The sequence below is a fragment of the Pseudorca crassidens genome, chromosome 15, assembly GCF_039906515.1.
Source record: "Pseudorca crassidens isolate mPseCra1 chromosome 15, mPseCra1.hap1, whole genome shotgun sequence".
NCBI lineage: Eukaryota > Metazoa > Chordata > Mammalia > Artiodactyla > Delphinidae > Pseudorca > Pseudorca crassidens.
In genome coordinates, this window is record NC_090310.1 from 39,039,694 (window position 1) to 39,173,458 (window position 133,765).

The following is a 133,765-nucleotide window of genomic DNA, read 5'->3' on the forward strand; positions in this document are numbered from 1 at the left end:
GAAAATTAAGCTGTTGTTAGTCACATCATTTGCAAATATTTTTTCCTGGTCCGTAGGTTGTCTTTTCGTTTTGTTTATGGTTTCCTTTGCTGTACAAAAGCTTGTAAGTTTGATTAGGTTCCATTTGTTTATTTTTCCCTTTATTTCTATTGCCTTGGGAGACTGACCTAAGAAAACATTGGCATGATTTATGTCAGAGAATGTTTTGCCTTTGTTCTCTTCTAGTTTTATGGTGTCATCTACCATAATTTTTAAACTTTTCTCCTATTGATGAATGTGTTGGTTGTGCACCATATTTTTTTCTTATTTTCTTTTTATTTCTCTGCTCTGATAAACAGATCTGCAAAGAACGTCACTGTGCATACATCTTCATGTGTGTGCCTGTTTTCTGCAGGATAAATCTCAGAATCAAGACTGCAGGCCTAGAGAATTTGCACTTTTTGGATTTAAAGGATACAACCATCATTTGCAGATATTTTCTACCATTCCGTGGGTTGTCTTTTCATTTAGTTTATGGTTTTCTTTGCGAAAGCTTTTGAGTTTAATTAGGTCCCATTTGTTTATTTTTGTTTTAATTTCCATTACTCTGGGAGATGGATTGAAAAAGATATTGCTGCAATTTATGTCAGAGTGTTCTGCCTATGTTTTTCTCTAATAGTTTTATAGTATCTAGCCTTACGTTTAGGTCTTTAATCCATTTTGAGTTCATTTTTGCATATAGTGTTAGAGAGTGTTCTAACTTCATTCTTTGACGTGTAGCTGTCCAGTTTTCCCAGCACCATTTACTGAAGAGACTGTCTTTTCTCCATTGTATATTCTTGCCTCCTTTGTCATAGATTAGGTGCCCACAGGTAGGTGGGTTTATCTTGGGCTTTCTGTCCTGTTCCATTGATCTGTATTTCTTTTTGTGCTGGTGCCATACTGTTTTGATGACTATAGCTTTGTAGGATAGTCTGAAGTCAGGGAGCCTGATTCCTCCAGCTCTGTTTTTCTTTCTCAAGATTGCTTTGGCTATTTGGGGTCTTTAGTGTCTCCATACAAATTTTAAGATTTCTTTGTTCTAGTTCTGTAAAAAATGCCATTGATAATTTGATAGTAGATTGCCTTGGGTAGTATATTCATTTTGACAGTATTGATTCTTCCAGTCCAAGAACATGATATATCTTTCCATCTGTTTGCGTAGTCTTCGATTTCTTTCATCAGTGTCTTATAGTTTCCAGAGTACAGGTCTTGTCTCCTTAGGTAGGGTTTATTCCTAGGTATTTTATTCTTTTTGATGCGATGGTAAGTGGATTGTTTCTTTAATTCTCTTTCTGATCTTTTGTTGTTAGTGTATAGAAATGCAACAGATTTCTGTGTATTAATTTTGTATCCTGCCACTTTACCGAATTCATCGATGAGCTCTAGTAGTTTTCTGGTGGCATCTTTAGGATTTTCTATGTATAGTATCATGTTGCCTGCAAACAATAACAATTTTACTTCTTCTCTTCCAGTTGGGATTCCTTTTATTTCTTTTTCTTCTCTGGTTGCTGTGGCTAGGACTTCCAAAACTATGTCGAATAAAAGTGGTGAGAGTGGACATCCTGCTTGTCTTGTTCCTGATCTTAGAGGAAACGCTTTCAGCTTTTCACTGTTGAGTAAAATGTTAGCTGTGGGTTTGTCATAAATGGCCTTTATTATGTTGAGGTGAGTTCCTTTTTTGCCCACTTTCTGGAGAGTTCTTATCATAAATGGGTGTTGAATTTTATCAAAAGCTTTTTCTGCATCTAGTGAGATGATCATATGGTTTTTATTCTTCAGTTTGTTGATGTGGTGTATTATACTGATTGATTTGTGGATACTGAAAAATCCTTGCATCCCTGGGATAAACGCCACTTGATCGTGTATGATCCTTTCAGTGTATTGTTGGATTTGGATTGCGAATATTTTGTTGAGGATTTTTGCATCTATGTTCATCAGATATTGGCCTGTAATTTTTGCATCTATGTTCATCAGATATTGGCCTGTAATTTTCTTTTTTTGTGGTATCTTTGTCTGGTTTTCATATTAGGATGATGGTGGCCTCATAGAATGAGTTGGGGATTACTTACACCGACAAAGGATTAGTCTTCTAATTTACAAACAGCTCATGTGGTTCAGTATCATAAAAACAAACAACCCAGGCTTCCCTGGTGGCGCAGTGGTTGAGAGTCCGCCTGCCGATGCAGGGGACACGGGTTCGTGCCCGGGTCCGGGAAGATCCCACATGCCACGGAGCGGCTGGGCCTGTGAGCCATGGCCACTGAGCCTGTGCGTCCAGAGCCTGTGCTCCACGACGGGAGAGGCCACAACAGTGAGAGGCTCGCGTACCGCAAAAAAAAAAAAAAAAAAAAAATCAAAAAATTGACAGAAGACCTAAATAGACATTTCTCTTGGCCATACAGATGGCCAAGAGGCACATGAAAAGGAGTTCAAAATCGCTAATTATTGTAGAAATGCAAATGAAAACTACAATGAGATATCACTTCACACCAGTCAGAATGGCCATCACCAAAAAATCTACAAACAGTAAATCCTGGAGAGGGTGTGGAGAGAAGGGAACTTTACACTGTTGGTGGGAATGTAAGGTGGTGCAGCCGCTATGGAGGTTCCTTGAAAAACTAAAAGTAGAGCTACCATATGATCCAGCAGTCCCACTCCTGGGCATGTATCTGGAGAAACACTTGGTTCGAAAGTATACATGTACCTCAGTGTTCATAGCAGCACAATTCACAATAGCCAAGACATGGAAGCATCCTAAAGGTCCATCAAAAGATGAGTGGTTAAAGAAGATGTGGTACCTGTATACAATGGAATATTACTCAGCCATTAAAAAGAATGAAATAATGCCATTAGCGACAACATGGATGGACCTGGAGATTATCGTACTAAGTGAAGTAAATCAGACAGAGAAAGACAAATGTCATATGATATCGCTTATGTGCGGAATCTTAAAATGATACAAATAAACTTACAAAACAGAAGCAGACTCACAGACTTAGAGAACATGGTTACCAGTGGTAAGGTTGGTGGTGGGGGGATAGATTGGGAGTTTGGGATTGACATGTACACACTGCTGTATTTAAAATAGATAACCGGGACTTCCGTGGTGCTCCAGTGGTTAAGACTTTGTCTTCCAATGCAGGGGGTGCGGATTCGATGCCTGGTCAGGGACCTAAGATCCCACATGCCTCGTGGCCAAAAAACCAAAACATAAAACAGATGCAATATTGTAACAAATTCAATAAAGACTAAAAAAAATGGTTCACATTAAAAAAAAAAAAAAAGAATCCACCTGCCATTGCAGGGGACACGGCATCGATCCCTGGTCCGGGAAGATCCCACATGCCGTGGAGCAACTAAGCCCGTGTGCCACAACTACTGAGCCTGCGCTCCAGGGCCCGAGTGCCACAAATACTGAAGCCTGCACACCTAGAGCCCGTGCTCCACAACAGGAGAAACCACCACAATGAGAAGCCCATGCACTGCAGCGAAGAGTAGCCCCTGCTTGCCACAACTAGAGAAAGCCCGTGCACAGCAGCAAAAACCCAATACAGCCAAAAATAAATAAATAAATATAGATAACCAAGAAGGGCCTACCAAAATATGTATATATATATATGTAGTTGTGAGGCAAATTTGGTTATATTAATGAGTTCTGTAGATGAACAAGGTGAACATGAGGTTGATTTGGTCATTGGAACATCCTGATGATGGGTGAATTTTGAGATTGTCTTTCCCTCTTATTCCAGAATAACTTTTTGTGATAATGACAAATTATATACTGATTTTTTTTTTTTCTGTGTCAGGTCTTAGTTGTGGCACACAGGATCTTCATTGAGGCATGCGGGATCTTTCATTGTAGCGCACAGGCTTCTCTCTAGTGCTGTGAGGGTTTTCTCTTCTCTAATTGAGGCGCGCACGAGCTCGGTAGTTGCAGTGTGTGGACTTAGTTGCCCCATGGCATGTGGGATCTTAGTTCCCCGCCCAGGGATCAAACCTGCGTCCCTTGCATTGGAAGGTGGATTCTTTACCACTGAACCACCAGGGAAGTCCCTATATACTGATACTTGATGTAGATTTATTCCTAGGTAAAGAAATAAAAGAAATTTAATATATATTTTTTGTAAATTTATTAGTTTTTTTAATTTTATTTTTGGCTGTGTTGGGTCTTTGTTGCTGCGCGTGGGCTTTCTCTAGTTGTGGTGAGTGGGGGCTACTCTCTGTTGCAGTGTGCGGACTTTTCATTGCAGTGGCTTCTCTTTTTTGTGGGGCATGAACTCTAGGCGCATGGCCTTCAGCAGCGGCACATGGGTTCAACAGTTATGGCTCGCGGCCTCTAGAGCACAGGCTCAGTAGTTGTGGTGCATGAGCTTAGTTGCTCTGCAGCATGTGCGATCTTCCCAGACCAGGGCTTGAACCCGTGTCCCCTGCATTGGCAGTCGGATTCTTAACCACTGTGCCACCAGGGAAGTCCAAAAGAAATTTAATATTTTAAAAAAATAAATAAAGGATACAGCCAGCGGTGTGCTGGAACCTGCTTGTATTGGCTCAGGTTAAGTTGTAGGAATTTTGAGAGCTTGTTGTTAAACACAACCACTATTAAAAATTAAGTTATAGTAATTTACAACTAAATAGGTCATGTGAAAAACAGGTAATAAATACTGAAAGCCAGTTACTTCCTAATTATGTTACTACAGTTTACTGTCATCTATGTTTACATCTCTTATATCTGGACAGTGGAAATATGACACAATGGCAGCTACTATACATCTCTTCCTATTTTTTTTTTTTTTTTAAAGGTGAAACCGAATCACTCTTTTTTTTTTTTTGCCAAGCCATGCAGCATGTGGGATCTTAGTTCCTTGACCAGGGATTGAACCGGCACCCCGCTGCAGTGGAAGCACAGAGTCTTAACCACTGGTCCGCCAGGGAAGTCCCTATATATCTCTTCCTAATTTCCCATTCAGTGATAACCTGTTTGATAGCCTGAATCAACCATGATGGCAGTAGTTACATCACGGAAATTGGCATATGCTACAAATCAGTTCCCATTCCATTCTTCCTGAGTGCCAGTTATTTAAATATTTACCAGCCCACAACTGTATACAACTGAATTACCCTCCCAAAAGGTTATACTAAAACTTCCACCAGGAGTGTATTTGATCTTGCCTTTTTAAATATTTCCATGACAGGTGTCTTGTTAATGAGCATTTTAATTTGCATGTCTTTATGTATCTTTGCAAATGTCTCTTGGTCATTGGTATACTATGAGTTGCCTGTTTGTCCTTTGGCTTATTTTTCTATTGGGTTGACTGGTGTTTAAAAAAAAAAAAAAAGTAGAGGGGGTGGGAAAGAAGAATTTGGATCTCGTAAAGAAAAAAATAATAACCCTTTGTTATTTGTGGCAAATATTTTTCTCCCAGTTCCTCTTTTAACTCTGTTTATGGTGTCTTTTCCTCCCATACCAAGTTTTTGCTCTTTATATCATCCAGTGTGTTCATTTTTTCCAGTGACACTTTGAGGATACCATTTCTTAAGAAAATCTCTCCAAGGAACTTCCCTGGTGGTCCAGTGGTTAAGACTCTGTTCTTCCCCTGCAGGAAGCATGAGTTCGATCCCTGGTTGAGGAACTAATATCCCACATGCTGCACTGCACGGCCAAAAGAAAAAAAAGAAAATCTCTGCAAATGTGCCTAGAAGGACCTGGAAGACTTACATTACATGCTACCGTGTCACATGTCTCTGTGGGGCTGTTCTGCCTGTGGGTGTTTGCACCTGTGTGTGTGTGTGGTATGTCTATTCCCTTTTTATTTTTTTTTAAATTAAGTTTTTGCTGTGTTGGGTCTTCCTTGCTGCACATGGGCTTTCTCTAGTTGCAGTGAGCAGGGGCTACTCTTCGTTGCAGCACGCGGGCTTCTCATTGTGGCGGCTTCTCGTTGCGGAGCATGGGCTCTAGGTGTGCGGGCTTCAGTAGTTGTGGCACGTGGACTCAGTAGTTGTGGTTCGTGGGCTCTAGCGCGCAGGCTCAGTAGTTGTGGCGCACGGGCTTAGTTGCTCCGAGGCATGTGGGATCTTCCCAGACCAGGGCTCGAACAACCCGTGTCCCCTGCATTGGCAGGTGGATTCTTAATCACTTTGCTGCCAGGGAAGCCCTCTATTCCCTTCTTATCCACTGTTTCACTTTCCATGCTTTCAGTTATCCACAGTCCACCCAAGTCCAAAAATGTTAAATGGAAAATTCCAGAAATAAACAATTCATAAGTTTTAAAATGTGCATTCTAGTATTGTGATGAAATCTCCGGGTGTCACACTGCATCTCGCCTGGGATGTGAACCATCCCTTTGTCTGGTGTGTACCACCCATTTGTCACTGAATAGCCCTCTCTGTTATCAGATGGACTGTCCCAGCATCTCAGTGCTTGTGTTCAAAGTGACCCTTATTTTACTTAATAATGGCCTCAAAGCACAAGAGGAGTGATGTGCCAAAGAGAAGACCTCAAGTGCTTCCTTTAAATGAAAAGCTAGGGCTTCCCTGGTGGCGCAGTGGTTAAGAATCTGCCTGCCAATGCTGGGGACACGGGTTCTAGCCCTGGGCGGGGAAGATCCCACATGCTGCAGAGCAGCTAAGCCTGTGCACGCTACAGCTACTGAGCCTGTGCGCCACAACTACTGAAGCCCGCATGCTTAGAGCCTGTGCTCCACAACAAGAGAAGCCACCGCAATGAGAAGCCTGTGTAACGCAATGAAGAGTAGCCCCCGCTCTCTGCAACTAGAGAAAGCCCGCACACAGCAACAAAGAGCCAACACAGCCAAAAATTAATTAACTTTTTTATAAAAGCTAAAAGTTCCAGACAATAAGGAAAGAAAAAAATCGTATGCTGAGGTTGCGAAGATCTATGGTAAGAACGAATCTTCTATCTGTGAAATTGTGAAGAAGGAAAAAAATTCATGCTGTTTTGCTGTCGCACTTCAAACTGCAAAAGTTAGAGCCGCAGTGCGTGGTAACTGCTCTGGTATTGAGATGGAAAAGGTATCAAATTTGCACGGCAAGATATTTTGAAAGAGAGAGACCACATTCACATAACTTTTATTACAGTACATTGTTATCGTTGTCTTATTAGTTATTGCTGTTACTCTCTTACTGTACCTAATTATAAATTAAATTTACTATAGGTGTGTACATATGGGACAAAACATAGCATGCTTCGGGTTCAGTACTGAGGTTTCAGGCATCCACTGGGGGTCTTGGAATATATCCCTCAGGATAAGAGGGGACTTCTATCTGTGCATGTCACACATGTACTCTTGGATGGGACTCCCATGCCCTCCATTGTTCACACAGTTTCCCCATGTGTCAAGTGGGGAGTGAAGGAATAATGGATGTGCTGAGCCCACTGGGATACACAGGCAGGTGCAGCAAGTGGAGTAGTTCTCCGAATTTTTTAAAGGAAGACGCTCTGAGGTCTGCTTCCTGAGAAGTGTGGCATGTGGGCAGGGCTCTCTGCCGGCTCACTGGTCCGCCCTGTCCGCTGCAGGAGCCACCTCCTTCCACCAGGTCCAGAGTCTGGCAAAGGTGCCTTTGACCCCAAGCCTACCGGCGCAGTTCCGGTCCGCGCCGGCAGGGGCGCCGGTCCCTAATTTTCTCCCAGGCTGTGCCGCGCGCTTCTAGGTGGATCTGAGGTGTCCGAAGTGGGCAGTCCGGAGGAGGGTCCGGCCTCGCCAGCTTGCGACCATGACCGCCACCTGCCACCCCTTCCCGAGTGGCCGAAGCCCCGGGTCTGCACCGCTAAGTGGTCGCGCCCTAAGAGCATGGCTAGTCGGGGTTTACCTCTTGGGATTTGGGACCCGCTGTCCAGACTTGCCTCAGGCTGCCGGGGTTCGGGGGGCGTCCTGCTGGGATCTGACAATTGGTAGTGTGAGACTCGGGCTTCCTCAGACCCCTACTTCATTTAGGAGGGGCGCCCCCGCCCCGTCAGGCCCAGGGCGCGCTCCCATAGAGAGAACACTTGCGCACCCGAGGCTTTGTCCGCGGACTTTACTCAAACACGAGCCCCACGCGACCACCCTTTCAATTTAGTGACAGTTGGGGGCCAGCACCGAGATCACGTGGCTCAGAAACTTGTTGAGCGAGGCCTGCAGGGAGGGGCTGAAGTCTCCGGGGTAGTGCCGGGCGAGGGTCACCAGCAGGCAGTGGACCAGCAGCTGCGGAGAGGGAGTCGTTTCCACGCGGATGCACCCCCCCTTCCCTGACGGGAGCCCCCTCCCCCGGCGACAGGGGTCAGACCCCGCCGGCGAGCTCACCTGGAACTTGACGGGGTCCACGCGCAGCTTATGCGCGTGCAGCTCACGCAGAGCCGACAGGGCGCTGGGCAGGTCGTCCAGGTGGTCCACGGCGAGGGTCAGCGCGTCGGCCACTTTCTGGCCGTGCGCTCTGACCTGGGCGGAGCCGGGGCTCAGGTCCAGGTGGAGGAAGTAGGTCTTGGTGGAAGGGAAGGCCAGGAAGGTCCTGCGGGAGGAACGGCGAGTCAGGCTGGGGAGGAAGGAGGACGCTTTCCCGAGCGGGCTGAAGGCAGGGGAGCCCGGGGCCTGTGCGCACCTCTCCAGGGCCTCGGTCGTGTAGACGCCGACGTTACTACCCAGCTTCAGCCACAGCGCGCGCACCGCAGCCCGGTCCGCCGCCTCCAGCACCATCGTGGAGCCCGCCCGGCCGCGCGCTCGGAGCCTTGATGAAGCCCGGGTTGCGCCTGCGCGTATCGGCCCGCGGTCCCCTTGGCCTCCTGGGTTCGCCGTGCCTCTGGTCGCAGAATCTGGCCCCAGGGGCCCGGAGCGCTCCACGGAGCGTCTGCTCCGACCTGGGGCCTTCCTAATCGCCCTGGACCCTGAGGCCCGTATTTTTGAAGGTTTACTCTATGGAAACTAATATTTAGTATGTATCAATATTAGGTTGCCCTGAATTTTAGCGTGGATTTTGGCATTGAACGTCAGCTTATTCTACCTCCCTCCCGAGTCTATTATGACACCTTTCTGAGTCTATTTTCTCATTTATGGTATATAAGGAAGGTAACAATTTCTTCTTTCCAAGGTTGTGCCTGGTTCATAACAGACGCCCCTTTCTGACAATGAGCATTTATAATGGGTGCCTAGGATATATCCCAAAATAATAGCTAATACCTATGCAGCACTCATGCTGTGCCAGGCATCACTATACATCCTTTTGTTTTTTTTTAATTGCGTTGAAATTCATGTAACATAAAATTTACTGTCTTAGCTATTTTAAGGTGTACAATTCAGTGTCTTTAATTACATTCAGAGTGTGTGCAGCCATTACCACTGTCCAGTTCCAGAACGTTTTCATCGTTCCAAATAGAAACTCTGTCCCCATTAGCCGTCAGTCCATAACCCCTGCCCTCCAGCCCCTGGCCATTACCAGTCTTTCTGTCTCTGTGCATTTGCGTATTCTGGACATTTCATGTGAATAGAATCATGCAATATATGGTCTTTTGTGTCTGGTTTCTTTCACTTAGCACGTTTCCGAGGTTTATCCATGTTGTAGCATGTATTGACACTTCGTTGCTTTTTATGGACGGATAACATTCCATTTTATGGATAGATAGATCACATTTTGTTTGTCCACTCATCTGTTGATGAACATCTGGGTTGTTTCCACTTTTAGCCCAGGCCCTCATTTTTCCTAATAATAAAATAAGGAAGACTGCCTCTTACAGAGCTCATACTGTGCCACCAGCTGTGCTAAAAGCATGACACACTGAGTCAGGGAACCTGCCATCGCATTTTCTGAGGATGACACTTGGGCCCAGGGAAGAAAGGACACTGCTCTCAGTCGGGGGCTCAGGGCTGGACGACTACCAGGACTGGGCACTAGGGGCATTCTCCATGGGAAGGAAGCACATCGGAGTGCAGGCGCCCACACCCCCACCCCACCCCCCGGGCTCTCTTCTCCACTGCTGCACTGGGGTGAGTCAGTGGGCCTCAGGGTGATGCAGTGGATCCTGAGCTGGGCCCCCCAAATCAGTCCTTTAGACCCTGTGAGTGTCCTGGGGGTGTACCAGGTGAAAGAGGCATATCCAGGAAATTGCCTGGCTCTGCAATGGCACTGCTCACCCCAATTTCCTCTAGACTGTGCATGTACTTGGGAGGCACTTGATGGAGAGGGGGTACTCAGTGAGCCTCTGAAGAAGTGTGATCTCTGTGTTCTCCCCACCACCCAACTCTGGGAAGAGCCCTGGGAGAGCTCCAAGGTCCTAGGCTGGAGGTCCACCAACTCTCAGCACAAGTGTGTGTGCCATAAAATGTAAAGACAGGAAACAAACCCATTATTTGAGCAAACCCGCGATGAATATGCAAGTCTCTGGAATTCGGTAAAGGGCGGATGTACTCAGCAAGTCACTCCAGGGTGAGGGTGAGGGCTGCCCAGAGAATCCCAGGCAGTGGCAGTGGGGACCGGCTCCGCCCCTCTTCTGTACTGTTTTCCCCTTCCCTCTCTTTACCTGCCTCGGAGAGTTGCTTGGTCCAAGGCAAAGAGAGCCACCCCGACTCCTGGCACGGTTCGTGGACACAAAGAACCGAGGCTACAGAGGCTGCAGCCCACTCAGACTTTATTCAAAGATCGGGAAGTGAGGGTGCCCAGAGCGCCAGAGGGCCCCAGGCCCGGGTAGGAATCGCGGAGGCTCCAGCTTAACGGTATTTGGAGGTCAGCACGGTGCTCACACTGGCCAAGAACTTGTCCAGGGAGGCATGGACCGAGGGCGTGAAATCGGCGGGGAGGTGGAGAGCCAGGGTCACCAGCAGGCAGTGGCTCAGGAGCTGCGGAGAGAGGGGGTGTCAGGGGCCGCGGGGTTGGGGGAGTGCCGCCGTGCTCCACCTCTGGAACCCCACCGCACTCTCTGCCTTGCTAGCTCAGATCTCTCCCGGCCCGGCCCGCGAGCTCACCTTGAAGTTGACCGGGTCCACACGCAGCTTGTGGGCGTGCAGGTCGCTCAGCTCAGACAAGGCATCGGGCAGGTTGTCTATGTGGCCCACGGCTTTGGTGAGCGCGTCGGCCACCTTCTTGCCGTGCCCCTTGATCTGGGCGGAGCCGTGTCCCAGGTCGAAGTGGGAGAAGTAGGTCTTGGTGCTGGGGAAGTTTATGAACATCCTGAGTGGAGAAGAGACGGGAGAGCCGGGCTTAGGCCGGTCGGCCCAGGACCAGGATGCGACGGGGCGACCGGCCCCAGTCCCAGCCGGGCAGGTGGGCTGCTCACCTCTCCAGGGCCTCTGCGCCATATTCTGCACTGTGGTTGCCAATCTTAGACCAGGTGCCCTTGACGTTGGTCTTGTCGGCGGGAGACAGCACCATGGTGGGTTCTCTCTGAGTCTGGGTCAGGACCAGAAGCGTGCAGGGCTGGGAGTGCGCGAGCCTTTATGCCTGGGGCGCGAGGGGCACGCCCGATCGCGGGCGCGCTCATTGGCTGGCGCGGGGCCGGGATGCGCCTATGGACCTGGACAGCAGGGGGCGCGCGGCGCAATGTCTGCGCCTGGCTGGGCGGTGCGTGCTTCGCTCCCAGTTTGGGGAGGGACCTGGAGACTCTGGCCAGAGTATTCGCCCTCCCACCGGCTGCTTCCCGCCCACTGCGTCCACCTTCCCCGGAAGTGCTATCCTGGTCCCAGCTGGCGGGGGCCGGTTTGTGGAGCGGGGTGGATGTTCGCTCTTCCACCCTTTAGAACCCCTGAGGGATGGAAGAAATGAGTAGGTCAGCCCGTCCCACCCACCCTGGACCTAGGCTTGGCACACGCTAGGCATTTTAAATTTGGGCAGAATCAGTGAATGAATGGGCGATTCGGTGCGTCTAGTTCAGGCCAGAGACGGATGCACACAAGACGTGTGCGCATCGCTGACATGTCCTCAACAAATCTCTACTGGAATCCCTCCGGCTGGGGGGCTCCGGGTTCAAGTTTCTTCTTCCAGGGTGGTAGTTGCTGCACCCCAGCCTTTTTTTGGGGGGGGGTGAGCCGCGGGGCACGCAGGATCTTAGTCCCTCAACCAGGGATCGAATCCGTGCACCCTGCACTGGAAGTGCGGCGTCTTAACCACTGAACCGCCAGGGAAGTCCCCACCCCGGCCCTTTTAAGGCAAGATTTGAGGAACATTTCTCAGCTGATGTCTTACATTCACAATATGGGAAGACCTCCCACAAAGATATAAGGAAAAGACAAATGACTTATGAGAACGATTGACAGAGAATTTTAACAGGAAATTAATGGAAATATCAAAATGACCAACAAATATATGAAGTGAGACAGAGCTGAATGAATTGGCCAGAAGACAGGTAGAGGAGACACAGTTCAGTGAGAAGAGCAGGTTGAAGAAAAATATGCCTAAGGTAGAATAGTATTTTTGACCAAAAAATAAAAAAAGTACAGTTGTAGATGTAGCTGTGTCCCCTCAGCACAGGATAGGAGCCAGTGGGGTCAGTCCCAAACTGTGAGCCTTGGCTCTTTCTGCGGGGGTTAGGTGGACAGGACAGAGGGATTCTCTCTCTCCTTTGAATCACACAAAAAGGGTGTGCGTGTGTGCGTGAAAAAAACCATGGGTAGATTTTAATTTAATTCTTCAGTGTTTTTCTATATTTAAATGAAAGCGAATTGGGCTGTGGGGCAGAGGAAGAGTGTGTGGTGGAGAGGGGGAAGCCACTCCCCAGCTGTTCGAAGAGGTCCTTGTCCAGAAAGAAAGTGGTGAGCAGGGGCCCCACCACTCTCCCCAAACTTTTATCCAGCGCTGGGTGTTGCCCTGAAGATGGGGGCTTGGCTGGAGGTGCTGATAGGGTCCCTAAGGGCTACAGGGTGGGTGGGGTGTGCAAGGTTCCAGCGTGGAGTCCAGGGCACTGGCGCGCGGGACGGGGGCCTTTGTGAAGGTTGCTCACAGCACCAAGGCAGAACTGCCGGGAGACCCCACAAAAAGCCTATTTGTGTGGTTTGTTGTTTGGATCTAACTGTATCTTTTTTTTTTTTTTTTTTTTGCGGTACGCGGGCCTCTCACCGCTGTGGCCTCTCCCGTTGCGGAGCACAGGCTCCGGACGCGCAGGCCCAGCGACCATGGCTCACGGGCCCAGCCGCTCCACGGCATGTGGGATCCTCCCGCACCGGGGCACGAACCCGCGTCCCCTGCATCGGCAGGCGGATTCCCAACCACTGCGCCACCAGGGAAGCCCCTAACTGTATCTTTAAGGGGGATCAGAGAAACTGCAAAACAGGGTGCCATTTTAGGACTACCCACCTCGGGCAGAGCCCTTGCAAGTCAGAGCTTGGTTCAGCAGATTCTGGGAGGCCTCAGCCTTAGCTCCCATCCCTCCTCAGCCCTCCCATTCCTCGTTGCTGGGAACCACCCCGACCCCGGCACGGTTTGTGGACACAGAGAACCGAGGCTACAGAGGCTGCAGCCCACTCAGACTTTATTCAAAGATCGGGAAGTGAGGGTGCCCAGAGCGCCAGAGGGCCCCAGGCCCGGGTAGGAATCGCGGAGGCTCCAGCTTAACGGTATTTGGAGGTCAGCACGGTGCTCACACTGGCCAAGAACTTGTCCAGGGAGGCATGGACCGAGGGCGTGAAATCGGCGGGGAGGTGGAGAGCCAGGGTCACCAGCAGGCAGTGGCTCAGGAGCTGTGGAGAGAGGGGGTGTCAGGGGCCGCGGGGTTGGGGGAGTGCCGCCGTGCTCCACCTCTGGAACCCCACCGCACTCTCTGCCTTGCTAGCTCAGATCTCTCCCGGCCCGGCCCGCGAGCTCACCTTGAAGTTGACCGGGTCCACACGCAGCTTGTGGGCGTGCAGGTCGCTCAGCTCAGACAAGGCATCGGGCAGGTTGTCTATGTGGCCCACGGCTTTGGTGAGCGCGTCGGCCACCTTCTTGCCGTGCCCCTTGATCTGGGCGGAGCCGTGTCCCAGGTCGAAGTGGGAGAAGTAGGTCTTGGTGCTGGGGAAGTTTATGAACATCCTGAGTGGAGAAGAGACGGGAGAGCCGGGCTTAGGCCGGTCGGCCCAGGACCAGGATGCGACGGGGCGACCGGCCCCAGTCCCAGCCGGGCAGGTGGGCTGCTCACCTCTCCAGGGCCTCTGCGCCATATTCTGCACTGTGGTTGCCAATCTTAGACCAGGTGCCCTTGACGTTGGTCTTGTCGGCGGGAGACAGCACCATGGTGGGTTCTCTCTGAGTCTGGGTCAGGACCAGAAGCGTGCAGGGCTGGGAGTGCGCGAGCCTTTATGCCTGGGGTGCGAGGGGCACGCCCGATCGTGCTGTGCTCATTGGCTGGCACAGGGCCAGGAGGTGCCAGCCTGGAAAGCTCGGTCTCGAGAGGGTGCGGGAGTGCTGGAGTCCCAAGTGGGCCCCACCCAGTCCTGGGGCCCACTCTTTTCCCGCTCCTGTGGGTCTGGGAGCTCACACACGTTTCCGAGCCATGCAAACCCACTGGCACCCGAGTTTGTCCCCAGCTGGTGTAGCCTCGAGGTGTCTATTTGCCAGTCTTGGAGAGGAGCACAGTCTTTTCCGAAGTGAAACAAGCTGCTTTCGCACTAAACTTTTCCCCAGGATGAAGAGCTGTAAACTGCCCATGTAAATAATGTGGGTGCAGGATGTAACAGGGGGGAAGTACTTTAAGCATCGTACCCACGATGGTGGGCAGGCCCTGGCACAGAGCGGGTTAGCAGGTGTTGTCATGGACAGTGGGGGCATTCCACTCAGCCAGGGTCAGGGCTTGGCATCCAGCAGCCCCTCCCCACCCCCTGCTTTGGACTTGGTCCCCCACTTCCCAGCCCTGCACAGATGTGAGATTATCAGCCGGGGAACCATTCTCATTCAGAGTTTGGAGAGCTCCCAGGGTCAGGCTCCTGCATTTGCAAAGGCTCTAAATGGAGCACTAAGATCCCTGCACCAGTGCTGCAGAGGGAAGAGAGGTTGACAGGGCACGTGTGTGTGTGTGTGTGTGTGTGTGTGTGTCTGTGTAAGGTGGGCGCCATGGCCTAGGGACCCCAGAGACTGAGCGGGGCGGCTGGAGCTGGGGTGGGGTTTGGGTGGCCGTGGGCCTGCCAGGCACCCACCCTGCATTAGGATCTTCTAAATTATTTAAAAGACCCAGCGCGGTTGGGGATTTTCCGTCGGATGCATCAGGCTCAGCTCGCTTAGGGACAAGCCTAGTATCGCACCTCATGTTGACGTGACATGGGTTGTGGCCGTAGAGGTCTTCCTTCCTACCCCCACTCCCTGCCCCAGGAGATTCAGAGGAAGGGACTAACTTGGACCAGGGCAAGGCAACTACAGAGTGAGTGCTGGAAGTAGGGGAAAAGATGGGAAAGAACAGAGATGAGGGTCTGTGGAGCCCTAGGCCACGAAGTCTGTTTGGCCTCAGGCCAGGAACTTGCCCCCTAGGCCTCGGTGCCCCGCCTAGCTGTTAAAGAGGCGAAGATTCAGGCTTGCGGCGCCTGGAGTGAGGTAGGGACGGAGACGAATTAGTGTGTGAATGAGAACGTGCTTTGCAAATGGTATGTCACCGCACGGGTGCCAGATGCGAGGTGAAGCCGAAGACCCTTCCCCCATCCGAGCACGCGCTCGGCCCCACCACATTCCCCTGCCCCGGGAGGGCAACTGTTCTGTGCAAGCCTCTGGGTGTACACACCCGGCCCGGACCCCCAGACTGTCAGACCGGGAACTGTCCTCGTTCAGGGTTTGTTGAGTGCCCAAGGTCCCGTTCCTGTGCCCCTGGTTCCATTGTCAGCAAAGGTTGGGGATCCTGCCCTAAGATTCCGCGAGGCTCCCCTCAGGACCCGGAGCTTCTCTGCCCGCAACTGTGACGTCAGTCCGCCTGCTCCCCAAAGACCACACCTGCGCGGGGTCCAGACTTTTGAGGCTTGTTTATTGACATGCGCAGACCTAGACCCGGGGCACAGAACTCAGTGGTACTTCTCTGTCAGCACTACCGCCAGGCCCGTCAGGAACTTATCCCACACCACCTGCATCTCCACCGTGAACTCGCCCTGCAGGTGGGAGGCCAGCACCACCTGGAAACACTGGATCAGCAGCTGCGGGAGAAAAGGCCGGTGAGAAAAGCTCTGTCCTCGCCAATTCCTTGCCGAATGCCTCCCCACCTCGGCTGCGCGCGCGAACCCTGCTACGTCCCGGGGTGGCTCACTGGGAAGTTGGTGGGGTCCACGCGCAGCACATGTGCGTGCAGGTCGGCAAGCGGGCTCAGGGCCGCGCGCAGGTTGTCCATGTGCCGGACGGCCACTCCCACCGCCTCGAGCACACGTTGTCCGTGGCTCAGCAGCTGCACCTCGTCAGGGCGGTCGCCCAGGTGCTTAAAGTAGGTCTTGGTGCTGGGGTACACCGTGAAGAGCCTGCGGGAGCAAGGGTGAAGAGGGAGGGCGGTCCCTCCAGCGTCTGCGCCGCCCAGACCCCGCGAACCCCCGGTCAGGCCCGCCCCCCTCCCGACTCAGGCCCAACACCCCAGTCTCCGCCTCGCTACGATTCTGGAGACCCAGCCCCAACCCACCTGAGCAGAAGCTCCGCCCCGAAGGGCGCCTCGTGGCCGGCGATCAGGTCCCAGACCTGTGCTACTTGGGCGCGCTCCTGGGCGCTGAGCATGGCGTTGGCGTGGCTGCTCTGGGTGCCGCGCCCGCAGTCCCGGCCTCCTTATAGCGGCCCTGCCCCCCGGCGCCCTGCCCGCCCTTATCTTCAGGAGCGCGGCGGGAACCTGGGGACCCTGGTTGCCAACCCAGGTCCCTGTCACCGCGGAGGAACTGAATCACGCCGTGTGTGTGTGTGTGTGTGTGTGTGTGTGTGTGTGTGTGCGCGCCTTGGCTGCAGACTTCAGGGGGATCTACAATTATTCCACAGGGAGCTGATGGAGGGATTGGGAGAAAGAGCGCGGAGGGCCAGGAGGTGTCAAGGGTCCTCTCAGTGCCTGAGCTGTGACAACAAGCTTTGAGGAAAGGCCCCTGAGTCCCTACACATACCCTACACATACCCTACGCATACACACAATACGCTGACTGAAGCGACAGACTGGGTGATTTGGGAGGCGGGAAAGAGGCACAAACTCAGGTCTGACCCGAGAAAACGGCGTGGGCGGTCCTGGGCTGTTCTGCTCCCTCCGGTCGCGACTCTGGGGTCCTCAGGACCAAGGACCGCCCCCCAAAGCACCCTTGGAGTGACCTCCAGGCCGGGGGTGACACTAGGGTCGGCAGTGTTCCTGCGAAGCCTCCATTCCCTCCCTTCATTCTCCTCCGCTTCCCCCAATACTGAGACGCACAACCAGGCTCCCTCCATCCTCATCCATTTATTGGGGGTCCCGGGTGGAATCGTAAGAGGGTGCAGGGGAAGGGGAGGGCTCGAAGCCTGCCCTGGGGGTCGGGAGGCATCCTCAGCGGTACTTCTCGGTCAGGACGCGGGACACGATGGACAGGAACTTGTCCCAGGCGGCGTGCGCGTCGGCCGTGAAGTCAGCGGGGAAGTGCGAGGCCACCGTGACCAGCAGGCAGTGGGACAGCAGCTGGGGCGACAGGGTGGCTCAGGGCGGGCGCGGCGCGAGCGGCGGGCACCCAGCCCCGTCCCCGGACCCCGCCCCGCCCCGGGCCCCGCCCCGCGCCCACCTTGAAGTTGACCGGGTCCACGCGCAGCACGTAGGCGTGCAGCTCGCTCAGCTTGGAGAGGGCGCCCGCCACGTTGTCGATGCTCTTGACCGCGTCGCCCACGGCGGCCACCACCTTGGAGCCGTGCGCGCGCAGCTGCGCGGAGCCCGCGTGCAGGTCGAAGTGCGGGAAGTAGGTCTTGGTCTGGGGGTAGCTGGAGAAGAGCCTGCGGGCGGGGCGGGCCGGGCCGGGACACGTCACGTTTGCACGCGGGAGTTAAAACGTAAATATTAGGGCAAAAAGTGCAACTTGACCCCAATATGAACATTTTAAAGACACACAGGATCGGTATCGCGGACTTCAGCTGTTGCCCCAGCTCCAGTATGGCCCGGCCCACCTCACCCTCACCGCCCTGTCCTCCAGTCATTCGTTCCATCCTTCACTCACTCATTCAATCAACAATGATTGTGGAGACCTGGGTGCTGGGCGCTGAGGGAGGGACACGATCGACCCTCGTCACCCTCCCCATGCCCCTTCTCTTGCTCGCTGACTGCCGAGCACCCGCCTCACCGCTGCTCGTGCTCACTGAACCTGCATATGTGCCCTCCTCACTGACCCTCCTCACTGCCCCCTCCTCACTGTCCCTCCTCACTGTCCCCTCCTCACTGTCCCCTCCTCACTGTCCCTCCTCACTGTCCCCTCCTCACTGACCCTCCTCACTGCCCCCTCCTCACTGACCCTCCTCACTGTCCCCTCCTCACTGACCCTCCTCACTGTCCCTCCTCACTGACCCTCCTCACTGACCCTCCTCACTGTCCCCTCCTCACTGTCCCTCCTCACTGTCCCCTCCTCACTGACCCCTCCTCACTGACCCTCTTCACTGTCCCCTCCTCACTGTCCCTCCTCACTGTCCCCTCCTCACTGACCCCTCCTCACTGACCCTCCTCACTGTCCCCTCCTCACTGACCCTCCTCACTGTCCCCTCCTCACTGCCCCCTCCTCACTGACCCTCCTCACTGACGCTCCTTGCTGACCTATCCTCCCTGACCCCTCCTACTGACCCCTGTCCTCAGTGACCCACACTGTCCCCTACCAGGCTCCATCCCAGCCCAACTGGTGCTCACCTCTCCAGGGCCTCGGTGCCGATGATGTCTGCCTGTGTGGAGATCTTGCCCCACATGGACACGATGATGGTCCTCTCAGCCCTGGTCAGAGACATGGTGGCGGCTGAGTGGGAGCTGGGTATGCTGAGAACTGGTGTCCGTGGTGCTCAGCCCCCAGGGTCCCCTTATATATGTGGAGCCAGGGTGGGGGCCAGGCTGTGGTCATCGCTGGGAGAGGGGAGGGGGCCATGGGGGGTGGGTCTCTTATCAGATCCAGTGACAGTGGGCAGTCAGGGCCCGGTGGGCCTGGTGGGGTGAGGGGCTATCACTCCGGCTGCCCTTGCTGGGCCTTAAAGGGGGCGTTGGCCGCAGCCTGACCAGACTCCAGGGGAGATAGGGGCCCAGGCAGCCCAGTGCTGCACTGCCCTTGTCCATTTCAGAATCACAAAATGGGAGAAGCCAGAGGAGCAGTGCCCACACACCCTCCTCGGCTGGCCTGTGCCCGTGCTGCCTGCATTGCTCCTCGGTGGGTCCTGTGGCTGGACCCACATGCCAGCATCCCCCCCGCACCCCCCTCCCCCACAGACACTGGCTCTAGGATCCCTGGGTTTCCTCCAAGAAAGCAATGGTTTTGCCAAGTGGGCCCTGAGGAGGGAGGTACTGACTGGTTCTGTTCCTGAAAAGCTGGAGGAGGTGGCTGGTCAATAAGAGAATCCTAACGTCATGTGCTTTTGGGGACTACTCTGTTGCTCACCACGTTATTATTTCAACATACAATACAGTTGATTTTTTTAAACGTACTGCTCTGTGAATTTTGACATGTGTGTAGATTTGTGTAACCCCACCACAGTCAGGACACACAACAGTTCTATCAGCCCCAAAACTCCCACAGGCTGCCCCTTTGCAGTCTCACCTTCCTCTGTCCCCTAAACCCAGACAACCACTATAATTCTGTCTTTTTCAAGAATATCCTATAAATGGAACCATACGGCATGTCATCTTGTAGGACTGGCTTCTTTTACTTAGAATAATACCCTTGAGATCCATGCATGTTATTGCCGGTATCAGTAGTTGGCTTCCTTTTATTGCAGAGTAGTACTCCACGGTACTAATGTTCATTCATTCTCCCACTCAAACATGTGGGCTTTTTCCAGTTTGGGGCTATTACAAATAAAGCTGCTATGAACATTCTTGTGTAGGTCTTTATGTGAACATAAGTTTTTATTTCTCTGGGATGATACCATATCTAGGAGTAGGATTGTTGGTTCATGTACTAACTGTATGTTTAACTTTGTAAGAAACCACTAAACTGTTTTCCAGAGTGGCTTTACCGTTTTGCATTCCACTCAGCAATGAAGGGAAGTCCTAGTGTCCGTGCATCTTTGTCAGAATCTTTACATGTTAGTCGTTCTGATGGTTGTGAGAAAATATATCATTGTGGCTTCAATTTGTGTTTCCCTGATGGCCAGTGATGTGCAGCATCTTTTCATGGGCTTATTTGCCATCCATGTATTCTCTTTTTAATTAATTTATTTATTTATTTATTTATTTTTGGCTGCGTTAGGTCTTTGCTGCTGTGCACAGGCTTTCTCTAGTTGTGGTGAGCAGGGGCTACTCTTCATTGCGGTGCACGGGCTTCTCATTGCGGTGGCTTCTCTTGTTGCGGAGCACTGGCTGTAGGCATGCAGGCTTCAGTAGTTGTGGCTCGCGGGCTCTAGAGCGCAGGCTCAGTAGTTGTGGCGCATGGGCTTAGTTGCTCCACTGCATGTGGGATCTTCCTGGACCAGGGCTCGAACCTGTGTCCCCTGCATTGGCAGGCGGATTCTTAACCACCGCACCACCAGGGAAGTCCCATATATTCTCTTTGGTGAAATATCTCTTCTGGTCTTTTGACCATTTTAAAATTGGGTTGTTTGTTTTCTTATTGTTGAATTTTGAGAGTTCTGTATATATTCTGGATACAATCATTTGTCAGATATGCAATTTGCAAATATTTCCTCCTAGTTTGTAGCTTGTCACTTCATTTTCTTAATAGTGTCATTTGCAGAGCCAAAGTTTTATTTTTTATTAATTAATTAATTTATTTTTTTGCGGTACGCGGGCCTCTCACTGTTGGGGCCTCTCCCGTTGCGGAGCACAGGCTCCAGACGCGCAGGCTCAGCGGCCATGGCTCACGGGCCCAGCCACTCCGCGGCATGTGGGATCTTCCCGGACCGGGGCACGAACCTGCGTCCCCTGCATCAGCAGGCGGATTCTCAACCACTGCGCCACCAGGGAAGCCCCAAAGTTTTATTTTTGATGAAGTCTAATTTATCAAGTTTTTCTCTTAAGATTCATGTTTTTAGAGTCATGCCTGAGAATTCTTTGCCTAATCCCAGGTCACAGAGACTTTATCTATGGTTTCTTCTAAATGTTTCATAGTTTATATTTTACACTTAGATCCATGATCCATTTTGAGATAATTTTTGTATAAAGTGTGAGGTTTATGTCCAGGTTTTTTTTCTTTGCCTATGAGTGTTCAATTTTTCTAGCACCTTTTGTTGAAAACACTATACTTTCTCTATTGAATTGCCTTCTCTAATTCATTTGTAAAAGATTAATTTGACATATTTCTACAGGTCTATTTCTGTACTCTCTATTTTGTTCCATTGATCTATGTGTCTATCCTTCACCAAAATCACACTGTGTTTATTACTGTAAACTTTATGTTCGGTCTTAAAATTAGATCCTGTCCCAAGAATGGGAGAAAACATTTGCAAATCATACATCTGATAAGGGACTGATCCACAATATAAAAAAACTTACAACTGAAAAATAGAGACAAAAAACTAATTGAAAACTGGGCAAAGGACTTTAATAGACAATACTCTAAAGAAAACATACAGATGTCCAATAAGCACATGAAGAGGTACTCAGCATCGTTACTCATTAGGGAAATGCAAATCAAAACCAAACAGAGCACACTCACTAAGATGGCTATAATCAAAACCCCTAACCCTGAACTCTAACCCTAACCTTACCTACACCTATTAGAACGGCTATATTTAAAAGACAAATAACAAGTGTTCGTGAGGAGGTGGTGAAATTGGAATCTTTAGACACTGCTGGTGGGAATGTAAAATGGTGCAGCTACTGTGGAAGACAGCCTGGCAGTTCCTCAAAAGGTTAAACATAGAGTTCCCATATGACCCAGCAATTCCATTCCTTAGTATACACCCAATAAAATGAAAACATACATCCACTCAAAAACTTGTACTGTGTTCATAGCACCAACCACTATTTATAATAGCCAAAAAGTGCAAAAAACCCAAATGTCCTTCAACTGATGAATGGATGAATCAAACATGGTATAATCTATGCAATGGAATAGTATTCCATCAAAAAAAGGAACAAAGTACTGATACATGAATGAACCTTGAAAAAATACATATTGTGGGACTTCCCTGGTGGCACAGTGGTTAAGAATCCACCTGCCAATGCAGGGGACACAGGTTTGATCCCTGGTCTGGGAAGATCCCACATGCCGTGGAGCTAAGCCCATGTGCCACAACTCCTGAGCCTGTGCTCTAGAGCCCACGAGTCACAACCACTGAAGCCCACACACCCTAAAGCCCACATGCCGCAACTGCTGAGCCTACATGCCACAACTACTGAAGCCCATGTTCTCTAGGGCCCATGTACTGCAACTACTGAGCCTGAGTGCTGCAACTACTGAAGCCCGCAGGCCTAGAGCCAGTGCTCCACAACAAGAGAAGCCACCACAATGAGAAGCCCACGCACCACAACGAAGAGTAGCCTCTACTTGCTGCAACTAGAGAAAGCCCGAATGCGGCAACAAAGACCCACCACAGACAAAAAAAAAAAAAAAAATTAAAAATACATATTGTATGATTCCATTTATATATATGTCAAGGACAGGCAAATCCTTAGAGACAGAAAGTAGATTAGGTTGTCTGGGGCCGGGGTAGTTGGGGGGTGTGACTGCTAATGCGGATGGGTTTCCTTTTGGGGTGATGCAAACGTTCTAAAATTGTGCTGATGGCTGCATAACTCTCTGAATATACTAAAACCCGCTGAATTGCACACTTTAAATGGGTGGAATATATGGTATGTGAATTTTATCTCAATAAAGGTGTTAAAAGACTGGGTGATGTCATTCCTCCCTCATTATTCTTTTCCAAAATGGTTTTGGTGATTCTGGTTCCTTTGCCTTTCCGTATGAATTTTGGAGTTAGTCAAAGAGTTATCTGCACAAAAGCCTATTAGACTTTTTACAGAATGGGTAAACGTTTCCCGCGTGGAGAGTTCTGATCACAGATATTTTGCTGAACTATTCTTAGAGAAAATTGTGAGGCTCAGACAAGCCCTCTGATTGGAAAATGTGTACAAGAATAAGCAAGGATCGAGCACCTTCTGTATGGCAGACACTGTGCTTGGCACGTTATTGTGCCACGATGTTGGTCTCTTCTACGTCCAAGCCGGGCTTGATGGGAGTGTGGAGGTTTGAATGCAGGAGCTGAGTCCAATGGATACCTCCCCACTGCTGAGCAGAGAGGGCGGGGATCTCACCTGGGCTGTTGGTGCCTGTCTGTGGCCTGGAGGTAGAGTCTGCCTTCATGGAAGCCCCTTCCCAGTCTCTCCCTACTTTCATTTCACAGCTGTGCCCCTCTTCTCCTGTGACAGGGTCACCCTCTCCCAGGGAGGTGCCCACCCTCCACTGGCCTTAGGTTTCTTGCTACCTCTCCTGGCAGTGCTGACTCCAGGGCCCCAGGTGTTCACAGGGAGTGTGGCTTTGTCTCTCTGGGTTCATTCCAGAATGGGATGAGCCTGGTCCTCCCCAGTCACCTCTGGCTGTTGCTTGGTTCAGAAGGAAACTCCAGGGCCACCACCAGCATATGGGCCTTCCGTAAGGTTATATAAGCCTGATCCTGAGGCTTCAGCTCCTAGAAAGGAGAGGTGTCAGCAGGGAGACAGACAGAGACAGATGGACAGACTGGCAGAGAAAACAGACTGAGCGAGGGAGACAGAGGAGGCTGAGCGCCAGGTGGAAGGTCACGCAGAGGGAGGGAGTCTGGAGGTCCTGGGTGAGGCTGGAGCTGGCCTGCCATGTGAAGGTATTAAGTCTGCCAGAGGGGGAGGCACAGTAGGGTCTCAGTGAGGGATGTGTCTGGGAGAAGCTCCCCAGCTGCAGTGTCTGGGGTCTGTGGCCAGGAGCCAGTGTGGGAGGTAATGAGTGTGGACTCTAGGCCTCCCACTATGGGGCCGGTCCTCCCCTCCTCTCTGGCCTCAGGGCCTCCTGTTTCTCTCCCGGCAGCACCTCCCCCCATCCTTGGCCTCCATAAGAGAGGGAGCCACAGGAAGCCACTTTGTTTCTGAAACTACCAAGCCCTGCAAAGCATTGGTGTGGGCAGGAGCCCTTTTCTTTTTTTACTTTTTTCATTGTAAAATATAGCACAAGATTACATCATAGCCTAATGAATTATGTCATAGCCTAATTAATTATTATAAGGCACATATTCAGCAACCCAATCCTCCCCAAAGGTGACCCCTACCCTGACTTACCTTCTTGCTTTTCAATAACTTAAAAAAAAATTATTTACTTATTTATTTAGTTTTGGCTGTGTTGGGTCTTTGTTGCAGTGTGTGGGCTTCTCACTGCGGTGGCTTCTCTTGTTGAGGAGTATAGACTCTAGGCTCACGAGCTTCAGTAGTTGTGGCTCTTGGGCTCTAGAGCGCAGGCTCAGTAGTTGTGGCGCACGGGCTTAGTTGCTCTGCGGCATGTGAGATCTTCCTGGACCAGGGCTCGAACCTGGGTCCCCTGCATTGGCAGGCAGATTCTTTTTCTTTTTTTTAGTACTTTCTTTTTTTTTTTAAGATTTATTTTATTTATTTATTTATTTATTTATTTATTTATTTATTTATTTATTTATTTTATTGGCTGCGTTGGGTCTTCCGTTGCTGTGCGCTGGCTTTCTCTAGTTGCAGCAAGCGGGGGCTACTCTTCGTTGCGGTGCGAGGGCTTTTCATTGCAGTGGCTTCTCTTGTTGTGGAGCACAGGCTCTAAGGCACACAGGCTTCAGTAGTTGTGGCACACGGGCTTAGTTGCTCTGCGGTATGTGGGATCTTCCTGGACCAGAGCTCGAACCCGTGTCCCCTGCATTGGCAGGCGGATTCTTAACCACTGCGCCACCAGGGAAGCCCAGGCGGATTCTTAACCACTGCGCCACCAGGGAAGTCCCTCAATAACTTTTTACTACCCAAATATGTGTCCTTAGGCACTTTAGTTGGTTTTGCCTGATTATGGCCTTCAGGTACATGAAACAGTACAGTGTCTTCTGTCACCCATGTTTGTGACATGCCAGAGATGCTGTGGGTGTTCATTGTCATCTCTGTGTTGTATTTCCTTGTAGGAATATATCACAAAGTTACACAGGGTACTGGGGAATGGACATTTGGGTTCTTTAGTTCTTGGTTGCTGTGAATGATGCTGCAGTGAACATTCTGTCAGATATATTCCTAGGAGCGGGGCTGCTGGGTCTAGGGCATGGGAATTCTCAGCTTCAGTAATTAATGCCAGACCGCTTTCTGGAGCAGCTGTACCACCTTGCATTCCCCTAGTGATGGTTGAGTTCCTCGTTCTCCACATCCTTACAAACGTTTGCTGTGGTAGGTCTCCTGGTCTCAAATTTTAGCTATTCTGGTGGGTGTGTATTAGTTTCTCACATGGTCTTAATTTGCACTTTCCTAACGCTGATGAGCTTGGGCCCCTGTTCACACATTTGCTGTCCTTTGGATTTCCTCTTTTTTTTTTTTTTTTTTTTGCGGTACGCGGGCCTATGGCTCACGGGCCCAGCCGCTCCGCGGCATGCGGGATCTTCCCGGACCGGGGCACGAACCCGTGTCCCCTGCATCGGCAGGCGGACTCCCAACCACCGCGCCACCAGGGAAGCCCTGGATTTCCTCTTTTTTGAAGTTTCCAAGTCATGGCCATTTTTCTACTGTGTTGCCAGTCTTATTGATTTATAGGAATTTTAAAAATATTCTGGATATAAGTTCTTGTCAGTTTCACGTGTCTTATATCCCCCAGGTCTGTACCTTGCCTGCACGCTCTTAGCACTGTTTTTGAATGGAAGTTTATAATTTTAATGCAATAAAATTTAGTGATTTTTAAAATTGGGTTTAAAAATGTTGTACCTTTCGGGCTTCCCTGGTGGCGCAGTGGTTGAGAGTCCGCCTGCCGTTGCAGGGGACACAGGGTCGTGCCCCAGTCCGGGAGGATCCCACATGCCACGGAGCGGCTGGGCCCGTGAGCCATGGCCGCTGAGCCTGCGCGTCCGGAGCCTGTGCTCCACAACGGGAGAGGCCACAACAGTGAGAGGCCCGCGTACCGCAAAAAAAAAAAAAGTGTTGTACCTTTCTATACACAACAGCCAAAAGGTGGAAACAACCCAAATGTCCATCAGTGGAGGAATGGATCAACAAATCATGATACTTCCGTACAATGAGATATTATTCAGCCATAAAAATGAAGCACCAACACACCCTGACATGGATGAACCTTGAGAACATGATACTAAGTGAAAGAGGCCAGACGTGAAAGGCCACATATTGTGTGATTCTACTTATATGAAGCATCCAGAACGGGCAAATCCAAAGAGACAGGAAGTGGATGAGTGGGTGCCAGGGGCTGTGGGGAGGGCAGTGGGGAGGATGGGGAATGATGAAAATATTCTGGAACTAGTTAGTGATGATGGTTGCATCCATTACGAATATACGAAATGTCACCGAATTAACTGTTCACTTTCAAATGGTTAATTTTACGTTGTGCAAATTTTACCTCAGTTTTTTAAGCAAGCGGAATAAGCGTTGGACTGAAGGCTTCAGTGAAGTGAACCTTCTGTATTACGTTTCTAAGAACTTTACTGTTTGGTCCTTTGAGCTGGGCAACAGTCCACCTTGGACTGATTTTGTGTGGTGTGAGGTAAGGTCTGTTGTGTGGCCCTAGCTAACATTTACCAAGTGCTTTCTAAGTCCTGGGCATAGACCGATACTCTTCATGTTGGGTATTTGACCCTCACAGCTCTGTGAGAGAAGTTTTATTTTATTATCATGACATGTTTTAAGATAAGGAAACAGAGGCTCGGGAAGGTTACGAAACACGTTCAGTTTCAGTAGAGGGGGACCAGCCCCAGTGGGCAGAGGAGACCAAGGTTTGTTGTGGGCAAGGTCTTCTGTCTCCGGGCCTTGCATTCCCCGCCTGAAACAAGAGGAGCCTGAGCTTGTGCAGGACTTCAGGGTGCTGAAACCTGCTGGCCTCTGGGCCGAATTCCAAGCCCCAGGCTTGTTCTGAGCTTGTGCAGTTGGGCCTGAGTTCAGAGGGCCCTGGTCTCAGCAGAAGACGGAGGAGGTATCTGCATACCCTCACCCAAAAGCAGCCCCAGGTGACCCTGGGCAGGGTCAGGTAACTTGTGAGCCCCAGTTTCCCTGGTTTAACCTCGGGTGGGGGTTAGAATAGCCTCTACCACACTCTTAAGAGGGATAAGCTGTCACCATGTGACCTTGGGACACAGCAGCATGAATTCAAGATTATTGTGGTTCCTATTGTAGGTGAATGATTCTTTCTGGGCAGAGATGGTGGAGATGTCAAGGTGGGTCTGAGATAGGGTCTGTGAGCCCCGCCTGGCCCTCTGGCAGTCTGTGGTGGCTCTATCAGGCCCAGACCAAGTGGCAGGACTGATAAGGCCTGGCCGTCCAGGGAGCCTCCTGGCCCTGCCCCGGGGAGTGGGGGGAGAACCCAGGCTGGGAGGAAAGGTCAAGAGTTTCTGTTTCCAAGAATCCACTTACCTTCCAAAAAGCAGGTTACTAAAGGGAGTTATTTAAATTTAAAATGAGGACTTAGACGTGTGGGGTGCTGGCAGGGAGGAGTCTGAGGACATACCCTGCAGTGAGCAGAGGCTGGGCCTGGGCACATCATTGTTCAGGAGACCATTTGTTCCCACTGCTGTTACTGGTGAGGAACCTGAGGCGCAAAGTAGGGACAGCCTACCCTCGGTCCCTCTGGCTGCCGGCACCAGGCTGGATTGGCCAGGGAGTGACCATGAGCCCTGGTTTCCCTAACAGCCCAGTGAGGCAGACAGACAGACAGACAGACATGGACTGAGATACTGCCAGTGAAGGTGATGTGGGACTCGGACCCCGCTTCCTCCAGTCCAGCCCTCCGACAGCCCTGCACCTGGGCCTTGGGAAGGGTTGTATCCAGGACCTCTGGGAGTGGGGATCCTGGTGAGCTCCCATCACCATTCATGGATTCCAGTGCTTGTTACAATAAAAAGACATTAGCCACACAGCCAGAAAAATAAACAATGGATACTTTTGTGAAGGTTGCTAGCAGGGAGAGGGCCCTGAGTGGGTAATTGAGGAATGATGGTTTCTCCATGTCTGGGCCTTCCCCCAGCCCAAGGACAGCCAGGTTCTGGGGCCATAGGACCATCCAATGGGGCAGCAGCATGTCCAGGGAAGTCGGAGGAAGGAGGCCTGAGTCAGAGTCCTGGTTCTTATGTCTGGGCACCCGCAGATTCCCAGCACCCCCGTGGGGAGGCCCCCATTACCACAGCTAGCCCATCTACCCAGCTCTCCCAACCTCACATACTGCTCCTGTGCCCTTGTCTCCATTCTGGGGACATTCATGGGAACTGGGGGAGAACTCAGAAAACTTTTGATGATACATAAAATCAATATATTCTAGACTGGGAAAAAGGCTTGCAGAATCTGTAACAGAGGGTAACTAACCCTCGCAAAATAAAAATACATCAAAGAAGGACAAACAAACCAAAAGGAAACATGAAGGCAATTCTTAGGCTCTGGCAAATAATCAAGTGATACAGTTAGTTCTCCTCAGTAATAAAAAAATGCAACATAACACACTATTTCCTTTTTTTTGAAATTTTGGGAAAAAATAAAGTCCATGCTATGCAGCCCTGGGCAGGGCAATATGTTGGTGGGCAACGTCTAAGACATTTCAGATGCATGTACCCGTTATCCTGGCAGATTCAACCCATGAATCTGTCCTGCAAAATACACGTTTGTGTCATCTTCAGTGCAAGAGGTTACTTTGGCAATGAAAATCTCATTCCTTAGCCCATTGGTTACTTTCTCATGCATCTGATGTGCTTGAAAAGATTTGGAAACAGTTGCAGTAGACTGTTCACTACAGTAATCTCCGGGGGAAGACTGGGATGGGGTGGGTGGGGTGATTTTTTTTTACCTTTTAAAAACAGCTGTACTGTGAGATAGAATTCACGTATCATACATTCCACCCATTCAAAGTGTGCAGTTCAGCGGGTTTTAGTATATTCAGAGAGTTATGTGACCATCACCACAATGTTAGAACACTTTCATCACCCAAAAGAAACCCCATCTCCATTAGCAGTCACACCCCCCCAACTACCCCAGCCCCAGACAACCTAATCTACTTTCTGTCTCTAAGGATTTGCCTATTCTGGACATTTATATAAATGGAATCATACAGTATCTATTTTTTCAAGGCTCACTCATGTATCGGTACTTTTTTCCTTTTTATGACTGAATACTGTTCCATTGCATAGATTATACCTTATTGGATTCACCTATTCATCAGTTGGAGGACAGTTGGGTTGTTTGCACTTTTTGGCTATTATGAATAGTGGTGCTATGAACACAGTACAACTTTTTGAGTGGATGTATGTTTTAATTTTATTGGGTACTCTATGTTTAACCTTTTGAGGAACTGCTAGGCTGTCTTCCACAGTAGCTGCATCATTTTACATTCCCACCAGCAGTGTCTCAAGATACCAATTTCACCAACACTTGTCATTTTTCTTTTGGATTATAGCCATCCTAGTGGGTGTGATGTGTTCTCTTTCTGGTTTTGATTTGCGTTTCTCTAACGAGGAATGATGTTTGAGCATCTTTTCACGTACTTCCAGGCTACTTGTCTATATTCCTTGGGGAAATATCTATTCACATCTTTTGCCCACTTCTCAGTTGGCTACTTGTCTTTTTCTTGTAGAGTTGTAAGAGTTTAAAATATATATATTCTGGATACAATTCCCTCATCAGATATATGACTTGCAAACATTTTCTCACGGTTCGTGAGCGCTGTTTTAACTTTGTTGGTCTTGTCCTTTGAAGCACAAAATTTCGCAACTCTATTCAGGACAATTAACTTCTTCTTCGGTTGCTCGTGCACTTGGTGTCGTATTTAAGAAAACTCTGCCTAGCCCCAGGTCACGAGGACTTAACCCCCGTGTTTTCTCCTAAGAGTTTTACAGAGTCAGCTCTTACATTTAGGTCCGTGATCCACTGAAGTAATTTTTTTTTTTACTTTTTTATTTTAGTCCTTTATGTTTCTAAGAAAGAACTTTCTGCCCAAAGCAAGTGTTCCTTTTATAACGAATAAAGCAACATTTAGAGAAAGATTCCTTGAACCGTACGACTAACCCAGCCACACAGTCCCGCTAGCCTTCCCGCTGGCTCTTCTCCCCACTCCACAAAGGGACCGCGTCCCGCATGCGCACGAGCACAGCACCCAGAGACGGCCTCGCGCCTGCGCACACGGCAGCCTGCGCCTGCGCAAACGCCTTCGGTCCGCGCGCAAGCATTTTATGCGCGTTTGCCCCGTGCTGTTGCGCGAATCTCGCGAGCGTTGCCGGCCGCGTTAGGGGGAGCCTGGTTTGCGTCACTGTCGCGCGGGAGACGTCTGCTTGGCTCCCCTCGGCCCCCGCCCCCAACCAGTCCTTAGAGCGCTCTGTTCCGCGTCCCCGGCCCCTCCACCTTGGGGTCCCCACCGCCCCCCACCCCCGTCCCGTCCCGGCCTTGGCCCCGGCCCGACCCCTCCCCAGGCCCCCGGGGGGATGGGGGACAACACCAGCCCCATCAGCGTGATTCTGGTGAGCTCGGGGAGCCGGGGCAATAAGCTGCTGTTCAGGTACCCCTTCCAGAGGAGCCAGGAGCACCCGGCGTCCCAGACAAGTAAGTGGGCGCCGGGCGGAGGGCCTGGCGCCGCCTCCCTCGCCGTTAGCGGAGAAGTCGTTTCCTTTTTCCTTCTTATCGTACGGGCGGTGCCTTCTCATCACAGAGTGTTGGGGAAGGATAGAAAAGTAAAAAGAAGCAGGGAAAAAAAAAATCACTCATACTTTTAGCATGCCAAAGCCACTCCTGCTAACGTTTCATCGGTGTCTCTGGCCTTTTAAAAGAGCTAAAGCACCGTATGAATGTATTCAGCTTGGATTAAGTACGAAATCCAGGTACATCGGAAGTTTTCTTTGACCTCTTCCCCCCAGTTCTGCTGCTCCTCCCTCGCTTGCAGGGATCACCACTTACCATGTTCATAATTGTTCCTCCTGTACATAGACACCAAATATACCTCCATAGAAAAATAGTTTATTGCTTTGGGTTTTTTCCCCCTCTCACATAGCTGTATTGTTCTCAGTCGCTCTTTTTTCCATTGGGCCATCTGCCTTGGAGCATTTTCCAACCTAGTAAACAGATCACCTCCCTTTTTGGTTGTACACAGCTGCCTGGTAAGAACATGCCCTTTCCCTATGGGTGGACGTGTAGGTTACTTGCAGTTTTTCACTATCATGAATGTTCAATTTGTAATTTATGTGATTTAAAAAATTACTTTTTAAAAAAATACATTTCATTTTTGGCTGTGTTGGGTCTTCGTTGCTGCACACCGGCTTTATCTAGTCACGGCGAGCGGGGGCTGCTCTTCGTTGCGGTGCGCGGGCTTCTCATTGTGGTGGCTTCTCTTGTGGAGCACGGTCTCTAGGCACGCGGGCTTCAGTAGTTGTGGCACGTGGGCTCAGTAGTTGTGGCTCGTGGGCTCTAGAACGCAGGCTCAGTAGTTGCAGCGCGAGGGCTTAGTTGCTCCGTGGCGTGTGGGATCCTCCCAGACCAGGGCTCGAACCTGTGTCCCCTGCACTGGCAGCCGGATTCCCAACCACTGTGCCACTAGGGAAGCCCCTCCGCTATGTATTTTTAATAGATCAGATTTTTCTATGTTTGTTAATGAGATAGGTGAAAAATTGTATCTGATAGTAGTTTTAATGGGCATTTGCCTTCCAGCTGAGAGTGATCATGTTTTCCTGTTTTCAAAGCCATTTGGATTTCCTTTTTAGTGAACCACCTATTCATAACCTTTGCCTAATTTCCTCTTGGATTGCTTGATTTTTTTTCTTTACAGATTTGAAGGAATTTTTTATATACTTAGGATAAAAATAGACCTTTTTGACAAAGCTGTACATATTTAGCCAGTTTGCCTGTGAGTTTTTTTTTAATAATAAATTTATTTATTTATTTATTTATTTTTGGCTGTGTTGGGTTTTCGTTTCTGTGCGCGGGCTTTCTCTAGTTGCGACGAGTGGGGGCTACTCTTCATTGCGGTGCGCGGGCTTCTCATTGTCGTGGCTTCTCTTGTTGCGGAGCACAGGCTCTAGACATGCAGGCTCAGTAGTTGTGCCTCACGGGCTTAGTTGCTCCGTGGCATGTGGGATCTTCCCAGACCAGGGCTCGAACCCGTGTCCCCTACATTGGCAGGCAGATTCTTAACCACTGCGCCACCAGGGAAGCCGTGCCTCTGAGTTTTGATCTTTATGGAGTCAAGTTTTCAGTCTGTTCTTTAGTGGTTTCTGAGTTTTGTTACACATAGAAAAGGCTTCTGCTCTCCAAGATTATTAATGAAAGGAGTCTCTCATGTTTTCCCGTGGAATGTTTATCTTCTTGTTTTAAAAATGTGTTTCTTTTGGTGTAAGGTGAAGGCTCCTCCCTGGAGCTGGTATTTTCTGGGCACTTGCTGAGAGCTGTGTGTATGCCCCCATTTGCCTCCTGGAGCCTTGTGGGGCAGGCGCTGAGATGGATGAAGAAAGATGTGGGAACATGTGGCCCACACACGGCTAGAGAGGGGTTGGCTCAGAATCAGTATAATTTTCTCTTCCGTGTGGCTGCCTAGTCCCAGCATCATTTTATGGACTCATTCACGTTGCCCTCCTGATTAGTTTTGCTGCCTTCATGGCATACTAAATTCCCATGTTTATATGAGTTTGTTTTCTGACTTTTCTTACCTCTCCCAATAATCTATCTATGTGTGGGTTCCACACAGATGAATTATTGTAACTTTATAGTGTGTTATACCATCAGGTAGGATTAGTCATTTATCATCACCTTTCTTCTTCAGCATCATCCTGGTGTTTCTGCTTGCTTTCCTTGTAAACATTAGCAGTGACTGTGTTAGATCCCACTCCCAAGCCATTGCTATTGTTTTGGGGGTCACATTAAACATGGTGATTAAATGGGGAAAACGGGATCTTTATGTTGAATCTTCTCATTCAGGAACATAGTCTGTCCTCTTTTCATCCTCATCACCCTTGTTAGCATTTCTGTTTTCTTCTTGGGCCTCTTGTACGTGAAAAACTTGCCTGTGATAAATGTCCTTAAGTCTCTTTTTTTTTTTTCTTTATTTTTTGGCTGCATTGGGTCTTCGTTGCTCCGTGCGGGCTTTCTCTAGTTGAGGCGAGCAGGGGCTACTCTTCGTTGCGGTGCACGGGCTTCTCATTGCAGTGGCTTCTCTTGTTGCAGAGCACGGGCTCTAGGTGCGCGGGCTTCAGTAGTTGTGGCATGCAGGCTCAGTAGTTGTGGCTCACGGGCTCTAGAGCGCAGGGTCAGTAGTTGTGGTGCACGGGCTTAGTTGCTCCACGTCATGTGGGCTTGAACCTGTATCCCCAGCATTAGCAGGCGGATTCTTAACCACTGTGCCACCAGGGAAGTCCCTGTCCTTAAGTCTTTAAATGTTATTATTTGGGTAAAATATTGTTGTTTTTGTATATGAAGGATATTGCTGTATGGACATTTAAAAATTCTTTCTTTTACCTGTGCTTTTTCCAGCCTAGTTGCCAGCATACACTGAGAGCGTGTGTGTGCACATGTGTGCGTATATATATAAAATCCCTTTTTTTTTTAACTTAACATAGTAGCAAGAACATTTCCCATGTTATCACAGCTTCTTGGAAACTATAATTTAAAACTTTTTTTTTGTGGCCGTGCCATGTGACATGCAGGATCTTGGTTCCCTGACCAGGGATTGAACCCACACCCCCTGCAGTGGAAGCATGGAGTCTTAACCACTGGGCCACCAGGGAAGTCCCAGTACCATGCTGTTTTGATTACTGTAGCTTTGTAGTATTGTCTGAAGTCTGGGAGGGTTATGCCTCCAGCTCCATTCTTTTTACTCAGGATTGCTTTGGCAATTCTGGGTCTTTTATGGTTCCATATAAATTTTAGGATTATATGTTCTAGTTCTGTGAAAAATATCATGGGTAATTTGATAGAGATTGCATTAAATCTGTAGATTGCTTTGAGTAGTGTGGCCATTTTAACAATATTAGTTCTTCCAATCCAAGAGCAGAAGCCATCACTTTTAATGGTTCAACAACCTTCCTGTATGTGAATGGATCCTGTTTTCTTAGCTATTTTCCCCTTTTTGCCTTCACTCAGGTAAGCCTCGTAGCAGATATGCTGTCAACAGCACCAGAGAGCATGCCGAGGACCAGGACGGCGACTCCAGGTACGGGCTCTGCATTCACTCCGTGGCGGGCCTGGTCCTCCCATTGACCCAGATGTTTTTTCCCCTGAGGAACCCCGTGTTCTCTTTTCCACTTGGTCGGGGGTTTCAGGCAGACAGAGGTGGGGATTGTGTTGCCAGTCTCTGGCTTTCTGCCTAGTTTGGCTTTATGGTCCTGCTGTGGGCTGTGTGGTTGGTAGGGCAGGTTGGAGAACAGATGAAGCCGTGTCCCTGCAGGACATTTATCTCCCATGAGAGGAACGTGCAGGACAGCAGATTGCAGTGCTGTCCTCAGACCCTAGTCGTCAAGCACGTGTCCAGAGGTCAAATGTAGGTGCTTGGGTGCAGCACAGCCTGTCCAGGTGGTGAGGTGGCCTGAGAGCCAGGGCAGTCGTGACCCTTGCTTTTTAGGGCCCGGATGAAAGGCAGGTCCTGTTCCTTCCTGTGCATGCTACCCCTCTTCTCTCTGGGAAGTACTTTCTGGGTGGCAGCCTTGAGAAATGACCACTTCTGCCTTCTTATGTTCATTTTAAAGCTTAATGAATTGTAACTCAGGCCCAGATGAAGGAGAAAAGATTGTAAATTGCCAGTCCTGCGTGAGGTAACGTCTGTGGGAAAGTAGCTGAGGTCCCCATGCTGGGCCCTCGCCATGCAGTGCGTTAGTATGGTTTCCCTCAGTTCTCTGACATGGCACCATGCCTGCCATAGTGCTGTGTACTTCCAAGAGGGGATTGTATCCCTTTGTGTAAGGGTGTCAGGGACCTCTGGCATGACCAGTGACTGTCTAACATCCATGTGATGCTTGGGCTTGGATGCTGTTGTGTGTGCCCATTAGAGGCAAAAATGTTCCCATGGGGTTTATATGACACTTCTCTGGGAGGCAGGGATACAGTGGGGCCCTCCCATCCCCGACAGGGCGTACCTCCTGGGTGTTGGAGGTGCACAGAGCATCTGGGAGCCCCCAGAACGGGAGGGGGCAGAGTCGAGCTCTCTTCCGTGCTGTCCCTTCTTTTTTTGGCCAGGTCAGAGAAAAAGCCCTGTTCCCAAGTGTCTCAGCAGGAATGGAAGGTCTTGACTTGTCTTCCAGCTAGGCTGATTCATCTTTCTAAATGTGTTTTCTTTCTTAATCTCTAAATGTTAGTTTTTGTAGCAGCGATTTTATTGTGTTACAATATATTTACCAGACCTTTCACCATCAAAACAAGGGAAAAGTATTTTTCTAAATTTTGGAAACAACAAACAAATATTGAGGGAATTCCCTGGCGGTCCAGTGGTTAGGACTTGGTGCTTTCACTGCCAGGGCCCAGGCTCAATCCCTGGTCAGGGAACTAAGACCCCTCAAGGCATGTGGTGTGGCCAAAACAAACAAACAAACATTGACACTTGTTTTTGTTTCAATTTGCTATTTATGGCAGTTATGTCATGATGGACATAGCTCTGTCTTTGTGCATGTTATGTCAGCAGATGCTGTATAAAGTATAAAGCCACTCAAGTGTTTTTTCTGTCATCAGTGTGTAATATTAAGCTCTGGTGAGTGGATTTCTCTGTGGGCCAGACTTGCTCAGACAAGCAGAGTGGCCAAACAGCAGAGGGACCTCCCTGAGTGGCCACTTAGGGCAGTGTGGCTTTTAACTTGAGCAGCACCTGGCTTTCTGGTTGGCTGCTTTTGGAGACCCCGGCCTCTCTGGGCCCAAGCGGGGAAAGCGCTTTCTGTTTGGCCTTTGGATTTGGACATTTATAGTCGTGAGCTGGGCCACCACTCCTTGCCTCTGAATCTCAGTCCCCATCCCACAGCCCGGCTAACTTAGGTTCCTGGAATGGTGGCTGAGGGCCAGGGCTCAGGCCCATCTGAGGCTCTTTGTGGCAGAGCAGAGGTTTTTGGTGGAGATTTTTGGATATCACAGTAAAAAGTGAAGTCTCTGGGGTGGCGGGAGGTTGTTTTTCTATCTGTTATTGGTGTGTCCTGAGTCAGTGGGTGGCAGAGTAGAGGGAGGTGTTTGTTCAGATAGGGCGGGTAGTGTTGGCACTGGGTCAGGCTCTAGGGCAGCAGTGTTTGTTAGGTTCCACCACGCTGGGCCCTCCGTCACCCTAACTGGGCCCTCAGATGCGGCTTCCTGGGCAGAGTGAGCCACTGGGGGCTTTTGAAGAAAGCATGTAACGATTCTGGTCTAAGACACTGGAATCTTCCATCTCTGGTTTAATCACTCCAGGGAGCAGTATTCCAGGGAGGAGACACCCACAGGGGAGGCCAAGGACTCTGGCTGTGGGGGCCGCGTGTCCCAGAATGTCTTTGATGGTATCGGTGTCAGAAGGTCTGACCGCAGCCCAGACTGTGCAAGTGGAATGGCAGCCCATTCTGACAGACCCTCTGCATCTGGTTTGTTTGGGAGCCACAGGGCGACTTAGGACGCCTAGAAGACCACGTCAGTCCTGGAGGAAGGCTGGACACCAGCGTGACCCCCCCCCAGGCTCCCCACCCTCTGGAGGGGAGAGGCTTGGGAAGTCCCGGGCTTTGTCTTGCTCGGTGCAGGTCGAGCGTAGCCAGGCCCTTGCTGCAGGTGGCTCCGAGTCACTCCTGCATCGGTTGGTGAGCCCTGCAATGTGCGAGGAGCCAGGAGCCAGTGGTCCCTCTCCTAGATCTGTTTATCCTGGAGGTGTTTGCTGTTTTGGAGTTGCAGCAGTGTGCAGCACCCTTCCCTTCTCTGAAGGGTTCTGGTGTGAAGTGCTTCCCTCCCCCTAGAGCAAGGGCCTCCTGGAGAGAAGTATCTGGTGTGGTGCCCGTTCACCACAGCTCCTCGGGAAAGCCCAGGACTCAACGCTGAGTGTTTGTCCTTGATGGGCTCTTTAGGACAGCATGCGGCCCCAGGGAGGCTGGAGCCCCTCTCAGCACAGCCTGTCCTCCGACCTGCGTGATGGAGATGCTTTCCCAGGTGGAGAAATGAGCACAGGACTTGTCTGCCTTCTGGCTCCAGGTTAGACACGGTGCATCCGAGTTTCCAGAGTGGAGGCCCCGAGCCTGGGCTCTGAGATAAGAGTCTGCACTGTCCTCTCCTCCCTGCAGTGACTCTCCCTTATCTGATCCCCCCCCCACCCCCCAGGCAGGAAGGAGACCTAAAGGTGCAGAAGAGCCTGGAAAAGGGGCAGTTTTACAGGGATCATATCCAAACTGCTCTTACCTGCACCCAGTCATTCCTCCTCCATGGTGTCCAGCCCTGTCCATCCCTCCGTCCATGTCAGTCAGTGGGTCTGCACATCTAGTGCGTCTGGAACCTTTCTTCCCTAATAAAAGCTGGAAGGTTTAAGTGTTGAGGGTAAGGGAAGGGCCCGGCAGCCGAGCTGTGAGGAGAGTGATCAATACGCTGCAATTCGTGCTTCCCCTCGGCCTTCGCACAGCACTGAGGGGTGGGGGTCCCGGGAGCTGAGGGGAGCAGCCCAGCACGCCTGGGCCGTTGGGGAGGCCCCCAGCCTGACAAGCCATGCAGGCTCCCGCAGCTTCCTCCTCTCCGGGCAGGTGCCTTGCTCCTCCTGCCTTCCCAGGCGGGCGGGGGCCAGGGTGGCAGCACGCACCTTCCGCCTTGTAGTTCTGGTGACTTTGCGACCCTAGTCTTGGGGATTGCTTCAGAAGGGAGACTGTCGGGGGACTTCCCTGGTGACGCAGTCGTTGAGAATCCGCCTGCCAATGCGGGGGACGTGGGTTTGGTCCCTGGTCTGGGAAGATCCCACATGCCGCGGAGCAGCTAAGCCCGTGAATCACAGCTACTGAGCTTGCACTCTAGGGCCCACGTGCCACAACTGCTGAGCCCACGTGCTGCAACTACTGAAGGCCGCGCACCTAGGGCCAGTGCTCCGCAACAGGAGAGGCCACTGCAATGAGAAGCCCATACACTGCAACGAGGAGTGGCCCCCACTCGCCACAACTAGAGAAAGCCCACGCACAGCAGCAAAGACCCAATGCAGCCAAAAATAAATTAAAATATAGGGACTTCTTGGTGGTCCAGTGGTTAAGACTTCGCCTTCCAATGCAGGGGGTGCGTGTTTGATCCCTGGTCGGGGAACTAAGATCCCACATGCCTTGGGGCCAAAAAACCAAAAACATAAAACAGAAGTAATATTGTAACAAATTCAATAAAGACTTTAAAAATGGTCCACATCAAAAAATAAATAAAAAAAAAATAAAGGAAAAATCTCCAATGTCCAAAAAAAAGAAGGGAGACTGTCAGAAGCTTCCAGGTCAGCAGTGGGGGCAGAGCCACCCTGCGCGCAGCTACCCCCTACCCCTGGGGCAGCAGGTCTGGTGCTGTGGCACTTGGTTAACTCTCTTCCACTCTACCTTTTTTTAATTTTAAGGTTTTCAGATGTCATTCTGGCAACAATTTTGGCAACCAAGTCTGAAATGTGTGGGCAGAAGTTTGAACTGAAGATTGATAACGTGCGTTTTGTTGGGCACCCGACGCTGCTGCAGCACGCGCTGGGCCAGGTACGCCCTCCCTGGGCTGACGCGGGCCTGTAGAAGGCAGCCCCGTGCAGCAGATCCCATCAGGTGCTTGCCTAGCTGCACCTCCTCCTGGGCCCTGAGGGCCTGGCAGAGAAGGACACAGGCGTCCTTGCCCTGGTGTCTCAGCCCCTGCCCTTAGCTTTTGCTGTTTGCGTCCAGCCTTTCTCCTAACTGTGGCCTTCTACTTTGTAGATAAGATGCCAGTTTCTGCGGGGAGGCCAAGAGAACGAGTTAAGCAGCGTTTGTCAGATTCTTGAACTTTATATAAAGTGGTACAAGCATTTCTTCTTATTAAGTGATATCATAGCCAATATTGTTATTAATTTAGCTCTTACTGTTGTGCCACACCCTCTCTATGCGTTCTCTGATGGGGCCTGAATGCACTGTTGTTACCCAAGGGAATTTGCACACCAGAAGCTGCCAGTCAGTCCTTTGCACACAGTGTCACTTAGATTCTGAAGGGTTTTGATGTGACAGCACAAGACTTAGCTCCACTTACACAATCCAGAAATCCCGTGAGGGTCTGGGTTGTGGTCCTCAGATCTTCTCCATGACTAAGCCCACAGGAGGAGCTTCTGAGACATGGAGGCACCAGGGCAGGGGGCCATGGCTGAGGAGACGGCTGTGGTGGCACCTATGCTGCTCAGACAGGCTCAGCCCCACTGATGGCCTGTGGGTGACGGAGGGGAGCTTTGGCAGTACCGGCCTGGAGACATGGAGGGACAGGGATGGTGACAGGCCTGATTGAGATGGCCCAGGGACTCCTCTGCCCTCTGGTGGCAACACTTGTAGGCAGCTTGGTGTTTGGGCCCTGGGCTGGCTGGGTGCCCCAGCGGCAGCCCTGTCTCTCCTGGGTGGGAGCATTGTCCTGAGTACTTGTCCTGCCTGGGAGGACTCAAGTGGGCACGGGGGTTGGCGTGGGGAAGGGAGGGTCTGCTCAGGGAGCACTCCAGCCACTTGAGCACCTCTCCACCTTTTCTCCTCTGGGCACCTCAGCTCACTCGAGGTGACTGGGACAGTCTTGTCACTTTGGGTCACAGCACCTTCCTGCTCCTTTCTCCACTGTGACTGTCTGTCCATGCAGCCAGCACTTGCCTGTGCAAAGGCGCTGGTCGCTTATCAGAGACCTAGGGCTCTGTTTTTCTCTGGTTCTGCTGTATTCTGGAACACTTTCCCTGCCTGAAGTAATAGCTCTAAGTGCTTTTCTTGGGAGGTGGTGGCTCTCATTCACTAGAACTGTGCCTCTTTCACAGGTCTCCAAAACAGATCCATCTCCGAAGAGGGAGGCTCCCACCATGATTCTTTTTAATGTGGTATTTGCACTGAGGGTGAGTGTATAAATGGCTGAAGAGCAGATCAGGGAGGCGGGGTGGGGAGGAGGGTTGGGGAGGGCGGTGGGGAGGGGGTGAGAGGGCAGAGCTCATTTCCAGTGACCGTGTTGTTGACTTAGAGCTCAGACCGCTGTGGGCACGGCACTGGCCCTCCTGGGGGCTGGAAGAGTCTAACTTCATTGTTTCCCTCTTTTTTCTTTTTTTTTTTAAGTAAAATATACATAACATCGAATTTACCATTTTAACCATTTTAAAGAGACATTTTGGTGGCATCTGGTAGCAGTGTTGTGTAACTATCACCACTATCCAGTTTTTGTTGCCCCAAAAGGACACCAGGTATTCCTCATTCTCTCCCCTCCCCCAGCCCCCAGAAACAACCAATGTGTTTTCTCTTTCTGTGGATGTACCTGTTCTGCATGTCTCATATAAAAGGGATCCTACAATATGTGACCTCTGGTATCTGACTTCTTTCACTTAACATAATGATTTTGAGATTCATCCATTTTTTTATAATCTTTTTTTTTAATTGAAGTGTGGTTGATTTACAACGTTTCAGGTGTACAGCAAAGTGATTCAGTTAGGTATATATATGAACTATTTCAGTATCTTGTAATAATCTATAATGGAATAGAATCTGAAAAAGAATATACATGTATATCTATAAATACATATATATCTCTACTGCTATACAGTAGGGATATATAGCAGGTCCTTGTGGGTTTTTAAAAATTATTTTTAGTTTTTTAAAAAAATAATCTTTTAATTGAATCATCGATGTTATAATGTATATCAGTACTTTATTCCTTTTTGTGGCCCAATCATATTCCATTGTACGATAGACCATACTTTATCTGTTTATCTACTGGTGAACTTTTGGTTTGTTTCTACCTTTTGGCTCTAAGAACAATGCTGTTAAGGACATTTGTGTACAAGTTTTGTGTAGGCAGGTTTTCCTTTCCCTTGGGGTCGATAGCTAGGAGTGGAGTGCTGGGTCACGTGGTGACTCTATGTTTAACCATTTGAGGAGCTGCCAGGCTGTTTTCCACAGCAGCTGCACCGTTTTACATCCCCACCAGCCATGTACGAGGGTTCCAATTTCTCTACATCCTTGCCAACACTTGTTATTTTCTGTTGTTTTATAATTAAGTGTAATTATTTCTTTTGGCAGTTCCCAGCACTGTCTGAAGTTGTGTTTTCACTAGTTACAGGGAATTTCTTTTCAATAAAGCTGTCAAAATACAAGGGATCTAAATAAATATAAAAAGCACCCCTGGGTAAGGACTGGCTGGTATTACTATGAAGGGACTTTGAAATTTAGGAAATGTATATATTCCATACTGTTAAATAATGGCATTCCTCAGACATATCCCACTATCGGTTTTCACCAAAGAATCCAGTAGTTCTTTCTGGCTGGGCACATGTGAGCTGCACGACGGCTTTTGTACAGAAGTGTCAGTGAGAAAGTGGCTAGATCTTGGTGACAAGGAGCAGTGTGCTCTGTACCCTTTGCTGAGGCGCGGGTGAGCCTGAGCAGGAGGGAGCCTGTCATATCAGGTGCCTTAGTCTCAGAGTGTTTTTCCCACTGAGGCTTTTCTGTTGTGGAGACCACAGGTCTCACTGAAGAGTTCAGAATCAGAATAATGCTAGGGAAGAGCTCCTAAATGGGGCTTCCTCCTCTCTGAAGGGAGCTTAATCCTTAAAACTGGCCCACCTTGTTGATAAAGAAAGAGCTGCAAGTTAAAACAAAGCCAGCTGTTCCTGATGGCTGTCCCAGGGCTTGAGGTTCCGAGAGGAGACTCTTACTTTCTGCTTTGTGTACTTCCATAGTGTTTGCATTTTCACAGTGTCCCTTTATTACTTATATCATTACGTAATACAGACATCCACAAAGAGAACTCAAGTTAAAGACAGACAAACCAAAACCATGACCAGTGCTCTCCGCCCGTCAGCACTGATAGCCCCTGTGGGGTGGGCCATGAGAAGCAGCCTCGGCCCCACCCTGGATGTTGCTGGCAAGCCCTCATCTCTGGGGAGCAGGGTGTGATAGCGGAGTGTATGACACCCATGGACACGATAGTCAAGAAAACAGGCAGATTTTAAAGTTGTATGAAGATTTTTATAATAAGTAGGCTGGAAATAATCCTGGTATCCAGTAGTTGGGGAATGATTAGACAGGATAGTGGTTTTACACACTGGAACATCCTGTGGCCACTGAAGATGAGAAATGGGGGCGAGGCCAGACCCTGGAGCGGGTGGGTGGCTCACTGCCAGGTTAAAGCAGTGGGAACAGGGTAGTGTAGGATTTCAGAGCACAGAGGCCGTGAGGTGAACAGTGGGAGGAATTTAAAATAGCATAAAGGGTGGGCCAGTTTTTTTCTTCTTTTCTGTAGTTATTTTAAAATGTACATGCTAAAAAAAAAATGTGCACCCTTTTTACTTTGAAAAGTTGTAAACAAACCCTGAGCTAGTGACAATAGATTGATGGTCCTTGCACACCTGTCTCTGAGATCCCACAGCTGCTGCCTTGCACCCTGGCTCCATCTGCCCCCAACCCATCGCTCAGGTATTTCAAGACAAGCCTCAGACCTCACGTCTGCTCACCCCACACACTTCAGAAGGCGTCTCTGGAAAAGGGGGGCAGCTATTTTATACCATACCTGACAGAGCTCACCGTAAGCTGGTATCAGCTAGTACCTGGTCCATGGAAACGTGCCCTAGTTGCCACAGCGTTTTTTCCCGTTGACCTGTCTGAACCTGGGTGAAAACCAGAAGCCAGCCCACACAAGCTTGGGGCTTGTGTCTCCAGGTCTCTGACTCGCCCCTCCTTTGTCCTGTGAAGGGTCCACGGTCGGACCCATCTCAGTGTGCAGTCAGGCTTGCTCCATGTCCGTGTGTTTCCCGCAAGCTGAACGTTAGCTCTGAAGGCCTGACTGGATTTGGGGACAAGTTTCAGGGTGAGAAAATCTCGCAGGCAAATCCCTACACTTCACTGTTGCTTCACGTTGCGTGTGGGGAGAGTGGGTGTTTCTCAGAGCTCCATTCAGGGCTGACACATCCTGGGTGGTCGCTTTCTCACTGTGGCCCCACGTAGCCCAGGCTCTGTGGGCACCCTGAGCCAAGCCTGGCCTGTGCAGCCGGCTGGGACACCCAGGCTCGCTCCATCCTCGCTCATCCCGGAGTGTGAGCGAGCGGCCCCAGACGCCTGACTTGCGACACCGTTGTGCCCTAGCCAGTAGGAGCATGATGGAGGCTGAGGCTCTCAGGTGTGACTGGGCTACTTCTTCAAGGGAGTAACCACGCGCCCAGATCATTCTCCTCTCTCTGCTTTGCTGCGGGGAGGAATTTTACACAGATTTCTCTAAAATCGAAAGCAGAACATTTTGTTCTGAGGCAGTTGTGTACACCCTATACCCCAGACCCTCCGTCCCGTGACCTTGCGGGGACACTTGAGGGGCTGTCCTGGGCTTGGGGCAGGGCTGCTGCCCGTAGGTGGGCCTGGTCCCCACACAGGTGTGCTGCCTGGGGTGTGTTCTGTTTGCGAACATGGGTCTGTAGGAGCTCAGAAAGTGTCTCCAGCTCCAGGTGGTGAACGGGTTTACTGAGTCAGGTCAGGGTCAGGCCCAGGAGCCTGGCTGTGGACACTCACCGCAGGGCCCTGCCTGTAGATAACCGGGAGCAGGGCGACCAGAGGTTCTAATCGTGGGCACCACTCCTCCCACCTCCACCCACGGGATGACTCAGCTGTTCTGGCGGCCTCCTGGAGCGCTGAGTCACTGTGGCTGGTTATCTGCTCCGTGTCCCATCTTCACAGACCCCACAGCTGCCTGCCCCACCCTTGGCCTGGGTGGATGCGCCCGCCTGGCCTGGCTGTGGCCCCTGATAGGTCCCAGAGTGAGCATGGGCGCGGAGGGAAGGGGATGGCCTGGCGCCTCCTGGCTTCTCTGTTAGCCAGGGTCTCAGGAAGAGCTGTTTACCCTGAGGACAGGTCTTCACTGAACAGTGGGCCTGGTGCTTCTGTTTCTCACACTGTGTCCTTGTTGTAACATGGGCTGTGTGACCAAATTCTCACACAGCCGATCCTGTCCACTAGCACTCAGTGGCATATTGGTGACCGCAGACACTGCCAGGGGTTTTGCTCTGTTCTGAGCACTTGACATGTTGACTGATTGCTGAGAGAGGGGCCACTGTTCTCCTTTCTCAGATGAGAGCCTGTGACCCGGGGTCGCACAGCAGGTGGCTGATGGGATCTGTGCCTTCCATTGTGCCACTGGGCTGCCTCTGTCACGTCCAGAGTGGATGCCTGAACATCTTCTGCCTTCCTGCATGGCCCTGGCCTGGGGCCCTGAGCATGGGCACCTCTCTCTGCTTGTTAGAAATGCCTGTGTCCCCCCTCCCTCCCCACCGGGGACCCCCACGGAGCCATCTGTGTTCCGTCCAGGCGGCCGTTCCATGCCCACGTTGCTGGGACAGGCCCTAGAGGGGACCCGGGACTGGGGACAGTGGTGGCACCCAGAGAGGGGCTCTGAGTGTTGCTGTATGTCCTCCCCGAGTGCATGTGCTACGATCGAGTTGGCTGTGGCCTCTCTCCTGCAGGCCAACGCTGACCCATCGGTGATAAACTGTCTGCACAACCTCTCCCGCCGCATTGCCACCGTGCTGCAGCACGAGGAGCGCCGCTGCCAGTACCTCACGCGGGAGGCCAAGCTGATCCTGGCGCTGCAGGACGAGGTGTCTGCCATGGCTGACGGTGAGGGCGGCGGGCGGCTTCTCTGGGCAGGGACCCCATTGGGTGGGCCGATGTGGAAACTAATGGTCTGTATGGTGGGCTGAGCACGCCCTGGGTGCACAGGAAGATCCCCAAGGGACACAGCTAGACCCGGATTCCTGAACTGATGTTCCAGGAGTGGCTTCCCAGCCCAAAACGTTCCCCTCCCCCCAGACCCCTGCACGGTGGCTCTTCGTGCAGGTCAGGCACCGCCTGCCCCGCCCTGGTCCTGCTGGGCAGTCCCCTGAAGCAGGGGGCATGCAGAGGGGCAGCAGGAAGATTGAGCTGGCGGGGGGGGGGTAGTTCTTTGCTTTCACCTAAATTGAAGGGGGACCCAACTGAGTTATCAGCTGACCAGTTATTAAAAGTAATGTCTGATGATAGATCCCCATGAGGCTTTGGTGTACTGTCAACATTTCAGAGCAGAGAGATGCCCACCTGTCACAGCCTGTTCACCTCCGTCTTCTCGGGTCAGCACCTCCATAACAGAAGAGAAAACTAGGAACAGATTTGCCAGTGAACCTGGGCTAATTTTAGCAATAAGTAGAAGTGTACATGAACTCTGTCACTCGGGTGCATTTTTTCAGTAAAAGTTATCTTTTGTTGTTTGACAGTTAGTTGTCAAAATGTGTAATATATTTGTTTTGCCCAGTTATGTACTAGCTAATAACAATCCAGAAGTTTTGTTTTTTAAACATTCTCTTTAGAATCTGTGACTTTTTCACAGGAAATTTTTAAAAGTTCAATTTAAGTACATATATTTTTTGTTAGACATTTATGAGAAGAGATTAACAAGAGACTTTGGATCATGAAAATAAATTGCACTGGTGTAAGTGTGTGGGGGAAGGAGTGGGGTGAGGCAGGGAGTGATTGGTCTGAGGTGGGGGTGGCTCTGGCAGCCTGCGGGGAGCCTGCAGGGTAGCTGCAGAAAGGTTTCTTCCTGTGAGGGCTGTGGCTACAGGGTCAGGTTGGGCCACTGGTGAAGGGTAAATCCAGACATCCCGTATAAAGACGGTTGAGCACACCAGTGGAGAATTTCCTGATGTTTGGTTTACAGCCACTTAAAATTCTTTTTAGGTTAAGCCTGTCTTCTGGCCTGTGCAAGCTCCTCGCTGTGCAGACTCTGAGTCCTCTGTGTTACAATTCTTGCAGCAAATGATGGGCCTCAGTCCCCGTTCCATCACATCCTGCCCAAGTGCAAGCTGGCCAGGGACCTCAAGGACGCTTACGACAGGTGAGACGGTGGTCTGCTTCCCATGGGCCTCCCCGGGCTGGTGCCGTTTCCCTGCTGTGCCTGAGATGGGGGGAGGCTGGGGAGGAGCCCCGCTGGGACGGTCACCTCCAGACTTGTCTTTAGCCAGAAAATGAAGCTGAAGAAAGCTGAGCATGGGACCTGAAATGCACGGTGATGCTGACTGAGCGCAACACCGTGCCAAGTTCCAGGCCCACCTTCGTTAGGCGCGGTCACTGTCGCCACCTCACCCACGAGGAGACTGAGGCTCGGGGGCTGGGGCTGGGGTTGGCTCTGCTTCCCCCGCACCGGGGTTGTGGGGGTTTGGGACCCTGAGTGTGTGAGGGCAGCAGGCGTTGGAGACACTGCTCATATTAGTGGCTCAGCACCAACTCTCTTAAACGTGGACCAGCAAGGCACTTCTCTTCTTTTTTTTTCTTTTTTTTGCGGTACGCGGGCCTCTCACTGCTGTGGCCTCTCCTGTTGCGAAGCACAGGCCCCGGACGCACAGGCTCGGCGGCCATGGCTCACGGGCCCAGCTGCTCCGTGGCATGTGGGATCTTCCCGGACCGGGGCACGAACCCGTGTCCCCTGCATCGGCAGGCGGACTCTCAACCACTGCGCCACCAGGGAAGCCCCACTTCTCTTCTTTTTAAAGAGCGTCCGTGTGCCTCTGACCACTGCTCCCTGGCCCTGGGTCTGCAGTGGGGATGGGATGGGGAATGGGGGTGGGGGGCTGTCTGCCCAAGTGCACCTGGCCAGTTGGCTCACCAGGGGCCTCTCAGGGCTGAGGGGACCTTGCAGCACCAGGCATGTTGCTGGACAGATAGTGTGTAGGTGCAGGCCTCTCTCCTCTCCACCACCCCCAACTTCCCCACATTCTCCTCTGCTCCCGCACCTCCCCCGCCCTGGCTTTCTCAGGGCTTCGTTCTGTCCAGTGGACCCACATTCCTTGCTGGAGGTGGACCTGATCTGAGAGCTGGGGCCACAGCACCATCGGGGATCTTCACTGCAGCGTGTAGGACCTTTAGTTGCGGCGTGCGGGATCTAGTTCCCCGACCAGGGATTGAAGCTGGGCCCCCTGCACTGGGAACGTGGAGTCTTAGCCACTGGACCACCAGGGAAGTCCCTTTCTTTTTTTTTTAATGTTAATATTTTTTCTGATTTCACCAATGATATGTGTTTATTATAGACATTTGGGAAATATAAAAAAATATAAAGGAAATAAAAATCATCTATAATCCCATACCCAGTGATAATCACTATGACCTTTTGGTAAGTTTCCTTTTTTTTAACTTAAGCCTTTGAAAAGGTCACCTGTCCTTTGAGTTTGAAAGTCAGAGCACAGAGTTTCTTTCCCGTTGCACCCTCGCCAGGTTTCCTTCCTGGTGGCAGGGTGCATTGCATCAGGCAGCCGAGTGTTGTGCGCCCTGTCGCAAGGTGCTAAAGCACATACAGTGAACCCTTTCATAGCCAGAGCGCACTGAGTGCACGGTTCGCCCTTTACCTCCTCACTTGAACGCGCAGCTTACCGACAGACGTCTGTCTGTTGGTAAATAGGGACTGACTTCTTGCTGCACAGCTGCCTGCCCCCTCCCTGGGGCATCATTGACTCCAGCTTTTGCTGCTGAAAGACGTGCTGCTCAGCTATATGCGTGTTATTTCGTGCAGGTGCTTGTGCATCCATGAGATAAATTCCTAAAAGAATTGCCGGGCTGAATAGGTCAGGTGTGCGTGTCATTTGGAGGCACTTCCTTCTGTGGCTCGGTCTGCATTCCCATCAGCAGCACCTGAATCAGCAGCACCTGAGCTTTGCCAGCACAGGGTCTTGTGAGCTTTTGGGTTCTGCCCACCGTGATGTGTGGAGGACGGGGTCTCAGGGCAGCTTTATCTGAACGCAGGTGTGCACTACTTCACGTGTGGAACATCCCTGTTTCCTTTTCTGTGAGCGCTCTGCTCCGACTCCTCACCTGTTTTGTTTTTTTTTCTTTTTTGGCCCAGCTGCACAGCTTGGGGGATCTTAGTTCCCCGACTAGGGGTTGAACCTACGCCCTCTGTGGTGAAAGCGTAGAGTCCTAACCACTGGACCGCCAGGGAAGTTTTCCCCCCTCACCCGTGTTCTGTTGGGGGCACAGGTGCCTTTATGTGGGAGGGAGAGCTGTCCTTTGGGGTGTGCGTCCGGGCTGGAGTTTCCGTTTCTTTATTTCGGTGACCTCTGGGCGTTGGGGGAAATCAGAGCAGCGTGAAACGCCCCTTGCTGCATGATTGCCTTGGTTTCTGGTCCCTCCTGCTCTGGAGACCTCTTGGCGAAGCCTTGGTCTTGACCCAGAACAGATTTCTGGTCTTGTAGTCTGACCCTGTCTCTTTTTATCCACATGATCACATGGCAGTTTTTCCTGCAGTAAGAGAATTACTGCCCTCTGGTCTGGGTGGGCTGGTATGAGAAACCCCTTCCTTGGAAACTGTTGCCATTTTCTGAGTGGGAGTTTGCATGCCTCAAGTAGGATTAGACTACAAGCGAAGTCCACGCTAACGTGGAATTACAATAAAAAGCAGACCAGAACCAGACTTTATGTTCCTAAGTGAATAATGAGCTGTGATTTCTTAGGTTTGAATTGTGTTGGAAAGTTGGAGGGAATGAGGCCCTGGAGAGTTGGCTGCTTCCTTGGTGACCTGCTGGGCCGGCCGAGCTGGGGCTTGGGGCAGCCCAGCACCCTCTAGTGGCACTAGTTCCAAGGACAGGAGTCAGCGTTTGCGGCAAAAACAGCTGCCAGGGTCCACCATTCAGCACTTAGATTCCTTCCAGAACCGAGGTGTGTCAGTTTCCTCCAGGTGAAACCACCCCATCCTTCCTATTTCCAGACCTCACTCTGACCAAGTGGGGTCTGGAAACAGGCTCCTAGGTCCTGGGTCCGGCCCCAGTGAAACCGGCGGTGCTTCTCCCGCAGGAGTCCCGGGGGCATCTGTGTCCTCCCCGTCCCCTGTCCCCGCCTGGCAACAGCAGCGGCTCTGAGACTTCCCAGGAGCCCCGTGGTCTGTGGCCTTCCCTCTGACCCACCAGGTCCATGTTGGCCTCGAGGGTCTGGCCTGGCCCACTCTGCTCCTGCAGGGTGGACTGCACCTTGGAGCTAAGAAGGGGAGGCTGCGCAGGCGGTGGGGAACATACAGCTCTTTCCTGGTGGAGACTTGCTGGCTGACCCCTGGGAAGGGTGTTCTCAGAGCAGAAGTGAGAGGCTGGAAGCTGTGAGAACTGGTTGAGGTTAGGGGTTGGGGTGGGACTTTGCAAAGGAATGGCTCTGGATTGGCTGCTTTAATTAAAATCCGGGTTTGTGGTGTGGCCTGGCGGTCCTGTGCCCCGGGACTTAGGCGCCTATGGCCGCCTCAACTTGCCCAGCACCTGTGTCTGCCTGTGCAGCTTCGTGACTTGAGTGACAGCACCCCATGAGGTCAGGGACATCCCCTCGCTTTCTGTGACACAGCCCTCGTGCTCGGCATGTGGTTGAAGGGATGAGTAAACACGAGTCCCCTTGATGTGGATTCCGTGGGGCTCAAAGGAGTACTTGTTGAAGAGTTCTCAGAGCTGACAGGGCCTGTGGTGGGCCCGGGAGGCTGGGAGCCTGGGGAAGCCACCCAGGTCCGGGCCTGCGGGCGGTGCTGTGTGCGCTGGGGATGCTGCCTCACTGCTGCCCATCCAGAGCAGGGGTGGGCCCACAGACACGTCCGCAAGTATCCTGGGCATTTCAGTCCCTGTTGCCATGAAACGCACTTAAACCTAAACTTAAACATTTCAAGGTTGGCCTTTTGGAGCCCACCCAGACCTCGTGGGTCATGTGCAGTTTCGTCTCAGTGCATGTTGTGTTTGGACCAAAGGGTGTAGGGCTGGCTTCGAAGGTCTCTGGCCTGGGGCAGGAAGAAGGGTGACCGGTCCGAGGCTAGAGGAGGACGTTAGGTTAGGAATTGAAATTCTCTCTAGGATGCTGAGGTGTGAGCTGATGAAATGAGCTGGTGCACAGTCGTCTGGGGTGTGAAAGATAAGAGCTTGTTGGAAGGCCGGTGTGGCCGCCTCAGGACGCGGGCTCTGGAGGAGCATCTATCTCAAGTCGCAGGCGGGGCGGCGTCTCGGAGCTGTGTGAGGGGCCGGATAAGCCTCACACAGGGGCAGTGTTTTTCCTCAGAGTTCCCAGACCCAACCGTTAACTGCTGGCAAATGGAAGTGAGAGCTTCCCAGGACCCATTTCGGGCCCAACTTCTACTCTGCTAGTCTTGTCTTAAAGCCGCACACACTTGAGAAACAAGGGCAAACATCTCTCTTTCCTCCTCCTGACAGACCTCAGCACAGCTCCGGGCTCACCTCTTGATGGCGGTGGGGTTTATAGGACATTCCCAGTGCGGCGCCCTCCCTCCTGGCTTGTTCCAGGGTGTCCCGGGGTTCGCCTGGGCCTGCAGCTGGCCCTCGGGTGCTGCTGGAGATGGCGCTCAGGGTCCGCACGCTACAGAGCTCCATTTGTTTGTAAAGAGGCACCGGCCTCAGTGCCAAGTGCCCCACGGGAGGCGGTCGCCAGTGTTGGGAACACGGAGTAAAGTCCACGTGGAAACTAGGGACCCAGGGAGGGCGTGTCTCCCCCCAGAGAAGAGGACCCCATGCCAGCATGTGCCCAGACTCTGTGGCCAGGGCTCTGGGGACAGTGACATGGTGGAGAGTCTGCACAGGCCTTGACTCTTCGTTTCCCTGGTGCCCAGATTCGGCACTTGCAGCTGAGTCTCCATGAGGCCTGTCCCAAGCCCCCTCCCAGCCCATACACACCCCTGCACCCTCCCCCCATCCCTTTTCTTACCACTCTCTTGGGCTTCTCGTGTTCACACAGTTTGCTTACGATTCCCTGTGTCTTTCTCGGCACCGCTGAGTGGGAGCCCCCAAGTGCAGGGCTGTAAATTGTGCCCCAGGAGCCCGAACCAGTGCTTGGGGCCTCTGCATGTGCCGTGTGGCTCGACAACCTGCGCGTGGCATCCCTGGGCTCCTTGAGGAGCCCACACGGCTACCTCTGAAATGAGAGGCCTCTCAGTGTTTACTTCTGACTCTGCGGCATTCATTCTAGCAGGCACTTTGAGCCGTGTCCTAGAGGGGAGCTCAGAGACAGGAAGACCTTGATTTTGAATCCACCAGCCTTTCCGAGCAGGGGTGAAGTGAATGGAGGAGGAGCTGGCGCCCAGTTTCCCCTGCCTGCTTCCCTCATACACAGATGCTGAGAGCATAAATGTTGCCCAGGCAAGTGGAACCACTACCCTGGGTCCCCTTCGTGTGACTTTTGATCCCTGAAGACGCTGTTTCCCAGGGTTTGACGTGAGCCGTCCAGCCCACAAAGGCCCTTGGCCAAGGAGTGGGGAGGCTCCAGGAGCCTCTGTCTGCTCAGGTGTACTTGCTTCCTTCTGGAAGAAGCCAAGAGCGGTGTCCTCCACTGGGACCTGGGGAAGGACCCGGGGTCTCTTCCCCAAATTGTGACAGTCACCAAACCCGTGCCTGGGTTTCACCTTAAGGGGCTGTGTCATCAGCAATGGCCAAACCTTTGCCCTCCAGACTCAGCTACAGCCTGCAGCTCAGAGCCTAAGACCGTCCCTTGAGGGGGGCTCTTGGGGGCCTAGTTCTCCTGACGCCCTGGTGGCAGGACAGGCAGAGGGAGCAGACGCCGGTGTTGGCAGGAGTCCTGGGGCAGTTGAGGTCACAGACGTGCTCTGTGTTCTTCCCACGGTCCTTTGCCTGTTGCCCATTCCCTGCTGGAGACAATGAAGGCTTATTTTTACATTTGAAACTGCTGACCATGGATTCTGCCGTCCGTCTGGGCGGAGCTGTGGGGAGAGGCTGTAAGAACGGCCTGTGGGTGCGGGGGGGGGGGGCGCCGCGGGGCCACCTCCCAGCACCCTGCATCTGTGTGCCTGAGAGCCCTGAGACCTGGGCGCCAGCGGGGCCAGCAGAGTGGGGCTGGAGTGTGACGGGGAGGGTACCCCGGGCAGGGCAGGCGGGCCTCAGCTGGGCACAGACCCCCTTGCCCTCTGCTCCAGCAGTCTCTCCCCCCACGTCCACACCAGGTGCCATGCCACGGAGCCATGGCCCCAGCTTTGTGTGTGGTCCCCCTGCACGGCGCCGCTAGGCGACTGTTCTCCTGGCAGGGTCTTCCTGAGAGATGGTCCCCCCAGAGCGGACACATGTTCCTCGGGCCTTTTCCTTCCTCCATTCAGGAAATGCCCTCAGTGCCCCCACGTACCCCACCATTACCGGTTGTACGGTGAGCAGTACACCTTGTGACTGAATTCTGGTCGGGAAACAGCACTGACCAGGAGACGGCAGGTCGTGCTGCTGCCCAGTGCACAGGACACACGGGAACTGTGAGCAGCCTGTGGGGCCTGGCTCATGGTTGAGCCACTGAGAAGGTGGCGCTTGAGTTGAGATCTGAAAAGGGGGGAAGGAACCCCGGGGCACCTGGGGGAGAGTGTGTAGCCAGGGCAATTACATGGGCCTGGAGAGCCGCAGGGCAGCCTATTTTGCTGGACCCATGGGAGGCGGGGAGGAGACAGGGTCGGAGAAGAGTGGGCAGGTCCCACAGGGCTCCGGCACTCTGGGGTCTTGGTTGGGACTGCTTACGTGGGAGCCCTGGGGGTCTGAGTGGAGAGGGCGGACAGAGGGGGCTGGAAGGGAGAAGGTCTGGACTTTGTCCCTGCCATGAAGCAGGTAGGATTGACAGATGGTTTGAGGTGGGATGTGAGAAATGAGGGTCAGACACAGAGTTGCCATGTCTGGCCTGAGCAAGGCCAGGGCTTGAAAGAACCAAAGTTCCATCACGGAGACGAGGGAAGCCGAAGGTTTGAGCCGAGGCTGGCATTGGCGGTGGCCGTGGAGCCCCTGGGGCTGCTGGTGTCTGCAGGGGAATGGGCCCCTCCCCGGCAGGACCTTGCTCTCCTGCTCACCTCTCCCTTTTGGTGACAGGCCCTGCCCTGCCAGGCAGCCCGCTGTGATGGAGCCTTCCTCAGGTGTGCAGAGGCGGCCTCAGGATACCCCTGGTGCACTGAGCCTGTGGGACAGAGATGGGAGCCCTGGCTCTCTAGTTGGACTAGAGATTCCAGGGCTGGCCAGGAATACAGTTTTTGTGGGTGTTCCTAATACTTTTTCTTCTCTTACACATACTGAGGTCCGGGACAAGATGCTTTCTTGCTCTGGAAGTCTCCCCCTGCAGTTTCCTCCGTGTGCTGGGAGGAGGCGCCCTCAGGGGTGTCTGTGTGGCTTGTGTGCACGGCTGGGAGCTGCTATGTGGGTGGCTGACGGCCCGCTCTCTGCAGCCTGTGCACATCTGGCGTGGTGCGGCTCCACGTCAACAGCTGGCTGGAGGTGAGCTTCTGCCTGCCCCATAAGATCCACTACGCGGCCACGAGCCTTATTCCCCCCGAGGCCATCGAGCGGAGCCTGAAGGCCATCCGGTGAGTGCCAGCCCCACGCACACCCTGCCGGGGCCCTGCTCTCCTGTGTCCTGAGGTTTACCAAGTACTTGGTTCCAAAAATCGTCTTTTCCTCTTCCTGCCACAGAAATTGGCAGGTAGGGCGCTGCTGTTTACAGAGTAAAAATACACGCTTTTGTGTTCAGTTTTATCTAGAGATGACCACCCCAGGTTCCCCACGGGCCCTGTCAGCACTGCCTGGCCAAGCGGGGCGCTGTGCTGCGGTCCCAGACGAGGACCTGGGCAGGGCTGTGGGGCTGAGCATCATGGCAGGGGCCAGGAGCCAACCACGGGAGACGTTGTGTCTTCATGGTGTTACTCACCGGACCTCCTGCTCAGATCAGAACTTGTGAGATCTGTTTCTTCATGTCACTGATTTCCTTCAAGGAAAGCGCTGAGCCCAATCTTCTGCCTCCCCCTCCTCCATCAAGTCCTTTGTTTCCTTAAATGTTTTTTAACCAGAAAAGGAAATCTGGGTACATAACAGAAAATGTTGAGACGACAGAAAGCAAAGCACTGCCTGGTCCCTCCTCCCTCCCCAGGCCTGTGCGCCGCCCTGGGCTTCCTTGCTAAGCGTATTTCTAGGTAGTTCTGTTCATAGTCTGCAGTGGGGATTATGCTTTTCCCATATTTGGGACTCTTTCCTTAGGAAAGATTCACTCGTTTTCGAACGAACATTTGCTGGGCAATCCCAGAGGTGGGATGGAGCCAGGTCACCCGTCAGGCCTTCCTCAGTTTTTTCTGTGGGTGATCCTTGCAGGTTTTTAAAGGCCTCAGGGCACAGCACTGTCTTCCGCTTCCTCCCCGGCCTCTTCTCTACAGATGCACACCCAGGGCAAGGGCCTGTGGCTCGCTGGTTGTGATGACCCGTGTCTCTGCCCCACAGCCCATACCACGCCCTTCTGCTGCTCAGCGACGAGAAGTCCCTGCTGGGCGAGCTCCCGATTGACTGCTCCCCAGCCCTGGTGCGTGTGATCAAGACCACGTCTGCTGTGAAGAACCTGCAGCAGCTGGCCCAGGACGCAGACCTGGCCTTACTGCAGGTACCCTGGGGGCTTGAGGAGACACCCTGGGTGGGCAGGATGGGCAGCAGGGAGGGGCTGGACGCATCACAGCTGGCACCTCAAGTCGCCTCCCTAGGGCCTCCATCTAGCCGAGGGCTGCTGCGTGGCCTGCTGTGGTGGTGGGTGGATCTGGAGTCTGACCTGGGATCAGGCCTCGGGATTGACTTCCTCCTCTGTGGAGGGGAGGGGGCAGTGAAACTGTGGCAGAGGAGTGAGGCCATTGTGGTGCCAGGTGACGGGGCCGCACAGGACCACAGCCAGGGCTGGGGGCTTGCAGGGTTGAAGCAGGGGTACGCAGGGTGCCTTAGCCCACGTGGGAGCCATGCAGAGCCAGCACCAAACCCAGTGGCCTTGATTCCCCACGCCACGCCCCACGGGCACACAGGCCTGTGTTACTGTGCAAGGTGCCACCTCCTTGCCGAGCCACGTGCTCATGAGCTGCCCTTTCTGTTCAGATGGGGGCCCCTTCTCCCTGGCTGTGGATCTGGTTTGAACCTGGGCAGGGGCTGGGGCCAAGGAAAAGCACAGGGAGAAGTTGAAGGCCAGGGGCAGGGGGCCTTCCAAGCGACAGCCTGAGGGTGGACTCAGGGTCTGGAACGGGGCACTGTGTGACCGCCAGGGGGCAGCAGGGCCTGGCCCAGGGACCAGCGGCTCCTACAAAGGCCAAGGGTGGAGCACCATGAGGCAGGCCACCTAGGCCCCTGCGAGGCACCTCCAGGGAGCCCTTGGCCTTTGCTCCTTAGCACGTTAGGGGAGCTTGTCTACCAGGCCTGACTCTCGGGCCATGTTCCCCAAAGCAGCCTTTCTGGATTCTTTCGTCCCAAATAAGCCCTTCCCCCATCTCTACCCCATGACCTTTGTCCACCCCATCTGAAAGTGTTTATCAGACGCTGCCTTCGTGTTTCACATGGGCTCCTGGACTGCCTTCCTAGCACCCACGAGACACAGAACATTTAACGCGCTAGCTGTTGTGTGTGTACTGCGGAGTTTGTGTTCTGACCAGTACTGGCTGATCAGCAGATGCCTGTGAGTGTGCAGCTCTGAGGGGGTGACCCTCACTGTCCCCTGAGGCTGCCCAACGCGGAGCCTGTTTGGACACTGTGCCTCACAGTTCCCCCAGACACAGACAAAGCTCTGATGATGTCCCCTTCGCCTCTCCCCGGCCTTGCCATGGGGTCCCCTTGCTGTTTCCTTCCATGCCCCTTCCCGCTGAACCTGGTGCAAATCAGGGTTTGCCGCTGGTGTGGTCGTGCAGACGCCCCCTGGGGCCCAGCCCTGGTGGTTGACCTTACCAGCCTCTGGGACTGCTGCTTCCTGCAGCAGACCACCTAGCGGAGGCCCCCGTGGGGAGGGAGGCCAGCGAGCCCAGCTGGAACCTCAAGCACAGGTGTGAATGTCACCAGATGATTTAAAATCACTCATGTTCCATCCTAGGCAAAAAAGCTCTGCAAGTATTTTGAGGGTTTTTTGTCATGATGAAATTAATATATTCTTATAAAAATTCAAATATCGTACAAATTATAAACAGAAAAAGAGAAAGTCCCCATAATCCCATATCCTAGTAGTAACCTAGATTCCTCCAAGCTTTTTATATACATATTAACACATAATCTCTGAATAACAAAATTAGGATCACACATTACTTGTGATTGGGTGAACAGTGGCCCCGTAGACCTAATCCCTAGGACCTGTGAGTGTGACCTTCCTTATGTGGGACTTTGCAGATGGGAATAACGCCCTTGAGACAGGGTGATGATCCTGGATGATCTGGGTGGGCCCTTCTGAGAGGGAGGCGGGGATGTGACCATGAGGCAGAGATGAGACGTGTGGTCACAGCAACTTGGAAGCAAAGAACAGTCTCCCTGCTGACAGCTTGACTCCAGCCGGGTGATCCTGATTTCAGACTTGTGGCCTGCAGAGGGCGCTCTGGCTGCAGAGAGGTGGGAGGTGGAGCCCATTGGGCGAGGGTGGTGGCAGAGATGGAAGGAAGGGGGCCTGTGTCCTTTAGAGCCATCAGCACTGGGACTTGGGCTGAGAAAGAAGAGGGTCAGCGATGGAACTGAAATTTCTTCTGTGTTTGATTTGGCTGTGGCACTGGAGGCCCTGTTTGCCGAGACGAGGTAGAGGTGTCCCCGGCACTGTCACAGGTGTGCATGCACCCTCAGAGGCGCTTGGCCGTGGTGCTGCAGGATGAGCGGTGCCCGTTGCCGTGGTCTCACCCTGGCTCCCTGTCCTGTCTTCATGGTGTGTGTGTCTTGAGAGTCAGGGCAGCAGGACAGTGGGATGTTCTCCAGGGATGAGTGTGTGGAGGGGGCAGGTGCAGTGACCCACATCCACTGTCACGTGGAGCCCCGTCTCCGTGCTGGGCGCCGGCTGGGCTGTGGGCTGGCCTCTGCTGGGATGTGCAGCCAAGCCCCTTGATCAGCTGGACTGGCCTCATCTCGGGTGCCCCAGCGTCCCTGTGCTGGTGCCAGCCAGGACGGCTCAGGGACCAGTGACGGAGAGGCTTGTGGCCATGAGCCAGGGGGCTGCGTGAGTTGGCCTCCCCAGCATTGTCCTCCCGGCCCTCTGCCCGCAGGTTTTCCAGCTTGCGGCACACCTGGTGTACTGGGGCAAGGCCATCATCATCTACCCGCTGTGTGAGAACAACGTCTACATGCTTTCTCCCAACGCCAGTGTGTGTCTGTGAGTCCCCCTGGCTGCCAGAGCCCAGGGCCCCCGAGTGGGCAGGGGAGTGGCTGGCAGGGCCGGCCAGGCGGTGCTCCCCAGGGCAGCTGGGCCCACGTTCCAGTTCTGGCCTGGTCCAGCCCTGCATGGCACCCCTAGCCTGTGCTCTTCCAGCACCTACGGTCTCCAGGAAGGGTCTGCGCCTGCCCGTGCCTGCCAGCCAGTGGGTGCTGCACGGGGCACCTGGTGGGAGGTCAGGAGCCTTGGCCTTGACTAAGGGGCTCATAGGGGCTGTGGTGTGGGGAAAGCATCTGGGTTCTGTCCTCATTGCACCCATCCTGGCCCACCCACCAGGCTGCGCCCCCTCCTGCCCACCACAGGCTCATGGCGAGGGTGCAGACGCCTGAATGGTGGGGAGGTCTGCTGAGCTCACGGACCCTCACCCCTTGTCCCCAGGTACTCTCCGCTGGCTGAGCAGTTCTCACGCCAGTTTCCATCTCATGACCTGCCGTCTGTCCTCGCTAAGTTCTCCTTGCCGGTCTCCTTGTCAGAATTTAGGAACCCCCTGGCCCCCGCTGTGCAGGAGGTGAGTCTCAGGAGCTCAGGGAGCCCAGGAACCACCCACCTGGGTCAGTCCCTGATCCCAGGCTCTCGGTGCTGCCGTGCTTTTAGCCTTGGTTTGGGGGGAGGTGCTTGCTGTGTATGTGGTACCTGCCCTGCCAGGGTGACCAGAAGCCGTGTCCCTGGTTAGGCCGCCTGCAGACACTTGAGCATTGCAAGTCCCTCCCCCCATGGAGCCCCCCTGCCCCTGGTGGGCACTTCTTAGGGTTAGAACGCAGGTAAGAGGCCCAACTGGCAGGAGATCGGTGACCTCTCCTGGGAGGACAGAGCCACTTGGTGCCCCCTTCTGGGCCTGGGGATCCCATAGTTGGGGGACGCAGAGGGGATTTTGTTTTCACTGAGTCTGGTCCCTACACTCCTACTCCCTCCCCTGCCTGCCACGGTCCAGGTGGCCACAGGGTCTGTGGGTATAAGTCCTGGGCTCACTGATCCCCAGAATCTCCTCATCCAAGGGGTCCTGGGTCTTGGTCAGGGCGAGAGGCAGGCAGGGTGCTGGGTGTGGTGGCCTGGCCCCCAGGGAGGGGTGAGACGTGTGGAGCAAACTGGTGAGTTCTGCGTTTGTGGCAGGGTTGAGTGTAGCCTGGATCCGAGAGGCTTTGCCTCCTCCCCTCCACTGCAAACCTGGGGCTTTGGGGCTCTGGGCAGGGCCAGGTGGGACAGGTGTCAGATATGGGCCTGGGTGTTCTCAAGGCTTTGTCTTCAAAAGTAAAGTATTTGCTTTAATAAGTGCCAGGTCTGTTAGGCAAAACCAGTCCTTAAAAGCTTAAAAGGGGGCTTCCCTGGTGGCGCAGTGGTTGAGAGTCCACCTGCCGATACAGGGGACACGGGTTCATGCCCTGGTCTGGGAAGATCCCACATGCTGCGGAGCGGCTAGGCCCGTGAGCCGTGGCCGCTGAGCCTGTGCGTCCGGAGCCTGTGCTCTGCAAAGGGAGAGGCCACAACAGTGAGAGGCCCGCGTACCGCCAAAAAAAAAGCTTAAAAGGAAACCCTTTTCCTCAAGTTGTGAATGAGGAGGAGACCCTGTTGGTCCGCTCATTTAGATGCCAAGCGTGACTGTTCTGAATGCTGTCTTTCATGGCACCTTTGGTTTCCAGGAACTGTGCCAGGTCGTGCCAGCTGAATAAAAGACACACTTTGCATGTTCACCCTCTCCCCTCCCCAGCGGAAACTTCCCAATGGTCCGGATGGCGGGTGGCTTTTCTAGGCCAAGCCCGAGGGGCCCGGATGGAGCCAGTTCTGGTTCTGCTCAGTCCCAGGGTGAGGCCACCTGCCTTCCATACCTACTACTTCAGGCCCATTCAGAATGTGCTCAAGTGCTGATGAAGTCTCTTAATATAATTTTTATTTATTTAAATTGATTGATTTATTTATTTTGGCTGCGCTGGGCCTTTGTTGCGGCACGCAGGCTTAGTTGTGGTATGTAGGATCTTAGTTCCCCAACCAGGGATCGAACCCGGGCCCCCTGCATTGGGAGCAAGGAGTCTTTTTTTTTTTTTTTTTTTTTTTGCGGTTTGCGGGCCTCTCACTGCTGTGGCCTCTCCCGTCGTGGAGCAACAGGCTCCGGACGCGCAGGCTCAGCGGCCATGGCCCACGGGCACAGCCGCTCCACGGCATGTGGGATCCTCCCGGACCGGGGCACGAACCCACATCCCCCGCATCGGCAGGCGGACCCCCAACCACTGCACCACCAGGGAAGTCCGGGAGCAAGGAGTCTTAACCACTGGACCACCAGGGAAGTCCCTCATAATTTAATTATTTTACAATCCTTTTCAATTTTCTTTGGTGTGACTGGGTCACATATGCCCCTATTTCCATGCCCGGTCAGCCAGCCCCTCCCAGCAAGGGACCCCCAGGGATGAGCAGGTGGGTGTGTGGGTCTGAGGATGTGGACGCCATGTGCACACACACCCCCACTCAACGGCTGCTGGAACACCACCTGCACAGGCTTCCCGGTCCCTGGGCAGGCTTTCAGGTTGACCCAAGGGGAGGACTTTTTTGCTGTCAGGGCAGCTGCCAGCAGCTTCTTTCTCAACAGTGTCCAGGGTCCCCACAGAGGCCAGTGGGCTGGGGAAGAGGAGGCAGAGCAGGTCCTCTGCGTCACAGGTCCTGCTCCTCAGCTCTGGGCAAGAAAGGACAGCCGTGGGCAGCCCGGGCGTGTGATGGAGCAAGGGCAGGTGTGGCCCCGCTGCCTCCTCTGGACGGGAGTTGGGGTTGCAGAGCGGCTGGCGGCTGGGCGCTCCCTCTCTTGAGGTGTGGGGCCTCACCCTGACCTCCGGGGTGACCTGGGGGTCATGTCTCAGGCCTGCCCGTCCTGCAGACACAGCTCATCCAGATGGTGGTGTGGATGCTGCAGCGCAGGCTCCTGGTCCAGCTGCACACCTACGTTTGCCTGATGGCCTCGCCCAGTGAGGACGAGCCCCGCCCCCGGGAGGATGACGTGCCCCTCACCACCAGGGTTGGCGGCCGCAGCCTCAGCACGCCCAACGCCCTCAGCTTTGGCTCCCCAAGTAGGACCCCCTGCCCAGGGCATCTGTCTGGTGGGGGGTGAGCACCTTGGGCGCCCTTGAAAGAGGCAGGCGGCCAGGAGGCCCAGTTTGGGCGCCTCAGGGAATGACCACAGCACCTTCACAGGGCTGCACTCGAAAACGTGCACACACAGTGTCTGTGGGCGGCTGTGTCCCCGAGGACGCCACTTCGCCCAGCTGGGCAGCTCTCCCTCGGGGAGGTCCCCTCCCCCGCCTCCCTGAGGACGAGGCTCTACCTTGCTGAGTCAGGAGCAGCCTGGCCCAGCCTGGGGTCAGAGCAGACCACACCCCGTCCCTGGGAGGACCGTTGAAACCTCCACGCTCAGGGCCTGAGGAGACAGTGACTGTCATAGTCCCTTTTCGAAGGAGCTGTTTTGGCCATGGTGTGCCCCCTAAGGCAGCAGCCCCGAGCCCCAGGTCCCTGGCTTGGGGAAGACGAGGGGCTGGAAGGCTTAGGGGGAGGCACCTCCCCAGGCTAAGGCGGGGCCTTGGACATCAGGCTCAGTGCTGGACCTGCCTGCTCAGGGCTCCTGTCTTCTGAGTGGGTGGGACAGGTTGGATGACCAGGCTGGCCTTGGGGTGAGGGGCTGCTCCCCAAGGGCACAGCAGTTATTTCCCAGGTGGGCGCAGGTGACTCGTGGGGTTGGGGGCAGCCGCTCCCTGACTATGCCCGTCCTCAGCCAGCAGTGATGACATGACCCTCACCAGCCCCAGCATGGACAACTCCAGTGCAGAGCTGCTCCCCAGTGGGGACTCGCCACTCAACAGGAGGATGACGGAGAACCTGCTGGCCAGCCTCTCCGAGCATGAACGGGCAGCCATCCTCAGCGTGCCCGCGGCACAGAACCCTGAGGACCTCCGCATGTTTGCCAGGTAGAGCAGGGGCCACATCTAGGGACAGGACAGAAAGTGGATCTCAGCTTAAATCCCGATGGCAAACAGCCCTCACTGGTTGAGGTGGCATCTCCAGTACACAGCCGTCGCTACCTGGCACCTGCATGTGGGGGTCTCTTCTGTACTTCCTGGGTGTTTCTTGTCACGTCTTGGGAAGCAGCAGCAAGTTCTTGTCCTCATGGGGATCGGGTGGGGCCCTTGGTCTCCACGCCATAGGTGACACAGACTTGTCACACCCAACCCTGAGTTGGGTGCACTGGGTGTATGGTGTTCTGGGAGCGTCAGGTTGTCAGGGACGGAGCCCCCAGCCGAGGTGCCCGAAGAGCCACAGCAGCATGAAGCAGAGACGCTGCCAGCTGACCCTGCACTGCCCTCACCTCCGTCAGGGCACTGAGGCAGGGTGACATTTCAGGGGCCACGGTGGGCAGCGGATCCAGGGCACTGCTTCGAGCAGGGGCCTGTCTGAGGACCCCCTCCTCCCGCCAGCTCCGTAGTTGTGCTCATACCCACCCTCCACCCCCCCAGGCTCCTGCACTACTTCCGCGGCCGCCACCACCTGGAGGAGATCATGTACAACGAGAACACGCGGCGCTCCCAGCTGCTCGCGCTGGTGGACAAGTTCCGCAGTGTCCTGGTGGTGACCACCCACGAGGATCCGGTCATCACTGTCTTCCAGGCCCTGCTCACCTGAGCTGGGGCACCGGAGGGAGCCTCCCCCACCCCAGGCTCCTTCCCTCCCCATGGGGCCCCTGCTCTCCACATCCTCACCCGCCTCCAGTCCTGGAAACAGCCTCAGGGGCTCTGAGCTGAGAAGGTGAGGCTCGAGCTGGGAGAGCGTCCAGGACTCTTGCCTCGGAGTGAGGCTTGCATGCTGCCCACACCAACTTGGCCCGTATTTCTCTCAGAGCCCCGCTCCCTATCCCGTGTTCCCCGGGCCTGGGCCGTCCAGAGCTTCAGGTCCGAGGGCCTGGCCTGGCCTGTATGGCCAGCACTGGCCGCCTGCAGGCACCCTTCCCTCCAGCTTGCCGGTGCCTGGCCCGGCCCCTCCCCGCCCCCCACAGTCCTGTGTTAGCCACCAGGAGGCCATGGCCAAGCGGTCGCCCCCGTGCCACCTGAGGCACGAGGACCTGGGCTAACGGTGTCCCGCAGCTGTCTTAGCTTCCCCTTGGCCGGGGCGGGGGTGGGGTGGGGTGGGGAGGAGTGACTGCACCGCTGCTCCCCACACACGGCTGCCTCAGGCCTGAGGAGGAAGTGCACCTGCTGGCCCCGGGTCCTCCCACAGAGACGAGCTGGCCACAGACAGAGGCTCCGGCCGAGACACAAATGACAGTTTTCTATAAACACAGCATTTATTTCATTTTTAAACAATTAAAAATCCTCATCCCGGCTGGCCTTTGCTCTGGCCTGTGTGTTCCGCTTGGCCGCTCTGTCTACCACACTGACCCAGGGGCTGCCCTGCACATAGAAGCGCAGGGGCTTCAGGGCCCACTCTCCTGCATAGCCGACGCCCACTCGGGCTGCTGCCACCACAGCTGGCTCACTGGGCCCCAGGGGGCCCCGCTCCAGCCACACAGCCTCGTCTGTGGCCAGGTCCCGCTGGTCGAAGCTCTTGTCGATGGCCAGGGCCTGGCACAGCTTGGAGGGACCGTTGCAGAGCTCAAGGTCTTTGAGGGCTCGTCCAGCAACACCTTTGCGGAGGGTGTGGCGAAGCTGCCGCATGGCCTCCAGGCCCCCCAGGGGCTCCAGCGCTCGGAGCAGGACACATGCCCCATCCCCTGTGGAAGAGATGAAGCCTCCCAGGTTGTCGCCCCACTACCCAAGGCCCGACCAAAGCTTTGGGGGTGACACCTGTGCTCACTCACCATCCAGACCCTCTGCCTGCCTCCCCCTCCCGCACACCTGTACCCCCAAGGCACCTGTGCTTCCTATGGGCACCAGCTGGGGAGGCATGGAGCTCCCTAGCTCCCTCTGTGAGGTCAGCAAAGAAAACCCCAGGGTCCCCCAACCACCCCCCGCACTGGCTGTTGGGGAAGCTGGAAGCCTGGCTTGGAGCAGCCACCAGTGTGCACAGGACGCAGGTGAGCCCCACCCTAGGATCCAGTGCGGAAACTGACAGAGCAGGAATAGCCCCCCACCTCCGTGGGGTCCCCTCCCCAACCAGTTCAGGCCACTTGTGGGACGGCAAGCAGACACCCAGGCCCAGGGATTCCCTCGAGAAGACATCTCTGTCCAGACCCCCTTGGATTCCTGGCTGGGGACAGTGATTACTCCCTGCGCCCTGGACAGAGGCGCCCTGACCCTCCAGCAAGGCCACTGTCCTGGGACACCTGCTCCCCTGACTCTCAGCCCACTCACTAGCTGGGAGTCTGAGGGGCTCAGCCTGAGGCGTGGCCAGGCCAGTCCCTCTCTCAGGCCTCAGCCGCACAGGCCTTCCCATCAGCACCCAGGAGCTGGCCTCCTGCACAGCCAGCAAGTGTGGGGGTGTGTTCGACCAGATGTCCCTTAACCAGCCAGCTTTCAAAGCACTTCAGGATGTGCCCAAGGGCACCTAAAGCCTTGAGTTTTAGTCCCTCTGTGATTCCCGGGTAGCTCCCCTCACTGGCCTCAAAGCTCTCTCTGGTTCCATCCTGAACATAGTGGGTACCACCTGCAGACAGGTCTGGAGGAGTAGCTGACCCCTCCTCTCCTGGGATGCACCTGAGTCCAGACTCCTAACGAACAGAACACCCCTACCTCATCGCACCAGGCCTCCCCATCACCCCCCGCCAACCCCGTCTGCCTGCACCAACCGCGCAGCCCCAAGTCCCGGTCTCTGCATGGCCTCCACCCCACAGGCAAGGACTGTCTCAGCTGCCCCTCTCCCTTACTCCACCTGGATGACCCTTGGCCCTGTCTGTACCCATGTGGTTTTCAGCTCCCCTAACCTCGACATTCCTGGGGCATCCTGGTCACGTCACACCACCTCCCACATCTGCTCTGTCCACTGTACCCGCAGAAACTTGGGCTCCTCCCTTTCCTCACTGACTGCAGCCCCTTGTCCAAGTGCAGTCTCCTCTCACGTGAGGGGTTGGTTCTAACGCCAAAGAAAAGCTCAGCGACCGGAATAAGCTCTGCGCCTGATAACAGGGCCCTCAGGGGCAGTCCCTATCACTCAGTTTCACACAGCACCTGCCTTCTGCTGGGCACAGGGCCAGTCGTGGATTCCCTGTGTCCTCTGGCCCTGTGGCTCTGGCATCAGGCATCCCCAGCTGTCTATTCTGGGCAATCACAACTCACATGTTAATGGAATCCTTCCACATGTGTGACCGGCAGCCCCTTATTGTCCTCGAGCCTTCATTCATCTTGCGTCGGCAACGGGAGGCTTGGCAGATGGACGCTAGGACCGGCTAGCCAGAGTGGGCTGGGCAGACCACCCCCCCACCCCCCGCTGCTGGTCAGCAGCGGCTCTGGCAAGACGGTGCTGGGCACTTCCTTCCCAGCACAGACCACTCAGAAAACACAGCTGCCTACCCACGAAAGACCCAGTGGGTCCCCCAAGGTGCGTGGACCCTCCCGGGAGCTTTAGACCAGCATCCCTCCCATCGGCACCACTGACCTCTGGGGCCATGAATCTGTGGAGTTGGCCGTCCTGTGCACTGTGAACTGCTGAGCATCCTCCCTGGCCTCCACCCACTAGAGGCCAGGAGCATCCCCACAGATGTGATGACCAAAAATGTCTCCAGACATTGCCTAGTGTTCCCCAGGGTGGCAGTATCATCCCCAGTTGAGAACTGACCCAGACCCCGTAACTGGCCGCCTGGCGAGACTCCTGCCTGAGCCCAGCTCACCCCAAATCGAACTCACTCTTGTTTCCCCACATCAGCCCCTCCCGAGTCCTCTCTGGGCCGGCAGTGACACCAGCACTGAGCTCTGGGGCCAGCGGTGGGCTCGTGAACCCATGCACTCTGTGTTCAAGTCAACCCATGACCTCTATTCTGTGGGGCCCCTGGCACCTCTAACCACCATCCGTGCAGCCAAAGTTCCTGAAACCCTCGCCTAGCCTAGCAAGGGAACCCCCTGCTCAATCACCTAGCCAACCCGGTCCTCCCGGGGTCTGCCAGCTGAGGGGGCTCTGCCCAGGCCTCCTGCTTCCCCAAGCCCCAGCACCACGCACCTTGGCTGGAGACATTCATGCAGAAGTACATGCCATAGATGAGGTACACATACAGCGTCCCTGGCTTCATGAACATGCCGCGGTTGCGGGGGGTCTGCCGGCCGCCCCTCGAATGGGCAGCTTCATCCTCTGGCCCCAAGTATGCCTCAGTCTCCACGACGCGGCCACGGAGCTCTGTGCCATCATCCAGCCGTCGGACCAAGACCTGCTCAGCATAGGAAGGAGCCGGGTTCGCTCCACCCTGACAGTCCACAGCCTGGACTCATCTCCCCAGCTCAGAGTGTACAGGTACAGGACACCCAGGTACAGCTGGCTCTTCCCCACCATCCCCTCCATCCTGCTGGACCACTGGACCACAGGCCCTGCTCACCAAGTGTCCTGTCCACAGGGTGCAGCCATCTCAGGCCAACCAGGGCTGGGCTGGGCACCAGCACTAGTGAATTCTCACACTTCCTCTCAGCAGGGTCCCCTTGGACTTAAAGCTTAGCCTGGGGCCGAGCAGTGTGAAGGGCACAGGGCCCTGCCTGGGATTCCAGAGCCTGTGGAGCCCCCTCCCCCTGGACTAACTGCAAAGGACCGTCACACTCAGCCCCCACCCAGCCAACTCTGAAAGCAGCAGGACCAGCTGCCCAGCAGTGCCCCAGGCCTGGCCCACGGCCCTGGGGGTAACGAGCTCCACAAGGAGTGGGTCAGCGCAGGCAGCAGGCCAGGAAGGCAAGCCTGGCGACGGTTGCCTCGGACAGCACCCTGGGCAGGGTGGGTACAGGAGGGGACAGAGGGCCCAGCCGAGGACAGGGCAGGGGGCAGTTGTCAGGGGCTGTCCCCAGAGGGGTGGGTGCTCTCAGGCCAGCAGAGCACCTAGGAGAACAGAGTAGGCCACAGGAGAGCCAGGCAGGGCCTGCGGAGCACTGAGTACCCCGGGAGCTGAGTCCTCCCCCGCCTGGAGCCCCTCTGCCCTTCGCCATGCATCACCATGGTACGGCCCCAGGAATGGCCAGCAGTCATGCCCAGTGTCCGGAGCCCCAGGTCTGACTCAACCAGGGTTCACAGTGGAGTTTCAGGGGCCAGCCACCTCACCAGGGCTGTCCCTAGCACCTGCCTTGTCCTTAGGCCAGAGCCTCAGGCAAGTTGGACGGCCAGGCCACCATGCCTTAGCCCACGGAGCTCAATGTGTCTGCGGCCAGGGTCAGTGTTGTGGGGGCAGGGAGGGGTGTGCTGGAGGCTGGACTCGGGGTAAGGGTTAGAGGAGGCCTTCCTGGAGACAAAGCCCACAAATCCCTATATGTGTGCACAGGTGGGCTTGGCCAGAGCACCTCAGATGAGGCCTCCCTCCCATCTTCCCAGGAGACGAGAGGGAGCATTCCCTGTCAGCCTGACACCTCCATGGGGCCTGGGGAGGAGCCTCCCACAGCCCTTTCCTCACTGTCTTCTTTCCTGTCCTGAATTCCACTGATATCATTTCCAGATAGCAGGTGGTGGTTGCCCCTCACCCCCATTATACACATCTCCTCCTTGCTGGTGGAGGGTCCTGAGAGAGGCAAGACCCTTCTCAGCTGAGAGGGTGACACAAGAGTGGTCTGGGTTGTCATGGCAACTCATTGCTCCTTGCAGTGACCTGCTTAAGGATGAGTGCATGACCAAGGCTGGTCAAGAGGTCTGTGAGGACGTCCACTGAGGGGTAATGAAAAAGGCTCTCCACCCTAACCAAAGGCACATACAGGGTGAGACCCGCCCTTCTCTGCTGGACATCGCCCTGTCTACCCTCAGGCTCAAACAGGCGTGATGCGAGCCTAGGGGAGCCTAGGGGGAGACTGTGACACACTGAGGCCCTTGGGCCCTCTACCTGATGCTGGACCCACCTGCCCCATGTGCCCTTTCACATGAGATCATAACCTCTCCTGACTTAAGGTGCTTTTACAAGGACCTTCTGGCCCTTGCAGCTGAAAGCTTCCTCATGTAACAGACTCTGGTCGCTTCTCAATGAGGTCACACTTTAGGTCACACTCCACTAGCTCACATTTTAGGATCTCTTCCTGGCACCAATTTTCTATTAGCCACAGAAACTGACTCTCCTTGGCCATTTTAACCTAAAAGTAGGCTCACTAAAGGACACAGGGTAGCCATGGAACCTCCAGAAGGACCAGAAAGCCAGGCCTAGCCAGATGGTACTCCAGATGGATGTGGCCAAAACTCTGCTGCTGCGGCACATGCCATGTACACACAACATGGTGACGGGCTCCACCCGCAAGGGCCCTGGGCGGTCCTGCTTCCCACCCCAGAACTTGGAGCTGCAGGGGCTGCTGGGAAGCCAGCTCCGGCACTGTGAGCCACTGTGGGGAGAAGGAGGCTGTCCTTCATCAAGACAATCCCGATGCTGGGCAGCCCGTAGGCCATGGCCTCAGCTGCCATGTGTCTAAAGCTGCTACACACATAGACAAGCTCCAGCAGGGGCACTGACTGTGTCAGGGGACGGGGCAGGCAAAAGCAGCCCCTCACAGACAGGGGGGCCAGCATTGACCGTGGTCCTTGTAAGAAACCTGCCCTGAGGGCAATCCCAGGTGGACCAGGGGTAATGCTCCCACAGCCCCAGGGGGAAGTCTAATGTTGTAGTTGCCCCGTCCTCACTGCCCAGAGCAGGCAGGCACCCCTAAAAACCTCGGCATTCTTCCCAGCTGACCCTGGACCCAGAGGCTGCCCCAGATGACTGAGGTGAAGCTACCCAGGAGCAAATGTGGGCAAAGCGGCTGACTGCACGCGGCCACGCAGGGCCAAGTCAGGGACGTGAGCCCAGCGGGGAGAGGGCTGGGGCCCACAGACGCTGCACGGTGATGACCCTTCAGCAGAGGCCACGCCGCTACATTTCCATTACCTGTCCCAGAAATGCCCGTGCCAGGGAGACGGCAGGCTGGTCGAAAAACTCTGATCCCAGGCGACCAGGGCGGCCCTTTAGGCTTGAGAAATAGATGCTGCGCTGGGGGCCGAGGGTCGTGGGTGGCTCCAAGCGGGGCTCCTTGGGGGAAGATGTCCGGGTCCCATCTGGCGGGCTCTGATGCCGCTTGGCCTCCAACAGTCGCTGCTTTTTTTGCCCCATTCTTCAGGAAAGCTGAAACGGGAAAGGACAAGATAAAGGGTCTGAAGAGGAGAGGACAGATGGTTGTGCAGTGAAGTCGGGAGCTCAAGGACTCATTCAACTGCCTGCCTGTCTCCTCATATGCAAAAAGAGGGCAACCAGCCTGTGCAAACAGAATGCCATACTTGAGCCATACCTGGCATGCTCAGCCCTGCGCTGGGACCCAGGAAGACTTGGGAAATGACGGCACGTGAAGGCAGGCTGGTGGCAGCAGTGACTGGTAGCCACTCTGCTGCACGTGCCATCCACAAGCAGGAGTGGCAAAGGGCTGCAGGGCCTGGGGAGAGGACAGTGGCACCCAAGCCTGGGACAGGAGGGCTGCTGCCCTCTGATTGCCACTCATCACGTGGTCTCCAAATGAACTTCTGAGCTTCTTTCTGGAACCCTTCCCTTTGCACCTGCCCCTAACCAGGAATTTTAAAACAGCTGTGACCTCAGTGGGGCCTGGCCGAGGAACGCATTGTGGGTCACTGTGTCATCCACACCCCTCCCCAATGCTGGCAGGGCTCCCACTGTGCCAGACCCCTCCTAGAATGGCCCAGAAGGCCTGACACACGCACATGGGTGAGCACCAGGCAGACTGTCTACTTGGCCCCATCCCAAGCGCTCAGGGTATGACCCCCAATGAGTCCCCAGCTGTCCTCTGTCTCATGACCCAGGATGTCAGAATAAGGATAAGTGAGGCAAAAGTGAGGTGTGAGGAATGAGGAGGATCTGCCGAGACCGGCACACTGTCTGCCTCCCACCTGCTGCCACAGGGCCTGGGAAACCTGACCACACACCCTTGGCCGTTCGGGGACCAGCTGCTCTCCAAGGAAAGGAGCAGCAGGTGAGCACTGGGGCCTGGAAACACCCTCCTTAGGGGCTGATTCTCATACCTCCCTGGCATGTGACAGACCCGTTATTTTTAGCGTAAGTGCTGACATTCTATGTTGTCCGGAGCTGCAAGCCTACTGAGAATGGATGTTGATATGACCGTGTCTGCAGCCAGGCGCATTTGCCAACACCCACCACAGGCTGACTCCAGGACGCTGCGGCCCCTGTTCTCCACCCAGGTTTGGCCCCTGGCCTGCCGCGAGGCTCTGGGGTGGCGCTGGGTCTCTGCTCTGACCCACCGTGGGCAGTGGGGGTCGGCTCATGCAGATGCCCTGGGACTGAGGCTCAGAGAGGCTTTGTCTCCCCCTCTGCAGACCTAGGATTTGAACCTGCCTCAGAGCCTCAGGCTCAAGAGTGGGGTGACCCTGCCGTTGCACCCAAGGGTGACCACTGCCCCAGAAAGTGACCTAAGGTGTCTGTGCCTCTGTTTCATCTGCAGAAAGGGAAACAACATTGTCATACAAGATGGTTCCGAGAATAAAATGAGAAGCGGGGTAAGCACTTGTCTGGGTACAGCGAGCGCTCACCAGTTAGGAAGAAACGCAAAACCTGGGGACAAGGGTCACTTCCCAGGCTGGGCCCAGCCAGTGGAGGGCAGAAAACAGCAGCCTGGATGGGGACACCCAAGGGACCCGCCAGCCCTCCATCAAAACCTGGGCAAAGAGTGGGTTAGTAAATAAAGGGAGAGCATTTATCCGTGTGGGACACTGAAGGGAGGAGTGTGGGGAAGTGGCCCCTCGAGGCAACCCTATGGTCATTTCTGCGGCAGGCGGGCTCGGGGCAGGGGGCGTCTGAGCCAGGCTGAGCGCCCAGCACGTAAGCAGGAAACCGGTGGCGGGCGCTCCTCTCAGACCTCACTGGCGACCACGGGCAGGGCCTCGGCTTTGTTTCTGGCAAATGGAGCAGCCGAGCCGGCCCAACCCCGCCGTCAGGCGCTCGTCTGGGAACTGCAGACGCCTAGGGGCGGCCCGTGCGCACATTACTGGCTCCCACTCAGGGCTCACTGCGGTGGCGGTGCGACTCCGGGGGGTCTGCCCCCGAGCCAGTCCTTCGGCCGTGCGTCCGGCGAGGAGCACGCTCACCTGGGCGCGCACTCACCTGAACCCCGCGGCGCGCAGGCAACCGGCAGTTCCGTCAGGGATCTCGAAACTTGTACCTGCCGGCGCGGAGCCCACCCCGGCCCGGAAGGCACCCCACCGCCCACCCGGAAGCGCCGCCGGGTCCCGGGGTGGAGCCGGCGCCTGCGCGGAGAAGGACGGAAGCCCGGCGGGGGTAGGGGGCGGGCGCAGGCGCGGATCCGCCCCGGGGGTGGGGCCGGGCTAGAGATCGGAGTTCCCCGCTGTCGCTCCTGCCCCGCGCCCTGCCTCCCATCCGGGACAAAGGCCCGGGGCTGCTGGGACAGTTGTGGTGTGAGGAGGGGAAGCAGGCAGCTGGGGTGGAGGGAAGCCCTCCGCCCCGCGCCCCTCCCAGTGACATGCCCCCCGCCCCACTTGCACCCTGGTCCCGCCGCAGCCGCAGCGCTCACTCCACCTGGTGACCTCCAGCTGGTGGTCAGACCACCAAAAAAGAGGCTTGGTCCCTGTGAATCTTGACTGGGCCCTAGAGGGGCCCCGGCTGGGGGTGTAGTGGTTTGGGGGTGCCCCAGACGGTTCGGTGGGGTGCGCGTGGAATGTGCGTGAGGGAGGTGGTGTCGGAGCCCCTGGTCCTTGGGACTGCGGAGGGGCATTACTTGCTCCATACCTGCGGAGCATTTGGGTGGAGGGGACAGATAGGGCGGGGGAGTGGGCCAGGAAGACTTTGTCCTGGAAGTGGACCCAGGCCTTTCTGGAAGCACCACCACTCCCATCACAATATGGATGGGTCCTGGGATTCTGTGTCTGCAGTGGGGCCCCCACCTTTCCCACCACGGAAGGATGCTGAGAGGAGCCCGCTCAAGTCCAGGGGTGGGCCTGCTGGAGCATGGCCAGCCTCCTGAAGAGGCTGAGGTGAGCAGGAGGGCTGTGGGGACCCAGGAACACCCCTCCTGCAGGGCAGTGGCTGGGGGCAGTGTGAGGTATGCCACTGCCCTTTGGGGCAGCAGGGGGAACGCCCCTGCCCTGGACCATGTCCTGAGCTGTCTGACTTGTGTCACCCTGGCCCTGTGAGGGGTACCCGTGGGGCCTTGGAGAACAGTTGGGCAAAGGATGGTGTGTGTGTGTGTGGGGGTGCTGGACGGGCCACGTGACTGGGGCCCTGGGATGAGCGAGTGTGGCACCTGGTCTCAGGGCAAGTCCAGCTGGGGGAACCCTGGTCTCCAACTCCTCCTCCTCCTCCTTGGACCAGCCCAGGAGCTCAACTCCAGCCCAGGCCCAGGCCCAGCTGTACTCCCCGCTCCGCCCAGGGCCCCAACCAGGACTTCCTGCGGAGGGAGGGGCAACAGCCTTTTAGCTCCTGCCGGAAGCCACCCAGCTGTCTGCGGCACTTTGTGCCGCTTCCTTCCGGGGCTGGGCGGTGTGTCGTCAATGAGTGCTTGTGAGGCGGGCCTGGATGTGACTCCCACCCCTTTCTTTCCTCCTTACCCGCTGCAGCCATTCTGCCCGAACAATGACTCCCCCTCCTGCCTTCCTGTGTGCCCAGCCTCCCTTCCCTCCTCCCTTCCCCCTCTCCCTGCTCTGGGAGGGAAACTGAGGCTACAGTTGGGCCACTCCCCCTGGTGGGGGCAGGGGCAGGGTGGGTGCGGTTTTGTCTTCATTTTCATTTCACATTTCTGTCCTTCTCTCTATGTAGGGACAGCTAACACCGTGAAAGGGGCAGCACCTTCTGGGGGTGACATCTCAGTAGGGCGGCCTCTGGGGCCCTCTGCAGCTGACGGGTCCTGGGGGCTCGGAGGCTCCTTGGGCAGAGTGAGCAGCTGTGGGCTGCATCTTCCTTTCCTGGGGCTGTGCTACCAGTGCTGCCGGGCCCTGAGGCCAGGTACTTAAGGGCCCCCCTTGCCAGGCCCCAAGACATGGGGAGGGGCAGCTGCCTCAAATAGACAGTGACTTCAGGCCCTGGGTGGTCTGGCCCACTTCTGCCTCTTCCCCAAATAGCCAGGGGCTGGTCCCGGGCCCATTCAGGCCCCCCAAAGCTCAGGCTGGCCTGCTGAGCTGATTCCAGAGTGGCTGGTGGGGATTGCTCTCAGTGGTCAGGACTGCCACCCCCTCAGGTCCTAGAGTGAAGTGTAGTCAGGGGGTGCTCCAGATACTTGCCCATCCCCAGTCACCTGCACACATACTGGGCAATTGCAGCTGATTTCTGGGGTTTCCGTGTCAGGCCCTCCTCCACCAGAACACAGGGCAGTGGGCCAGGTGTGAGACAAGAGCACATGTGTGTGCACACACGTGTCCCTGTGGACTGGGTCCAGTCCTCTGCTCATACTGTCCTTCTGATACCCGGGTCCTCGCTCAGGAGGCTCGGTGGGCTCAGAACCTGGGGATTCCTGGGTTTGCCTGCCAAGGTGTACTTGGGAGCCACACCTGTGAGGGGCAAGGGTTTGCAACAGAGGCTGCTGGGGTCCCACTGGAGCTGAGAGGGTCCTTTGGAGATAACCTGAACGAATGAACCAGGGGGAAGCCACTTACCTGTGACTGGACACACAGACCACCCTCTCTGGGGAGGGGGTGTTACTTGGGGCAAGGCAGCTCTCATTCACTGAAGGTGACTCCAGGTGGGGCGGGGGTTGAGGTGGGGGGGGACTGGGGGATGGGTGCCTGTCTCAGCTCTGAGCCAGCTACGGCTATGCTGCTGGCAGCTGGGAATGAGTGTCTGGGTCATGGAGGGAGCCTGGGTACCCTGCAGTACCCACTGCAGGAGACCTGGCGGCACTGGATGCCTGGCCACGGCAAGCTTTGGAGGTGAGCCCAGGCCCTGGACTCCAGAGATGACACCACTGCCGCTGGCCCTGCCAGCCCAGGCTGAGCGTCCAGGTGGCGGGGGTTGAGAATGCCAGGCATGGAGAGACTGTCCTTTCTGTGGCTGAGAGCCTGGCATGGGAGGGGTGGCAGTGTGGGCAGCCAGAGCCCTAAGCATCGGCACTGGGCAGCCTTCAGCCTTCTTCTTGCCTTGTGTCCCCAAGGCACTTGTAGTCACCACCCCACCCCGCAGTGAAGGAGTCCTCTTGCAGCCCCTCCAAAGCTTCCATTGTCTCCCTCTACCTAGGAACTGTGTTGATATACTGAGTTCGTAAATGACCCGGAGTGTGCAGGCACCACTCTGCCCTGAGGATGGATGAGGAGACAGTTGGAGGATTCTGTCCCTTTCCCAGGCTCCTGGGCCAACTGTGAATTGGCTGCCACCTCAAGTTGTCTACTTTCTGTGTAGCCAAGGACCAGGGCTTTGTCTGCGGTCATACCCTGGGCATAGCTTGCTGACCTGATCGTGGCAGCACCTCTGTTCAGAGAGGACCACTGCCTCCTGGTCCCAGACCAGCAAAGGGCCTGTGAAGACACACTTGTGGACCCTCCAAAGCTGGAGGGGCTGGGCCTCATGTGCCTCAGTATTCTGGTTCCCAGCAGAAGGGTCCTTAGGACACCCATGGTCTCAGTTCTGCGCCCTACGGGGTGGAAGTCTGTGCCCCTCCACCACTCACAGCTCCTGGTCAGCCCTGCCCTGCTATTGGCACCCCCTCCCCCATTCCCGGGTCTTTCTCTGGTGATTGTGCCCCACCAACTCCTGCAATGTCAGGAGAGAGGGAGAGGAATGTTGGAAAACTCCCACCAGCGGCCTCAGCCTACAGCAGATGGGCCATTTTGTGTTCGATTCAGGGAGTGCAGGGATGGGCCCACAGGGCTGGTGGGTGAGCCCTGAAAGAGGGAGGAGCACAGAGTGGTCGCCGGAAATGGTGCTGCCGCCTCTGCGCCTCTGCTCCAGGGGTTCCAGCCTGGCCTGGGAGTGCCTGTTGGGGGAGCAGGGATTCAGCGGGTGGGGAGCACAGGGGCCCCGGGAGGAGGTCACTGCTCTGATCCTGCCTTTGGTGCGGGTGCGACTGAGTGTGCATCAGTGGTTGTGTGCACGTGTGTAAATGGGTGAGAGTGAGCATGGAGGTGTTACAGTGTGTATATGCAGAGGTGTGTGTATGTGAGTCTGTGTAAACAGGTGTGGGTAAAGGAACACGTGGGCGAGCATGAGTGTGAGTGCGTACAGAGCGTGTGTGTTTAAGTGCATGAACGCAGGGGCATGTGTGTGCGAGTGAGGCTCCCGTGCGGCTTAGGGTGAGAGACTGGGCAGCGCGGCCTTCGGAGGAGGCTGGCGGTTCGGTGTACGGTAGACCCAGGGCCGCCTCCCCCCTCCCCCTCCGCACAGCGCCCCCCGCCCACTTCTCAAGCACAAGTCAAAGCAGAATAAGGTCAGGACTCACTCGGAGTCCGGGAGCGGCTGACGCTGACCATCAGGTTCGGTCCAGCTGGGCCACCAGGTCCTCCCTCCCCGACCAAGGCGCTTTCGACCCCCCAGCCGCAGGTGTCCCCGCCGCCCTCCCGGAGGAGGTGACTCGGGCCGGGCGGGCCGCGCGCATTCCTGAGCCTTGAGTCAGCGCGGCCGCCCCCTCCGGCCGGGCCCGCCCCCGGCGCGCACGCCCCTCGCTCCATGGCATTCCCGGGCGGGCGGGCGGGGACTCGGCGCGGGTGCCCTCGGGCCGGCGGCGGCAGCCCCTCCCCGAAGCCCTCAGGACCCCCGAGGCCCCGGTGCCGGCGGCGGCGGTGAGTGAGCGCGCGGGGCTGGGGGCGCGGGGCGCGGGCCGGGTGGGTTCCGGGGCTGCGTCCGCCGCGCGCGGGGCCCGTCCCCACCCCTCCACGGCCGAAGCCGCTCGGAGCGGCCGGAGTCTGGCTGCGTCCCGGCTTCGGGCGACTCTCCGCCCGAGGCGGCCGGACTTTCCTTCCCGGAGTTTCCCGAGCCGCCCGAGGAGGCGGCCCAGCCCCGGATTCCTAACCCGGCGCGCCGCAAAAATAGCCCGTGGCCGGATTAGCGCGTCCCGGCGGCCTGACCCGGCCGGACATCTCGGCTCCATCCCCCGCCCGACAGCTGAGGGTCCCGGGAGCGGGAGGGCTCGGAGTCCGGGGGTGTCCCCAGGCGCCTCTGAGCTGTACCCTCCCCCCCTTACGCTTTCCTTCCCGGCCACCACCAGTGGGTGGTGTCTCCAAGTCGAAACTCCAGCTCAGAGGGTGGGACTTCTCCGGATCATCCCTGTCCCAGCCGTGTTCCCTGGGGATGGGAATAATTTCAGCAATAATAGCAGTAGCTGTGGAACTGGAGGGGGGGCGGTGGGCGGTGCGAGGAGGGAGTGACCCCACCTTCCGCTTCACAACCCAATCTCCCCGGCTCTAAACACTGGAGGCTGCCGGGCACTTTCCCTACCCTGTGCTCAGTGGCCAAGAGGAGCAGGCCAGGGCTGAGCCTGTGGCCACCACACGGTGCCTCAAAGCAGGCCTGCTCTTGGCTGGGGAGATTGCTGGACCCCAGGTGCTCAGGGCACTGGGGGAGGGCCTGGCTGTCTGCCCTGCTGGGGGCATGTCTGTGGGGCTGGGTGGGGAATGGGCAGGGGAGCCAGACGGTCCTGAGCAGAGTTCCTTCTTCTGTGTGTGCAGTTTGGGGTGGTGCGTCTGTGTGTCTCTCTGGGTGGGCGAGGTCTGCGTCTGGAGGCCCTAGCCCTGTGCTGGGAAAGGCCCCCCCACCCCCACCTGGGGACTTCCTGGCAGAGAAGATTCAAGGATGAAACTGGCTTTTCAGGTTTGGCCCAGCCAGATGCTGGGTTCTCCCCACCCCTGTGGAGCCAGCCCTAGCCCCCTTAGCCCCCACCCAGAGGCTGGGAGGAAGCTCGGCCACCCAGCAGATGGTGGGGGCCCAAGGGGTCCCTGAGGCTGAGCCCCCTGCAACCAGGGGTTATTCTGGGTCCTTTTCCTTGAGAAAAGCAGGGGCTACTAGTGGGGCATAAGAGTTGAGTGGCCCTGGATGGTATGTGCCAGGCCCCAGGCTGCTTCCCAAACCCTCCAAGCAATCTCTGCCCATTGCACAGGGAGCTGACTGAGAGCACCAGAGCTGGAGCACTGCAGTGACAGCATCCCCCGTCCAGCGTTAGTGGGCCGGCCGGCAAACCACTGCCCTTGGGAGCTCCAATTCTAGGGGAGCCCTTGGTTCAGAGGGAGTCACCCAGGCCTCGCCTGCCTTCCTGGGTCCACCCTCAGGGCCTCTGGACTCAAGCTGCTGCTCAGGGCACCTCCTGTAGCTCCTCTCCCCAGATGTGAGGGGCTCCCCCTGCCCGCACCTCCCCAGCTCCAGTCCCTCCATGTCATCGGTGTCTGTGGCAGGATCGACTTTCAGCCCAAGGATCAGATTCCTTAGCTTCTGCCTGTTTTCTGGGTTAGGTGTGTTTGAGGGTGACTCCTTCCTCCCTGAACTGAGATGCTCTGGGTGGAGGCGGGGTGGAGTGGTGGCCCAGAGGGGCCTGTTAGCCCTCCCCAGCCTGAGGAGCCCAGATGGTCTGCCCCTCCCCTGGGGGGCTGTGGCCACCTCCCCAGCTCCTGGGCAGACATGGCCCCAGGCTTTGAACCCCCCTGGAGGCTTGGTGACCACAGGTGGTGACTGGCCTCTCTGAGCCTCAGTTTCCTGATCTGTAAGATGGACACAGAGGACTCCTGCAGGGGTGGTGACAGGTCAGTGGGGCTAGCCAGAATCAGGTTTGAGGCAGGTGTGCCAGGCTTCTGCTGACTGAAGCCATTTCTGCTCCGATAATCGACTTCAGGGGCTTGGTGTCCCCTCCCGCGGCCTTACAGATACTATCCAGCAGCTGACGTGTCCTGAGAAGGGTTGCTAAGCCAGAGTGTATGTGGGCACCGGGAGCTCGTGTGGGGGTGGGGGTTGGTCCGGGGCACTTGTGGGGCCTCTGACTGGTGACTAGGCTGCTCATCTGCCTTCTGTCCAGGCCTGTTGCTGGGATGTGGGTCTTTTCACTGTGTAGCTTGAGACAGGCTTGCACCTAACTCCCGAGGTCCAGCTAGATCCCAGATTGTCCCACCCAGAAGCTATAGCTGAGCCCCTGCCCTACCCCACTGTGGCACGGACGGGTCCTCTGACCTTTCTGAGCCTGGGGCACCCCGACCCCAGGGTGCGTCCACCCTGCCAGACCCAGCCGGGTCGTAGGCTTTAATTCTGGTGGCCAGTGACCCTCTGGGTCATAGTCTGCTGAGGCTTTGGGCAGCGCCCAGTCCACAGGGCCAGTGCTCCCTTTCCTGCACCACCCTCCCAGGGCAGTTACCTTCAGGGCCTCCTGTGCAGAGAGCCTCCTGTGGTTCTGTTGTTGGATCCCTGCATTCCTATCATCTGGGGTGACAGCTGGTGATGGGCGCCTTGGGGGGGCAGGGATCCGATGTGTCCTCCTGGGGACAGCACGGGGCACCCAGCAAGCCATTGGCCAGGTGTCAGGTCTGCCCTGCTCCCTTCTGAACCTCATATCTTCCACAGGAAAGTGGAGGAGTCTCTGGGAGGGGTGAGGGCCTGGCCAGGATCATTCCCGACAAGATGCCGGTTACTGATGGTGAGGTCAAGAGGCACAGAGCAGCCAGCTCACTTTCGCTTTGCCACATGGTAGCACGTAGTGGAGGACTGAATTCTAGGCTGCCAGACAGCTGGTGATTCCCCCCTCCCAAGGGAGACCTGGGGCTGGGCATCAGACTAGGGGTCAGACAGGACACTGAGGGTCAGAGGTCAGGGTTCACGTGGGGGAGGTCAGAGGAGCTGACGCATCCTGGGACCATGCTCAGGTGAGCTGGGCACACGTCTGGGCAGGTGTCCTGGGGTGGGCCCAACTGCTCCAACTGACATGGGTGGCCAGTGGTCCCCTGGGCAGGGTAGGCCCCAGGCTTGGTGGGTCTGGTCCTGGGACCGGGCCGCTTGCTTGACCTCCAGCTGCCCTTGGTCTGTGTTGTCCCTCAAGTGTGTGGGGCAGGCCTAAGTGCAGAAATAGAGGGTCCAGCTTAACCCCGGCCACAGCCTGTCCAGGCCTGGGTGGGCCAGAACTTCTCCCCGGTCTCCTCCTGCCTCTTGGCTACACCTTCCCAAACTGGGCCTCCCCAAAGGGTGTGGCCTGGGTCCTCCCACGCCTTGTGCTCTGATTGAACGCGCTCCCAGGCCCTCCTTGGGGAGCTCCCCACAGCCGGCAGGCATCACCAGCCTGCTCGTTTGTTTGTTTGTTTGTTTCTTTTTAGTTGAAGTATAGATGACTTACAATATTATATTCGTTTTAGGTCCAGCCTGTTTTTTTTTTGATTCAGCTGCTGCTTCTCGAGCACCTACTGTGTGCCCAGCACTGCTGTGGCCCCTGATTTTCAGAGGGGAAAATTCAGGCTATCTCAGGGTTGCAGGTGGTAGAGGGGAGCTGGGTCAGTGCACAGTGTCTCAGGCCAGGCTCCCCGACACCGGCCGGCCTGCACTGGCTCCTGCTTCTGGACCCCCCTGGACCCCTGCCCAGGGTCCCCCATCATCCCCAGAGCAGGCATGGCTGCTTCTCAGGGCTGCCCCACAGCCCTCCACCCTGCTGGCTGCAGCGGCTCCCCCTCCCCTCGCTCCCGCTTAAAGCAGCCCTGGTGGTCCCGGGGGTCCGGGAGGTCCCGGAGGTCCCTGCGGGCCCTCCCTCTGCATCCCCTCCAGCCTCACCCCACACTCCTGAGCTGCTCAGAGCTCCGTCCTCACAGTTAGCTTTTGCTTCGTCAGCCTCCCCACTGCGCTTCTAGTTGCCTGTTTGGGTGTCTCCTGGTGGGTCTGGGCCCCGGGTGGGCAGCCACGAATGTCACCAGAGTGACTCAGACAGCAGGCAGGCCCTCCCTGGGCTGTGGTCTCTCCCTGCACTGAGGGGCAGCAGAGCAGAGATGCTGTTGGGATTCCCCCTCAGGGACCGTCTAGGAACAAGAGCCCACTGTGCGCCTGGGGGAGACCCAGACACTGAGCCACTGTCTCCTCTGGGCGGGCGCTGTGCCCCTTCCCAGCCCAGACTCTTTGTCCGGTCTGGACCCGACCCTCCCCCACACCCTCAGGGTCCACTGTGGAGCCACCCCCGACCCTGCTTGTGAATCCCACCCCCTTGATGCCCAGATTGCCGCAGGGGCGCTGGGGGATTGGGCACACAGGGGTGGGTCAGGCCGGGAACCCATAGCACTGAGGGCAGGGAGCTGTGGGGGTTATGGGGCACCCTCCAGCCTCTGCCCCAGACACAGGAGGGATCTGGTGGGGTGAGGGCCACCGGGAGGTCTGTATGTCCAGGCAAGGAGCTGGTGCCTCCCTCGTGAGGTGAGCGGCTCCTGTGTCTGGTGGGCCCAGGCCAGCGGGGGTTGGGGGGGCATCTGGCTCCTGTGTGTGCTCACCACCCGCTTCCCACCTCCTCGCTTGTGCTGTTTCTGTTCCCACCGGTCATGTGGTAGCTCCTCCTCCCAGAACCAAGTGAAGGGGCATCTTTGGGAATTTGCCTTCACCCCACTTCATGGGGACTGGCCCCTGCTAGCTCGTGCTCTGAAATGACAGTGATCATTCAGCAGTGGCTCTGGAGCAGCCCTGTCCTAGGCACTGTGGACCCGGCATGACAGGACCGGACCGCACACACGTGGGTGTGCTCCCGACTGTGCCAAGGGAATCCAGGGCCTGTCAGGGAGGGGCCGCCTGACTGAGGCGGGGGATCCTTGAACACGTGGGCAGAATGCGTGTACTGGGAGAGCCAGGTGTGAGGAGAGGCTGTGGGAGCACAGTGGGAGCCAGGGAGGGTCGCAAGTGTGTGTGTGGCGCTGAGCCAGTCAGCTGGCAACGGTTCCGGCACTCCTGAGTGGAGAACCAGCTTCTGTCACCTAGAGGTGCTGGGCGTGCGCAGGCTCCTGTAGGGGCTCGTCCCTGGCACCCAGCCTGCCGGGTACCAGCAGTGATCCCAGGTCCACACTTGGCCTCTCTAGACCTCACAATAGCTTTACCAGGAGCGTATGAAACTCTGTGAGGCATGGGGTGCTCGGGTGGCAGGGGCAGACTTAAGGTACCATAGCCTCCCCCATCTGAAATGCTAAGGGGGTCCCCATCCTGTCTGGCCCCTTCCCAACAAGGCCCCATGGGCACAGCACCATCTGAGGAGTCCGATCGCCCGGATCTCCACCTGGCAGGCCCGGCCCGCCGTGGCTCAGAGGGTGCACCCAGGGTGCTGTCCCAGCCCTGCAGGTTCTGGACGCGCCTCTCAGCACCTTCTGCCTTCTCGATAAGCCTAACACCGTCTGAGGTTCCACCATTAGTGCTTGAGACCTGGAGCTGTCCTGCCCAGTCATTTCCTTACCAGCAGGGAGAGCTTACAATCACCTTGGTCTGTGAAGGGACGGCTGGCGGATGACAAGGAAGATGCTGCCCTCCCAGGATGCTGACCTGTGGCCTGGTCAGCCACAGCCGTGCAGGGCTGGGCTGGGTTGTGGTGCGAGTTGGATGCCGAGTGCTGGTTCCAGAGGGACCCAGTTCTCAGTCAGGATGCCCTCATGTCAGACGCTGCCTCCATCCCCTCCAGGGACCCTCCATCTGACCGCAGCTTGTGGGGCTCAGTGTAGGCGGGGCCAGGAAGGGATTTCCAGAGATGTGGGAACAAATGCTGCCCTCAGCCCTTTTCCTGAGACCAGAGCAGGTGAGGGCAGGGGAGAGAGGCTTGGCCCTGGGAGCTATGTTGTGATGGAAAGACTCCTGGAACGTGAGGGATGGGCCAAGAGTCAGAAGGCATCCCCGGACTGCCTCCCTCCAGGCCTGTTCCTGGTTGGGGTAGGGCCAGTGGGAACCGTGATTAGTGTTCAGGCTCAGCCCCATTTGGTACAGGGCCAGTAGGCGCTGCCAGCTGCATCCTGGCCTGGTCTCCAGTCAATATAGGGCCAGTAGGACCTGTGTGCTGGGTCCCGGGCCGGTCCCCGATTGTCATAGGGCCAATAGAAGCTGTGAGTGTTGTCCTGGGCCTACCCCTGGGTGGCAGAGGGCCGCTAGGAGCTGGGAGCAGCATCCTGGGCTCTCCGTGTTTTGTGAGCAGCACAGCAGTGTTCTGTGCCATCCCGCGTCTGTGTCATGGGGCCGGGGGTGGGGGGTGGGGGGGGGGCGGGATGAGCAACATCCTTGGCCGTTCCCAGGTCCATAGAGAGCTGGGGGTGGTGGTGGCTCTGAGCAGGGTTCTGGACCCCTGGACCTTCCCTGATCTGTAAAGGGCCAGTAGCAACTGTGTCCTTAGTTGTGCCGCCTGAATATGTGGCCTTGGGCAAGACAGGCCTCTCTTTCTAGGCCTCAGTTTCCCTGTTTGTAAAGTATTTTCTCTGTATCTCTCCAGGCAGTTGAGAGGGAGGCTCCGAAGTAGAAGCTGTTTCTAGCGGCCTCAGTGGATGGGTCACAGACCCCGCAGGTCGGAATCTTCAGGGTCTGGAGCTCTGAGAGGCTGCGGAATTTTGGAGTCTCCACCACGCCCCTGCTATCCTTGCCCCCGTAGTTCTAGGAACCCTTCTAGTCTTGGATATCCTGTTTCCAGGCCCTGTGATCCTTCTCTGGGGCCAGGGAAGCAGATACGCCCTGAAACTGCCATTTCGTAAAGGAAGAATTAAGTGCCAAGGAGCCATGCTTATGTGGCCACTGCCTCCCGGTCACGTGGCCAGGCTGGGGTGGCCCAAATCAAGCCCTGGCCTCTCTGCTCTGGGTCCTGGGCCCTCCCCCTGTGCCCAGGTAATGTGGGACAGGGGTCTCAGATGCTTAAGGTGGCACAGAGCAAGGCGTCTCGGAGCACTGTGGGGCTTTGCTGCTGTTTCTGGGCCTGTGGCGCCCCCTTGTGGTCACAGCGGCCTTTTCACCAGGTAGTTTCCAGGAGGTCCCTTGGCTATAGGAGCCCTTGGCCCCTGGGAAGCCAGGTGGTCCCTCCTCTGAGAGATGGAGGGACCATGCACCCTGTCGTGGGCATAGTGAGCCCTCTGTCTCTGGAGCAGCTGTCATGGTGGTTAAGAAGCTGACGCCTGTGTCCAATAGGCTTGAGATTTGCCCCGTGTACAGACCGGGCCAGCCCCTAGGCTTGCCTCTGCCCTCATGCTTATTCATACCTCTGCACTGGCCATTCCCAGTGTGGGGAACACCCTGCCACCTAACCTTGCTCACTAGATCAACTCGAAAGCCTTTGCTCAGACGTCACTGCACAGAGAGGCATCGCTCCTCTGACGACTGTAATGTGCTGGTTTTTGCTTTATCTTTTAATTAACTTTTAAAAAAATTTTACTTATTTTTGGCTGCGTTGGGTCTTCATTGCTGCACGCGGGCTGTCTCTGGTTGCAGAGAGCAGGGGCTACTCTTCGTTGTGCGCGGGCCTCTCATTGCGGTGGCTTCTCTCATTGCGGAGCATGGGCTCTAGGTGTGCGGGCTTCCGTAGTTGTGGCACGCAGGCTCAGTAGTTGTGGTGCACAGGCTTAGTTGCTCTGTGGCATGTGGGATCTTCCTGGACCAGGGATCGAACCCATGTCCCCTGCATTGGCAGGCGGATTCTTAACCACTGCGCCACCAGGAAAGTCCTAATGTGCTGTTTTATCCCTGTCACACGTTGCAGCCTTTAGCACAGTGTATCTACACGTGAGCTGATTGTTTGTCTGGACTCTAAGCTTGAGGAGTGCAGGGATTTTGTCTGTTTCGGTTTCCCTGCTTCTCCACCAACATGTCCCAAGCACCTAGGAGTGGCTCATAGTCGGTCCTCAGCTATTCGTCACAGGAATGCATGTTGTTTGAGGACCTAGTGTGTGCCTAGCCGTGTCTTTCGGGACGACAGAGGCAGGAACCAAGCGCGTGGGTGCTGAGCCCATGCTGGGACTCTGGCAGCGGAGCCGTGCCCACGCCTGTTGGGCTGTCCCTGCTTCTCCCTCCTCCTGTGTCTGGGCCCCGTGGACCCTCAGAGATCTGCCAGTGCTGTTTTTTGGCTGCGCCATGCAGCTTGCAGCATCTTAGTTCCCCGACCAGGGATTGAACCCGGGCCCCCGGCAGTGAAAGTGTGGAGTCCTAACCACTGGGATGCCAGGGAAGTGCCTGTCAGCGCTGTTATTGAATAACACACCACGCCCCCTAGGCCCCCCTAGCTCTGCCTGGAACCATGGGTGAGGCCCGCAGGGACAGCACCAGCAGCCTGCAGCGCAAGAAGCCGCCGTGGCTGAAGCTGGATATCCCGGCCGTGGTGCCCCCGGCAGCAGAGGAGTCCAGCTTCCTGCAGGTAGGCCCTGGCCAGCGGGGGCTGCAGGTGCAGCCCATCCAGCCGCCTCACTGGGTCCCCGTTGCCCAGCCCCTGAGACGCCAGGCGTTCCTGCGGAGTGTGAGCATGCCGGCCGAGCCCACCCGCGTCCCCTCACCCCACCAGGAGCCCCGGCGGCCGGCGCTGCAGCGCCAGATGTCCATCACACAGACCATCCGCAGGTACTTCGCTGTCCCGGCTGCTCCACGGCAGGTTGGGGGCTGGGCCGGTGGGACAGAAGCAGGCATACAGGGTCCCCTTCGGGCACTGGGGCTGGAAGTGGGGCAAGGGCTTTCTCCTCCATCCCGTCCCCTCATCACCCTGTCCTCCTCCTGCTCTGGGGACTGACTGCTGTCACCTACTGCCTTTCTCTGCTCCCCCCAGAACTTGCTCTCTCCTCTCTCTCTCACCCGCCCCCCCCACCCAATGCTCTGGTCCCCCCTGAACAGCCGACAGGTGCGCTTTGGGCGTGTCCACACTCTGCCCCTGTTGGGTGCCCCTGCTGCCCGCAGGGCCCTCACACAGCGCTCGTCTCTCTCTTGGTCCCTGCTCAGGTACCTTGGGCAGGGCATGAGTGTGTTGGCGTCAGCTGGCGTGTGCATGGCTTGTGACCTCTCGGGAGCTGCCAGCGTGGTTGGTGTTCCCCGGGGGCTCCTGACGGCAGGTGCTGGCAGTGTTTTTGCTTGCATGTCCAAGGACTATGGGCAGCCTGCCTGGGTGTGCGGCGCCCCCTGCCTGACTTCTGTGGTGTCCAAGGTCAAGCTGCTGCCCAGGGCCACGCTTTCTCTGGCTGAGCTAAGGGCTGAACTCTGACCTCTGTCTCCAGACTCAGTGTCTCCCCACAAATGCCCGTCTCAGGGATGGAGTGAGGGCCTGTGTGAAATACTCACCTATTTCACCAAGGCCTGCCATCTCTGGTGCTGGTGGCAGCTTGGAGCTGGCTAATTGTTTAGCGGGTGGCCAGGGCCGAAACCCACCTATCCTCTTAATCAGACCCAGCCCACCTGGACCCCAGACCCTGGAATGTCCGGAGGCTTGGGGCGGGCATGCTGCCCAGGTGGAGTGCCTCTGAGGCCCCTGCTGGGGAGAGGGGACAGCTGGCCTCCCCTTGCTGAGTCCCTCCCCTGGCAGGGGCACTGCTGACTGGTTTGGAGTGAGCAAGGACAGTGACAGCACCCAGAAGTGGCAGCGCAAGAGCATCCGTCACTGCAGCCAGCGCTACGGGAAGCTGAAGCCCCAGGTCATCCGGGAGCTAGACCTGCCCAGCCAGGACAACGTGTCGCTGACCAGCACTGAGACGCCCCCTCCTCTGTACGTGGGGCCATGCCAGCTGGGCATGCAGAAGGTATGCCCTCCCGCTGCTGCCTCCCACAGTTCCCTCACTCTGCTGCCCTGAGCTGGGGCTGGGGACACAGCCAGTCTAAGCACAGAGGTTGCTTGGAGCTCACGGTCTGGGCGGGTGGTCGGATGGTCCCGTAAAGGCACCTAAGATACTCTCTGAGAAGCGGGGCTTGGGGGAGAGGACAAGTCCTGGGATTGTACCACAGGCCAGCCTCTGGGTGGGAGAGCATCCCAGGATGAACAGCAGCGTAAAGGAAATACAGGCGGAGAACGGGACCCCTCTGGTGCAGTGGGGTGGGGTGGTACCCACTCAGCTGTCCAGGGAGCCTCTGGGCGGGACGAGCAGCAGCTGTGTTCTCCATGGCGGGGCCGGGTGGGGGAGGAGCCCCCTTGGCTATGACCCAGCCCCCGACTCCTGCATCTCCTCCCCTCCTCCAGATCATAGACCCCCTGGCCCGGGGCCGGGCCTTCCGCTTGGCGGATGATGCCGCCGATGGCCTGAGTGCCCCGCACACGCCGGTCACGCCGGGTGCCGCCTCCCTCTGCTCCTTCTCCAGCTCCCGTTCGGGTTTCAACCGGCTCCCGCGGCGGCGCAAGCGCGAGTCGGTGGCCAAGATGAGCTTCCGGGCAGCCGCTGCGCTGGTGAAGGTGGGTGCAGGGGCCGGGGTGGGGGCGGGGGCTGAGCCAGTACCACGCTGCGTCCTCACCCCCTCGCTGGCAGGGCCGCTCGGTTAGGGATGGCACACTGCGCCGGGTCCAGCGCCGAAGCTTCACTCCTGCCAGCTTCCTGGAGGAGGACACGGCTGACTTCCCCGACGAGCTGGACACATCCTTCTTTGCCCGGGTAAGAGCCTGGCACCATCACCCATGACCCCTGTGCCTATGCTTCCCACACTGACCACGCGTGTTTGCTCAGGAAGGTGTCCTCCACGAGGAGCTGTCCACATACCCAGATGAGGTGTTCGAGTCCCCATCGGAGGCAGCGCTTAAGGACTGGGAGAGAGCCCCAGAGCAGGCGGACCTCACGGGTGGGGCCCTGGACCGCAGCGAGCTGGAGCGCAGCCACCTGATGTTGTGAGTGCTTCCTGGCGGGCTCCGAGGGGGCCGGGGGGCAGGTCCTGCGGCTCTCAGGAGCAGCTGGCCCCAAAGGCACGACCCTAGAGGGCCCCGGGGGGAGGTCATCTTGTGGACTGGGAGCCCAGCTTGGCAACTGTGTTTGGGGGACCCAAGGGTGGGCACCATTCGAGTCTGGACTGCCCACACCTGGAAGAGGATCTCAGTCCCAGAGCCCACAGGCTGGAGAGAATCTCGGGGGAAGGAGGAGGTGACGTAGTTAACACTTGCAGATTAGCCAGGGAACCTCATGTAGGTCCGAACCCACCTCCCTGCCATGCCAGGAGCAGCCGGGGATCATGCTTTTACTGGTGAGGTGTGGGCTGACATCAGCCTGTCACATAGTGTCTTCACCGCTAGTTGGGAGCAAGACAGACACGGAGTGTCGCCCATGTCCCGCCGGGGATGGACTGCGGCAGGTGGGAGGTCTGGGGCTGGGAGTGACGGCACCCCTTCCCCCAGGCCCCTGGAACGTGGCTGGCGCAAGCAGAAGGAGGGCGGTGCAGCGGCCCCACAGCCCAAGGTGCGGCTGCGGCAGGAGGTGGTGAGCGCCGCGGGTCAGCGGCGGGGCCAGCGCATCGCGATGCCGGTGCGCAAGTTCTTCGCCAGGGAGAAGCGGCCGTATGGGCTGGGCATGGTGGGCCGGCTAACCAACCGCACTTACCGCAAGCGAATCGACAGCTATGTCAAACGCCAAATTGAAGACATGGACGACCACAGGTAGGCGTGGAGGGGATGCGGCTTCGGGGAGGCAAGGCTCCAGGTGGGCGTGGGGCTCCGGGTTGGGGATGCCGCCTCTGCTGACGCTTTGCCCCGCAGGCCCTTCTTCACCTACTGGCTCACCTTCGTGCACTCGCTCGTCACCATTCTAGCCGTTTGCATCTATGGCGTGGCGCCCGTAGGCTTCTCACAGCACGAGACCGTAGACTCGGTGAGCCTCAGCGCCTTCCCTGGCGAGCCCTGGGCTCTGGGCTCCCTCCCACCCATTCTGGGAGGAGAGGGCTCGGCTGAGCTCCGTCTGATCTTTCTCCCCAAACTTCCAGGTGCTGCGCAACCGAGGGGTCTATGAGAATGTCAAGTACGTTCAGCAGGAGAACTTCTGGATCGGGCCCAGCTCGGTGAGGGTGGGGCCTGGGGGGGGCGGGGCCCCTGGGCTGGCCGAGGGCCCGGCCGCAGCTGCACATCCTCTTTCCTGCAGGAGGCTCTCATTCACCTGGGTGCCAAGTTCTCGCCCTGCATGCGCCAGGATCCGCAGGTACATAGTTTCATCCACGCTGCGCGCGAGCGTGAGAAGCACTCGGCCTGCTGTGTGCGCAACGACCGGTCTGGCTGCGTGCAGACCTCGGAAGAGGAGTGCTCGGTGAGTGCCTGCCCGCAGCTCAGCTCGCACCCTTGTCTGCACCTTGTGTTTGTGGTTACCTTGGGACTTCAGAGCCAGCTGGTTATCCTAAACCCCTAGTTCTCAGCACACTATGCCGTCCGTCTGTGCCAGGCCCCTTGCATAACATTTTCCTTTTTTCCCGCACCTCTTCCATCTCATGCCGCTCACCCTGTAGACCCTGTGTCCTTAATTTTTTCTTTTTTTCTTTTTTTTTTAATGACCGCGCTGCAAGGCTTGTGGGATCCTAGTTCCCCGGTCAGGGATCAAACCCAGGCCCGGCATTGAAAGCGCCAAGTCCTAACTGGACCGCCAGGGAATTACGCATGTGTCCTTAATTTGGGTGTGCTCTTTCCACACGTGTCCATCTTGTTTTTTGTGCACGTGTCTTAAGTTTCTATAAATGGTATTGCCTTTTCCCACTAAATTAAAAAAAATTTTTTTTTGAATACTTTTTTGGTTGCATCGGGTCTTATTTGCGGCAGGCGGGATCTTTGTTGTGGCAAGTGGGCTTCTCTCTAGTTGTGGCATGTGGGTTTTTTCTCTTCTCCAGTTGTGGTGCGCGGGCTCCAGAGTGCGTGGGCTCTGTAGTTTGTGGCACGCGGGCTCTCATTGAGGAGCACGAGCTCAGTAGTTGTGGCGCGAGGGCTCAGTTGCCCCGCTGCATGTGGGATCCCAGTTCCCCGACCAGGGATCGAACCCGTGTCCCCTGCATTGGAAGGCAGATTCATTACCACTGGACCACCAGGGAAGTCCCTGAATTTTAAAAACTTTATCCACGTTTTTATCATCTTATTTGGAGGTGCCGCAGTTTGTACCAGTTCTCTGATTTTGAACGCTGGTGGTTTCTATTTTTAAGCTAATAGGAACTATGCTGTTGAATTCCTTATAACCATCTCCCAACACGCGAGCAATTTCCAGACTTTAAGATCAGAGCGGTGGGGGTGTAGAGCCAGAGGGAGGAGCTCAGAATCAGTGCTTCTGATTCCTCCCGTCTGGGAACTGTACCGGGACGTGGGCTCTGACCAGGGCTGAGCCCGTGTCCTCCCACAGTCCACGCTGGCAGTGTGGGTGAAGTGGCCCTTCCATCCCAGCGCCCCAGACCTTGCTGGCCACAAGAGGCACTTTGGCTCTGTCTGCCACCAGGACCCCAGGTCAGTCCTGCTGGCCCCTCCCTTACTTTCCTTTGTCCACGTCTCCCTTGGGAGTGCGGGTGGAGAGAGGTACAATGGCTCTCCTTGTTGTCCAGTCGGGCAGGAGGGGGCTAAGCCAAGGGCACAAAGCAAGGACTGACCACATCCTGGGCTCGTGCAGGGTGTGTGATGAGCCTTCCTCCGAGGACCCCCATGAGTGGCCAGATGACATCACCAAGTGGCCGGTGAGCCGGGGTGGAGGGGTTGTTTGGGAGTCACCCTTATCGTGTGGGGGAGGAATCCACACCTCATCCATCAGCGATGCCACAGAGGTCCCCGTTGGGGGACCACCCTGTGCTTCCAGATGCTTTGCCCTGGCTGTTAGCCAGCCTGTCCATCCACCACAGCCTACCTCTCTGAGCAGAACCACGTGGAGCCTTGGGAGGTCAAATGACATTATTCCAATTTGACAGATGGTCAAACTGAGGCTTAGGGTGTAGTACCTGCTTGAAGTCGAAGGAAGCCTATTTCCCATCCTAGGAGCCTGTCCATCTTTGCCCCAACCAAGCATAGCGTGGGGCCCAAGGTTAGGGGAGACCCTGACCCAACTCACCCCCGTTTGTGACACAGATCTGCACCAAAAACAGCGCTGGGAACTACACCAACCACCCGCACATGGACTGTGTCATCACAGGCCGGCCCTGCTGCATTGGCACCAAGGGCAGGTAGGGCTGCCTGTGTGGGCATGTGCAGCTGGTCCTGGGCACAAAGTGTTGCCCTGGGGCTATGCCCTCTTCCCCTCCCCGGTCCCAAAATAACTCAAGATACCAAGGGGCATGGGGTGAGGAAGGGGCTAGGCCTATCCAGGGCCAACAAAGGTGGGCAAGTGGGGCTGAAACCTGGGCCTGGAAGCCCTCCCAACTCTGGCCTGACCTTCCAGGTGTGAGATCACCTCCCGGGAGTACTGTGACTTCATGAAGGGCTACTTCCACGAGGAGGCCACACTCTGCTCTCAGGTAGGCCTCCGGGGTAAGGGTCCCTCCCCGTCCCCGCAACCACGGCGGGTGCTGACAGGCCACTCTGCACAGGTGCACTGCATGGACGACGTGTGTGGGCTGTTGCCCTTCCTCAACCCCGAGGTGCCCGACCAGTTCTACCGCCTGTGGCTGTCCCTATTCTTGCACGCTGGGCAAGTGACACCATGTGGGCTGAGCGGGGTTGGGTGGAGTGGGTGGTCCCAGGGACCCCAGGAGTAGCTGGTGAGCCTTCCCCGCTGAATGCCCCCCCTCCCCACAGGATCCTGCACTGCCTGGTGTCTGTCTGCTTCCAGATGACTGTCCTGCGGGACCTGGAGAAGCTGGCAGGCTGGCACCGCATAGCCATCATCTACCTGCTGAGTGGCATCACTGGTAACCTGGCCAGTGCCATTTTCCTGCCATACCGGGCAGAGGTAAGGCTACCCCCAGGGTGGGGCCCTCCTACGTGCACCTGCTGCCCAGCATGAACTGGTTCCACCACAGAGTCTAGTTCCTACAGTGCCCCGCCTGGGAGCAGCTCCACTTGGCTCCTGTCCCGATACACTCTGGGCGGAGGGAGGTGGGACGGAGCGACCCGCTCAGGCCCACCGGCTCACAGGCACCCACACGCCCCCAGGTGGGCCCCGCCGGCTCGCAGTTCGGCATCCTGGCCTGCCTCTTCGTGGAGCTCTTCCAGAGCTGGCAGGTCCTGGCGCGGCCCTGGCGTGCCTTCTTCAAGCTGCTGGCTGTGGTGCTCTTCCTGTTCACCTTCGGGCTGCTGCCCTGGATCGACAACTTCGCCCACATCTCGGGCTTCGTCAGCGGGCTCTTCCTCTCCTTTGCCTTCTTGCCCTACATCAGCTTTGGCAAGTTTGACCTGTACCGCAAGCGCTGTCAGATCATCATCTTTCAGGTGGTCTTCCTGGGCCTCCTGGCTGGCCTGGTGGTCCTCTTCTACTTCTACCCTGTGCGCTGTGAGTGGTGCGAGTTCCTCACCTGCATCCCCTTCACTGACAAGTTCTGTGAGAAGTACGAGCTGGACGCTCAGCTCCACTGAGCTGGTGGGGTGCTGGGGCCGTGTGCCCTGTGGGCCGGGGCCAGGCCTGAGGCTCGGGACTCCGCCTGCGAGCCCTGCTCCCCTTGCACAGACCCCTTGTGCCGTGTTCACTGCTGTTGAACCCCTTGTACTTCCGGGCATTTATCACAGTAGTTCCGAGATTGCCTTCTAACTAGCCTCTCGACGACCACCTCATGTGGCCAATAAATGGACCGGGAGCGTTTTAGCTGCCACTAACTTGACCAGAGCTGCCTCCTCCTTTCCGGGTTCTGGCTGGAGGCTGTGGAGGGACGTCCTTCAGTGCCCAGGCCTCCCACTCACAAGTCCCCAGAACAGGGAACTCAGTGTCACGTACGCCTCCCAGGGAAGTCCTCAGCCAAGGGCACACACCCTGTCCCCGTTCTATAGAAGGACTGGTAGGCGACAAAGGGACAAGGACCTATGAACGCAGTCACACTTCCCCATCCACACTGAGAGGTGCCCCACCCCAGCCCTCCCTGCCCAGCTGGCAGCTCCAATTCCAGCCCCGAGCCATCACCCTTTCCAGGAGCTGGTGAAGGCACTGCTGTAGGTGAGCCCTTAGGCTGAAGCTGGAGGCCCTGTCCATGGCTGGGCTCAGACACAGGCCTTTGTTTCCCCACAAGCAGAAACAGAGCCAGCCGCTCAGCTTTCACCTTCTCCTCGCTGCAGAGATTACAGGGACAGGTGTGTATGGCTTGGGGAATGGGGTGGCCAAGGGCTCAGGTGCAGCATTCAGACCATGTGACGTGCCTGCACGTTCTCTGCCCTCGCCTCCTCACTGTGAGGGGCAGCGCCAGTCCCGCCTGCCCCCGTACAGTGGCTTGACTTTCCAAACTCAGAAGCAAATAGGTTTATTCTGTATACAGGGTCAGGCCCACAGCCCTGTGGGATCCGCCATGGGATCGGGGTTCACGTTGAGAGTCCAGGTGGGTCCAGCTGGGGTGAGGCTATCTCAACACTCTTCTGGGAAAATGGCACAGGGGCCAAGGCTTCCTCCTCTCGGGGAAAAGCTCGGCCACCAGCACAGAGGGTTTTCCATGTCTGGAGATTCACTTTTGTCTCAGCTTTTTGATGAAGGACACCTCATCCCGATTCCGGATACCATAACTGAAAGAAGTAAAAGCACAGAGCGTCCGATCTACCGAAGGGCACATTTGTGACTCCTCACCTGAGGCTTGTGAGGGATAACAGAGACCAGGTGGGAAGAGCATGGTGTCCGGGAAGGTGAGGAGGTGGCAAGGGCCATGCACACTCTTAATTCTCTCCTCCTGGTTCTGTGCAGCCCTGAACCACTGCTGGAGAGGAGCTGCAGGGCCCCTTCCACTGCTTCTCTGTCTCCCGTCCTGGCAGGGAGGCCTCCAGGGAGCTCCTTGCAGGAGGACCTCAGTCCAAACAGGGACTCTGCTGGTCTCACACATTCCCCAGGAACTGATTTAAGATCCCTCCTTCCCTTACGAGCCTCTGGAGAGGACCCCAGCCGAATGGCAGGGCATGGGGAATCAGAGGGCCACAGACCAGATACTTCCCTGCAGCTCAAGGCATAGCCTGAACTTACTCTCGGAGCTTCCTCTGGTCCTCTGCGAGCTTCTCTCCTGCAGAGGTCAGGTGGTACGTCCTCCACACATAGGACCTGCAAGATGGGAATTCAGTCAACCACGAGCAGGGTGAGCAGGGCAGCTGGGATGCAACTGTGCCTGAGGAGGGCTCAAGGCGCTTAGCTCTGCGGGGCCTGAGGCCACCTGCCTCCTCCTTGGGCTCTTTCCCTGTACCTTGTGTGTACCAGGCCTGAGGCAGGTTCAAGGACGCACTGCTCTCAAAGGGATGCATGGGGTGGCTGGGGGCCAAACCCACGTTGCTAATGAAACGGGTGGCTGTACCAAGACACAGTTAACGGGACACTTGATCCAGAAGGAGACAGAGCTGAGAGCACCCAGGCGAGGAGCTGGCAGCTGCACCATCTGTAACCAGGGAAACCACCTCCAGGCACACCGCAAGTGCCCTAAGGTGTCCTCACGTGAAGATACCCAGCTGCCTGGGTGGGGTGATGTCAGTGAAGAGCAGCTGAGGCAGGGCTCGTGGCACAGAAGCACCTGCCCTGGCCGAGGCTTGGGACAGGGAGCTCGTTGCTCCAGGCCACACTCTGGAGCAGAGCCCAGGTGATGAAAAGGCTCATGTCCAGCAAGAGGTCCTGTGAAGTCCAGCTCCTAGGAAGGGCTGCAAGGAGGAGCTGTGGCTGCACTCACCAGCTGATGTGCTGAATGCCCCCTTCGCGCTCCTGCCTGAGCTGCACGTATCTCTGGATGGCCTTCTTCAGGTCCAGGACTGTGGCGTTCTGGACTACAACCACAGCTGCACAGATGGGAGAAGATCCGTGGTGGGAATCCACAGCCACAGCCTCAGATTGTAGGAGAGGAACCCAGAAGCTTCTTCCTGAGGCTCAAGGCTGGGCAGGGGGAGCTTGTGGCTGCCCCAACAACCCTGGGCACGGCCCTGAGTTTCCACTGACCAGCCCTGCTAACATTTTCTCCCGTGAAGGTTCAGACTGCACGGCCTGAGGGGGAGGGCAGCACTTACGCATAACTTCTCCATCCATCTTGCACACTCGGACTGTCATTGCTTGGCCGTATTCTAGTGCTATTTGGGAATTGACCTCTTCCAAAGTAACCTAGAAAAGACCAAGGCTGGAGGTGGGAGCTCTCTTCACCACTCGAAACAACAAAGAAAAACAGCTGATAGTCTTCAAAAAGTGGTGCCACATTTTTGGGAGGTTCTTGCATATATGTTAGGATTTCCCGGTTTTTCAGCACTTTAATCTCATGTCTTATCCACGTTTTCTATGAAGTGGATGGACGCTCGGGAGAAATGGGCAAGGAGAATGAATCGCCTTGAGGAACAGCCCCTGGCTCCTCCGGGCCAGGTGCTGGGTGGGAGGAGGAACACTGGGCCCCACCTTCCGGCCTGAGAGCCCCCGATCATCAGGATCCAGGGCCTCCGGCAAGGCTGGGGCACCAAAAAACGGTAAAAGATAAACATGTCAATACAACCGTTAACAAAACAGAAGTTAATTTAAAAATTCCACGATGGGCAAAATAACAAGGACTTTAAAACATGACAGTGCCAAAACTCACTGAAGATTGAGGAGAAAGGAAAAACCGGTAACAGTGATCTTTTATTTGAAAATGATATTATTTTGTTTGCCGTAGGCTTTTGTAAACCAACTTTGCGTTTTAAAAACACTGATGAAAAGTCATGTGTGTTAACTAGTGGGGGTTTTTGGCGCCCCTTTAAATTCCGCGCCAGAGGCGAGAGCCTCGCTCGCCCCCAGGCCGGGCCGGAGCCTAGACCCTCGTTTACGACCGGAGACGCCATCCCAAGGCCTCTGGCCGCAGCCCCCATCGACACTCCGGGGTCCGTCCGCGCCCCGACGGCCCCCGGCCCGTGCGCACCTGGATCGGAAGGTCGCAGAGCAGCGGGTCCTGCACTACCATGGCCAGACCCTCCTGGAACACGTCCACCGCCTCGGAGTGCGGCAGCGCCTCCTCCTCGTCCTCCTCGTCCTCCTGCGGCTCCCGCCGCGCCGCGGCCCCCGCCTCCTCCAGGCTGCCTAGCCTCCCGCGGAGCGGCCGCGCGACCGTGGTGCGGCACGCATGCGCGGGGACCGCCGCCGCAGACGCTCCCTCGGGGCGTTGAGGGGCGGGGCTACCTCGAGGACCAATGAGAAGTGAGTTACTGGGAGTCGGCCCGCCGCAATGCTCCCTGGGAGCGCGAAGTCGGCGTGACTATTGGTGGGCTGGTTGGGGCGGGGAGGCTGCCGGGACCAATGGGAGTTCGGAGCGTCGGAGCGTCGGAGCGTCGGCGCGCCGGCGCCGAACGGTCGCGAGAGCTGCCGGGAGAACCGGGCTAGTCGCCGCGATGCTGCTTTTCTGCCCGGGCTGCGGGAACGGGCTGATCGTGGAGGAGGGGCAGCGCTGCCACCGCTTCGCCTGCAACACCTGCCCCTATGTGCACAACGTCACCCGCAAGGTGGGCCCCGGCCGGCCGCGCGGCGCGCACAGCGCGGAGGCCGACCCTAACCTTCCCCGCCCATCCTCTGCGCAGATTTCGCGTCCAGCGGGCCCTCTGCCCGCAACGCCAGCCTCTCCGAGGCGCTCCCGCCCGGCACGGGCATTACTCCTGTAGCCTGTGCACGACTTTTCCGCCTGGGTCGCTCTTCTCCCCTAGGTACCCATGTCAGTCGTTGCTCGTGTCTTTGCTTAAAGGATTATTTAAAATTGCAGCCTCTTTCTAAATTTTATGCTCCTTCCCCTAATTTTATTTTTTCCGTAAGACTCATTTGCCTTCCAATACGCCTTGCAATTTACTTATGCGCTTTGTTTATTAATACTAGGGCATAAGCTGTAGGAGGGCAGGGATTTTTCAGTCTTGTTCCCTCTTATGTTCTAGTCTGAACAACTGGAATGTATTGGATGTTCATTACGTGAGTGATGCACACTTTATTACTCTCCCTCGGTAGTGCATCTTTCCTTTTTAGAACACCTTTAATTTTTATAAGTAGAGCATGTTGGTACTACCTCATTCTTAATGTTTGTATACTATTCCACCGTATAGCTGTGTTGTAGGAGTTTAGAGTCTGAAACTATGCAAAAGGTGACATTTCAAGGACGTCTGGTAAAACTTGGAAAACAGAAAACTCTCTGCCTGGGGAGAGTGGCTGGACTCCTTTTTGGCTTCAGTTGTATTTGGTTCTCTTATCTTGGATTACCAAGTATTTCAGAGGTGTGGGAAAAGAAGAGGGTCACACCTAAGCCATTTTTTTCCTCCTGCTCTGTTGCTTCATCCAATCCTTGCAGAGATCTTCTCACTTCTTTTGGGGACATCCCAATTGCGGATCCTCTAAATTCTGACGGAGCATCCTGCTCTGTGACAGCAGGAACTCTGCTTTCATTTAGTATTCCTCCAGTCTTGTGTTGAAGGAAGGAAGCGAAGGCTGGGGAGACACTTGAGGACGGGTATGGTTTGGTGACCCAGGTTTGTACCATTCACTTACTTGTAGAGTCTGAAGACCTGCTGTTGTTTATTAGGTAACAAATCGGAAGTATCCAAAGCTGAAAGAAGTGGATGATGTGCTCGGTGGAGCAGCTGCCTGGGAGAATGTTGACTCTACTGCAGGTGAGAGGGAAAACCTTTTCTGTTCCAGAGCTGTGGGTAAGGATGAGGCTGCTGGCTGTGCCACTCTGCGGCAGAGTCTGTGATGTACTTGTGTGAAGTGGGCTTCTAAAACTAGAAAGTGTTTTCTTCTCTAATAATGTATTTGTTAGGCAAACAATATTGGCACAAGCTTTGGAGTCCTTCAGACCTGACTTAAGAGTCTCAGGGTGTCCTTGATTTGTCTGGGCTAATCCATAGTCATAGATTGTGAGAGCACAAATGAGCGTTTGGCATATAGCAGGCACTTAGCAGATGTGATTGGAGTAATAAAAAAACAGTTTAAGGATTTTGTTCTAATACAGATTTCTAAAAGTTAATGATACAGAGTATTAAACTGCACTAAACATTCAGTAAAATAAATATTTATTCCAAGTTTTGATTCATTTCTGGTAGAGATTAGATGTGACCAAAGAAGGAAGGAGAGCCCTAGACATTACCTGTATTGAGAGGAGGAAGAGGAGGCTAGCACATGATCACTGCTGTATTTTTCCCCCAGGGAACATCCAGATCTGCTATGTTAAAAATCCAGCACTGGCAGAATTTGTCATTAGGAGATGAATTACTTACCAAAATGGTGTTTGAGAGTGTTTGAAGGCATTTCCATCAAAAGCAAGGTTCTCAAATTGAAATCTCAGTGAAAGTAAATACGTGCCTTGGGACACTTTGAAAAGGCGTGGGATGTATGTTGAGATCTTGATAAGAACAGCCTGGACAACTTCTGCCGAGACGGATCCCTAAATTCAAGGGGAAGTGGATTGGTCGTGCGTTGGGATTTCCTTTGGGAAGATGAGAGGGCCTGTCCATTACCAGGTGGTGGAGATGCACTTTTTAGGGGAATTTGCAGGGCATGGACCCTGTAATGCACACGGCAGCCGTGTCACCTTTCACATGGTGTTTCTAGCTAGTCTTCAGCCAGAGTTGAAGAAAAGGGACCCAGGGAAAGGAGGACTGTTTCCAAGATCACAGGTCTCATTCCCTCAGTGTGAGAGCGCAGTGGGAATGATAACGCTGTTGGTAACCTTAAATCTTGGTGCAGGGTACCCTGGGCAAGGGATTCCAGATGAGCTGTCTTTCACGTTAACACCTACTTCTAACAAGTGTGTTGGTCACAAGCATCACTTTTTTAAGTAAACGTGGGTCACTTGTTTGTTTTTCTCATTGCCAGAGCCGTGTCCCAAATGCGAACACCCTCGTGCCTATTTCATGCAGCTTCAGACCCGCTCTGCAGACGAGCCCATGACCACCTTCTACAAGTGCTGCAATGCTCAGTGTGGACATCGCTGGCGGGACTAGGGCCAGGCTGGCCCAGCTGTGTCAGCGTCTGCTTACCGTATTCCCCAGGGTGGATTCCCAGCTGCGAGTGTGGCGGAAAGCTAACCCTTTTAGGGTGGCTGGCCAGGGGCTGAGGAAATGTAGCCCATCTCCCAGTCAGTGGATTAACTCATTAATGTCCAGGAGACTGTGTGTGTGGAGAGGAGTATCCATAACTTTAAGGTCCTGTTCTGCATCTTTTACATTTATTGGGCAGTTGACATTCTCTCACCATCAGCCGACACTCTTAAACATTTACATTGTTTGCACAACTAATAAAGTAAAACTTAGTAGTTTAGTACATTAGATGTCCCTCAGTATTTAAACTGTTAATTGCAAACTTATTTAATCAAAATTTATTCTGAAAATTTAATTAAAGTTAAAATTCTAATATCACCTTCTCAGTGTTTTAAATGCCTGAAGAAGTAGACATCAAACCCCAAAATAGGATTCCAAAACTGACTACTATACTTAGGGCCAAACAAGTTACAAAATTGTGAGTGACATGGATTTCTATTTCTTTATGATTTATATTCTTTTTTCCTAGGATTGCAATAAACTTAATAGGTAGTATGTTTTTTTTACACTTTATACTTTCTGTGTCTATTTTTCTACACTAAAGAGAAAAAGGACACTCTGGGCTAGCAGGGGACAGGATCTTGGTTATTGATGGATTGGTTTCTTGCTCAGACTTAATTGCTTTTTCAGATCTCTCTCTTTTTTTAGTTTATTGAAGTATAGTTGACTTACAACGCTGTGTTAATTTCTGGTGTACAGCAAAGTGATTCAGTTATGTGTACATGTATTCTTTTTCACATTATTTTTCATTATGGTTTATTACAGGATATTGAATGTAGTTCCCTGTATCTATTCTCTTCATAATGAAGTCTCACTTATGAAATAATGGGACTTAAATTTATGCCTCTGATACAGATTTTTACTTTTTTGAAACTTGTTATCTTTCCAAGAAACTATTAATCTGTATGGGTCACGTGATGGTTGACCAGGTCCTGAGCTCACTGTGTCCAATTTTTTCTGTTTCAGAGCAGTTTGTGCTGGATTTGCAAATGTGGTTTTATCCTGTGGCTGTTATCTTCAGTGTCTTCTTTCTGTGCCATTAGTTAGTTACGTTTCCTCAGATGCCTGTTCTCGTTTTTGTTGTTGGAGGCAGCGTGGATCAGTGGCGAAGGTCGTGCCCTCTGAAGTCAGCCTGCCTGCCTGTCAAGTTCGTTTCGTCCTGTGTAAAATGGAGATAATAATAGTCTATTTCAGGAGTTTACAACTTTTCCTGTAAAGAGCCAGATAGTAAGTATTTTGGGTTTTGTGGGTCAAGAGTCAAAATCTAGGAAAACACAAGAAAACAAAGTCTTATAAAGAAATTCAAAATATAATCCTACAATATTTTGTAATGCGAGTCCACTGATGAAAGGAATGGATACCATTTTGCGTAATTGAGGTTCAGAGTTAGTGTTCCTCGTCATCAGCGTTGCAAACGTGTATCTCATAGTGGTTCAGGCCATGAGAGCAGAGGAAGTTCACTGTTGACATTGCTGATGGATTCAGTAGATGCAATGTGGTGAGAGATGCAGATGTTTTCCTCAGCATATTTGTAGGTGAATAGTGCAGTGCAGACTCACAGCCTGTGAGCACTTTCTCTCTTTTTTTTTTAAATTAATTAATTAATTTATTTTTGGCTGTGTTGCGTTGCTGCGCGTGGGCTTTCTCTAGTTGCAGCAAGCGGGGGCTACTCTTCATTGCGGTGCTCGGGCCTCTCATTGCAGTGGCTTCTCTTGTTGTGGAGCACGGGCTCTAGTCGCGCGGGCTTCAGTAGCTGTGGCATGCCGGCTCAGTAGCTGTGGCTCGCGGGCTCTAGAGTGCAGGCTCAGTAGTTGTAGTGCACGGGCTTAGTTGCTTCGCGGCACGTGGGATCTTCCCGGACCAGGGCTTGAACCCGTGTCCCCTGCAGTGGCAGGCGGATTCTTAACCACTGCGCCACCAGGGAAGTCCAGGAATTCTGTTTTGTGTTGAGATTCGTGCCAGTGACGAGTGCTCGGTCTGGCAACGTCGACCATTGTGGTATCGTTGTGTGATAAACACTGCTCTGCTATCCAGTTTGCTGACAAGATAGTCTGCACTGCCCTGTGCCTTAAAAACATGACATTCTGTGCCCACTTTTCTTATTTTGACATGCTGGGTGTGCACTCATAGTAAGCAAAAAAAAAAAAAAAAAAAAAGAATAAAGAGAATGGATACAACCGTATGGTGGCCCTTGAAATGCTGTTAAGGTCACTGCTGAGTTGTGAGCCGGCAGAGCAAGGGCTGGAAGCCCTGTCACCAGTACTTCGCTGTCAGCACATGAGAGCAGCTGCAGATAACACGAGTGGGTGGTATGGCTGTCTTCCAGTGAAGCTGGATGCTGACATCTGAATTTCATAGTAGTTCCACATGTCGTATAATTCTTTAAGCTTTTTCCCCCCAACTATTTAAAAATGTATAAACTATCTTAATTAATTAATTAATTTCTGTGAGGCGCGGCTTGCAGGGTCTCATTTCCCTGACCAGGGATTGGGACTTTATTTATTTTTCATTTTTTTAAGATTTTTTTGATATGGACCATTTTTAAAGTCTTTATTGAATTTGTTACAATATTGCTTCTGTTTTGTGTTTTGGGTTTTTGGCCGCAAGGCATGTGGGATCTTAGCTCCCCGACCAGGGATCGAACCTGCACCCCCTGCGTTAGAAGGCAAAGCCTTAACCACTGGATTGCCAGGGAATTCTCCGTATAAACTATTTTTAGCTCACAGGTGTTTTTTTGTTTTTTTTTTTGTTTTTTTTGCGGTACGCGGGCCTCTCACTGTTGCGGTCTCTCCCGCTGCGGAGCACAGGCTCCGGATGCGCAGGCTCAGCGGCCATGGCTCACGGGCCCAGCCGCCCCGCGGCATGTAGGATCCTCCCAGACCAGGGCACGAACCCATGTCCCCTGTACCGGCGGGCGGACTCTCAACCACTGCGCCACCAGGGAAACCCAGCTCACAGGTTTTTTTTTTTAAAGGGTGGGGTGGATTTGGCCTGTGAGCTGTAGTTTGCTAACCTCTGGTCTACCTCATAGGGTTGTGAGGATTTATGTAGCTTCACATATAACATCCTTAGGACATGTCTGACCAATGGTGTTTGTTATTGGCTGTTCCTTTCTTTCAAGGGGCTGGATTTCAGCAGGTATTTGGTGACTCTGGTTGTATGGTCTTTTACCCTCCATCTATGGATGTTGTTTTTCTTTTTATCTCCATTTGTTATGGGAGGGGGTGGGGTGTCAGGTTGTGCCGTCAGAACACTTCTGGGCAGAGGCACTGGCCTTCTTCCCACATCTAAGTGTCCATGATAACCCACCTTTGTAGCCTTGGTGGTGTCTCCTTGTGGGGTTGTGGTGTGGGTGGTGTGTGGTCTGCTGGTCTCAAGGTAGTAAGTTCTAACCTGACGGAGAGAAGGAAGCTCTTTGGATGGGATACTAGGGAAGGGATGGCACCAGTGAGTATGAAAGTACGTGCTTATAATAGGTAAGATAGGGGCCAAGCTAATTGAAATTGAAATATTAGAAAGAAGTATGATTACGCCCCTGGTCATTCTTAAGGTGTTTCATGGACTTGAGCCTTTGATTCCATCTCTCCATGGGTCCTGGTTTCTCAGACTCCAGAGAAACTGGAAACCAGCTCTGGGGTCTCTAGACTGTGCCTCAGTTGTTTTGATGCACAGAATACAGACATGCACACTCACACCTAAACGTAGGCACAAGGACACACTGAAATGTGACCTTATTTGGTACCCCAAAGAACACATAGCCAATAAGTGTATGAAAAGATGCTTATCTTCACTGATAATCAAGTGCAAATTAAGACAACATTGAAATGTCTTTGCCTATCAGATTGACAAAGATTTTTTTTTTTTTTAGATTGACAAAGATTTAAAAGACTGATAATGTATACAGTTGGTGAGGGCTACAGGCTTGCTTACACATCTAGTGGGAGTAGAAGTTGGTACATTTTCGGGGGGGCCACTTGGCAATATCTATCAGTATTTTACAACGGTCAACCTTAGACACAACAGTTCCACACCTAGCCATTTTTAAAAAAAATAAATTTATCTATTTATTTATTTTTGGCTGCATTGGGTCTTCGTTGCTGCACGCGGGCTTTCTCTAGTTATGGCGAGCAGGGGCTACTCTTCATTGCGGTGCATGGGCTTCTCATTGTGGTGGCTTCTTTTGTTGCAGAGCACAGGCACTAGGCATGCGGGCTTCAGTAGTTTGGCACGTGGGCTCAGTAGTTGTGGCTCACGGGCTCTAGAGCACAGGCTCAGTAGTTGTGCATGGGCTTAGTTGCTCCGCGGCATGTGGGATCTTCCCAGAGCAGGGCTCAAACCCGTGTCCCCTGCATTGACAGGTGGATTCTTAACCACTGTGCCACCAGGGAAGCCCCCTAGCCATTTTTTGTACAGTACTCATCCTGGTGATTAAAGATCCAGGCCTGGAATTGTTCACAACCTTCATTTAATTTCTTAAAAGTTTATTTATTTATTTTTGGCTGCCTTGGGTCTTTGTTGCAGCATGCAGGCTTTCTCTACTTGCGGTGCGCGGGGGCTACTCCTCGTTACAGTGCCCAAGCTTCTCACTGCAGTGACTTCTCTTGTTGCGGAGCATGGGCTCTAGGCACCCAGGCTCAGTAGTTGTGGCTCACTGGCTGTAGAGCACAGGCTCAGTAGTTGTGGGCTAAGCATGGGCTTAGTTGCTTTGTGGCATGTGGGATCCTCCCAGACCACAGCTCGAACCCATGTCCCCTGCATTGACAGGCGGATTCTTAACCAGTGCACCACCAGGGAAGTTCCTATCTTCATTTAGAATAGCATGTAGCATATATATACCTGAAACTAATATGATAACGTCAGTTTTATATATTGACAATTAAACTGAAATAGCGTATGTAGGTAACAATCCAAAGGTCCATCAGCAGGATTATTAACCATGGCCTGCACCACCAGGAAAGGCGTGAGGTAGGTTTTTATGTAGTTCCCTAGAAAGATTTTGAAAAGAGCCAGAGCAGCAAGGAGGCCGCAAAGCTCAGAGTGAGGAACGAGGCCATTAAATGGGCATTTGTTGGGGCTTAGACGTGGTCTGGAGGGACTTGTGCCTGACTTCATACAGGGGCTGCCTCTCCGAGGTCAAAGGGGACTCCCATTTTTTATTTCCTTCCTGAACTGAGACTGCAGTACTTTTATGTTTAACACCCCCTCCACCCACCCCAGTGCTCACGGATCGCCTGAGCTGCACCTCCCAGAAAGCCTAGGAAAGGAGACCTGCTCTGTGCCTGGTCAGGGTTCTCACGTCCCGGCGCTAATTTAATATATCTCACTGGTGTTTCTTGAGAGGAACATGGTGGACAGTCATCCGCCAATCAGTGGATGGGTCACCAAAGTCCACGTTCAGCAACTTTTCTGTTCCTGAGGAGTGAAAGGTAGGATTTATGATTGGGGTGATGGTCGCCTGTCATCCCCACTTGGGACAGCTGCTCGGCTCTGCGCTCGTGGTTTCAGTTGTGGGTGGCCTATGTCAGCCTGCCGTGGGAGGCTCACGTCACCGGGTGGTGCAGTTATCTCCTGAATCAGGCTGAGGGACTTGCTGCAGATGCAGGGGTGGTAGGGCGACAAGTCACCTCCAGGGCTGCAGGGTTGGGGGCCAGTCAGACTTGCCATGGGACCTAGCAGATGCGTCTGGGAAGGTGAGTCTGTAATCTGGGCTTCTCAACCACTCAGGTCAGCGTGAACTTTGTGGGACAGAGAGACTGGTGGCCTGCCATCCCAGGCCCCAGGAAGAGCCTGGGGACCACACTTGGACGAGAAGGGCGGAGGGCGTTTGGGCGGCCACCCTCATCTTACCGCCTTTGATGTCCTGGCCTCGGGCATCTCCCAGAGACAGCAGGATTGCAGTGGTGATCACAGGATGCTGGGCTGCCATTCCCAGGCCTGTAGGGGTCATGGGTGCCTCTGGGCAGAAGGGCTCTGAGCTTGTCAGGCAGTTTGTAGGTCCTGACCTTTGTGGGGACAAGTGAGCGGGAGTTCTGGGGCCAGGTGGTCTCAGCCATGACAACCACAAGTGGAGCTGAGGCCCAGTCCTGAGTTTGGTAAAGCCCCTTCTCTCCACGGCACCTTTGGGGGGCTTTAGGACAGAAGAGGAGCTGCGAGTCTGTGGACTCCCCTTGGAGCTGTGGACGAGGCAGTGGGTGAGGGTGGGATTCTGGGAGGGTTACTCAGCTAAGCAAGGGAGGGGAGTAGAGGGTTCTGCTTGAATAATGTTTCAGAGCCCCCAGGGGACCTAAGGCGTTAATAACACTGTCTACCCCAGGCAAGGGCGGGCCTGTGGGGAGGTTCAGGATGTGCTTCTTCAACAGTGAGGGGCTGGGTGCAGGGGATGCAGGATAAATCAGACAGGTTCTTGCCCTGGAGGAGCCAGATGCAGGGGCGATGCCGGCTGAGCCTCGCTGCCAGGGCTGCAGGGGCAGCACGGGAAGAGCAGGGGCATCGTTTCCCCCCATTTAGCCCCAGGCCTGTGTCAGTGTCCTTCCAGCCCGTGCCCATAGCCACTACCTGCCCTGTCCCCGCCCCTGTCCTAAGCAGACTGGGCCTGGCTCAGGGGTGTCTGCTCTGGCTGGGGAGACAGCCAGGGGACTCGGGGGCTTCATGAAGGCTCATCACGCAGAAGGCAGCTGGGCAGAGGGGACAGTGAGGGCTCATCCTGAGGGACCTCAGGTTCTCTCTGTGCTCCTCCGACTTCCATCTTTGGACCTCCTCCTCCCTCTGCTCTGGGCCCCACCCTCTGTGCCCCTGTCCACCCGAGGCCGCCCCTGGCTCAAGCCTGGCCTTTCCACATCTCCCGGACATCCACCCCACTGAGGCGGGCGCCCGTCCAGCTCAGCTCTCTAGGAAGGCAGGTGGCAAGTGCGCCGTGGAGCCTCCTCCCTCTTCTGCCCTCTGCGCCTTCTCCGCGCTCTCCCCAGCTGGCCTTGACCTCTTCTGCTCCCTGCCCTTCCCCAGCAGGGTTGGCACCACCATGGGAAGCAGAGCCCTCCAGCACTTCTGCCCCACAGCATCAGGTCCGAGGGTGCTGGAGTCGCCCACCTGCGCACGTGGGGCCCAGAGCAGGAGCCGCCTGCTCCCATTTCCAGCCTCATTTCCTAGCTAGTCCCCGCCTCCCCCAGGTTCCAGCTGCTTCTGGGGAGCCAGGACCTGGATTTCTTCCTCCTGCCCCAGCAGAGAGGACAGTGGTGGATAAGCGGCAGCCTCCATTTCACCCCCCTCTGTGTCTGCCAGCTTCTGGGGTGGGCAGGGAGAGTAACAGGGTACCCCTCGCTCTCCATTAAAAATACAGACTCTGTGAAAGGGGACAGAAAGTGGGTGCGGTAATTGCCATGAAGCCAGTCCGGAGGGCGTGCTGCGATGCACCAGCCCCATGACAGAGGCCTGCTCTGGCCGGGCAGTTCGCCTGGCAGCAGGTGAGCGCTCAGGGGAGCGGGGGGCTGAGTCCTTCTGGAGACCTGGCCCTGGGCTGGCAGCGTCTATGGGCCCCGAGGCAGGGGTCCAGTGCACGGCGGCCCATGCCTTCATGTTGGGCCGGGAAACCAGGGCAGGCAAGCTGTGGGGACCAGTGGTCATTTGGGCCAGAACTTGACCCAGAGGCCAGGGAGGAGATGGGGTCCTGAGAAGGGGCCAGAGTGGTTGTGTGCTGAAGGTCCTGATGGAAAGGGACAGTGCTGGGTGGACATGTCAGCCAGGCTCCCAGCAGGATGGGAGGTGTAGTGGGCGGCTCTGCCCGAGGGCCCAGATTCTGGGTCCCATCCTCCTGCCATCACAGCCGTCCCGTGACCTGGTCTTGTCTGAGCTGTGATTAGGCCTCCCTGGGGCCATCCCAGTGCCTCTTCCAGGACCAGGGAGTAGTCAGGTGGGGTTTCTGCCCCACCTGGCCCGGTGTCTGTTGCCAAGGATGGGGGCAGCCCTGCCTCAGTATCGAGGCTCCCTGAGGAGAGAGACTGATGCCCCGGGGTGGGGAAAGCTCACAGGCTTGCGTGGGAGCTGGTGGGGCAAGTGCCCAAGCCAGGTGACCAGTGCCCCCAATCCTGCAAGTCTGGTGTCTCTGGGCCTCAGCCTCCTCGTCCATAGGAGGGTGGTGGCCCTGCTCGGCTCACTATGTTTGGACAGAATCGTTGTGCAGAGGAAAAGCAGGGACCCTCCCCCTAGATGGCCGAGTTGCCGTGTGCCCTGCCCACCTCTCCCCAGGGTGGGCCTGGCCTGCTACTTCGCACGAGTGTCCCGTGTGGGTCCTGTCCTCCCCACGCTTGCCCCTGGGGCCGGCTGAGCTTGGAGCGCCCCAGTCCACGCTCCTGAGTCAGCCTGTGGCCGTGCCGGCCCAAGTCTCACAGATGCAGGTGTCCCTCCACCGCTGGGGCAGTGGCCATCCCCACTGTGGCCTGGGTCAGCTCTTAGCCAGGCAGTGGTGGCTGTGCCTGAGCCGCCCCCATCCTGGTGCTCCCTCTGATCCTGTCCTCATGCGCCCTGAGAGCCAGCTGCTGCCAGGCTGCCTGTCTCCATCCAGTGGCCGCTGCAGCCTCTCCTGCTGTGGCTGGTTGTAGCAGGTGATGCTTCAGTCTAGGGAAGGGTGGGGTCTTCTTGACTGTTGGCCTTGACAGGGGTCCATCCTGTGGGTCCACAGAGAGGCTGCAGGGGGCGGGGTGGGAGGGTGTCTGCTACCGGGTGAGTGTGTGCGGGCTCCTGGAGCGCTTCCGTGCTGCGGTCTGTGCACGTCTGCTTCTCTTCTGCTTCCTTATCACTCATCAGGCTTGCATAACCAGGCTGGTCCTGCTTCCTGCAGAGGAGCTATCAGTGTACCATCTGGAGCTGCAAATGGGGTGACAGGGTGTTAGCGGCCTGTTCACCCCCAGGCGCTTCCCAGCACCCAGCCCCTGTCTCCAGGGATCCTGGGGCTGACACCCCTGCACTGAGCCCTGCTCCCGGGGGCGCTGTCCTCTGCAGGGCACCTGGGGACAGGCGTGTGACAGACAGCATGTGGGAGGTGTTGGCTGTCGCATGGACACCCCGCTGCCATCCTCCTCCACTTTCCTGGGGCAGAGCACCAGGATGGGAGCAGCTAGTGGTGTGACCCTGGGGTCCGCTCCCTTGTCAGTGATCAGGGACTGTCCCCCACCTCATGTGGCTCTGGTGGGAATTCGCGTGGGTGACGCGCCTCACACAGTCGGCCCAGGTGTGGGACCAGGGGGTCCAGCAGAGCTTCCCTGTGGTGGTTGTCCGCGACCCCATTCCCCCAACCGTGCCTCCCCTGCGGGAGGGGACCTGGGCCCAGAGAGGCGCCCGCTGGGCAGACCTGGACACGTGGCTGAGTCAGAGTCCAGTGACGCCGGGAGGCCTGAGCTGGAGGTCCTTGCCGGTGCTGCTTGGACAGCCGTGCTCAGCCTCCTTCACGGGACAGGGTGAGGGTGTAGGTGGTGACCCACTCGGAGTGCCCTTCACGGGAGCACCCACTGGGGCACTCCACACACAGCCCCTCAGCCCAGCCTCTTCCAGGTTGGACATTGCAGAGCGAGGTCCTGATGCGAGAGGTGGGCACCTGGCTCCTGACCTGCACCTGCATCTGCGCCTGGGTCGGCTTGGGCGTCTCTGTCCCAGGGGACAGAGGAGGTAAGGACTGGCACTGTGTGTGTGTGTGGGGCTGTGGGGGCAGAGCTGGGGACAGGGGTGCCCCCGTCAGGCTCCACGGGGAAGGGTTGGGTTTGGGCTGTGCGGGACCGGGGCTTCAGCCCCACCCAGGTTGCACGCTCAGAGCCCATCCCCTTGGGGTCTCCCAGCCTTGCCCGCGGTAACTTCTCCTGGGCTCGTTCTCTGGGGCCTGCCTGTCCGAGGGGTCAGCTGCCACGCCCTCCCCCTCCCCCAGCCCTGCCCTGAAGCAGCCACTGTGGGCTTGCAAGGGTCACTGTTCCCAGGGCCTGGGACTTTCACGTGCCACACCAACAACATCCTCAGGATTGACTGCCACTGGTCTGCCCCAGAGCTGGGCCAGGGGGCCGGCCCCTGGCTGCTCTTCACCAGGTGAGGCCGGAGGGCAGGGGGTAGAGGGCAGGGGTGGGGGTAGGGAGCCGGGCTGGTGCAGTGGCCCTTTGGTGCCGACACGTGCCCTTTCCAGCAACCACGCTCCAGGCAGCAAGCACAGGTGCGTCTTCTGGGCCAGCGTGTGCACAGTGGAGCTGCCACCCGAGGAGGTGCTCGTGCCTTCTGACAACTTCACCATCACCTTCCACCGTCACGTCTCTGGGAAGGAGCAGGTCAGCCTGGTGGATCCACAGTACCTGCCCCGGAGACATGGTGAGGCCTGGGCCAGTGCGTTGTCCGGGAGCATCCTGGCTACATCACCCCCCACGGCCCAGTCAGTGCTCCCGGTCCCTGCTGACGGATCCAGGGCTAGCATCAGGCGGGGCCCCCGGGGAGGGGGAGGGTTTTGGAGGAGGATGAAGGTGCAGGGCTTTGAGTTGGGGCAGGAGCTGCAGTTTGAGTCACTTGCGATCTACTTCAGTCACAGCAGGAAGGACTTCAGTAAGACACTAGGAAGAACTTCCAGCAGCAGCTTAGATCTGAAACTCACCTTGTCTGGCTGCAGAGGCTGGAGGAAGTCACTGCTGTCTTGTCCCACCTGGGGCTTCTCTGGACCAGTTTTCCAGTGAGGCCTCTGCTCTGAGAAGGCCTTGGCCACGTGCCCCGTCCTTCCCGGGAATCTTTGCGATCCCCAGTCCTGGGCGTGCTGGCCCCCACACCGTCACACAGCTTCATTCTGTTTCAGTGAAGCTGGACCCTCCCTCAGACTTGCTGAGCAACATCACTTCTAACCACTGTGTCCTGACCTGGAGCATCAATCCTGCCTTGGAGCCGCTGGCCTCACTCCTCAGCTACGAGCTGGCCTTCAAGAGGCAGGAGGAGACCTGGGAGGTAAGGCTGGGTCTGCCTACCGTGGGGGCCTCTCCTGGGAGCAGCAGCCAGGGTCACTCCTCGTCCCATCTAGGGTGGTGTCACCTTGGAATTGTGAGGAGGGAAGTGACCAGAGACAAGGGTAAGTGAGTGCAGGTGTGGTGAGCGTGCCTGTGTGTACGTGTGAGCGTTCACAGGGCGTGCCTGTGTGGATGAGTGTGCATGCACGTGGATGCATGTAAGTGTGTGGACACGTGTAAGTGTGCCCACGTGTGTGTGTACACGTCCTCGAGGGCTGATGGGCCCAGTCTCACCCCCAGCACCTCCTAACTGTTCACCCCACAGCGGGCTTGGCACAAGGATCACATTGTTGGGGTGACCTGGCTGAAACTTGAAGCCACTGAATTGGACCCTGGTTCCACCTATGAGGCCCGGCTGCGTGTCCAGATGGCCACACCAGAGGATGCGGTGGCGGAGGAGGAGCGCTATGAGGGCCCATGGAGTGACTGGAGCCAGCCCACCCGCTTCCACTCCCCCCAGAGACAAGGTGGGCGCTGCTGCCTTCAGGGGCCTGGGTGGGGCCTCCCCGCCCCCTCGCGTCCCACCCCTTACCCCTCCTGGGACCCCCTCCCTCGTGGCCCAGTTGACTGCCTTCCCCTGGAGGTCTGTGTGAAGGGGAAACACCTGCCAAGTGCTGGGCCTCCCAGGGAGCTGCAGCTCCCGGTCTCCTTGGAGCGAGTGTGGCCCCAGCTGCACAGCAGGCTGGTGCTGCTGTCTCTGGAGCCTGGGCAGGGCCTCATCTGCTTAGGGGGCTGGGCTGACTCTTGTGCACAGAGGTACTGGAAAGGATCTCGGACCCTGGTGATCTTATGGATGGGAAAGGCAAGGCCCAGGGGTGCGTGATTCACCCAGAGTACTCTCGGAGGCGCGACATAAACCTTCCATTTTGGCCTGAGGCGCCCATCCAGGTGCTTTTGCCAGGTGAGTTTGGAGGAACACAGCCCTGGGCCCTTCCTGCTATAGGTCTCCTGGTCCCAGCTTTGGGGCAGCGCGACAGCACCCTGGTCTCTGTGTCCATCTTTCTCCTGCTGACCAGCCTGACCTACCTGCTGTTCAAGCTGTCACCCAGGTCTGTAGCCAAGGAGTGTGTGTGGGAGTGTGTGCATGTAAGTGAATGTGTTATTGTACATGTGGGTGTGAGAATTCGTATGTGCATGAGCGTGTGTGTGCGTTTGTGGGTGTGGGGTAGGCGGTGCATTGAGGGCCCAAACCCACACCCCCTCCCACAACGCTCCTGGGTGGGGAGGGGTTTTCAGGCCTCTGACCCGGACCAGTGGGGATGTCCCCAGTTGCCAGGTGCATGTGGGTGGTGGGCAGTGTGGCCCAAAAGAGCTCTGGAGGGACCCAAAGTCCCTGGGGCCGAGTCGCCTGAGGCCCTTGTCTCCTGCCTCTGGAGGTGCTTGGCACTGGCTCATTTGCACAGTGGTTTTATGCAGACAGTGTTGGGCATCTGGTTTTCACGGGGCCCTGTTTCCTGCCCTGATGGGTGCCACGGACAACCAGATGAACAAAAAAGCCCTCCTGAAACAAGCCATCACACATGGGGCCTCGTCCCGCAGGAGACCGGCCAGGCGTGGACGGGTAGCAGAGAGGATGAGAGGAGGTTGGACAGAGGCAGCCAGGGTGAGGGAGGGACGGGGTGCTGGGCCCGATGGGTGGCCAAGAGGACCAGGGAGGGCTCAGGCTTGCCCTCGGGTCCCAGGAGAGCGCCTGAAGCCTGGTCACGTGGGATGGGATCTGGTTTATGTTTTGAGAATGGAGTTTTGTGGTACAAGTGAGGAGGAGAACCTGTAGGGTGGCCAGGGGTGGGGTCCAGAGGGAGGCAATTGTGTGTGAGCTGGCGGGAGAGGCAGAGCTAGAGCTAAGTGCAGGGTGTGACAGGGTCTCAGGACGGGAAAGTGAGGGGACGTTGGGTGGATGCGATGTGACTCGTGGCCCCTGATGCCACCCTGGGGTGGGGAATCGGGACAGGCCCCCAGGGAGGCTGGCGAGGTTGATCTGGACTTGCTGGGTCAGAGTCTGGGGCGCCGTTCTCGGGAGGAGCAGTGGGTCTTGGGTGGGTAGATCCGGTGCTCGGGGAGAAGTCTGATGGGGTTCCCGGAAGTGCTGTCTCCCCCTCCGGCTGAAGACACAGCTGGTCACCCCCACCCCTGAACCCGCCATCACCACTCACCTTAAAGGGACCCATGTCTTGGTATAAATCAGTTCTGTGGGGTCATTAGCGAGGGGGCCGCAGGTGCCAGGTGTCAGGCCTGGACCCAACGAGAAGAGAGGGCGACAGCAGCACTAACGGGGCAGGGCTGGTCCCTGCTGCTTGGAAGGAGCCGTGTTCCTGGCAGTGACCTCCTGGAGTTGGGCCTCTGATTACTGTCTCCTGACCTCAGGATGAAGACAGCCTTGTACCAGGACGTGCCGTCCCCAGGCCCGTTCTTCCAGTCCCTGTACAGTGTGCACAACGGGGACTTTCAGGTTCGTGACCCGGTGGGCCTGGGGTGCCCAGATGTCTGGACCGCCCAGGCTGTGGGCTCTGGGTGAGGTTGGGGGCCTCTGTCAGTGCTTTGAGCTTTTTTGCTATATATAGTGGTATATATAGTATATAGATAGTATATGTACGCACTGTGACTCAAAGGGGCCAAAGACAAATTAGCTTTATTCTCTATTGCCGAGTTCTTTTTCTTCTCATGTCTCTGATTCCATTGCTGATGGGAAAAAATGTCAAGTTTCTCATGACATTATCTCTGCCTCTTCTGGTTTGCAGCAGCCCTTGGAGGTAAATGGTCAGTTTAAGGTGCCAGCTCAGGGGGCTGTGTGCACCTGAAGGCATCTGTGTCTTGTGCTGCCCCTGGGGCCCTCCCTGGTCCCTGGGCTACTCTGGTGGCCGTCATGGAGTGCCTGGCCCCTCCCGGCCCCTGGGGTAGCGATGAGTTGACCCTACACCACCCCCCCATCGTGGTGCCCTGGTGGGCTCTCACAGGCCGCGACGCTGAGAACAGCCTGGAGGCCCCGTTGGACCCTCCCTGCTGGCCTGGTAGTTCCTGCTCCACAGGCAGGAGGAGGGGAGGAGGAGCTCCAATGGGTGGTCTCTGGTCCCCACCCTCTCGGGGCCCTCACTTTGGGCAGAGGATGGAGGTGGCGCTGCCCAGGTTCTCCCACACCAGCTTTGCGTGGCTGCCTTCCGCCTGGCTCTTTTCTCTCTTAACAGGGAGTCTAGTTTTCAAGCTTGTCATCCAAAAATATAATTTGAAGCTTAAAGCCGAGCACTTTGTCAGGGCTGCATGGGGAGTAAATGTTCTGATGCCTGCACTCATCTTCTGGGCTGCAGGCACCCAGCCCCTTCTCTGTAGAACCATAGCACCTGTCAGGGCTTAGTTAGCCCCTTGGGAGGTGGTCTGGAGCCACGGGCTGGCTCTCCGGGGGCAGGACAATGATGGAAGGTGTGGTGTGTGGTGCACTCGATGGAGACTCCTGGTCCCACCTAGGAAACAGCTTCCTTTTTTTTTTTTTTTTAAATTCTTTTCCATTATGGTTTATCATAGGATATTGAATATAGTTCCCTGTGCTATACAGTAGGACCTTGTTGTTTATCCATCCCATACACACTAGATTGCATCTACTAACCCCAAACTCCCAGTTCATCCCACCCCCACCCCCTTGACAACCACAAGCCTGTTATCTATGTATGTGGGTCTCTTTCTGTTTTGTAGATAAGTTCATTTGTGTCATATTTTAGATTCCACATGTAAGTGATATCATATGGTATTTGTCTTTCTCTTTCTGACTCACCTCACTTAGTATGATAATCTCTAGTTGCATCCATGTTGCTGCAAATGGCATTATTTCATTCTTTTTTATGGCTGAGTAGTATTCCATTGTATGTATGTACCACATCTTCTTTATCCATTCATCTGTTAATGGACATTTAGGTTGTTTCCATGTCTTGGCTATTGTGAATTGTGCTGCTATGAACATGGGGGTGCATGTATCTTTTTGCATTAGAATTTTGTCTGGATGTATGCCCAGGAGTGGGATTGCTGGGTCATATGGTAGCTCTATTTTTAAATTTTTTAAGAAACATCCATACTGTTTTCCATAGTGGCTGCACCAACTTACAGTCCCACCAACAGTAAAGGATGGTTCCCTTTTCTCCACACCCTCTCCAGCATTTGTTATTTGTAGAGTTTTTAGTGATGGCCATTCTGACTGGTGTGAGGTGGTAGCTCATTGTAGTTTTTTTTTTTTTTTTTTTTTGCGTTACGCGGGCCTCTCACTGTTGTGGCCTCTCCCGTTGCGGAGCACAGGCTCCGGACGCGCAGGCTCAGCGGCCATGGCTCACGGGCCCAGCCGCTCCACGGCATGTGGGATCTTCCCGGACCGGGGCACGAACCCGTGTCCCCTGCATCGGCAGGCGGACTCTCAACCACTGCGCCACCAGGGAAGCCCACTCATTGTAGTTTTGATTTGCATTTCTCTAATAATTAGTGATGTTGATCTTTTCACGTGCCTCTTGGCCATTTGTATTTCTTCTTTGGAGAAATGCCTATTTAGGTCTTCTGCCCATTTTTCGATTGGATTTCTTTTTGTTATTGAGTTGTATGAACTGTTTGTATATTTTGGAAATTAAGCCCTCGTCAGTCGCATCATTTGCAAATATTTTCTCCCATTCTGTAGGTTGTCTTTTCGTTTTGTTTATGGTTTCCTTTGCTGTGCAAAAGCTTATAAGTTTGATTAGGTCCCATTTGTTTATTTTGTTTTTATTTCTGTTGCCTTGGGAGACCAACCTGTGAAAACACTGGTATGATTTATGTCAGAGAATGTTTTGCCTGTGCTCTTTTCTAGGAGTTTTATGGTGTCCTGTCTTATGCTGAAGTCTTTAAGCCATTTTGAGTTTATTTTTGTGTATGGTGTGAGGGTGTGTTCTAACGTCATTGATTTACATGCAGGAACATCTTCCTTTTGGAGGTAGTGGGCCTCCTGTGGCCCCACAGAGGGTCCAGGTCTGCTGGCCTTGGCCCCAAGGTGCCAGGCCCAACAGCACCTCCTGTGTGTGCGTGCGTGCGTGCGTGTAGTGGGGTTTGGGTGAGGGTGCCTGGGCTCTGAAGCTGCTGGCAGTGTGTGAGGCAGCAGTGTCTTCAGCCCTGTCACCATCTGTACCCTGGTTCAGGCCTCTGTGAGCACAGGCCTGTGCTGGGAACCAGGGGAGGGTCCTGAAGGGAATGGGGGTTCTGTGTTGAGGCTGGGCTGGCCCATGGGGGGAAGACAGAATGTTCTGGGCACAGGTGCTCTTGGTCTCTGGGAGTGGATTTCTGGAGAGCTTCCTGGAGGAGGGGAGGCTGCTCCCACAGTGAGTCCTGAACACACTGCCTGAGGCCTTCCCTCCTCTCGGTGCTCTGTTCCAGACCTGGATAGGGGCCCACAGAGCTGGTCCAGAGCCAAGCCCGGACTGCACAGGCCCCGCACGAGGAGCCTGGGAGACCCGTGTCCGGGAGGCCATCGCTTTGCTCACCTATGACCCGGTGGACGTGGGGCCGTTAGCGGGCCTGGAGGAGGAGGGGAGCACTGGCACCGGCCTCCCAGCAGATGCGCTGCCCGCAGGATGTGTGGAGGAGGGGGGGCCGCTGCCCGCCTACCTGCCACAGGAGGCCTGGGCCCCCGCAGGCCCTACCAGGCTGGCTCCCCCGCAGTCCCAGGGCAGCAGCAGCGACTACTGTGCCCTGGGCTGCTCCAGGTGGGGCTGCCCCTCCACCTTCACAGGAAGCGCGCAGAGCTCTGAGCCCGACGCTGCCTTGGCCTGTGGCCCTTTCTGTGACCAGCAGAGCCTGGATGCCCGGCCAGGAGGTAACTGTGCAGGCGTTGGTCACAGTCAGAGGCAGGACGCTGGTGGATGGGCCGCATGAGGCTCTCCTGCTCTCGGCAGACCGTGGGCTCCGTCCCCACAGTGCTGCAGCACGTCCATCCTGGGGAACATGAAGCAAAGTCCCTGGAGCCAACACTTGACTGGCACTGGACCTGCGGAAGGCCACCCATGCAGCGGTCACATGTCCGGTCCGGGTGGAGGCAGGAGGCTCTCCCCTCCTCCCCTCCCTCTGCATCTGTCGGGAGGGGGCTCTGCCCTCAGCATCCTGCCATCCTGGCCCCCTGTCCACCACTTCCCTCCCCGCTTCCTGGCTTAACCCCAGGGCCCACAGCCAGTTCTGCCCTCAGTCCCTTAAAGGGCCAGCCTGGGCCCCGTGGACCCAGGTGAGACACCGTGACCAGGCCTAGCGTCCTGTTTCTGTGCCTTCCTGAGGTCTCTCCCCTACTGAGATTAAAAGGGACATAGCAGCTGTTTCAAACTGCTGTTGGCTGGGAGAGGGGCCCAGATGACATAGGAAGGGTGGCGTCTGGCTATTCCTGGGCTTTCTGGGCTCCACGAATAGCAGGGGGAGGCTCAGCGACCAGCTCCAGGGAGGCCGCCTCCCCGCCCCTCCTTGTCGGCCCCCGGGGCTGAGTGCTGTGGCCAGAGTAACCACCCAGCAGTGGTCTTGGCCTCTGAAGGACCCTGCTTCTACCCCCACCCCCGTGGTCTGGAGAGAGGGGGACAGAGCAGAGGGCGCCTGTGTCCGTCCCTTAGGGCTGCCATAACGAAGTCCCACAAACTAGGTGGCTTAGAAGGCACCAGGGAGGATCTGATTCAGGGTTCCCTGCACCTCTGGTAGTTTCTGGCTTGGGACAGCGCAGCTCCAGTCCTCACAAGGTGTTTTCCCTCTGTGTGTTCCTGTCCAAAGCCCCTCTTTTTATACCAATGTAATCATAGTGGATTAGGGCCAACCTGAATAACTTTATTTTGGCTGGATTATCTGTAAAGACCCTATTTCCATATATGGTCATGTTCACATGTACTGGGGGTTAGGACTTCAACATATGAATTTCTGGGCAGTGCCCCTGCCAGCCATGTCCACCTCTCTGCTGGCCTGAGGCGCCGTGGTCCCTCCCAGGGCAGCCCCGTCACTCTTACTCGGGGCCTCAGGCAGGAGACCCTATCCCGCCGCCGGGCTGCGGGACTTGGGTCTGGTGCTGGGATCCTCCACCCAGTGAGGGCTGGACCAAGACTGTCCTGGCGTTGGAGGTGCTGAAGTACTGAATGTGGGATAGATGGAGGTTTGTCTCCCTGGGTGCTGAACCAGAGGGGGCACCTCTCTGGGGGTCCAGGGTCCCCTGCAGCCTGAGCAGAGAGGAGCACATGCAGCCCCAGGCCCCCGAAGGCAAAGGTCCCCTCTGTGTGCCTGTGGAGCCCTGAGGTTTTGCGGGGGCCGCAGCAGAGCCAGATCCTGGTCAGCAGGGATGAAGAGGACCCCGCATGTATCTTCAGTATCCAGAGAGCGGAGGGGTGTAGATGGAAATGAGGCACAGGCGCCATCCGCTCTAACCAAGGGTAAAAATACCAGCGTGACTCCACTTCCTGGAGCCTGTGTATATGACAGCAGCTGCATGGCTCCTGTGGCTTCACGTGGACTTGGGCCCCCATGGGATTCCACACCCGGGGACAGTGTTCGTTTGACTAACACACTCGGTCCTGGTGGCGCCTGAGTGAGGAGCTACTCAGAGGCCGGTGGTTGTAGGTGAGCCGCGCCCGCCCCTCAGGACACAGGCCTGGCAGTACCTGAGCCAGGTGCCTGCATGTCGTGGGGCTCAGAAAATGCTAATTTCCACTTATCCGACGAGACGACCCTTGGAAACTGCACGCTGAGATCGCAACGTTTGAAAGACCCCGTGAGCCCTGGTGAGGGGTCGCTGATCCCCAGGTATCTAGGAAGGAGTCAGAGAAGGTGGCCTGGGACTCGATGAGGAAGCTGCTGGTGGAGGAGCTGAGTGCACGGTGTGGCTGGAGCACAAAGGTCCAAAATGTAGCTGGACCGGGGAAGACCTTGGAGGCCAGGCCAGGGCAGGGTGAGGGGAGCAAACTCACCCTGCTCAGGGGAGGCTGCGGGACGCTTTCTCTTTCTTTGGCTTTTGATGAGGTGAAGTTTATATAGTACGAAAGTAACCATTTTAAAGTGTACAATTCAGTGACATTTAGTACGTCTGTAATATTTGCAACTATCACCTCTATCTAGTTCCAAAACATTTTCACCCTCCAAAGGGAAATCCCCTGCCCCTTAAGCGGTCACTCTCCTCCCCACCCTCCCTCTGACCTCTCGCCACTACGAGTCCACTTTCTGTCTCTGGATTTACCTACTGTGGATATTTCATATAAATGGAGTCATATAATGCATGGCCTTTCGTGTTCATTTTTTTCTCCTAGCATAGTGTTTTTTTTTTAAATAAATTTATTTATTTTATTTATTTATTATTTTTGGCTGTGTTGGGTCTTTGTTGCTGCACGCGAGCTTTCTCTAGTTGCGGCAAGCGGGGGCTACTCTTTGTTGCTGCGCGCTATTGTAATTTTTTTTTTTTCATTTCGAATTCCAATTTGTCCCCTACATCATTGCTGATTGCCTTAGTCCATCTGGGCTGCTATCACAAACTACCACAGACGGGGTGGCTCATAAGCAATAGCAATTTATGTCTTCCAGTTCTGGAGGCCGAAAGTCTGAGATCAGCTGCCAGCCTGGTAGGGTGAGGGCTCGCTTTCTGGTGGCAGACTTCTCCTTGTATCTCACATGGAGGAAAGAGGCTAGGGTCTCCTTTACAAGGGCACTAATCCCATTCCTGAGTATTCCACCCTCATGACCTAATCACCTCCCAAAGGCTGCCCCTCCTACCACGATCACATGGATGTTAGGATTCCCACCTGTGGATTTTGGGGGAACACAAACATTCCAACCATAGCACTGTGATATAGAAAATCAGTTGACTTTGGTTGACCTTCTACTTTGCTTTTCCTTACCTGTATATTTTCTGATCAAGGCACAGGACTGGTGGGCTCTACTTCACTTGGAATTTCTAAATTACGGCATTGAATAATCAGAACACTGAATTTCAGAGATTCACCAGGACTGTTGGAGGGGATGAACTGGCCACTGCTAAACTGTGAGTGGGGCGTGTTGGGCGCTGCATCCCGGAGGACACAGCTGGGATCGTGTTGGCAGCCCTGAGTTCGCAGTGGGGATGTGTGGTGTCCTCCCAGGGATGTTAGTCTTCTACGCTTGTCTCTTGGACTCTGCCACATGGTGTATCTCTGTTTCTCCTGGAGTATTTCAGCAGGACTTATTTCATAAAAGCATCCCTGCATGAAGGCTTTGGGCACTCTTACTCATGGCACCCTGTGGTTCTTAAAGATTCAGGGCGTTACGGAGAGAAGTCCCTGCAGAGAAAGAGGAGAAACTCTTGGGCCATGGGGATGGCAGTCCTGCGTCCACCTGAGGGCCAGATGCCCCTGTATTCTTGCCCTCAAGAGTGCTATAATGGTCCTTTTTTGTTACAGTGTTAACACAGTTGAAAAAATAAATTGACATGCTGAAAAGTAGGTGTATTAAAACTCGCAGCATTATTTAAGTTTAAATTTAACATTTAGACCCAAACCAGAATTTATTAAAAATGTACTTTTCTGGGGACATCCCTGGTGGTCCAGCAGTTGAGACTCCACACTCCCAATGCAGAGGGCCCAGGTTCAGTCCCTGGTCAGGGAACTAGGTCCCATGTGCAATGCCTGATCTTGCAGATGTGCATATGCCATGGCCCCGGTGGGCAAGGGATTTCCCAGGCCCTGTAGCAGGTGCTTTGCAGTCATGACTCAAGCTGGTGTCTTTCTTGCTGTCCAAGGAACAAGAGCATCAGTGGTCTTTGCGAGCTGCACCCCAGGCCTCCAGGTCTCAGGGACTGCAGTAAAGACGAGGCCTCCAATGCAGCAATGTCTGACCTCACGGGGCCCCCTCCTCGGCAACCTTTGTGCACTTTGGAAATGGGCCTGACATTAGCTAATTCAGCCTCATCAATGTCAATAAGATCAAATTAGGTTCTATCATATTACATTAGTTCACAGCAAATCAAATTAGACATTTTTGAAAATCTGAGTTGACAAGGCTACCCCCGCAAGGAAGTTTTCCAGAAAATAAGCCACGACTTATGGAGCAGCAACTCACAGCCCAGTGACTTGGCTTGTAGCTGAGGCCTTCCTATAAACTCCTCTCCGTGGCTCATGCCACATTTCCTGCTGCTGCCAGGTGGCGGTCAACCCCAGGGCTGGCCTCCATCCATGGTACATACACGCCTCAGCACAACCAGATGGGCCACTGGCATGGAAGCTGGAATGGAGACTAACAATCTCTGAGCCCAGATGTAACGTCCAAGGGGATCCAGCCCTCAGAGCAGAGCTACCTGGGCATATGGCTCTGACACAGACATCCATGGTGCTGAAATGACCCCCTGGCCTCCCCCTACCCCACCTCCTCCTGCCATAAACGGTTGACTAGAAATTCCAGTTCTAGGTGAGTGAGGGGCTATTAGCCCTGGGAGGTGGAGAGCAGCAAACTGTCCCAGGTCCGATTTCTCCCCCTTCTGGCCCATCCCTGGCAGCATCAAGTCATCTTCGGCCCCAACCTCCTGCTTCAGGACCAGATGGAAGGAGACCACTTGAAAAAGCCAATCTCACAGAATCAGCATTTCTTTCCAAGACTCCAAGTCACATCTGAGAAAGGAAAGATCAACTACAAGCAAAGAGCAGCTGTCAGCCCGGCGCTTCACACCAGTCCTGGCTGGTGCTCTAGGGTCCAGGGTTCCAGGGGGAGGATTCATGGGGTTGGGGAGGAGAGCTGCTTCCAAAGGTCTGGGTGTCTCTTCATCATCTCCACCACTGGGTATGATTTTCTTGGCTTATCCCCCTGCAGCCTGCAGATGCTCACCTGCTCAGGGTGACAACCTGTCCACCAGAACATGTGTGCTCTAGGGGCACTTCGGGGCTACAGAGGGGGCAGAGCACCCGCAGGCCTGTGTTCCTTAGAAGAGATGCCCCCATGGTTAGGATGTCCGCTTATCCCAGTGTGGAGGCTGAGGAGATGGTTGGTGGGGAGCGGGGGGTGGGGTCAGTGTGACCAGGGGAAGGGATGAGGTCCAGCAGCTGGAACCCCCTGAGACCTTGACACTTGGAGGGGCCTCGAGATGACATCCCTGGTAAGGCCTGCACCCCCTCCTTCCAGCCCACTTTACCCTGCTCAGACTCACCTCTCAGAGGTCTTCATGGGAGGGTCCCCTCGTAGGTGGCCTTTGATGTGTCAGGTGACCAGAGTGTCACCTAGAGACACATGCTGGGTGAGGGGTCCCCCACCCTGATCCCCATCCCAAACCAGGAGATGCATGTGGGTCTTGGGACTGCTCTCCTCCAGGAGGGCATGAGGTCCTCTGTGTTTCAAAACTGCCCATGTGTGAGGGAGGTGCTTGGTGAGGGCTGCTGTCCACCAGTTCCCTGCTTTTCCATCCCTGCCTCTCCCAACAGGGGCCCTTATAGGAAAAGCTCCTCAGACTCTTCTCTTTCAATTTCACTCTGCTCTCCCTCATTTCGGAAGGTTCTGAAGCACATTCTCTCGTTCCTTTGTCAAGCTGCTGTGTCCGGGTTTGAGATACCACCAGGAGACCCCTGAGCCTGGCACTGCTGTGGCTTCATCAAAGGGGCTTGGGTGGAACACAGAACCACTGCAGCCCCGCCGATGTCCCCACTGGAATGAACCCCATCAGGGCACCAGGGCTCACAGACTTAAGGGGACCCCTGCCTTTGGGACTGGCTTTCCTCCTTCCTCTCACCTGCTGGTCAGAAGCCCAGGCATCCCCACCTTGGCTCCAGCCCCCTGGGACAGCTTTGGGGTAATTCAAGAGCCTCACACTCCTTTATCTGTCTGGGGATGAGAATTTTTTTTTTTTTAAGATTTTAAAATTATTCATTTATTTTGGCTGCATTGGGTCTTCGTTGCTGCGCGTGGGCTTTCTCTAGTTGCGGTGAGCGGGGGGCTACTCCTCGTTGCGGTGCGTGGGCTTCTCATTCCAGTGGCTTCTCTTGTTGTGGAGCACGGGCTCTAGGCCTGCAGGCTTCAGTAGTTGCAGCATTCAGGCTCAGTAGTTGTAGTACATGGGCCCTAGAGAATGTGGGCTTCAGTAGTTGTGGCATGTGGGCTCAGCAGTTGCGGCATGTGGGCTTTAGGGTGTGCGGGCTTCAGTAGTTGTGGCTTGTGGGCTCTAGAGCACAGGCTCAGCAGTTGTGGCACACGGACTTAGTTGCTCCGTGGCACGTGGGATCCTCCCAGACCAGGGATCAAACCTGCGTCCCCTGCATTGGCAGGTTGACTTCCATCCAGTGTTCCACCAAAGAAGTCCCAAGAATGTCTTAAAAACTGCAACTGGCTGATTATGGAGGGCTGAGTGTGTGCTGCAGGTGTGGGTAGAAAGATGGGGTATGAGGTTCCTATGTCGGCAGGGTCTTCCAAGCGTGAAGATTTGTGTGTTTCCCCCAGCCAGTCGACTCCCCACACCATCCTCCCAGGAAGCCCAGATCCAGGATTATGAGGGCAAAGGTTTTCCCCTTGCTTATCTGTAACTTCCACTCCTTCGTGGGTTCAAGTCCCAATCCGAGTTGCACGGTGACATATGTAAGATTCATCCATGTTTTTGCATGGGTTGATGGTTCATTTCTTTCTATCGGTAAATTCCATTGCATGTGTATGGGAGGAAAAATAATTTTCCCTCTACCCTTCTAGGTTTGCTTGAGATCCCCTTACCCCCCACCAATAAAAGACAGATTAATAGGCGAAAAAAAAATAGAAGTTTGATAACATGTATACCTATTGTATACATGGGAGATACCCAGGAAAACTGAGTAACTCCCTTAAATGACCCAAGTTATTTCCTTAAATGCCATCTTCAGCTAAAACCAAAAGAAAGATGATGGGGTTGGGGGGGAGCCAGTAAGGGAGCTTATCAGGCAAAGCACAGTGAACAAGGGTATGATTCTTATGCAGATTTAAGTTCAGGCCTTCTCCACTGACAACAGTTTCATGTGATTTAGTCATCCTTAAATTCCCTGTGCGGAGAGGGAGAACCCTTTCAAATGGAGATTTGCATAAATGTAAATTTCCCTCCCAAAAGGGCAAATTCTACTCATTTTTCAGAGATTCTCCCGTGTCTGCTGTTTTTAAAAATAAATAAGGGAGCGCATTGCAATGAAGAGTAGCCCCCGTTCGCCACAACTAGAGAAAGCCCGCGCATAACAACGAAGACCCAACGCAGTCAAAAATAAATAAATTAAACAAACAAACAAACAAACAAATAAATAAATGAGGGCCTTCGCTGGTGGTCCAGTGGGTAAGAGTCTGAGCTCCCAATACAGGGGGCTCAGGTTCGATCCCTGGTTGGGGAACTAGATCCCGCATGCTGCAACCAACAGTCCACATGCAGCAACTAAGAAGCCCGCTGGCTGCAACTAAAGTCCGCATGCCACAACTTAAAAAAAAAAAAAGATCCTGCAGGCCTCAACAAAGATCCCGTGTGCCTCAACTGAGACTTGACACACCCAAATTAATTAATTAAATTAAAATTAATTAATTAAAAATAATTAAATTAATTAATTAAAAATAAATGAGCTCAGGGACTTCCCTGGTGATCCAGTGGTTCAGAATCCGCCTTCCAATGCAGGGGACGTGGGTTCGATCCCTGGTCAGGGTACTAAGATCCCACATGCCGCAGGGCAACTAGGCCCATGTGCTCTGGAGCCTGGGCACTGCAATGAAGATCCTGCGGTCCACAACTAAGACCTGAAGCAGGCAAATAAATAAATATTTAAAAAAAAAATGAGCTCACAATAATCCTTATGCCAAAGAGACATATTTTGGGGTGGCACATTCTGCTCCCCTTGACATGTATGTGCCCCAATTTCCTTATGTATTCATCTACAGAAGGACATCCTGATATCTTTAAGTTTTTAGCCATTAGGAATGTGCTGTGCATAATTTTTAAAAAATATTTATTTATTTAGCTGCGCCGGTTCTTAGTTGCGGCACGTGGGATCTTCGTTGCGGCGGCATGCGGGATCTAGTTCTCTGACCAGAGATAGAACCTGGGCCCCCTGCATTGGGAGCGCGGAGTCTTAACCGCTGGACCACCAGGGAAGTCCCAGGAGCTCCTCCTTGAATGTCGTGCCCCTGGTGCCTCACTAGTCCCACCCTGTCCTCACTCTACTGAAGGATATATTTCAGAAGTCTGAGCTGTAAGAAAGAATGAATAACAAAAACAGTGGTAAATACAAACATTGATTGTATGTACAGTTATAATGTCTATGGAGTTAAGAAGAAAACAAACAAAAAAACAACCAAAAATCCCTACACAGACCCAAAACAACAGTCTTGGGCTGTGCATAATTTTATGTTAGTTTTTGTTTGAATACGGTTTCTCAAAGCAGTCGTCTAAATACTGGAGGTGTGATTGTTGGATCCTAAAGTGAGATTTGTTTAGATTTGGAAGAAACTGCCAAATTGACCTCCAGCGTGGCTGTATGTGCATCCCACCAGCAAGGAAGGAGAGTTCCTGAGGCAGGAGATAGATGGGCCCCAGGCTGAGCAGCTGGAGTTTGTCCCGTGTGGACAGATACTCCAAGATAGAGATAATAGCAGGAGGCTAATAGGAGAGGCTGAGCCCCGCCCAGATTAGAGATAAAAGACCACAGATTCCTCATTCTCAAGGTCAAGGAGACCTCTCCGACTACACATGTGCAGAAAGCCTCCTGGGGGTCAAATAGGGAGGGGGCGACACCCCACAGTAAGTGATGCCAACCTACCCATAGGCCTCTTCTCTAGACTACATCTTGGCTAAGAGATGCACGCGCACACGTGGGAGGACCCTGAGATAAACCAAATACAGACTTAGAACCAGACAAAGCAAGATGATTGGCCAAAGGAAACCTGGAAGAAATGCCCCATAAAAGTGATTCAAACTACCATGAGGGCGCAAAATCTCTCTCTGAGCCTGCCCTTGTGCCAATCCACACGCACCCTTTTTCCTCCTAATAAACACTTTACTTGTTTCACTATTTTCCGTCTCTATGTGGAAGTTCATTTCTACACAGCTGATAGGCCAGGGCCTTGTCACTGGCCACTGGTCCCTGGTGGTCTGGTGGCTAGGATTCAGCGCTCTCGCTGCCACGGCCTGACTTCAATCTCTGGCAGGGAACTGAAACACTGCTTCAAGCCGCTGCAGGCCGAGGCCACCCGCCATCACTGTCTAGTCCACTAGCTCGTATTTTTTAATTAAAATTTTATTATTATTATTTTTTTGGCTGTGCTGCAGGGCATGTAGGATCTTCGTTCCCCGACCAGGGATGAATCTGCGCCCCTCGCATTGGAAGTGCGGAGTCCTAACCACTGGGCCTCCAGTGAAGTCCCTCCTCTAGAATTGTTAGTTTTGCGATTTAAATTTGTGGACAATTTTTTTTTTTTTTTTTGGTGGTACGCGGGCCTCTCACTGTTGTGGCCTCTCCCGTTGCGGAGCACAGGCTCCGGACGCGCAGGCTCAGCGGCCACGGCTCACGGGCCCAGCCGCTCCGCGGCATGTGGGATCTTCCTGGACCGGGGCACGAACCCGTGTCCCCTGCATCGGCAGGGGGACTCTCAACCACTGCGCCACCAGGGAAGCCCTGTGGATAATTTTGAGTGCCTTTCGGTGTCAGTTGTAAAGCTTCTGTCTGCATTCATTTCATTCCATATGGTTTCCAATTAGTTGCTCCTTAACTATGTTTTGAGAAGACGCGCCAGGATATTCAGCTCGATTTCAATTTGAATTTCCAAAATTTAGTGGGAGCAGCCCAAGGGCCCGCAGGGAGTGCGGCCTGGCTGAAAGCGGAGCGCTGCGGGGCCTGCACTTCCTGGGCGTCCCGCAGGGGGCGCGCAACCTACCCGGCTGACCCCACCGTGCGTGCGAGTTCCGCCCCCGGACTTCGGTTTGCGGCCGGCTGGCGGGACCTCGGCGTCCTCGGGACCCGCCAGGGCTTCGGGACAACGCGGGGCCGTGTCCTCGCTGACAGGAGTCCAGTCTCCTCAGGACCTGCCCGGAGGTGCCGACGCGGGAGGAAATTGTGAGGAGAAAGTGAGGAGACTTCCTGAGCTTGCGCACACGCGTTCCCCGCGGGCTCGACTCTGCGCCCAGCTGAGAGCAGTTGGGTCTCCTCAGGCACCGCCGGGGCTTCGGCCGGGACGGCCGGGTCAGCGTCTCTGCTGACAGAGCTCAGTCTCCTTAGGACTCGCCGGGGTTTCAGCTTTAGGACAACACGGGGCTGCGTCCACGCTGATGGGAGCTGGGTTTCCTGACGACCCAGGCGACGCCGGGAGGAAAAGGTGAGAAGTGGGGAGAAGCTTCCTCTGGGTGACTGACGTCTGTTTTCAGACGACCCAGAAGCGCTTGCTGTGGAAAGCTGGGTTTTTAGTCAGTTTGGTGTGTGGTGTAGATGGTGTCCAGTTTTCCCAGCACCGTTTATGGCGGGGACTGTCCTTCCTCTTGGTGTGTCCTTGGCCCCTTTGTCATAAATTAATGGACCCCCTCCATGTGGGTTGAATTTTGGGCTCTCTGTCCTGTTCCTCTGGCCCGTGCTCCTGTTTTTGTGCCAATTCCGCACTGTGTTGGTGACTGTAGCTTCATACCGGTAGTGTGAAGTCGGGAAGGAGATGCCTCCAGCCTGTTCTCCTTTCTGTGTTGCCTTGGCTATTTGGGGTCCTCTGTGGTTCCACACAGATATTAGGAGACTTTGCTCTATTTCTGTGAAAAAATACCATTGGAATTTTAGGAGGGCTTGCATTCACTGTGTACATTGCTTTGGGGGGAATAGACATTTTATTTTGATAAATTTATTTATTTATGGCTGCGTTTGGGTCTTCGTTGACGCGCGTGGGCTTTCCCTAGTTGCGGCGAGCTGGGGCTACTCTTCGTTGTGGTGCGCTGGCTTCCCATTGTGGAGCGCGGACTCTGCAACAGTAGTTGTGGGCTTCAGTAGTTGTGGCACGCGGGCTCAGTAGTTGTGGCTCGCGGGCTCTAGGGCACAGGCTCAGTAGTTGTGGCGCACGGGCTTAGTTGCTCCACGGCATGTGGGATCTTCTCCGACCAGGGCTCGGGCCGTGTCCCCTGCATTGGCAGGTGGATTCTTAACCACTGCGCCACGAGCGAAGCCCAGAATGGACATTTTAACAACAGTAATTCTTGCATTCCATGCGCACGCGGTACCTTTCCATTGATTTGTGTCTTCTTCAGTTTCTTCATCAACGTCTTAAAGTTTTCAGTGTGCAGGTTTTTCACATCCTTGCTTAAATTTATTCCTTGTTATTTTGTTCTTTTTGATGCAATTGTAAGTAGAGTTTTTTTTCCACTTTCTGATGGTTCATTATTAGTGTTTAGAAATGCAGCTGATTTCTGTGAATTGATCTGTACTGAATTCATTTATTATTTCTAATAGCTTTTTGATGGAATGTTGTAGAAAATTGGAATTCCAAAATCCCACTGTTTCTACCACATCCAGGTCATCCACAACAGGGAAGAAAGGGAAGTCCTTTATATTGGGAAGTCCTAATATAGTCTTCCCACAATGCCTCTAAATGACATGTGGACTTTGGGTGAACTGGGTCTGGGTAAGGCTTGGCCTCAGTATGGAAGTTTGATGTTTTCTCTGCTTTTCTGGCATGGTTTTGACATGGTGGTTTGAAAAGTAATTTACTTGCCAGTAATTTCAAATGTACAGACAACTTTACATACATAAAAGCAAGTCTTGTATCTTGATTAACTATATTCTTAAATATTAATGTTGACATTATTTAAAATTGTTTTCATAAGTTCTTTTTCAGATTATTTATTGCTAACGTATACGTATAAGATAGATTTTTGTGAATTGATATTTTGTCCTATAACTTTGCTGAATTAGTTGACTAGCTCAAATAATTTTTTGTTGTTACAGGATGTTTTATATATAAGATGATGTGATCTGTGTTCTGTGAGTAGACACGGTTTTAATTTTTCCATTCACACATGGATGCCTTTTATTTCTTTCCTCAAAACTCTGGGTAGAACTTCTAATACACTATTAAGTAACAGTGGTGAAGGCCGGTTTCCTGGCCTTGTTCCTGATTTCAGGAGGAAAGCTTTCAGTTTTTAACATTGAGCATGATGTTAGCTGTGGCTTTGTGTACTGCTCTTTTTCATATTGAACAAATTTCCTTTTATTCCTACTTGCTTGAGTGTTTGTATCATGAAATAGCACCGGATTTTGATTATAGCTTCTTCTGCAATAATTGATACGATCATGTGTTTTTACTTCACACTGTTATAGAGGTTCAATACATTGCTTAGTTTTAATATGTTGAACAACCTGACATTTCTGGTGTAGAGAGAGTTGCTTATGGCATCGTCCATTTCATGTTCCGTTGGTTTCATGTTGCTCTAATTTTGTGGAGGATGCATTCATATTTACAAGGTATACTGGTGTAATTTTCTTTTGTATGATGTATTTGTGTGGTTTGATTAGATCTGGCTTGGTGTTGGTGGTTTGGAGGGTTAGCATTAGGGCTGGGGCTGGTGGCCGTTATGTGACCCACATGTTGCAGACCAGGCCGCCTGCCTCTCACCTCCGCGTCCCGCCCACCAGCTCTGGCCCGGCCCTCAAGAGACTCCTCATTCCCTGGAGGGAAGGGCTGACCGCCTGCTCGGCGCCCTCTCGCCTCTGCCTGTCCATCTGTCCTCCCTGAGTCAGGACACCATGTCCTCCGTGAGGCTCCTGGCTTCCGGCCTTGGGGCCCCACCCCCACGAGCTGTGTCACCCACCAGGATAGGTCACCTCAAGAGGCCCTGGAAGACGGACTCCCTGGGACCTCAGAATGGGACTTTGTGGTCAGATGGGCCACCGCAGAGTTGCCCGGGGAGAGATGAGGTCACTGACCTGTGTGTGGGGAGGTCCTCATGGGCAGAGGTTTGGACACAGACACACGGGGGAGAAGGCAGTGTGATGGCAGAGACAGAGACGGGGCTGAGGGTGGCCTGGGACCGACTGACCCCAGAACCCGTGGGAGGGGAGGGCCCCCAACACCTTGATCAGGGCTCCTGGCCTGAGAGTAAATGTCCCATGTTCCACCCCTGCCCCCCATCTGGTATGCAGTGATGGGGCCGCAGGAAACCCACACCCGGCCTGGGGAGGGGACACTGTGCTTGTTGACACCCAGGACCGTCACTGGCCCCTCCCCTCTGGGCATGACCCCCACTCCTCCTCGGGGAGGGACCCAGGGCTCCCAGCCCACGTGTCCCTGTAACGGCGACCTTCCCCCCGCCACCCCTGGGGCATCTCAGGCCCCAGAAAGGAGCCACAGCGACATGGTGACCACGGCGAGTGGCTGCAGGCCACCCCACCCCACCCTGAGACCTGAGCGTGGTCATCTGAGAAGTGACCCACCAGCGTCCCCGACCCAGGCTCCCCGTTTCACAGGGCAGGTGCTCGTGCCGAGTTCCTGGAGGGGGATGTCGAGCAGGGGTGACTGAGGCCTGTGAATTTGGGGGCCAGAGAGATCTTCCCCAGGAGCCCAGGCACAGCTAGGCCAGGACGAATCCATCCCTCCCCTCCCGTACCCCATGGAGTGAGGATGAAGCCCCAGTGACCCCCAAGAAGAGACATGACACCCAGAGGGCTAGAGCATCCACAGAGCGGGGACTAGTGTCCGCCTCATTCCCCCAGAGAGAACGATGTCTTCACCGGGGCCACCAGGCTGGCCCATGTCCCCACAAACATCCAGCCTCAGTGAACCAGCCAGACAGAAAACTCTCTTCCAGGGTCCCCTGTGTTTATAGGCCCAGGCTCGGGGGAGGCTGGCTGGCCCGAGGGAGGACGGACGTGCTCCAGCGCCGGACACTCACTGCCCGCCCCCTGCCCACCGCCTGCCCCTCTCCTGCGCCCTGTGGTCTCACCCCTCAGGAACTCCCCTCTCCAGGCTCCCAGCACCCACATTTCCCACCTCAGCCCCATCACTCTCCAATTCAATTTGCCTGTTTCCCCGCCGGGTGAAGAGGAGGGTGAATGCCCGGCACCGGCACCGGTGTTTCCAGTGTAGACGGGGCCTCCCTTCTCTTCCCGGCTGGGGTCTGGCCAGACACCAGGTGGTTTCCGGCTGTCCGCACAGGACAGGCACCAAACAGCAGGGAGCAGCCCTGATACCCGCGCCTGCAGCGCCGCCTGCTGGTCTCTCCGTCCTCCCGTCGGGCACAGTCTTCACCTTCGCCGCTGCCTCGGATGGTCCGTCTCCTCACTGTCCAGCCATCAGCCCCTTCTCCCCACCGCCATCACCCCCAGCTCCACACCCCTCGTCCAGCCTCAGGGATGACCCAGGACCCTCCCTGGGCTCCCCCGCCTGCCCACCCATGGTCGCTGTCCTCAATCCACCTGTGCAGACAGGTGAGCGTTCCCTCCAGTGGCCCCCAAACACTTCATCCAACATCCTCCCCGAGGTCGGCCCCATGTCCCGTCGGATGTTCCACCGTCACCAAGCCCCCAGCTCCATGGCAAGGGCAGGTATCAGGCCTGCTGCATGCACTGCTGTGTGCCCTGCTCTATACACAGGCATGACCCTGCCCCAGGACGCAGGAAAGGTGGCCCTACCGCGGGATGCGGGGAGGTGGGACTGACCACAGGGAGCCCTGGCCGTGCTCGCACCCTCCCGGGGAGGACACTTCAGTGCCCTGGAATGACCGGGAGGTTGGCCAGCAGCGCCCCCACCCAACCTCACTGTCACCACAAGAAACAAAAGATGCCTCTGTGCAGAAAGACAGAACATCACCAGCCTGATGCTGTCCTGAGCAAGGCTGGGAACTGGGCTGCTGGAGTGGGTTGAATGGGGGGCCCCCAAAAGTTACGTCCATGTCATGCCCCCCAGAATCTGAGAATGGAACCTTATTTGGAAGCAGGGTCTTTGCAGGTACAATTAGTTACGGATCTGGAGATGAGGTCATCCTGGATTAGGGTGGCCCTAAATCAATGACAGTGTCCTTCTAAGAGACAAGAGGAGAGACAGAGAGGAGACAGCAGGTGAAGCTGGAGGCAGAGATGGGAGAGATGTGGTCACAAGCCCAGGGACGCCTGGAGCCCCCAGAAGCTGGAAGACGCAGGAAGGACCTTCCCCTGGAGCTTCCGGCGTGAGCGCGGCACTGGGACACCTTGATGTGAGATGTCTGGTCTCCAGCACTGAGAGGACAGGTTTCTGTTGTTCTGAGCCTCCGCTTGTGGCCGTTTGTCACAGCTGCCCCAGGAGGCTAATGCAGCTGGTGAGCAGCTCCCCGCCCAGATCTAAACCCTCCCTCCTCCCGTTAGAGGCAGCCCCCTGCACCTGTGCTGTCTGCACAAACCATGTGGTTCACACCGAACCCCGGCTCCCCTTCTGGGCACTGGCATTTCGGAGGGTGAGGGCAGACAACACCACGTGACCAGCCCCCAGCCGGGTGCCAAGTCTCTAATGAGCTTCCCCAGGGGGACGGGGGTGGCGGTAACTGTCATGGTTCTGCCCTTCCTCGCTGGGGGAAGAGACACCCCAGAGACCCTCGAGGGAAGGAGGGGGCACGAAGGGTCATGACGTGTCTGGAGCAGGGGCCCTCCCACCCGTGCATCCCTACTGTGCACCGTGACCCATCTCAGCCGTGAGCACACAAACGTGAGCTGAGTCCTGTTAGCCTCCCAGCAAGTCGCTGAAGGTGAGGGCAGCCCTGCAGACCCCACCCCTTTCCTCCACGTCTGGTAGGTGGAAGACCCACTTCTCCTTGCCATTCCAGAAGCGGTTCTGGAGCTGCTCTGGGAGTGGTTCTGGGGTTTTGCAGGCTGAGCCCCTGTTGCTATGCCCCCACTTCCCCACAGTAACATCCAGAACAAGCTGTTTGCTCTGTTGCCTGAATCCCCACCCCCCCGCCCAATATTCTCGGGAAAGAATCGGAGAGGACACTCATTCACATGCCCCTTGCAGCGCACAGGGCTCTCGTGGGCAGGCACCCAGCAGCCCATGGGGCTCGCGTGGGAAGACCCCTCTCAAGGCACAGGGTCCATCTTTGCAGGCCCCCCGACAGGCTCAGCACACAGGAACCGTGCACATAGCCCTCGTTGCAGAGTATCCCCAGCCCACCTGTTGGTCAGAGCAGGATGTGAACTAACAGCAGCTCCTGGATAGGTCTGTGACCCTGGGCTTCACTCACGCGCCTCCCTCCACCAGGTCTTCCAGAGGCTTCCACTGCCTCTGGGGCACTGGGCTCCTGTCTCCACCCACCACCCCTCCTCTCCCCGACTCCTGGGTTCTTCTCAGTAGGAGAGGGTCTTCTTGAAATTGTCTCCCACTCGTGGGCCAGATAAAATGATTAGAAAACAAGCCAGAGTGACAGCCCCATGTCCATCCTGATCTTAAAGACACCTGTTCCTTGGACTTGGCCAGTGCAGCAAGACCCATTTTCTGCAGTTACAAGCCCCTGATGGGCGAGGACTGGCTGAGCTGGGCAGCCTCCCCCGGCAAGCCAGCCGTCCCCAGGTGTGCCTGGATTGAGCTCTGTATAGACACCCTCTCCGGGCAGGAAGAGCACCGCAGCTGTACCTGAAGCCATGCTCTCTGCCCTATCAGCTACCGCGGGGCTGGGCTTGTGGGAGGGAGGGAGGGGCCGCGGCCTTGTGGCCGGCCCGGTCTGAGTGGGGCTCTGCTGGACCTTCCACAGGAGTTGCTGGGCTGCTACCTGCTAAGGAAGAGGATGTGTCGCCCATACCTGCCATTGGAAGTTCTCCCCAGGCAGAGGTGAGGAAGCATGAAAAAAGGCAGTGGGGGTCAGGAGAGGAGGGATAGCTCAGGTAGGTAAATGGAAAGCTCCCAGGAGAGCACCCGGGGCCAGGACCATCCTACATGGCCTGCGGGAGCCAACTCAGTAAGCGTGCTGCCACTGGCGCGCTGCAAGCCCTTTCCTCCAGCCTGTAAGGTCCTTGCACATATTTAGGTTTGCTTCCCTGCGAAGGGTGGATAAAGTCCAGGAGCAGCTGGCCTGGGGGTCAGCTGAGGTTTACTCAGAGACGCCGCCGCACCAGCTTTCCAATGAGGACGCTCCTTGGGGTGGGGGGAGCTGCTGGCTGCTTGAGAGAAAACTGCCCACCTCTGACCAGCTTGAGACTTGTTCATCGGTGAAGCAAGTGTCCTGATAGGCTTTTCATCTGTGTACCTGGCGGGTTCTTAATTAGCAGCGTGGATGGTGACATCAAAGGTCCTGAATCAAGACTGAAATACTTACCCCACACACGTACAGGTGTAAGAACCTGGGGAGGCCGTGTGCAGCCGGCACCCTTGGGGATGGGTTTCCGACTTGACCCCCAATATTCTGGTGTGCATCCACTGCTTTAGGGTTTCTGGGGGCCCAGTGCTGACTCTAAGGGTTCCTCAATCCAGCTTCTGTCTGCCTTTAGTGAGACCCCACTTCCAGGATCCTACAGAGCAGGGTCTGTGTGAGTGTTCTGTGGCTTCTCTAACGAATGACCGCAAATTAGGTGGTTTAAAACAACAGGAATTCATCCTCCCCCAGTCCTGGAGACCAGACACCTGAGATCAAGATGTCTCAGGACTGAGGTCCCTCCAGAGGTTCCAGGGGAGGATATTTCCTGCCTTTTCCAGCTTCTGGGGGCTCCAGAGGTCCCCAGGCTTGTGGCTGCATCCTTCCCGTCTCTGCCTCCATCTTCACGTGGCTTCTCCTCTGTGTCTGGGTCTCTCCTCTTCTGTCTCTTATAAGGACGCTGTCATTGGCTTTAGGGCCACTCTAACCCAAGATGACCTCATCTCGAGATCCTTAACTACATCTGCAAAGACCCTTTCCCCAAATATGGTCCTGTTAACGTGTTCTGGGGGGACACATCTTTTGGGGCCACCATTCAACCCATTGTCTGTGTATGAAACAACCCACTCATTTTAGGAGATTACCAAGGTCCTGTATAGACTGGCACAGACAGCAGCCATGTGGGTGGGGGTCTGGGGAGAATGAGGACCCAGGAAGCACCTGGAAAGGATCAAGGCCTGATGAACTCTTCCATGTGGGGCTGTGAAAACAGCCACTCCACTCTGTCCGTGGAAAGGAGCCCAGTGCAAGTGCCGAAGTGGTTACCTTGCAAAGCTGGCTCTTCTGGGATTTCATCATCAATAGCATCATGTAACCAATAACTACGGGCTTGGAGGAAACGCTTTCTGGTGTGTGATGACGGCACTGTCACTTTAGGCTCATCAAGCCTAGAATAGGAATGTTTGAAGGAGAAGAGTTTGGGAGATCGTGAAGGAAGCTTCTTTGGGAGATTGTGAACCAGTCTTCTTTGGTTGTCAAGGAAACCAGTCAGGTTTGTCAAGATTGTCAAGGAAACTGCTTTGAAGCACCATCACCTGAGTGGTGGTCTCAGCATGAGCTGTGGTTTGAGAAAAGTGTGATGAGATTAAGCGTTACTTTCTGTAACAGCTGGGGAGGGATTTGTAAAGCACCTTGGCTTTTAGGGCAAATGTTCGTTGCTGGAACAAAGGGTCTCCTCGGATGGGTTGAGGCTCAAGGTGTCTCTGTCCCCCTTCATGCAAGAGTCCAGGGCAGGCGCGTGTCAGGGCCCAGGCTCTGTCCCCCTTGCTTCTCCTCCCTGCTTCCAGGTGGAGAGCTCCAACCAGCACGGTGGGGTGACCACGTGGGCACCAAGCCCTCCATCCTAGGATGCAGACTGGCCAAGGCCCTCACCCCCTCCACCACTTCCCCTTGGTAACAGGAGATACTGTGCCCCAGCTGCAAGGGGTGAGAAGGCTGGGAGGTGCAGGGGAGCCATGAGCAGATGAAAGGAAAATGGGTTCTGGTGGGCAGCTGGGCGGCTCTGCTGTGAGGGTCGCCCGGAGACCAGTACACAGTCCTGGGTGCTGTGAAATGTGATGACACATCAGCATGAGCTCTTCGATGCTTTGTGGTTCTGGAAATCCTATAGGAGGTGGTTCACAGCAGGTGAAGCTAATGCTCTCAGTGGAGGTGGTCAAGCCAAAGGTCTGCGGTTCAGACTGAAGGTGCCGATGTACACACAAGACAAAACCATCTCGTGTGAATGTAGTTCAGGCATGTTTAACGTGAATGCAGTTGTGTTATGCCTAAAATCTTCTATCTTGGGCCTCTCCTCGGGGACAACATCCTCAGTTCCTGAGATTCCTGTAACTCACGTATGGGGGAATGGAGAGTGGGCTCTGTCCATCTGAGACTTGAGTTACTACCCTATGTGTGAGTCTGCTCGGGGCTTCGCTAACAAATACCACAGACAGGGCAGCTTAAACAACAGACCAATCTCCCAGTCCTGGATGCTGTCTGAG

The 133,765-nt window shown here is 55.1% G+C and overlaps 11 protein-coding genes across 24 annotated transcripts; 4 read left to right on the forward strand and 7 right to left on the reverse strand.

Annotated features, from left to right (window-relative positions):
- Positions 1-6,883: 6,883 nt before the first annotated feature.
- HBQ1 (hemoglobin subunit theta 1) lies at positions 6,884-8,751 on the reverse strand. 2 transcript variants are annotated; one of them, XM_067707281.1, is made up of 3 exons: positions 8,617-8,751; positions 8,322-8,526; positions 6,886-8,222 (listed from the first exon to the last, which is right to left on the reverse strand). In XM_067707281.1, the coding sequence occupies exons 1-3, from the start codon at positions 8,709-8,711 to the stop codon at positions 8,094-8,096; spliced, it is 429 nt and encodes a 142-aa protein (XP_067563382.1). In that variant the 5' UTR covers positions 8,712-8,751; the 3' UTR covers positions 6,886-8,093. The 2 variants fall into 2 exon arrangements, with proteins under 2 accessions (XP_067563381.1, XP_067563382.1); XM_067707280.1 differs by having other exon boundaries at positions 6,884-8,222; positions 8,322-8,751.
- A 1,868-nt stretch (positions 8,752-10,619) lies between these two features.
- On the reverse strand, positions 10,620-11,436 carry LOC137206387 (hemoglobin subunit alpha). The gene is made up of 3 exons (XM_067705140.1): positions 11,282-11,436; positions 10,971-11,175; positions 10,620-10,844 (listed from the first exon to the last, which is right to left on the reverse strand). Exons 1-3 carry the CDS (start codon positions 11,374-11,376, stop codon positions 10,716-10,718), a joined length of 429 nt encoding a protein of 142 aa, XP_067561241.1. The 5' UTR covers positions 11,377-11,436; the 3' UTR covers positions 10,620-10,715.
- Positions 11,437-13,451: 2,015 nt separating this feature from the next.
- On the reverse strand, positions 13,452-14,268 carry LOC137206388 (hemoglobin subunit alpha). The gene is made up of 3 exons (XM_067705141.1): positions 14,114-14,268; positions 13,803-14,007; positions 13,452-13,676 (listed from the first exon to the last, which is right to left on the reverse strand). The coding sequence occupies exons 1-3, from the start codon at positions 14,206-14,208 to the stop codon at positions 13,548-13,550; spliced, it is 429 nt and encodes a 142-aa protein (XP_067561242.1). The 5' UTR covers positions 14,209-14,268; the 3' UTR covers positions 13,452-13,547.
- Positions 14,269-15,904: 1,636 nt separating this feature from the next.
- HBM (hemoglobin subunit mu) lies at positions 15,905-16,711 on the reverse strand. The gene is made up of 3 exons (XM_067705142.1): positions 16,556-16,711; positions 16,196-16,400; positions 15,905-16,085 (listed from the first exon to the last, which is right to left on the reverse strand). The coding sequence occupies exons 1-3, from the start codon at positions 16,645-16,647 to the stop codon at positions 15,957-15,959; spliced, it is 426 nt and encodes a 141-aa protein (XP_067561243.1). The 5' UTR covers positions 16,648-16,711; the 3' UTR covers positions 15,905-15,956.
- A 520-nt stretch (positions 16,712-17,231) lies between these two features.
- Positions 17,232-18,852, reverse strand: HBZ (hemoglobin subunit zeta). The gene is made up of 3 exons (XM_067705143.1): positions 18,758-18,852; positions 17,655-17,859; positions 17,232-17,554 (listed from the first exon to the last, which is right to left on the reverse strand). Exons 1-3 carry the CDS (start codon positions 18,850-18,852, stop codon positions 17,426-17,428), a joined length of 429 nt encoding a protein of 142 aa, XP_067561244.1. The 3' UTR covers positions 17,232-17,425.
- Positions 18,853-30,399: 11,547 nt separating this feature from the next.
- NPRL3 (NPR3 like, GATOR1 complex subunit) lies at positions 30,400-62,799 on the forward strand. Of its 5 annotated transcripts, XM_067707286.1 has the most exons (13): positions 30,405-30,745; positions 34,268-34,337; positions 38,682-38,811; positions 40,083-40,157; positions 44,754-44,907; positions 46,078-46,159; positions 53,486-53,623; positions 54,528-54,684; positions 57,284-57,390; positions 57,829-57,958; positions 60,311-60,500; positions 61,199-61,391; positions 61,938-62,799. In XM_067707286.1, the coding sequence occupies exons 1-13, from the start codon at positions 30,628-30,630 to the stop codon at positions 62,101-62,103; spliced, it is 1,710 nt and encodes a 569-aa protein (XP_067563387.1). In that variant the 5' UTR covers positions 30,405-30,627; the 3' UTR covers positions 62,104-62,799. The 5 variants fall into 5 exon arrangements, with proteins under 5 accessions (XP_067563390.1, XP_067563387.1, XP_067563388.1 ...); XM_067707287.1 differs by lacking the exon at positions 53,486-53,623; XM_067707288.1 differs by lacking the exon at positions 34,268-34,337.
- Positions 62,737-75,811, reverse strand: MPG (N-methylpurine DNA glycosylase). 3 transcript variants are annotated; one of them, XM_067707297.1, is made up of 4 exons: positions 75,687-75,811; positions 68,435-68,668; positions 65,566-65,770; positions 62,737-63,187 (listed from the first exon to the last, which is right to left on the reverse strand). In XM_067707297.1, exons 2-4 carry the CDS (start codon positions 68,654-68,656, stop codon positions 62,781-62,783), a joined length of 834 nt encoding a protein of 277 aa, XP_067563398.1. In that variant the 5' UTR covers positions 68,657-68,668; positions 75,687-75,811; the 3' UTR covers positions 62,737-62,780. The 3 variants fall into 3 exon arrangements, with proteins under 3 accessions (XP_067563398.1, XP_067563397.1, XP_067563396.1); XM_067707296.1 differs by lacking the exon at positions 75,687-75,811 and adding an exon at positions 74,946-75,092; XM_067707295.1 differs by lacking the exon at positions 75,687-75,811 and adding an exon at positions 70,670-70,829.
- On the forward strand, positions 75,155-91,099 carry RHBDF1 (rhomboid 5 homolog 1). Of its 4 annotated transcripts, XM_067707284.1 has the most exons (18): positions 75,155-75,285; positions 83,661-83,801; positions 83,871-84,001; positions 84,951-85,164; positions 85,599-85,808; positions 85,882-86,004; positions 86,077-86,234; positions 86,736-86,993; positions 87,093-87,204; positions 87,317-87,391; positions 87,472-87,633; positions 88,705-88,805; positions 88,966-89,029; positions 89,415-89,509; positions 89,725-89,800; positions 89,873-89,973; positions 90,081-90,234; positions 90,438-91,099. In XM_067707284.1, the coding sequence occupies exons 2-18, from the start codon at positions 83,685-83,687 to the stop codon at positions 90,855-90,857; spliced, it is 2,571 nt and encodes an 856-aa protein (XP_067563385.1). In that variant the 5' UTR covers positions 75,155-75,285; positions 83,661-83,684; the 3' UTR covers positions 90,858-91,099. The 4 variants fall into 4 exon arrangements, with proteins under 4 accessions (XP_067563385.1, XP_067563383.1, XP_067563384.1 ...); XM_067707282.1 differs by having other exon boundaries at positions 83,661-84,001; XM_067707283.1 differs by lacking the exon at positions 75,155-75,285 and having other exon boundaries at positions 83,661-84,001.
- Positions 91,100-91,713: 614 nt separating this feature from the next.
- On the reverse strand, positions 91,714-94,543 carry SNRNP25 (small nuclear ribonucleoprotein U11/U12 subunit 25). Its single transcript, XM_067707299.1, has 5 exons — positions 94,325-94,543; positions 93,453-93,543; positions 93,122-93,227; positions 92,434-92,508; positions 91,714-91,985 (listed from the first exon to the last, which is right to left on the reverse strand). The coding sequence occupies exons 1-5, from the start codon at positions 94,364-94,366 to the stop codon at positions 91,928-91,930; spliced, it is 372 nt and encodes a 123-aa protein (XP_067563400.1). The 5' UTR covers positions 94,367-94,543; the 3' UTR covers positions 91,714-91,927.
- Positions 94,544-94,737: 194 nt separating this feature from the next.
- On the forward strand, positions 94,738-97,793 carry POLR3K (RNA polymerase III subunit K). The gene is made up of 3 exons (XM_067707298.1): positions 94,738-94,901; positions 95,960-96,047; positions 97,252-97,793. Exons 1-3 carry the CDS (start codon positions 94,791-94,793, stop codon positions 97,377-97,379), a joined length of 327 nt encoding a protein of 108 aa, XP_067563399.1. The 5' UTR covers positions 94,738-94,790; the 3' UTR covers positions 97,380-97,793.
- Positions 97,794-97,946: 153 nt separating this feature from the next.
- Positions 97,947-118,037, forward strand: IL9R (interleukin 9 receptor). 4 transcript variants are annotated; one of them, XM_067707294.1, is made up of 8 exons: positions 106,192-107,132; positions 107,435-107,540; positions 107,635-107,813; positions 108,286-108,431; positions 108,756-108,957; positions 109,434-109,539; positions 110,855-110,939; positions 113,867-118,037. In XM_067707294.1, the coding sequence occupies exons 1-8, from the start codon at positions 107,045-107,047 to the stop codon at positions 114,362-114,364; spliced, it is 1,410 nt and encodes a 469-aa protein (XP_067563395.1). In that variant the 5' UTR covers positions 106,192-107,044; the 3' UTR covers positions 114,365-118,037. The 4 variants fall into 4 exon arrangements, 3 of the variants coding, with proteins under 3 accessions (XP_067563394.1, XP_067563395.1, XP_067563393.1); XM_067707293.1 differs by lacking the exon at positions 113,867-118,037 and adding an exon at positions 97,947-98,702 and having other exon boundaries at positions 107,019-107,132; positions 109,434-110,990; XR_010935077.1 differs by having other exon boundaries at positions 109,434-110,939; positions 113,867-113,929.
- The last annotated feature ends 15,728 nt before the right edge of the window (positions 118,038-133,765 follow it).

Excerpts from the sequence above, each read along its gene's own strand:
- NPRL3 (XM_067707286.1), top strand. The coding sequence starts at position 30,628 with ATGGGGGACAACACCAGCCCCATCAGCGTGATTCTGGTGAGCTCGGGG. Across the intron at positions 57,391-57,828 it reads CCCAACGCCAGTGTGTGTCT|GTACTCTCCGCTGGCTGAGC; the intron begins GTGAGTCCCCCT and ends CCTTGTCCCCAG. Across the intron at positions 57,959-60,310 it reads TGGCCCCCGCTGTGCAGGAG|ACACAGCTCATCCAGATGGT; the intron begins GTGAGTCTCAGG and ends CCCGTCCTGCAG.
- HBQ1 (XM_067707280.1), bottom strand. The coding sequence starts at position 8,711 with ATGGTGCTGGAGGCGGCGGACCGGGCTGCGGTGCGCGCGCTGTGGCTG. Across the intron at positions 8,223-8,321 it reads TGGACCCCGTCAAGTTCCAG|CTGCTGGTCCACTGCCTGCT; the intron begins GTGAGCTCGCCG and ends CCCTCTCCGCAG.
- LOC137206387 (XM_067705140.1), bottom strand. The coding sequence starts at position 11,376 with ATGGTGCTGTCTCCCGCCGACAAGACCAACGTCAAGGGCACCTGGTCT. Across the intron at positions 11,176-11,281 it reads GGCGCAGAGGCCCTGGAGAG|GATGTTCATAAACTTCCCCA; the intron begins GTGAGCAGCCCA and ends TTCTCCACTCAG. Across the intron at positions 10,845-10,970 it reads TGGACCCGGTCAACTTCAAG|CTCCTGAGCCACTGCCTGCT; the intron begins GTGAGCTCGCGG and ends CTCTCTCCGCAG.
- MPG (XM_067707297.1), bottom strand. The coding sequence starts at position 68,656 with ATGGGGCAAAAAAAGCAGCGACTGTTGGAGGCCAAGCGGCATCAGAGC. Across the intron at positions 65,771-68,434 it reads CACGGGCATTTCTGGGACAG|GTCTTGGTCCGACGGCTGGA; the intron begins GTAATGGAAATG and ends TATGCTGAGCAG. Across the intron at positions 63,188-65,565 it reads CATGAATGTCTCCAGCCAAG|GGGATGGGGCATGTGTCCTG; the intron begins GTGCGTGGTGCT and ends TCTCTTCCACAG.
- HBZ (XM_067705143.1), bottom strand. The coding sequence starts at position 18,852 with ATGTCTCTGACCAGGGCTGAGAGGACCATCATCGTGTCCATGTGGGGC. Across the intron at positions 17,860-18,757 it reads GGCACCGAGGCCCTGGAGAG|GCTCTTCTCCAGCTACCCCC; the intron begins GTGAGCACCAGT and ends CCCCGCCCGCAG. Across the intron at positions 17,555-17,654 it reads TGGACCCGGTCAACTTCAAG|CTGCTGTCCCACTGCCTGCT; the intron begins GTGGGCGCGGGG and ends CTGTCGCCCCAG.
- RHBDF1 (XM_067707282.1), top strand. The coding sequence starts at position 83,685 with ATGGGTGAGGCCCGCAGGGACAGCACCAGCAGCCTGCAGCGCAAGAAG. Across the intron at positions 86,005-86,076 it reads ACACATCCTTCTTTGCCCGG|GAAGGTGTCCTCCACGAGGA; the intron begins GTAAGAGCCTGG and ends GTGTTTGCTCAG. Across the intron at positions 89,974-90,080 it reads TCCCTATTCTTGCACGCTGG|GATCCTGCACTGCCTGGTGT; the intron begins GCAAGTGACACC and ends CCCTCCCCACAG.
- SNRNP25 (XM_067707299.1), bottom strand. The coding sequence starts at position 94,366 with ATGGTAGTGCAGGACCCGCTGCTCTGCGACCTTCCGATCCAG. Across the intron at positions 93,544-94,324 it reads TCTGCGACCTTCCGATCCAG|GTTACTTTGGAAGAGGTCAA; the intron begins GTGCGCACGGGC and ends GGTCTTTTCTAG. Across the intron at positions 91,986-92,433 it reads GACCAGAGGAAGCTCCGAGA|TTATGGTATCCGGAATCGGG; the intron begins GTAAGTTCAGGC and ends TACTTCTTTCAG.
- IL9R (XM_067707293.1), top strand. The coding sequence starts at position 107,045 with ATGCGAGAGGTGGGCACCTGGCTCCTGACCTGCACCTGCATCTGCGCC. Across the intron at positions 107,133-107,434 it reads TGTCCCAGGGGACAGAGGAG|GGCCTGGGACTTTCACGTGC; the intron begins GTAAGGACTGGC and ends CACTGTTCCCAG. Across the intron at positions 107,814-108,285 it reads GTACCTGCCCCGGAGACATG|TGAAGCTGGACCCTCCCTCA; the intron begins GTGAGGCCTGGG and ends ATTCTGTTTCAG.
- POLR3K (XM_067707298.1), top strand. The coding sequence starts at position 94,791 with ATGCTGCTTTTCTGCCCGGGCTGCGGGAACGGGCTGATCGTGGAGGAG. Across the intron at positions 94,902-95,959 it reads TGCACAACGTCACCCGCAAG|GTAACAAATCGGAAGTATCC; the intron begins GTGGGCCCCGGC and ends GTTGTTTATTAG. Across the intron at positions 96,048-97,251 it reads GAATGTTGACTCTACTGCAG|AGCCGTGTCCCAAATGCGAA; the intron begins GTGAGAGGGAAA and ends TCTCATTGCCAG.
- LOC137206388 (XM_067705141.1), bottom strand. The coding sequence starts at position 14,208 with ATGGTGCTGTCTCCCGCCGACAAGACCAACGTCAAGGGCACCTGGTCT. Across the intron at positions 14,008-14,113 it reads GGCGCAGAGGCCCTGGAGAG|GATGTTCATAAACTTCCCCA; the intron begins GTGAGCAGCCCA and ends TTCTCCACTCAG. Across the intron at positions 13,677-13,802 it reads TGGACCCGGTCAACTTCAAG|CTCCTGAGCCACTGCCTGCT; the intron begins GTGAGCTCGCGG and ends CTCTCTCCACAG.
- HBM (XM_067705142.1), bottom strand. The coding sequence starts at position 16,647 with ATGCTCAGCGCCCAGGAGCGCGCCCAAGTAGCACAGGTCTGGGACCTG. Across the intron at positions 16,401-16,555 it reads GGGGCGGAGCTTCTGCTCAG|GCTCTTCACGGTGTACCCCA; the intron begins GTGGGTTGGGGC and ends TTGCTCCCGCAG. Across the intron at positions 16,086-16,195 it reads TGGACCCCACCAACTTCCCA|CTGCTGATCCAGTGTTTCCA; the intron begins GTGAGCCACCCC and ends TTTCTCCCGCAG.